Source organism: Protomyctophum parallelum, assembly GCF_964188405.1.
Source record: "Protomyctophum parallelum genome assembly, chromosome: 8".
In the NCBI taxonomy this organism is placed as follows: domain Eukaryota; kingdom Metazoa; phylum Chordata; class Actinopteri; order Myctophiformes; family Myctophidae; genus Protomyctophum; species Protomyctophum parallelum.
Genome location: NC_139703.1, coordinates 44,588,175 through 44,714,510, shown reverse-complemented (window position 1 = coordinate 44,714,510; position 126,336 = coordinate 44,588,175). Strand labels below are relative to the sequence as shown.

Here is a 126,336-nt window from a genome sequence, read left to right as displayed (position 1 = left end):
GGTTCCTTGGGGTAGGATATAGGTTCAGTAATAGTGGTTGGTTCATTGAGGTATAGGATAAAGCTTCAATAATAGAAGTTGGCTACTTTGGTACCAGCTTCAGTGATAGAGGTACATGTACAGTAGGTTCCTTGAGGGTGTCAAAAACGAACTGGTCACAGCCAAATAAATGGAATACTGTCTGTTTTAGCTCATAATGATTGGCAAACCTATTTACTGTACCTTATGGCACGTTCATTTCAATCTGTGTAAACTTTAATTAATGTTTAAGGCTAAAGTTTTAGGCTAAACCAATATAGCCTAGATATAGAGTTAAGCTAGGCTAAAGATTAAAACTTGTGTGCCCACACAACACTTTCAAAATAGTGACCCAGGGTGCCCACTTTTTACATTCATTTTTTACAGACGTCGTTTGTGGACGTCTTGGGCTCAAAATGTGTTAATGTGTCATTCCTTCTATTCATACTGGATACCTACTGTACTATAGTGTATGGAAGATCACGTAATTCAGCAATACAACACACATATGGAAATTATATCACACATAAGGTGCATTATCAGATCACAGCCTTACAGTAGTCTCTGGATGAACATATTAAGTATTCAGCACAGGCCATGTCTCCAGTGCCACACAGTTAAACAAACACACACACACACACACCCGCACACAGCTTATTTCCATTCCATTCCATGTGTCTGCGAAGCAACCATTATATAGGCTCCAATAATGGAACAGGACTTTCTGAGCTCCACTGATTTTAATATAATCTGAGGGTGCTGGCCCATGCATTTGGCCCACCCATGTGCAGCGTACTACGGATCAGACCATAACAGAACAGAGACCTTGCTTCAAACTTTTGCTCGTAATCGACCAAAGAGGCATTTGTCTGCATAAAGACGTCAAGCCTTTCACGGATCAAGTAGTCCGGTTGGACAAGGGGACGTACTGATCCTGAAAAGCAGCCCGGGCGAACAGTGCTGGAGGTCTTGCACCGCCCCGTTCCAGCCAAAGCACCAACATGTTTTTCACCCTGCCTGAGGTTAATTGCTTTGTTTTTTTTTCTCCCCTCCTGTGCTGGCTGACATTTAAAAGGCATCCGCCACCAGGTGTAGGAGGTGAAAGATGATGGGGAAATCAATTTGGTTTGTAGTGGGGGAAGGAGGGTGGACGTTCTATGTTTGGCACAATCTGACACCCTCAAGGAACTGATTTAGGGAAAGAACAACTGGAGAGCATTTGGAGGACAGCATGCAGGGACTCATATTTCACTAGATTAGCCGTGATGAGCTTGCATGCTGTGAAGCACGGAACCAGAACACATTTCAACTAATTGCATAACTAGAGTAATATGAGCGGTTCAGATTATTGCCTCTGAGAGTACACCTGTACACCTGTACCTGTTTGTACTTTGGGGTAGAGGAGTAGTTCAACATCACTGATTCTATAGACTAAAGGATTGTTATTTTGATTTTGTGTCGGTTCGGCATGTAAAAGGACATTATTATTTACTTTCTAAAATTAAATTCTCTTTTATTTGTGAGCTCAGCTGTTATGTCCCCCCCCCCCCCATAGGCGCCCCTGAACGCATGCTATGCCGCTATGCAGTGCACTCTCTTCATGAGAATAAACTAATTTACAGTATGCTCCAAAGCCCTGTAGGTTTACTGTTTAGACTGATGTTCTGATGGTTTGTTTGTGTTATAATAATGCCACATGACTTTCTGTACAATACTGTATGTATTTGATTTTAACATTATTTCAACTGTATTAAACCTTATCCCTTGTTAAAATATGAAAGGCTGCATTGTAACATGCAGTATGGCAACACCACATTGCCCATGTCCCTACATTCTAAGATCTACATGTGTCAGTGGTTCTCCATCTCTTCCTCATGTCTGTCTTTCTGTTCTACCTACTGCACCTTATGTCTGTCTTCTTCTTTGTTGTTTTGTTTCTATTTTCTTTCCCATTGGTACAAAGCTCTCATGAAAGGTATGAAGGGGGAATGTTCTCCCTCACCGGCACCTGAATCCTTGCGCATATTCAATTGTTCACTTGCAACATCTTTTAATCGATTATTATATACTTACAGCCATGTTAATTTGTAAAAACATGAACAATGGGGTCATGAATTAAATCTGTCAAATGTACCCAATTATTAGCATGTATAAATACAACTCATCTTATTTTCCACATATAAATGAATCAAGCTGTAGCTGAAGTGGTTTAAATTTGCTCAATTTACCTTTTCTAAAGTTATGTTAATTTAGTGGCTGAAAGCTACCCTCAGAAAATTACTAGTGGGAATTTGTGTTGTTATGTAGGGGAGGTCATCTGAAACTCACTCCAAGTTACTTTCCCCACCTTTGCTCCTCCACTCAAAAATAATAAGAAAAAAAGAAAAAGAAATACCTAATCAGATAATTGAATCATTCCAGATTCTAGCCTCTCGCATTCTGAAGACATTTCGAAGTGGCAGAACTGAAATCCCTTCTCTCCAAACCCTCTGACTCACTAACATTGCTGGTGTGATATGACCAACAAATTAAAGCTTGGCAAAGGCGACACCATGGCAGTTTTTTTTCAAAATGACTGTGACTCTCAGCTAGATTTATTTAATTAGCTGTAAGAGATCTAATCTTAAAGCATTACAACGGCACTGGTGCATAGATGTCCTTTTGATTTACTGCTGCCATACTCCAGGATATCAAACTGGGCGATGGTTTCACATTTGCCAGCTGCTATGCTGGTCCTTTTTTATTGCACAGTACATCCTACTGAATTTAAGGGTTATAGAGACATACAGTACATTGGGCCAAACCATGCAGCGATTTTAATCTACACAGCACTATATACTGTAGTGTATAGTACCTGTATTTTCTTAGTTCTTACAAATACATGTGTGGCAGTGATCCATTTGCACCAGTCAATCTCACTTGCCTACAGTACAGTATATTAATCGATTAAAATTCATTCAGTCATTAAGTGTACACTCATCTCTTGACTTTTCTCTTGTGCAACATCTTTTCACCTCTTGGCTATAGTAAATTTCTGTCTCTGTCTGTACTCGGTACAGGGTTATATCTTTCTAATCTCATCTAATTCCTCTGAGTGTCTTTAGAAAATGACTGAATTTTAGATTTTGTCAGGGATGTATATAAATTAGGGTGAATGGTTGAGAGTGCTGATGGCGCTGCATCTGCAATTGTACATTTGTACTCTTCCTAGATGCTGAAAGTGTTTGGTGTGCAAATGTTTCGGCATGGAGCATGACAGTTTACTGAAAACTCAGATGGTGCTACTGTACATTGCTGACTGACTACGTAGATTTAGATTTCCCATAGGGAGAGCTGTTTGATAACCTTTGCACATACAGTAATTGAACATGTATTGCATAGTCACCAACATTGAGGAGAAATATACCATGAAAAATACCTGTTGTTGGAGTGCAACGTTGCATCCTTCTCTTTGCTCTTGAAATGCCCTTGCTGTTGTGCTACTGGCTTGTTCTGACACTGGAAAGCTAATGCCGGTCGATAGCTCTGTTTTCTTATGCATGAATTCTCTCCCCTCTAGAGAGGTAAGAGACATGCCATGCTCCGAATTGAGATCAAGCAGAATTGTCAACTTGAGCTTTTGCACAACTTCTTCAATTCGAATGCATTGACGGCATTTGTGTGAAAGTTGGAGGTGTCCTGCAAACATCTCATTTCAGATTATGGCTTTTAAAAGTAAGCATGTGTTTGAGAATGCATTGGTCTCAGCATCGGTTGAAGGGAAGTATTATATGTCCCACCTAATAAACAGGTCTTACCACGTTCTTCAAAAGCTTCTGTGCACTTAAGTACATTTTGCAGAAAAATGGAACTTGTATTTCAGTTTGGACATGCCAAGGTAACCCTGCCGGTTGTTTAAGCAACGGAATGAAAAACACACGGATTAGATCGACACTTTCTCTTCTTAACATCGTTCCCTAACGTGCAGTGTCATTCACTTCTGGGGGTGGGGGTAGGGGGGATATGGACACCCTTCACGTCCAGGGAGGGGGTAGACAGGGGTTATGGACACTAACGCTGCTGACAGCGTGCGATGACATCACAATGCCTGTTTAACTCTTGTGACCTTTTTTCTTCCCGCCCCGCAGCAGCGATGAGGACAACAAGCCCCTGCAGGGCAGTCAGACATCGCTGGACGGCAACGTGAAGGAGAGTGACGACAGCCTCGTGGACTACGGAGAGGGTGGTGATGGGCAGTTCAACGAGGACGGCTCCTTCATCGGCCAGTACACCGTCAAGAAGGACAAAGACGAGACGGAAGGCAATGAGAGCTCTGAGGCCACCTCGCCTGTCAATGCCATCTACTCCCTGGCGTAGCCTGCTAGCATCACTGAGGTCACTCCCTCTACAGGATAGGAGGAAAACACACGCGCGCACACACACTCACACAGTCACACACACACACACACACACACACACACACACACATAGATGCACATACCTATGATGATATATGACACACATGACACACGATTATACACACAAGAAGAATCACACCAAGGCCTGTCTAAAGACTGTTGTGGGCCATGACTAAGGAGGAAAGGAGTGATGGTTCCTACAAAATGAAGCGAAAGGATTGAGAGTGGAAGTAGACCACGAGCCAGTCATTTAATTTAATTTAGTTTGTTTGTTTGTGGCTCTGAGAAATCGGCTGGTTGAGGTGAAATTTGGAGATACTGAACACTGCTAGTTTTTCTCAATGCTCTGCCCGCCCCACCCACACAGACTTTAAGTGAGCCTTCCGGGCAGCAGGGGAATATACAGTACAAGCACTCTTAAATGTCTCTAGAGATTTTCTGTTTGTTCCCGCTCTGAACATTCTCCGCTTCTCTACGCTCTTGTTCTAATCCCAATTACGCACCTGCACCCCACCCACCAACACACACAAACACACATACACACAAACACAAACACCTCTGAGTCGCAAAATGAGCATCCCAGTTAAGTGGATGCAGAGTCCCATCCCCGTCCTGTAACATATCAGCTTATAGAAACACCAACTCAGCAGGATGCCGGCAGATATGTTTATCATATTGATATTTCCGCAATGAGAGATCTTTTTTTTTCTTTTGTTCTCCACAGCTGGTAGATGAGTCAACGCATATTACTAAATGCTGTAAACAGTCCAGGCACAGATTGTTGTGCCCTGCAAAACTATGCACTAGCACCACCACCTTCTCCATACTGATTTCCAGTTTAATCTTGTGAAGTTGTGAGCAAAAATGAAAGCTTTTGGGTTCTTGTCAACCTTCACTGTCACAAGTTAATTAAGAGAATTTACTAAATTCTCTCCTCAGTTTTTGAAGTGGAGTATTGTTTTGTTTTTGTCACTCTATACCTGTTGTGTAGATGTGCAGATATTCAAAATGGCAACAAGTGACGTTTCTGCCACAGCTAGTTTTTAGCACCAAATTTAACTGTATTAACAGGTGATGTTATAATAACAGTGCAAAACTTGTTTCAAAGCACGGTAGTGTCTTAGTGCAAAGAATAGAGGAGAGGCAATGGAGAGTGGGCTAGTTTTACTTGAGAAACACTGAAGGCCAAAAGCCAATGTTTTCTCTGTACCCATCTTCATCACACGTCACTCTGTGGATGCTACTTCCTGGTCAGCATGCAGGCCAGCAGGTTGTGATCTTTCTAGCTTGATGTGCACCACTTTCCCTCAACTTTTTATTTTTCAAAATGAAGGGTTCAAGTTGTGAATTATCACAGAAGAAAATGGCAGCATTAGGGTCAGGTAGAATCTATTTTTTGAAGCATGAATATAGCCTACTGTATAAGCCCATATAATTTGCAATCACAGCCACCTCTGGATTAAAGCTAATAAACCAACAATTTAGCAATCACAGAAGAGGAAATAAAAGAAACAAAAGAAAAAAAAGTAATGAAAGTATAAGTACCATATATTTCCACCAATAGCATCGTTCTAATTCAGTCATTTTGTTAGCTGACTGATGGACTGGCACAGAATCATTTTCTCTTACTTTTACTTTATTCCCATTTTCATTTGTCCAATGAGTGCATGTTGGTTTCACCACATCACTTTGGCACTCATGCGTAGATGTTGCTCAACTGCACTAAATCTCCCATGTTAAATCAAATCAAACTTAACCGTTGACAATTAGTGGATGGAGGTATTTCAGATATTTATTTTATATATCTATTTATTACATTATGTAGATAGTATTAATATATTAGTCCTTAATTTATTAATTGTCCCATAAACATTTTTTGGCCAACTTATTTTGTTTCACACAGACATAGCCAAAAATAAGGATCTTATCCGACACTTTCACTGTAAGTTATGAGATGCGTTCAACACACATCTGTATATCAAATCTTTATGACAGACTTCAGAAACATTATTGTCCATGTCCATCACACATTACAGAAATGAATATATCCAGTTGGCTTTTCTGCTGTACACTGACAGGCTGTCATCATACATTAAAACAGTCATGCTTATGTGTCAATCGTGCTGCTCTTTTAGTATTCATGTTGTATTAATGTTATTCCATGTTGGTATTCAAAATTTATGTATAATATAACTTTTACACATCACAGAAATTTAATATTATTGCTTATTTATTTGGCATACGTACGTGTGGGGCCTGACTGGCTTACGTTTGTAAATATTTAAAAGTTTGATTTCCAAAAGAAAACAAAAATCAGAGTAGAGAGAAAATATTCATCAATCTGTAACCACCAAGCAAATGTCCTACAGTAGGTGTGTGTGTGTGTGTGTTTTGCACCTTTGTAATGATAGCTTTGAATAACAGTTGCACTCTGAAAAAGTAACACGACTCATCTCTCACTCCATGTTGCCCTTTACTTTGACATTGTAATATATTGTGCAGTTGTGGCAAGTCTGTCAGTCACTTGTTTGACCATGGTTTGGAATATATGTTGTGAAAGAGGTATACATTAGATTATCTATGATGTAAATAAGACGTAAGTGCTCCAAAAATATACGGTTGTAGCATTCTGCAGACACCTGTTAAAAGCATTAGAAAAAAAATATGATAATAATAATACTTGCATTCGCTAATGTGTCAGAGAACAAATTCTCCCCTTCCGCTGTTGTTATTCAGCATTGCTGCCTCTGAAGTCAAACAGACTCCCATGATCCCATATCACATTCCTGCTGTTCCTGCTTCCTGGTGACAGGCGGCCGGTACATTCATTATTTCCTACATACCTGTCACGAACTCCGTAACATGAATGGTTTCCTGCAGACTGCAGTCTCTTTCTCCTCAAAGCTCCTCAAAGCAATACCTTCTGAGTTTTAACACAGTTGTTTATTTTTTGTTATAATGATGTCTTCTGTTGACTCACCGTGACCTCTGGGGTTGTATAATTCTAGCACCATGGACAGAGATGTTTCACCAACACACGACACGTGCTGAGGAGCTGTAGCAGAGACACAGCACCTGCCCTTCCTCTGTCCTCAAACGAATGCAAGACAAGTGCTCAGAGAGAGACAATTCACGCATCAACCTCGTGCAACCCAAAAAACAATGGATTGATGTATGTTCTTGCTGTGGATCTGAAACTTTAGGTCTGAACTTTGTCCTCTCGAGCGCTTTCTTTTAGTTCTGGTCTGAATACCTGCAGCCCCTTTCCCCCTCATGGCCTTCCTCCTGTCCCCAAACGGATCCCAGTGGGGAAATTAGTGAGCTGACGATTTAACTATGAAAAGAGATTTATGCATATTTGCTGATACACAGTGCTTTCTTATGAATTTGTCTTGTGTCTGTATGTGGTGATTTGAGGTGCGCACAGAACCCGGCCATAAACATTTTTTTTACTGTCTGCCTCATCTTGACCTCCACCTCTGTTCCCCCAAAGCAAACCATGGGGGAAAGAAAATGTCTATTTATACAGCTTTATGTTTGCATTAATTTAACATGCTGCAAAAAAACTATAACTAGGATTTACTAGTGTGCACATAACAGTTTTTTAAACCATTGGTCACATGCTGTTTGGCTTTTTTATGAATTCTAATTTTAGCATCTTCTTTTTACTGTGTATCAGAGCAGCTCATCAAGTCTTGCTTCTACACGCAAAATAACAGCTTTTGTAAGGTACATCTAATCAACAGAAAAATGGCATATTAATATATTCACCGTGTATGCGTGTATGATGAGATGTTGCAACTTCTGCTAGAGACGCCTTCTTTATAGTAAAGCTATCTCTTTTTCTCTACCGCCTGACTTCTTGTCTTTCTTTGTCTCTATATCAAATGTCATCTTTTGTTGTCATTCATTGTCTTTAACACGTTTTTTTATTCCAGATGGGAAATATGGTTTAGAGTTGTGTGTAAATTACTATGTACTAAATAGATCAACCATGATGAAATTTTGCCTGCTGTTCAGTTTTTGTGCTGCATATTTGGATACTTTAATCAGTCTGATGGCGTTTTTGGTGCAATTCCACAAGTTCACTGTATCTCATTTGACCCCTAAAATCTAAGCAGTGAAAACCTACATCATAAAAATTTGATTTACTGTATGCTGTAGATAGGTATTCCGTATAAAAGCTTTTATACTGTCGGAAACCAGACTATTCATGTTATAGTCATGTTTCAGCCCACAAAGAAATCATACCATAACTCTAGACTATTGATTTCTCCACAGCAGCCTGGGTGGAGTGGATTACACCATTCCCATTAAACTAACATGTTTGTTGCTCTCCCTTTACATGCAAAAAAAAAAAAGATTAATCTGTGCATACACTATGAATGTCATCTTGGCTGCAGTGCACTGTATAACCAAGCCAGAGTGAGAGAAAGCAGCAGAGAGAGAGAGAGTGTGGCGGTAGCGGTGGTGACATGTTTTATTGATAAGATGGCCCAGTCCATTCTGCCTTGACCCCCGCAAGGCTAGTAAAAATTAATGTCTCGCCACTCTAAACACAGCCCCACTCCCTGGCTCTCGATCTACACCATCTCATACATCAGCGGATAGAAGCCATTAGCAACCCAATCCGTTGACAGGCAGAGAAAATTGCACTGAGGCATTCAGGCTTCATTGTTACAAAGGTATAGCAATGTGTAATTATTATTTCTGTGTCTGTTTGGAGGGCTGGGGTTACTGTCACGTACAATAGATACCAAAGGTTGAGCAGGCAAATTATGACTGCTCTCTGATCTGGATCAATTTGGCACTAGGAGGTCTCAGGTCTCCATTTTTGTTGCGACCAACAGGTCACAGATTACTACAGTATGAAAACCTACAAAACCTGTCAGTCCGTCAGTGACTCCGTCACGCCACCATACATGGCCGTCAGTCCGTCACGCCTTGTGACACATCACGCCACCATATGGTCGCCAGTCCGCCACGCCTCGACACGCCTATACAGTATGGCCATCTCCATATATGAAGATAACGACACTGACCTCATCAAACGCAGGATAACCAAGACTGGATCATCACTGAAGACTGGATCATCACCTAGATCTGCATATATGGATACCATTAGTCCAGTTTGTTCCTCTGTTGCTCCTCTGGTGCTGACAGTGTCGTCTGCATGGCTGCTGGCTGCCATGGTGTTGCGGCACTATAAAAATGTCCCAGTCAGCCAAGCAGTCCTCCAAACCCCACCCCACCAAGTCACAGATGTGCTGGTATCTCCACAGGGGGGATGTTAGCATAAACACTGACAGATGTTCACCGGTCAATGTCTAACCAGTGCCAGGCTCTATATCATATCAGGTACCTGTCCTGGGACCATGCACACCGCACGCAGTCACGCACGCAAACACACACACACACACACACACACGCACGCATGCATGCACGCACGCATGCACGCATGCACGCACGCACGCACACACACACACACACACACACACACACACACACACACACACACACACACACTCTCTCACTCAACCGGTGTGCCCACTGATTTAATCTTCCCAAGTGGTCCCCTACTTCCCATCTCAGTGGAGATCTGAAGGACAGAAACTAATTTAAGTCATCAGATTAGTAGACAAGGTCACTGCCAAAAACACGTATACTCCCTGTGCTCTCTTGACTCTGTTACAAAATGTTATTTATGGCATGACCGGGTATAATTTTGCAATGGTCTTGCCTTGCATGTATTTGTGTCCTGCACCAAGGATCATATTGGAAATGAATGGGCTCAGGAGCTCTTTTGTCATTGAATTGAATGGACATACCATAGGGGGGTGAAAACCAAGCTGTGGCTTTCTCTCCACACAGCCAATTGGTTCCAACCCAAACCACTTACCTCATCCTCTCAGACATGTCTATAAAAAGATAAATGGCAAGTAGCCTACTGTAGAAATCCTGTTGAGACTTGATTTATCATGAAGGGTAACCTGGCCTGTTGAGAGATGGATACGTCCCAAGAGCCTGTGTCTATGCACTGCAAACTTGGGCCATGACACGTGCACAGCATGCTTGTATAGATTTACAAGAGACTGCCCAGCCAATGTGAGGGTCCATCGATCACTTTGATCACCACAATGACCCAACAACTCAAAAATATACAAGCAGAGCATTGTCAGCATATCACATGCAACAGCTCCTGTGATATCTTTTCATGTTTGATTATGGGTGCAAAAGAATGACTAAAAGTCAATTGGTTCTCAAGGTAATCGCTTGCACTGTGTTGTACAAAATGTGTTGTACAAAAAAGACTGGAGGGCTGCGTATGGGCTTAATTGGATAGGATTTCAAAAAAGGAATTAAGGGTCTGTACTGAAATATAATTTGGATGCAATATATTCAAGAGAAGGATAGACAAATATTTCAACCTGGCTATTATCATTTGTTCTTATACCAACTGTTTACATAGAAATACGCTATTTGGGGTGAGTTTTATACAAAAGAAATCTGTGATGTTCAGGCTCACCCCAAAAAATACTTTTTTTCTATGGATTACTCATCCCATTACATGGAGAATTCCTGGATTATTTTTTTGTTTTGTTTTGTCGCATTCCTAAGTCAATAATTTGATGACCAGCAGTGGTTCTGGTTCCCTGTAGTGACAGTCAGGGCGGCACGGATGCAGACGTCAGAGCCAGAATCGGCAAGGCAAGAGCTGCATTTATCCAACTCAATAATAATAATAATAAAACTTTATTTGTATAGCACCTTTCATGACATGAAATGCAGCTCAAAGTGCTTTACAGAACAATGGAGAATAAAAGAAAAGCAAGGCAACGACATTAAAAAACAAGCAGTAATGCAATACAGTGAGGACATGAATAACAAAAAATAAAAGATCAATTAAAAGCAATGTTGTAGAAGTGGGTCAAGACCATTTGGAGCTCGAAACAAATCAGCCAGCGGACAAAGCTCAGACTCTTCAGCTCAAACGTCAAGCCAGTACTATTGTACGGATCAGAGACGTGGAGGACAACAAAGGCAATAACAATGAAGGTGCAAACTTTCATCAACAGCTGCCTGAGGAGAATTCTGAGCATCCGCTGGCCAGACACCATCAGCAATAATGACCTCTGGCAGAGAGCGAGTCTACCACCAGTGGAAGAGGAGATTAAGTGAAGAAGGTGGGGATGGATAGGCCACACACTCCGGAAGCCCAATACCAGCATCACAAGACAAGCGCTTAGATGGAACCTGCAAGGCACAAGAAAGAGAGGGAGGCCGAAGAACACCTGGCGCAGGGACCTTTGAGACTGACATCAAGCAGTGTGGACTGACATGGAAACAGCTGGAAAAGAAGGCCCAGGATAGAGGACTCTGGCGAACTGTAGTCAACGACCTATGCTCCATGAAAAGGAGCGATAGGCATAAGTAAGTGTAAGTGGCGACAGAAAGAGTTACAGTTTTTCACGATTGTTAACGACAATCGAAAACTTGGCACAATTTGCACAACCTTCACCTCATGTACCTAATCGCTCAACACAATTTCCACTATACATCACTCTCCCTTATCTGCATTAGACTCTGACTTTCCTTCTTTACACTCTGATGTCAATTACACATCACCTTGTTGTCCAAATTAACACTACACACAATGTTCGGTTGTTGCACACATTGATGAGAAATTTGTTATTAACACCTGACCACATAGATGACCCACAGTGAATCGACTACATTATTGTCATCTTTGACAAATGAGCTTCCACCGGGCTGCTCAAGTGCGTGAGTGGTTCCAGGACAACCCACATTCTTCCGTTCTATACCACCTTATTCTCCTTTCCTGAGGAGTTCTTTTCAGCTTGGAGGTTGAAGTATATGAACGGAACCCACAGAGCCGGGATAACATTGCTCCAGGCCATGGAGGAGGCTTGTGCTGGCCTGAGTCGCCTGTAAGGGCTTTACAGTATGCGCAGCTCAATGCGTTTCTTTCAACGCTGCTTGGACAGGGAGAACATTGCCTGTGATGCGGATGAGGCGCTCTGGCCAGACAGGAACCGGGGGCATGATACCTATACTGTAAATTACAGTATTGTTTGGGAAGGGGGGAGGGGGCTTCATTGTGCTGTGAATGCTGTGGTAGTGTGCAGCAAATGCTTAGTTGTGTGTACTCAATGAATGATATGTGTGTCATTTGAAAATATGGCTGTGTGTACCAAATGAAAACACGAGTTCCATTTTGGGAACAGTTAAGAGATTTCATGGCAAAGAGTCATCATGGAAAAGGAGAGTCAGGGTTTAGCATTTTGTGTGTGAGGTTTTCAGTTTTATGTGTGCAGTTTTGAGAATGCCGTTAGGTTGTGAAAAACGTGTGTTAAAGATGAATGCCACCATTTTTTTCCACTCTAAAACATGATCATCAGGTATTATTACAATATAAGGGGGATGAACTTTTTCCAAAAAGTGTACAGTATTTGTTAAAATCATGCTTTTATGTGGACACGCCCACCAGTTCATTAAGTATGCCTGGTTTGCCTGGTGGGTGGTGATGGGTGGTGATCCACCTGAACTGAAGCCGCACCCACAGCTGTAGTTGTATGATAAAGGGGGAGGGGTTAGGGGAGGGGCTGATAGTGTGGTGTCACTATATTACTGTTTACTTCATTGGCCCGTTTGACTGTCAAGGGTTCAGCCTCCAGGAAGAAACCCTAAATACAAAGTTAATACACCATTGCACATAAAAACAACTCCAGGGTGTCTAATGAAGTACTGTCACCTCATAGACACATGGAAAACTGGAAAAATACAAAAATTGTGGCACTCCATCTTTAACAATCGTGAAAAACTGTAAGAGTTTTGGGGGTAGACTAGCCCTTTAAGGACAGAAGCAGAATATGAGGATGTCAGGCTGGGACACGTACAGTGAGGAGCATATCGTTTCTTTGACAGCATCCATGTGCTTTCCACCGCCTACAGTGTGGCACTTTGACTTTTGAAACAAACTTTATCAAGTGCAGAACTCAAGTTATTCACAACTGGCAGGAGTTTTTCCTGCCAGTTGTGAATAACTTGAGTGCCTGAGTGCTGTAGAGTTGTAATGACATTTTAGTGTGTGTTTGTGTGTTACAGTAATGAGTTTGTGTGTTTGCGTACAGACTCACTGCATGTTTGTAAGATGTGCCTTTATGTGTGTGTGTGTGTGTGTGTGTGTGTGTGTGTGTGTGTGTGTGTGTGTGTGTGTGTGCTTGCGTTTGTGTGTGTGTGTGTGTGTGCGAGTGCACGTGTGTGCAAGTGCACGCGTGTGCAAGGAAGGACACATACAGTAAAGACACCCCCACAGAGTGTGTACTTGTACTGTATGTGTGCCACTTCCCACTTGTCTGTCTGTTTATGCAATAATGAGAATGGAAGAAATAGAGACAGCTAAGAAACACAATGGACTCTGTAACACTATGATGAGTCACTCACAGGCGAGCAGCCCAAGCTTCTGAACGGGGTCTGCTTTGGTATGGTGCTAGCGCCTGTTTTAAATTAAAGCATAAAGAAACTTGTGAATACTACACATAGGCTATACACTCAACAGTTTTCTATAGGTCATAAAGCTTCCCATGTTAGAGATTTTCATTCACTAAACACACGTGTTGTCAACTGTGTACTCAAACTATTGTCCAAGCAATGTTTAATCAGAAGGAGTAAGTATTATTAGTAAGTATTATTAGTTAGGATTAGGGTTAGGGTAGGGTTAGGCATAGTTTTACTGACCGGCACTGCAGATGCCACTGTGCCAGAGTCACCGGCTGAACGCACATGCCAGTGCAGGAGGCTGGCATCCTAACTAGGCATGTACACTGTAACGATTCACTAACTCACGAGTCACGATATTCAAATCACGATACTAAGTTCACAATATGATTTTTAATGACTTTTAAAACACTCAATTTTATTTTGTTATTTCTTTTACACAATGCAAATCCAGTATTTTCTTCCCTTTAGCTTTAATAATATTATTTGGGGAAATGAAAAGCTGCAGTTAAAGAACAAGGCTCCATTAAATAAATAAAAACACGGGCACCAGAAGGACAGTCACCAGAAATAAGGACGTGTTTTTGACGAATCTATCATTGTCACGTCCTGGGCCGGTTCCCTGCACTTTCCCTGTTTGTCCACTAGGCTCTGCATCTCCTTTTAATACCCTAGGCTCTGCATGCAGCATGCCTGCCTCTTCTCTGGAGTTGCACGTACCAGTACCTCAGTTCAAACTTCAAAGTTCAAACTTAGCCTAGTAGCTTCAATGGCTTTTAGTAATGCATAAGTCTTGAGTGACTTAAAAGCCATGATTTAATCTATACATTTGTGTGAGGTGGTGAGTGCTTGATTGACAGTCTGGGCTCCACCTTGTTCCACAGGTGCGAGCTGTTGGCCAAATGACTGCCTACAGTGCCTAGTTGGCCAGCAGCCTATTTAAAACTGACTGTGACTGACTTGCACTCCAGCTGGGCAGCCTGGGCTGGTTGCCTGGTTCATGATTGTACTGTATTGTTTGTACCTAGTACCTCCTGTGTTTCATCGGTAGGCTATGTTGTGTATGTTTTCAGTGTATGCTTGTGTTAACCGCATTTTAGTTAAGTAAAGTCTTCATTGTCCACCTTGATTTCCTGAGTGTACTTTTTTTTTCTTTTTTTTTAAACTCTTTATTTTAGGATTTTTCAATATGCAAGACAGACAAAAAAGACAAACAAGACATATAGGACAGAAACATCAACAGTAAAAAAAAACTGAGTAAAAACAAAAGACAAAAAACAAGAGGTCATGGGATGTACAACAGCAGCAATACATATTACAGGTTTTTGGGTTCGTTACATTCAATGACAACCGGAAGGACACCACCCATATTCACTCCACATCCACCCCCCCAGCTAAGTACTCTGTCCATTTCTCCCATCTTCTTTCACCCAGCTCTTTTTGCAGTCTTTTTTGCATCTGTTCTAGGTGATGCAGTTGTTTCACAATGTTGATAAATAGGTCGGCAGTAGGACAATTATTTTGTAACCAATTTCTTGTAATAGCTTTTTTGCTTGCTACAAGTAGAATCTTAAGTAAGTAGGAGTCATCCCGATTTAGCCCGTCTGGGAGTTGTCCTAGGTACAAAGATGTGAATGTATCATCTATTCTAAAACCCATAATGTTTGAGATAAGTGTTGTCACTTCCTTCCAAAATGGTTGAATTACAGGACAAGACCAGAAGACATGTGCATGATCAACCACTGTATCTCCACATTCTCTCCAACAGTCCATATGGTTTGGACTTCTGTTTTGGAGTTCCTGAGTGTACTTTGAAGTGAGTTCTACATAATGGTCCAAATTATCTTGACAATCATGGTTAAAAATTTGTTTGGAGTTATAATTGGTTTGCATAGGAAGGGGGTAGCTAGGGCAGCTAAAATGAATAATACCAATATCTAATTACTGAATCGAGCAACTTAAAAACTGTCCAGGTTGTTCACATAAGCATGAGTAGATGATAAAATGACATTTCTTTTTGTATTTTTGGATGCTTACTAATTTACTCTTGTACATTTCGACTTCACTGCATTTCTAGGAAGAACGTACATTGTGAATAACCACTTTAGCCCTGATTCAGAAATAGAGATCTACAAATCAGATCAGACACATTGTGAGCTTTATGCTATTTTCACTATTGATATTGTTTTAACTTTTGAAAATCTTATTGTTTTTGGAAACTTTAAATTTCAATACAACAATGGTGCCGGCCCGGTTCCAGCGAGCCGTCCCGTGTCCGAAACGGTCGAGAAATGACAGTTACCGTGTGGGGGTCCCTCTACTGTACTGTACTGTACTGTCACACCCGAAACCATCAAATATAGAGTTAAAATGTATGTGTGTGTGTGTGTGTGTGTGTGTGTTCAGCTAGCCAGCCAGCCAGGGACGGACCCAGAGACACACAAAGCTCTGTAATGAAGTGGTTGCACCACTTAAAAATGAAGTTCATGAGGGAACATATGCCTGAGGGAACATATTGTAGGGACTAATTTGAATGAAAAATAATAATAATAATAATAATCACACAGGTGCTGAGGGAACATAGGTAACCACGGTAAATCGAAGCACTTATAACTCCAAGTGCTACAGCCGTGCAGTTGGATTGATGCCAGAGGATCCATTTGCAAGTCGGCAACAGAAAGAGAGCATAAGAAACAACCCACAAAGTAGTCACAGGCACACATCTGCAGCTGTGGAAACTGGCTAGAGCATCCTTACAGCCTAAACAAGCAGAAGTGGACCAGTCGCACTTGACCAGTTGTCGGATAGCATCTGGTTGGTATGCACTGGACCACGCCAGAGCTGCAATGCAACTGGACTTTGGCTGTTTGCCAGCATTAAGGCCCCCATTGGGGATTTTGCAGCTGTCTTTTGACTCTCATAAGAAATCCCTACACACACACACACACACACACACACACACACACACACACACACACACACACTGTTTGCAGTTGTGCAAGTGCATGGGAAGATGTTTGTTGCACTGATGGTGTAGAATAGATGGTGTACTGATGACTGCATAGCAGCCCTAACTCTAGATGTGAGGGCCAAACCTCTAGTAACGAAATGATTAATTTCAGTAGTCTGAGCAGAAGTGCTGCTCCAATGTGTATGCTGTGAGTGTAGGGCCCTTGCACTGAAGATATTTTGGGAATGCAATGAATAAAACCGACACTGTTCTCAGTAATGTAATGGTCAATAGTAAATTGTGATAGAGAATCAGGCAAAGTGAAAAAAATATCCCAGAATAGAATTAATTTATGTACAGTATCTACCATGAATGCTGTGTTACATACCTTTTAATATTGGTGTCATCAAACGTGCTTAAATAAGCTTTTTAGCTTTAATGTCCAAAACAAACTGAGTAAAAACAAAAGACAAAAAACAAGAGGTCATGGGATGTACAACAGCAGCAATACATATTACAGGTTTTTGGGTTCGTTACATTCAATGACAACCGGAAGGACACCACCCATATTCACTCCACATCCACCCCCCCAGCTAAGTACTCTGTCCATTTCTCCCATCTTCTTTCACCCAGCTCTTTTTGCAGTCTTTTTTGCATCTGTTCTAGGTGATGCAGTTGTTTCACAATGTTGATAAATAGGTCGGCAGTAGGACAATTCTTTTGTAACCAATTTCTTGTAGTAGCTTTTTTTGCTTGCTACAAGTAGAATCGTAGGAGTCATCCCGATTTAGCCCGTCTGGGAGTTGTCCTAGTTACAAAGATGTGAATGTATCATCTATTCTAAAACCCATAATGTTTGAGATAAGTGTTGTCACTTCCTTCCAAAATGGTTGAATTACAGGACAAGACCAGAAGACATGTGCATGATCAACCACTGTATCTCCACATTCTCTCCAACAGTCCATATGGTTTGGACTTCTGTTTTGGAGTTCCTGAGTGTACTTTGAAGTGAGTTCTACATAATGGTCCAAATTATCTTGACAATCATGGTTAAAAATTTGTTTGGAGTTAGAATTGGTTTGCATAGGAAGGGGGTAGCTAGGGCAGCTAAAATGAATAATACCAATATCTAATTACTGAATCGAGCAACTTAAAAACTGTCCAGGTTGTTCACATAAGCATGAGTAGATGATAAAATGACATTTCTTTTTGTATTTTTGGATGCTGACTAATTTACTCTTGTACATTTCGACTAAACTGCATTTCTAGGAAGAACGTACATTGTGAATAACCACTTTAGCCCTGATTCAGAAATAGAGATCTACAAATCAGATCAGACACATTGTGAGCTTTATGCTATTTTCACTATTGATATTGTTTTAACTTTTTGTAATCTTATTGTTTTTGGAAACTGTCTAAATTTCAATACAACAATGCATTGATATTAAAAAGAAAATTACTTTTTAATTTGTGCCTGAAAAGCATTTACTTTTGTTTTGAATACTTTTTTTTAGTGTTAAAATACTCAATACAGAAGAACTTTTAGTTGAGTAATACTTGACCAGGAGGCAGAGCATCATTCTACAGTATACATTGACTCACGTACTGGGGGTTGAGTACTTTATCCACCACTGAGTGTCAGTGCTAATGGAATCACTGCCTTCATTGTGCAGTGTGTACCCCATATTCACAAACAACTTTGATATTCACCTCAGGTTAATCCACATTCAAATGTTAGAAATGGAAATATCATGCCTGTTAGGCATATCTGTGGCTGTGCATGGACAGAATAATGATGGGTAAATGAAAGCCAATTAAAATGTGTTTTCCGGCATGCCATTCCAGAACAAAGCAACTTGGGAATAAGATCTATGTTTACGTCCCTGATACTCTCTCCTCATGAATCATGATTTATTTATATTGTGAATAAATATGTAAAGGGAGCTTTTTATTTAGCTCTTGTCAGTATTGCTTGTCCGCACAGTAAAGGAGTGGAACCAAATGGACCCTTATTGGTCCATTTGGTTCCATATGTTAGAATGGAACACTATTCTGAGTTAAATGAACACTTTCTTCACTTCACCACCACTTCTGTCTATCAGACTGGTCTTTTGCCTGTCTTTATGTCTGACTGTCTTCTGTCATGTATTTTGTAGGACTGCAGCTGCCTGCTGTTTCTGACCCATGTAACGATTCATCATTTTCTTATTTTGGTAAGTGTAATCTGTACAGAGAATCTGTCAATCTATGTCTGCACAACTATAATCATTTATCCATCCATCTTTTGATCAGTCAATTAGCTGACATACGTCAAGCCTGTGTTTGCAATGCCACTACATCTCTGTCCACCCATCTCCGAGTCTGCACTTAATCCTGCATTACAAAACCAAATTACTGACACATAGCCTATTGTGGCTTCCTCTTGGTTATGAATGCCTCTGTCCACCTTTTAGCTATTAATCTGTGTTATTTGTCGCCAGTTGTTCATTAGTCAGAGGCTGAATAATAAAACGTCTCACAGCGCAGCATGTAATGGCATTATTGTTCATTTGTCATGGGGGAGAAACTATTTGAAGGTACGTGGCAAGCAGCAGCCCTAGCAGGGGCTTAAAAGGCACTAAGCCACCGCAGGCTCGATCCGTCAGTGCTGAATTATTCATGTCACTTAAGGCATCTTGCCCCAAATGGAGAGTGAGGTGAAGGGTATAGGCACACAGAAAGGATCCTGTTTACATTGGTAAATGTAATGTCTGGATAATTATTTGTTATTATGTGAATCATTGCCCAAGAATCTGGCTTTAGTTCACCACCAGCAGTGCTTCATATTTATGTGAACAACGGTGTCACAATAGTAAATTGGGCAAGTAAGCGAGAGTAGACCAATTAACTTGACACTATTTTTGTGCTGAATGTGTGACTTTGAGACCTTCGCTATACAAAGTAAATCAATGGGGAGAATATATTGGATTATTAGTTAATAATCTATGCAGCAACTATTGACGATATGTGACCAATATTTGGAGCGACATCATGGTATGGTGACTTACACAACCAAAACCTCTACCAAAGTTTCATTTTACACTGGTCTAGGTCTTTACAGTGTGTGAATAAACAATAAAAAGGTCAATATTTCCCATCAAACTATTCATATAGCTGATGAAGCCTCATTCATATTGATACTTTTTAATATTCATGGTGAAGAATGTATCTTCGATTAACTTTGATAACTTCGATTAACTTTTTTTAAATTATATTTTAACCACAAGACCATTAGCATGGCAGATATAGCTCACAACAATGTGTCACAACTCACAACTTGACATGTTGTGAGCTTGTAGAAACGGCAAAACTATTTAGTGTACAGTAAAAACAGAAGGGGGCCTAGTATAAAGGCCTGGCCCATATGGGGGACTCCGGTCAACTTGAAAAAATATACAGTATCATCATTACATAAACACATGCTTGGCCAGTGGCCAGTATGGTTTGCAGGAAAACACCAATACACCAATGCTAATTGGAGATGTCGCTCAACCCTAATGTCAGTTGGAAGCAATATGCAAGAACCAAGATTGATATTCACGGTATCTGGAACGGTTCCAAAAAGAATACTTCATGTTTGATTGGGAAGTGCTGATGTCTTTGTCTGCAAAACATGTGCAGCACAAATATCAAACACGATCACATTTTGACACCTGATTTCGACAGTGAAAGTTAAGACTTCCTCATTTATTTATTAATTATTTATTTATTTGACAGGGACAAAGCTCATTAATCAACATGTCAGTTTTCACAGAGTTAGCCGAAGCTAAATTTCATCTGTAGTCCCTGCATGGGCAGGCTCTTAAAAAATGAATGATAAAAAGAAGGACAAAGTGTAGTGTGCCTGCACACAACACCATGCGTTGATGCCATGTGTGCATATGTGCAAGCACCCAACACTACGTCCATACAAAAACACAATACAATACAGATAAAAGAAAGACAAAGTGTAGTGTGCCTGCACACAACACCATGCGTTGGTGCCATGTGTGTATATGTGCAAGCACCCAACACTACGTCCATACAAAAACACAATACAATACAGATAAAAGAAAGACAAATTGTGGTGTGCCTGCACACAACACCATGCGTTGGTGCCATGTGTGCATTATGTGCAAGCACCCAACACCACGTCCATACAAAAACACAATACAATACAGTACAATACAGGAACAGATCAACATGGTACAGTGGACAGAACAACGGCAAGTGAAGTGAGAAATGTCACCGGTGATGAATACTAAATAGTGCTGATAGTTACTCATGATTACAGATTTGAGTTGTTTTTATAGCCACCTTTTCAGGTTGAATTTGAAGGTCAGATAGTTGGAGGTCTCTCTTAATTCTGTAGGGAGACTGTTCCAGTGATGGATGAACAGAGAAGACTGTTTTACCAAACACACTACGTCTGATTGATGACTTGCATATAGTATGTGACTCACAGTTTTGGATGCAAGAGAAGGGACAGACAGATGAGGAGGGCAGATAGATGAGGAGGGCAGATAGATGAGGAGGGCAGATAGATGAGGAGGGCAGATAGATGAGGAGGGCAGACAGATGAGGAGGGCAGATAGATGAGGAGGGCAGATAGATGAGGAGGGCGGATAGATGAGTGAAATGCCACAGAAGGTGAAGTTGAGAGCTGGGGAGATCTGTTTTTATATTGCTGAACTGAAAAAGAAATGCGGTAGTCTCACACAGCCCTTCTTTCAGAGAGCTATGCCTACTTTGCCTGGCAGAGCTGTGAAAGGTCTGGCTATCTGCGGTAACCCTTAGAGACAGGAAGAGAGAAGGTGACTTTCTTCATGTAGAATGACAGATGATAAGAATGATAAAGAAGATTGAATACCAACGAAATAAAATAAAAGGAAAGAAGATATTTGCTGATGGGTTGGCTCTGTCTCTTTTGGCCACAAGGTCAACTGATAATCCACTTTGAAGGCCAAGCCAACAGACAGGTCAGCCAACAGGCAACTCTAATTCTGTGTTCACACGGGCAGATGCAAAAGATACAAAGATGCAAAGCTACACAGTGTATTTGTAGCTTTTGCAGCAGCTACAAGCTGGGGTGCATCTTTGCATCTTCATGTCGCTGGCTTCCATTTACAATGAATGGTAGACTGTAGCTTTGCATCTGACCGTGTGAACGCAGCATAACCCGACTCAAAAAAGTGAGTTACCGCTAGACGAGTTCTGTGGGGTTGCTTGCCATATATATATATATGGCAAGCAATTACAGCAATTACATTACTGTATTGCACTCTGGCTATAGACGCAACTCTTCATTTAATTGTCAAAGTATTTGTATACTATGTGCAGTGACAATAAATTGAATCTAATCTAATCTAATCTAATATATATATATATAATTATATATATATACATACATACATACACAGTATATATATATATACATACATACACAGTATATGTATATACACGGTATATATATATTGTGTATGTGTACATTTATACAGTAGTACTTTGTCTCCTGTCATTGCACAGCATGTGGTGTGAGGGTGACCCATCATTTTTGCACTTTAACCCATGTGCACTGCTATCGCTGAAACGCCATGTATCATCAGCAATCTTAACAGTTCATTTTCTGCTAACGTGTTACCTCTCTCTCCCTCATCCATCATCCACCCCGCCTTACATCAGCCCTCCTCTTGCTTCCCATCCCTCTTTTTCCCGTTGCAATGCTATAGTTATTGTTGTGCCCATGTTCTTTTGAGGTTCTCCCTCATCTTTTCATTTCTGCATGTCATCCCGACATTCAAATTCATTTTGTGCCTTCCAGTCTTTTCATGCCTATTGTCCATCTGTTCCCTCCTCGCTCTGCCCGTCTTCTCTCTCCTCGTCTCCTCCTTTTCCTGCTCTCCATCTGCCTCACTCACTGGAAGAAGTCAGGTTGATGCTGTCACTCATTTGAAGTGTTACAGCTAATTGGTCCGACCCAAAGTGTGCAGAGTGCTTTGACTTCTTCTTGGATTCATTTATTTCAAATGAATGGAGGGAGAAACCCCAATAAATGTATGAAACGATCGTCTGTCTTAGCCTTTAGTCTCCCTCCTGTCTTCACCTTTCCAGTGCAGTCCAAGCAGGACCAAGGACATCCCTATCCCTAACACCTAACAGGCACAGCAAATTATCATTATCTCAGGGAACAACAGAGATATTCACAGAAATCAATAGAACAATTTCAGACCGTATAAAAAAATGTGGATAATTTGACACCACTGTCATCACTGTTTAACACCTTCCCTGTATACTTTCTTTCTTTCTCTCACTCTCTCCATTTTCTTCCACTCCCCCTATAAGACCCCCCACCTTTCTCTCCATCTCAAGGGGGTGAACCAGTGACTCCTTAATGAGTTGAATGTGTACACAGTAGCCAGATGCCAGTGGATACCCATTAGCTCATATGACAGACAGACAGACAGGACACATCCCCCCCTCCCATCTCTCTTTCCCCCTATCCTCAAACCCTCCACCTCCTCCCCTGACATTGTGCCGCATGGCTAACGCCGCAACCGCTACACCAAGCAGACACCCAGCCCAAACAAGACGGTCCCTGCTGGGAATAGCCTTGTCTTAGCGGGCTGTCTTTCTGACAAAAACTGAGGGGGAGGAAGTGGGGTGTAAGTATGGAACATAGCAGAGGGGAGGTGAAAGGGGGGACAGGAGAGCAATGGGGGGTTAAAATAAGTACATGTTTTATTAATTAGAGGGGACCCTCAAAGTGATCTTTATTAATCATTCACGTGCATGTGCTTTGGGTTTGACTTGGAGTGCTGGGGATGTACTATATGGTCTTTGTTATTGAAATTCTTTATTAGCAATGAACCCTTGAGATGCAGGCTACCATCTTGTTTTTGAGGGGGTTCTCAAGAAAAGAATACAATACAAACACATTTAGTAAAACATTAAAAAAAAAAAAATCAAATGATACCAAATGTGACAACAACAACAACAAAAACATAATTGCGACAGTAGGTTGCAGATTACTATGAAAAGCTGCAAAACCTGTCAGTGACTCCGTCAGTGACTCTGTCGTGCCACCATATATGGCCGTCAGTCCGTCACGCCTCGTGAAGATCACGACACTGACCTCATCAAACCCTGGATAGCCATACATGGAGAAGACTGGAGCACTCATGGTATATTAAAAGGGTGCTATATGCTATACTAAACTATGCATTATTATACTAAATAATTTCATTTAATTTAAAGGTATGGTAAGTGATACTTTTGGTCAAAACAAAAGGTTTTTTGTTAATCATTGCTGCTATACAGTCTCCCCTGCATCTCCAACACTTTAATAAACAGACCATACAGTTTCAGATGGGTTGCAATTTTGTTAACCAATCAGGAGAGACTATACGCATTTATTATCTGTTTCAATCTGTTTTTATATTGTTCCAATTTATGTGTGCTCATTATTTGGGTTATCACTTCCAATTTCACTTGTTTACCCTCCTGTATCCTGCATGAGTTCTCTCTAATTTGGATAAAATTGGTATCCCGACCTGAAAATGCATTTCAGGTCGGGAGACCCTAGCCTGGCTAATAAGCCAGACAGAATCAGCGACAGTGTTGTGTGATATTAGTCTGGTTTATTAGCCAGGCTAGGGAGACCCCTGTTACTGAACAAACAGCACACAGAATAGGGTTAACACTTATTTTATCAGTATACCCTATATTCAGATTTCAAAATGGTTACTGTATATATTATATAGATTTTGAAATCTGATTAGGCCTTTCTATCACAAGCCACTCTTGGACTGAAGAAAGTGACTCTCATCAGTTTATTCTGGGCTTCTTGACCTTTAAAATGCAAAGAATGTAGAGTTAAAGCAGAGATGTCCACATCTACATTCAGCCATGATGCTAAATGCTTTAAAGGTATATTCAGTGATTTCACTAAAAAAAACCTTACGTTTCGTTTTTGGCTGTGGGACCCAGCCTTTCGTCCAATCAGGATAGAGAGTCAAAAACGAAACCTAAGGTTTTTTGACCCCCAGGGGTTAACTGGGGACAGGGAGGAACTCCTTATATGGCCAGCACACTCTATAGTAGGGAGGATTATCACAACAAAACAAAAAAATAAGTGATATTTGAATTAAGTGAAATCACTGAATATACCTTTAAAATTGTATCACCTTATTAGGCTGTTTTTGATTTGTTTATTACATATTTATTATTTGCACATGAAGGTAGTTCAGCCAATTACTACTAACAGGCAAGCTGTAATTATTACCAGCACCCCCAGAGATTTCAAATAATCACATGCATTTGGATACACGATTGCCCATAAGATTTCGAAACAGCTGTAACACAGAAACAGCATTTTTGCAATGTGATGCAGAATTCAATCCTGCCACAGGTATTCTGTAAACTTGTTTATTTGTAATATTCAGTCACCAACATCAAGCAGCATAATCTTTAAGTATAAATCTCCAAACTTTCACAGAGAATAGCCTCTGTTTTCCCCCCTCTATGCTAAATACATATTTGACATTTCAATCATTCTGCCACAGCGTGATGAATGATTCCAATTTCCAAGCAAATACACTATGGGCAATTTTTTGAGTGATTAAACTGCGCGCACGCACGTGCGCGCGCACACACACACACACACACAATACACACTTGCGCGCACGCACACGCAGACATACATATAATACACAAAAGTATGCTAGCAGCATTTCATTCCCAGTCATTTGTTATGGATTGTTCGCTTTTTCAGAATGACTTGGAGGACCTTTGCTCCAGTATTTATTGTATGTATTCCACTGTTGTCTCAGATTTGCCGGTAAATCAAAATAAAAGGAATTGAGGTTGAGTTCATGCAGTTGTGGGTAAAAGAAGAAACCCTAAGTTGCATCAGAGTGCTTGGGGATGTAGCTAGTTCTCTTTAGTACAGGATCAGGTCAGGAGGCTAACAAGATTAACCACTAGTAAGTAACTGTCATTCTGCTAATGAGAGGATGGACTTTGACAGATTGGCAGTAATATGTGATTGATTATTTCACAGAGTATTGGTTCCCCATTTCTATCGAAGACTGCCTCCACTGACCTAAATCCAGTAGGGGTTTTGTGCAACTTTTAAGTACCTGGCTTGCATTGCTGCCAATGTTTAGGGGCTTTTAGGTCGATTGCAAGTACTTCTTAACACTGTTGATGTTTCTGTAAATTTACCCACTACTGAGGTGGACAAGGGAGGGACGGATTGAACTTGCAATTGTCTCTTTACTTGATCTGTACTTACTTTGCCCCACATTAACTCCAAGCTGGTAAATATAACTTCTGCAGATATATTCAACCCCAGGAAATTAACCCTTTCAATGTTGGTCTCAATTGTTACTTGATCTCTGCTTCAGTTCAACAGAAACCAACATATAAGGTGTGTGTAATGTGTATAGTAGTCAGTATAGCTATAGCTTCTATCCATTATCAGCTTTCATTACTTTTTTAAGCCACCCTGTCAGAAGTCGAAGGTGCTGCTTCGATAGAACGAGATAGATCTAGCACCCGACCTCCATGGTTGCGTACGAGTTTCTTTCTTTCATCTCCTTATCAGCCCACCCATCCCAGACGACTTTGGAGACATCTCTCCTTTACACTCTGCTCTGCTCGTCGAGCCTCAGAGGACACCTTGCCTGTACACTTTCCTTTCATCCCCCAGAGCTCGGGATGTCAGAGCTGTGCGTCAGTTGAGAACTCAATGGTATACATGCAATGGAAGCACCAGGAGACATAACACGAGGCGTGTGGGTGACGTGTGGCGGAGTGGGTGTGAATAGAAATGTCTTGCTGTGTTTAAAGTGTTTCAACGCAGGAAATCTGCGGTTATTATTATGGGGCGTTGGCTGCATGGAAGTGTACCGTATCTTGCTGTAGCAAAGCAATGTGAAATGGTGCATGGACACAACACACACATGCACACGCACGCGCACACACACACACACACACAGAGACGCCATTGGAGAGGTAAATGGTAAATGGTGCATTTATATAGCGCCTTTATCCAAGGCGCTTTACAGAGATTGTGCATTACATTCACCCATTCACACACACATTCATACACCGATGGCAGCGGAAACCATGCAAGGCACCAACTAGCACATCGGGAGCAATTAGGGGTTCAGTGTCTTGCTCAAGGACACTTCGACAGTAACTCTGGGGGAGCCCGGGTTCGAACTGGCAACCTTACGGTTACCATCCAGGCACTCTACCCCTGAGCCACCGCCGCCCCTGGCTATACTGTAGTTCATTCAACATGGGAAGAAAAGTGTCCACTTGGACAGATCAATGGAACTGCCTTCCTCGCATTCTCTCTGTTCAGATAATGGAGTTTAATGGGCCCAGTCCCTCGAGACCCATCCACATACGATGACACCATGGTGCGGGCCGGTGGCAGGACAGGGCTGGCTGGGGGGGCTGTTGGCCACTGCGATAGACAGGGAGCCTCATCTGTTTGGGTGACTTTTGTGACAGCACCCATGTCATAATGTAATCAGCGTATTTGACTGACATGGCTGTGTTGTTGGGGTATTGTATTAATCAGGGTAGGGTTACGCTCTGGGCCATCTGCACATGGCAGCGTCAACGGCCAAGGTCTCCACCCCCTGTGGCCCATTCTGGAAATCAATAGGCACTCTCATCGATGGACAGAGATGGACTCCTCAACATTACATTGCAACTTCACCACCAGACTAGACTACCGGTAAGTGAGTGACAATATGGCACAAAATTGAGAAAGTCATGATTCTCCAATACACTAGCACTAAGTCCATATATAGGCTAGTGTACTGTACTGTGAAGTGAAGACAGTTGTACGAAAGCTTCCTTTAATAGTATAATTGTATTTAACAGATGCTCTTCACCTACATTTTCGAAAGAATTGAAGGAAACGTTTTTTTTCTTCGTTTTTGTTTTTCTTTCTTGAAGCACTATTCACCTACATCATTGTATGAGCAGTAATACCAGTACATTTTTTGGTCTTTTGGCAGGATTATTGTGAGATGGTGGAATGTATTTGTTGTTCCACATCAAAGCGATCAGAAAATATTCTGCATTTAAGATGATTGCATTTGTCATGTCATTTACATTCTTTGATCGTTCTATAACCTCCCAGCAGCTGGTGTGAGGATAAATGAAAGAAATGAAAGAAGGAATTGCGTATTGTAGTGTGGAGAGAGGAGGACCAATTACTCGCTATCAAAGGCTCTTCTGTGTGTGTTTGAGTTCACTGTAAATATTTTTTTAAATGGAAACACATGCATGAACATGAGTGTGTACTGTGTGTGTGTGTGTGTGTGTGTGTGTGTGTGTGTGTGTGTGTGTGTGTGTGCGTGCGCGCGTGTGTGTGCGTGCGTGTGTGTGTGTGTGTGTGTGTGTGTGTGTGTGTGTGTTTCTGAGAGACCACTCAGCGCGGAGCTGACTTGCGGTATTTGTCGTCACACTTGACTTAGCCCAGGTGTGTGCTGAGGCCACAACAACCTTCATGCACGACATGCACACACACAAAAAAACCTGACACATACTGTACACACATGCGACATGACGTGATCCCACCATATGCTTTAAAAGCAGATGGTGGGGTTGGCGGTGCCCATGAACCCATAGCTGATCTGATGTGATGGGGGAATGGGAATCTATTATGGAATTGAGAGCTTGACAGCTTCTACGATCAAACATGCATTCAGAGAGGGGGGGGGGGGACGGGTATAGTGCTGGAGTGTTTCTGGCTTTGTCTTCATTAAACTGATTTCTTTATATTAACATTAAATATAACATTAGATATACAACATCAAAGTTAGTATATATGCCTTACAAGCTTACATGCCAATCTGATGGACGTGGACCCGTTGTGCACAGTTTTGAAGACCTGACGCGTTGAAACGTTTGCACTGGTGGCATTTTTGTGCACAATGACATACATTTTTTATGTATATTTCTGAAGTAGAAATGTAACATACAAAATGAAAGTAGGTTAACTGTCTTTTTTGACATTTGGGTTTATGTGCAGGTGACAAGGGCCTGGGGTCTCATGCTTGTACAATTGGAATATCTGCGCCTCCTGCACACACACACACACACACACACACACACACACACACACACACACACACACACACACACACACACACACACACACACACACACACACACATTTCTTCTAATCCCATTCTGATCCCAGCCTGAAGCCTTGTATTGGTCTTCTGGTTCGACACATCTTCAACATTAATACAGTGAAAAATGTTCATGAAAGTAACCATCACTTGTAGAAGAGCAAGTGGTTTAAATGTTTCTCTCTGTGTCTGAAACGTACAGGTGGGCATAGGAGTGAGACGCAACATTCACAGACCAGGGGCTGACGCACAGGCTGCGTGCAGTGCCTCCGCAGTCAGCACTACTCTAAATGCTAATTGTCAATGGACGATCAAAGGGGAGAGAGGGAGAGAGAGGGAGGGAGAGAGAGAGAGAGAGAGAGAGAGAGAGAGAGAGAGAGAGAGAGGAATAAAGAAGAATGTAAGTGAGATGAAATTTCTTTGGGCTATGTCATGATATCCACTCTGCTGAGAGAGTGAAGCACCAACAAGACCCGAAGGATAGAGAGAAAAAGGAAGATTCTATTTATACTGTGTTTTGTAGCAGGGCAGTGGCTGGCAGACAGACAGGATGGGGGGGGGGGGGGGGTGTCTAGGGGGCTTATAGGGGCTGGATGAGATACCGGAGCACTCCCTTCTCCGACGTACTGTACATTTCTGATAGAGCAGAGGTAGCTACAGTATGTGTATGAGTGTACTTCTACATGTGCAAAGATATTTGGCACATGTGCACATCCATATGGTAGTATGGATGTGGGTGGCATTATCTCGGGTAGAGCAGCTGTCTGGGAACCGGGAGGTTCTTGGTTTGACCGATTACTCCTCCTGCGTAAACCGGAACCAAGTTGCGGATGTGCAGGATGTGCACATACAGAATTGCTGTATGACAGTAACATTTAAAGCTGTAATCCATAAAAAGTTTTGGGAACAAGTTATTAACCAATCTGTTAGGTACCGTAGAACATAATAATAATAATAATAATAATAAATAGATTATAACTAACACAACTGCAGTGGTTGGAGGTGCATGGTCTCATTGCCCTTTATAAGACACAAGATCCTGTGGTCTGGTTGCATGAAACTCAAATGGAAATAGCGTGCGTGTTGTAGGCTACTCGAGTTCAGATCCCAAATAGGAGAGGCAGCCAGTGAGTGCACTGGATATAATCACTGAAAATCAATAGAATCAAATTAAATATCCATATTTAATATTTCACCTTACACTCACTCTCTCTCTGTCTGTCTCATTTGAAAGGCAGTGTTTTTCTGCAGGGTTTTTAGTTTTTTCTGCCTTTATTGATAGGTTGAAAGTAGTCTGATAGGAAATGGGGAGAGAGATGGGGGAAAGACATGCGGCAAAGGCCATCGGGATCGGGAGTCGAACCCACGGCATGCTGTCAGGCTGTATCGGCAGCCTAGGTGCCCAGACTGTTGAGCTAACCGTCCGGGCCTGAAAGGCAGTGTTGACTTTAACTTAGAAGGTGGTAGCTAGTCAGCATACATTCTGTATAACAATAATTGCATTGCATTTGCATTTGCTTTGAAAAGTTAGATATAGTGTTGGCGCAGAGCAATATTTACACCTGAACCGACACCAATGGAGTAATGATCATAGTATTACTGACATCATAGAGGCATGACATCATATAGGCTGACCTCCAATTTCAATCAATCAATCAATTCTGCCATGACCAAAGTCACAAAATTTCAGTTGAACAGAACACGGCCTCTGCGATTCAAGCTGCATGTTTTTTAAGAGTAAAGAGAGCCTACTGTCAGCTGTCCAGCAGTCCAAATATTATTAAATTAAATTTCAGAATGGTAGACCTGAGGAAGGAAGGAAGGAGAGAGGATATGAGCCATATAGTAAATCCCCCAGCAATTTAATCCTACAACAGCATCCTATCTGCTATAAGCTTTATCGAAAAGGAAAGTTTTTATGGCAGAGTCGTCTAGAACTAGAATAGGTGTAAGTCTGTGTATTGTCTGTGTTTACTTTGTTCAGAGATTATCTTGCAAACCACTGGAAGATCATGCAGTGCCAGATGTCTTGTGCATGCTACTAGTAGGTGAAGGAAGCTTCCATGACTTCCTTTCCTACTGTTGATGAATTGACTTGTTGTTTAAAGTGCAAATTGGCCGGAATGAGATGATGTTTTTTGTAGGTGAGAGTGCTTTTTGCAATTATTTGCATATACTTTAGTTTACTTTATTTGTTTATTTGGATGGGACAGAGTATATTAATGAACATTACATTTAAAATTGTAGCGTAAATACACCGGATTTAGCAGAGCTCATGCTAATTTCCATCCGTAGTCTCCGGACATTGAACACTAAACAAAACGGACATATCATTCCTACTGACCAGCACATCCATCTCATAATAGGTACAGTTGGTTACTTTATTAAGCAGTACACCCACACACAACCTGCCAATATATGCCGAACTAGGGCTCAATCGACCACCCCACGTTCCCGTTTCCCAGCCTGGGGGTGGGCCGGTGGGGGGCTAAGAGACCTCTCATGTTTCTCTCCAGGCTTTTAGGCCATCATTAGAAATCGGCAGTATTGATTTTCGCCTCACCAGGCAACAGATGGACACAGCCTTGGGGAAGAGCAAAGTGGAGGAGTTCTGGAAGATGGTAGTGTAAGTCTGCCACTCTGCGCTCTGTCTGCCATCCACCACTCTGATGATCACAGTTATCATCACATGATCATGAATGTATCGACAATACATGGTGCTGATGCTGCTCGGAGGAACCCTCAACCATTGCTAGAATGACAGCAAGTTGACCGGAAAAGCTACAATGTTCAGGAGATGAAACTAAAGAATTTCACGCTTGTGTAATTGTAGAAGTAGCCTCGGAAACCCAGACGTTTTTTGTTTCCAGGGAGAGGAAAAAAGTCTGGGTCCAAGTCCACTTCAATACGGCATAGGCCTACAGTAGCGCAAACGTCGATCACTCTCTGCTGATTTCTGATCGTCTGCACCTTTGTTAAATTGACGCACACACGCACACACTCCTCTCTCTCACTGTCGCTCTAATGAATTAGTCTCATGTTGCGCAGCTGCGTCTAGATTCTCCTGGCGTAGCATAGGTGAACCCCAGGCTATTGTAGAAGAGGCTGTATAGTCTATGAGCACCGGTGTATAAATATGCTTGGACCATAGAACGTCTAGTTGGGGTGAACATTCAAACACATCCAAGGGCATTCAACTATGCGCGATGTAGTGAAGGAATGGATGGACAGAAAGATAATTGGAATTAAGTACAGGCCAGGGCGTTACAGTGTATTACATTATAAATACATCCACTGCTTCCAAAGAATTCTGTGGCCTGGATATCAAACAGCTCCAAAATAATACATTGTAATCTCTTGGGAAGACACATGTACACAAATTAAATTATGATGCATTTAACATGTAAAGTAAACATAACTCAAAGTCACAACTAAGAAATACAGAAACAAATGCACGGAATCATTACAAACAATTAAACTCATTGGCGGGACAACATGGAATCAAACAAAGGTTAAAGGACCTGAGCATGCAACACTCAGCACTTATAGGGGCGGCGGTGGCTCAGGGGTAGAGTGCCTGGATGGTAACCATAAGGTTGCCAGTTCGAACCCGGGCTCCCCCAGAGTTACTGTCGAAGTGTCCTTGAGCAAGACACTGAACCCCTAATTGCTCCCGATGTGCTAGTTGGTGCCTTGCATGGTTTCCGCTGCCATCGGTGTATGAATGTGTGGGTGAATGGGTGAATGTAATGCACAATCTCTGTAAAGCGCCTTGGATAAAGGCGCTATATAAATGCACCATTTACCATTTACCATTATATCCTCGCCTTAAACTCCTCCCCTGTGCACTGACAGGTATCTCTCCACCCACTCCTGGTATTTGTACTGTATAGAACATTTCAACAACAAGGCAATTCAATATGCTTTACACAGAACATCAAGCAAAGTAAACACAACGATACAATTACAGTGCAGAATTCAGAGAAAGAAAAATAAAAGTTACTCAATCAAAGGCAGCAGCAAACAGAAAGGTCTTTTGTGTTTTAAAAGAAGAATGGTAGCAGACTTGCAGTTTTCTAGGAGTTTGTATTTTCTCCACAAAACCATTCACAGCTTTATAGACGAACAGTAGCATTTTTAAATCAATTATTTGACACACTGCTAGTGTAAGGATTTAAGAACTGGAGTGATATGCTCCACTTTCTTGGTATAAGTAAGGACTTGAGCATGTTCTGAATCAACTGCAAACCTCTGATAGATTTTTTTATCTTTGATGCCATCGTGAAAATAGCTTTTGATGTATCTTGTTTCTGAATCTGATTAAAGTCGGATGGACAGAAAAATGGTCAACAGGAATGTGCAGCTTGTGCTTATGTGGATATTGTGAGATGTAACAGTGTATAGCATCTACTGTATACAAACCAAATAAACAGGTATTTTTTGTTGTGACTTCTGCACGAATTGTATATCCTCATGGTGGGCCATGATGACAATATTGCAAGTGTGTCCCCAAATAATTGCCATAACAGGACATATTAAGTAAAAAAACAAACACATGATAAGGCATGGAAATAACTATGCCACTGCACTTGTTAGCAAAGTACACAACATTTCTTGCATTGTAGTTGCTCACAGGGAAACCCCCATTTCTGAATAAGTGAAACTTAATCATAGACACTTGATACATTTGTCAATACAGGGTTTCATTAGGCGATGTGCTCAATTCATTTGTCTTTGCTGAACGTCACTCTTTGTGAACGTCATCTGATAAATACGAGCTGGTTACTGTATCATGTCACCATGTCTGCCCCCCCCAATCACCAAACACCCATAGACCCTGCCTGGTCCACAGTGTCTGAGGGTCTCTCTCACTCACTCTCTCTCGCTCTCTCTCTCTCTCTCTCTCTCTCTCTCTCTCTCACAGACACACACACACACACACACACACACACACACACACCAGAGGATGACGTCTGACAGTTGGGAGATGATTTGTGGGGCACGCTGCCTGACCGGGGCACGCTGAGCCCAAATTAAAATGAATATGACAGCAGTGACTACAGATCTACAGAAGGCAGACATTCTGTGTTGGGTGGGGGTATAGTTTGAGCCAAGACAAGGGGCAAGAGGGGAGGGTGAGATGCTGTCTCTTAATTGGGACCGTGCTACTGAACCCTTATGGGTTTAATAAGGGAAGTGGCTTTCAATTGGTTTTGTAAATTTTGCCACAACCATTGCTCAGGAACCAGTGTGAAAGATGATGCAGTAAGTGTATGCAACTATGCACTGCCAACTCACACTCAGAGTGTGTTAGTGTCTGTCTCCTTTGTCTCTGACTCTCACAGGCAGTGTAGGATTTTAGATTTATAAAATGAGTTGGGAAGTCGAGGCTGGGTGGATGTGGGAAGTGAAGAACAAAAGACACTCTGGGGAATTGGAACTGTAAAACTGAAGTGCCAAATCTTGCAGTCATGTAAAAAGAGAAGACGATGAGTGAGAAAAGAAAAATGAAACTTCCTGGATTCTAGCCAAGGAAATTAACTTGAGACCCTTTTAATGCATCATCGTTATTTGATGCCGTCGTAAAGATACCCACTTCTGTTGCCTAATCTAATGACAACCTGATAGAGACATAAAATATTAGATTGTTAGTAGCTTTTCCAACATTGGCTTGTTTGTGTGAATATAGTATGTTCATGTGTAACATCTCCCATGATTTGAATGACACAAATTATGAAATTTGGTACATTGACCTTGAGCTAAAGAACAGTATACACAACATTTAAAACCTATGCAACTTCAAACATATAGATCCATAAAATGTTATCCATGTTATAGTTGTAATAATATAGCAGTATTAGTCCTGTCTGAAGAATTCTAATTTGACCAATTTAAGGGCCAAATATCTGATCTACAAGCTTGTAGATCGACTATTTTTGGTGGGCAACATCAGCGTTTAAGTATACTGATAGGCTATCGTGCCCGCACCTTTATTTCCATTAAAATGGATTCCGGCAATTTTCTTCACAGGTCTTAAAAAAGCTCTTTGGCAACTCCAACTTATATATCGATGCCAGGGCCCTGACGAAAACTAGGAAATATGACCACAGAGAATTCATTTTAAGATCGTGCTGCTTGTCTACAAATCACTCTGGCTCTCGGAACAAAATCATCTCTGATATGCATGTGACATATGAACCCAGTCTAGAACCCTACTTTGGACATCTGGGGCTATACTGGTTGTCCTGTTTTGTTATCATGCAACAGAGACATGGAATATCCAACCAGCCCTTCTCTGACCATTTTTAAGCCAAGTTTAAAACGTTCCTATATTTTATTTTACATACATCCAGTATGGCTAAAAACATCATTATTGTCTCCACCAGGCCGAAGGCATGGGGGGAGAGTATGTTTTGCACTCCGTCCGTCCGTCCATGTGTCCGTCCGTGTGTGTGTCCGTGAGCAGCTAATCTCCGGCACCGTTAACCCGGTCGATGCCAAATTTTGCACACACACTCCCTGGATGCCAACGATGAACCTCTGCCCCAAAATTTCCAGAACGCCCTGTTATAGCGCCACCAGGAGGCCGCTTTGTGCAAAACAAGTTTTTGCACAGTACACCTACAGATTTTGTCCAAACATCGCGCAAATTGGTACACAGTCTCTCTAGTTCACATCTGGCTTTTAGAGCGCTACCAGGAGGCCGACTTTTGTAAAACACATTTTTGGATATTACTCGGATTTTGTCCAAAAATCCCGCAAATCGTTACACAGTATCTCCATAGTCATGTGCTCAAGACGGATGTGTCTGATATTTCATATTCCATCCTAATTGGCTAACATTGGCTTTCAGATTTTGCAGGATTGGCCTGTTTTGAACAAAAAGCCTCAAATCATGAACGCAGCGTGCAATTTGACGTGAAATCTTTCACGCACTTTCCTACTAGGCTGAGGAATATAGCCCACCCATTTCACATTGGCCTGTTATAGCGCCACCAACAGGTGGATTGTGCATGCGTGCGATCAACACGGATCTGCACCATTTCCCATATTCCATCCTGATTGGCAAAGATTGGAACAAACAAATAAAAAACATGTTTATATTACTCCTAAACATTCCTATCCTCCTGGTGGAGACCTGTGCCCAGAAGGGCACTTTTTCTAGTTATACTTTTATATTATTCTTATTCTCATTATTCTCTCTTTATAGCTGAATAGTTAATAAATCAATTCCTCCAGACTTGTTTTTTCATACTTTCTATCTTACCTTCCCTCAAACCATTTGATTTGGATATCCCTCGTGTGTTTCATGCATAATGTTGCAGATAAGGCTCATGATTTGCAGTAAATTGGGATGTGGGCCTAAATTGCTGATTAATTAGGCAAACATCAAGGTACCTAATGTCACTTGAGTAATTACCAATTATCTCTATGCTTGCTAGTTCATGTCTGTTCCTACGTTTTGTCATGACTCATAACCTAACCTTGCACGTCTAATTGGCAGTGCTTTGTTCCGGCCGTGCACTAACGGCCCCTTGCTCATTGCACGTGTAGTGCAGGGTGTGTGTGTGTTTGTGTGCGCGCGTGTGCACGTTGCTCGGTGAACAATGTGCTCGCGGGAGCTCAGGTGCGCGGAGGGTTGAAGCGGATGTAATAAAACTAATCATTAAAGGGGCGCCTCCCGTGATGAGATTGTGCAGCGTATGGTGGTGGCGGCGTGTGATGATATTCTATTGTATTGGGGATGGGGAGGTGTGAAGGGTGGGGTTGGGCAGTGTTGGGGGGAGGGGTATTATCATGTCTCAATTCAGAAGAACAGAAGAAGAAACTAAAAGACATAGCCTATAGTGGTGTGTGTCTGTGTGACTGTGTGTAGGGCAGCGGGGCAGGGCAAATCGATGTTCTCGTTCCAAATAAATATTAAACCACCACCGCTGCTGCTGCTGCACAGAAACCGGGCGAGCCGCCGCTGTCACTGTTTTTATCCGATTTCTAAAAAAAGAAAAGCAAACGATAAATCCAAAACGTTGAGAGACCGACGAGGGAGGGAGGAAAGACGGAGGTGTGTGGAAGCAGGTGAGTGGTGTGCCGGTGTATCATGCCAACGAGCGGGAGGGACGCATGCTTTTATAGGGCACATCCGAATGCGTCAAGAGCTGCGGCTTGACTAAATTCTGTACCGCAGAAGGGGGCTTCAGTTCGTACTATAGTAGGAGGGAGAGAGAGAGAGAGAGAGAGAGAGAGAGAGGGAGGGACCATAACAACGATATGTCAGATGAGGGGACGCTTCTGTTATGTGATACACACTGTGGTCCCTTCGACAGAGAGAGAGAGAGAGAGCGAGCAGCAGCATCCCCATCACCTCACCTCCGAGGCTCCGCTTCTTGCGCATGGTCAGCACTCTACTCTACGCATCTCTTCTCTTTTTCCTGACGGTTATCAGCGACTCTGAGAGGGAGGAGGGACGCTGCGCGTAGATCTACGCCACCGACAAAAGGTAGGTAAACAAGCGAACATTTGAAACGTCCATTAGGCTATATGTATCAACCCGTTTGTCATTTACATGATCGGGCTACTACGGGAGGGTTAATTGTTGTGGCACCAACATTGAAAGCTCAATGCTTAGCTCCTCTTAATGGTGGTTATATGATTGTTTCACTAATTTGATTCGTTCCCCGCTTATTATTTTTTGACGCAATGTAGGCTACTATACAAGCTAGAACACAGTCAGCTACGGTCAGTTAATGCCATATGGTTATTAGGCTATAATCTACCAGCACCACTAACAATTCTTTTAAGCTTAAGTGTAGCCTATGTTGATGGCAATAGTTGCCATTCCTGTCAAAAGGGACGTGCATGGTTTAGTATAGCCTATAACCTGTGCTCAGGCAGGTTTTGGAGCCGAGCCGAGTAGTAGAGAAAAGATTTATCCAAAAGATAGTAGGTAGCTACCCGCTCATCATGATCAGTGATGCCACTGTGGCTGGTTCTGCCGCGGGTGATTTTGCTCATAGGGTTATAGGCTACACCTGCCCTCCTGAGCTTCGGATTTGGATAAGATTTGAGAACGGAGGAGAAATGAGAAAAGATGCTATAACTTTGTTTTTGTCAATGCTCCTATTGTGGGCCATTTCACACAATAATAGCTTGCCTTATATCATATGACAACTTCATCAAACATTAGATTAGAAATCGTTTATTTATTTATTTATTTTAGGCAACTTATTGCACTACGTCTATTTGATCAACATCAGAGGACTTATATTCCAGCAGTTGACTCTTCTTTCCATGGATGCTTGAAAAAGCCCCTTTTGTGACTCTGAAATCCTGTGCTAATTGTGTAGCCAATAAAAAGACTTGAACTGAAGCCAACAAAAAAAATACTTGAAGAGGTATTTTTGTTTTGTTTTGCTCAAAGCAGTAATCTAGTGTTTAGCAGAGCGTGATACTGTGGCATTGTTACACTAAACAGAGGCATTTGTAAGCCCCTCAGGATGCTGAGTATGTCAGAGAAGGCATGGGCTATAGCTACACTGTCTGGCATCTCCCCATTGAGAGCACCTTGCTCCTGCATGCCATAGTGATGATGTGAATTAGGTAAACCCTGAAGGATTCAAGATTTAAAAACTGTTGCAACTTGCGGTGACAAATATCAAAACTCAAACACAGCTTTACACATCATTGGCCTGGGCGGCTGGCGTAGCGGTCCAGGCACCTTGGCTGGTAATCCAGTCTGTCAGTGTGCCGCGCGTTCGACTCTCCATCCTGACGGCCTTTACTGCGTGTCACCCCCCTCATCTCTCCCCATTTCCTGTCAGCCTATACTGCATACGTATCCCTCTATTACTATTAAAAAATAAATGCGAAAGCCACAAAAAATATCTTAAAAAAACATCACATCACAAGTTTACACCAAGTGGGTGAAATTATTTTGTGCAAGCTTAAATTCCTATGATTGAAGTTGTTAAATAAATATTATAAATAATAAAAGTAAAATAGTAATGGAATGTGCATAAAAGGTATAAAAGTAGGCTACAGGCAACAGGAATAATAACTCACAGTTGTCTTTAACAGATCTCAGACCTCGAAGGCTTTCCTGTAAATGCCAGGTGCCATCGATCCGCAACTTGAATTGAAACGTAAACTGACCTTACCCGTGGTTCATATAGCATGCTTAGACCTAGAATGAAATGCTCAAGCCTTTCATTGCACCCTGCCTTAGCTGTAGCCAGAGCTAGACATTCGGGTTAGTGCTGCTGAGCGCAGCATCAGGGCCGACTCAAAGAGCCCTTGTGCCTCTAATTAGGGGGCAAGAGTGCTGGGGTCAATCCCTCCATCTCAGAGAGATTTTAGTCTGTGACACGGTCTATATCGTGTGTGGAACTGCTGAGTGGCTCCAGTGTGTGAGATTGATGTGGAGATACAGAGCAAGTGGAGGAATGCTTTGTTCTGCACAGAGAAGCCACCCTGTTATCTGATCTGAGAACAGTGTCCGTTTCTAACTGAGGATGATGATGATGATGATGATGATGAAAATAGGCAACTTTATTGTTATTATTAAATAATAATAATATCTGAAATTGTTCTTGCATCACATGAGCTCCGTTTGCAACATCACAGGAAATCACGAGAAACAAAGATAGGCTACATAGATTATCATAACATTACACTCACTATATTCAATATGAATAGGTCTTCAAATCCGCAAATTAAAGGGATATATAGTTACATGTTTACGTGGCTCTGCAGGAGTCTAGTCGTCTCTAAGAGGGTCTGACAGATACAGAGTTTTCAATATATGGGCACATTTACGCAAATAAATCAGTTGGCTCATAGAGATAGAGATATAGTTTATACCATGCGCTGGGTGTTTTGTCAGAAATAGGCCCCTGGTCAGCTTCTGAATTTGAAGAATACTTGGTATTTGTGTGATTGCTGTTTTGTCTATGAATGCTATCTTTCTACTGGCTTTCTCTGTATCTCTCTTGTGCCGCAGTGCTTTCTCAAAAACTCTGTCCTTATAATCTACATCCGCGAGCTGTTTGTACATTTGCTCTGACTGTAATGTTGATTGTTTGATCTGCCTATAACCCCCAGCATAGAGCTATAGGGACTGGATGGGGTTTTGGCCAGAAACCACAGACTGCCGAGATATTTGCCTTCAGAAGGATTCATTTACCACAAACTCTGGAGCAGATATAATGTGCACTGGATGTTGAGTCCTGCGCATTGCCGTCCTCTTTCGAAACATGTATAAAGATATAGACATGCATACATCATATGCATGTATGGTATAGCCCCCTATCAAATGTGTGTTTGCTCACACGCACATGTGCACACCACGCACGCATACACTGACAATCACTGTCGCTCTCGTTTTTTTCTGGTCCGTGGCATTGTGCAGATGACATCATAGGGGGACAGCAGGTCAAAGCCAATCACTCGGGGTCACGCCTCCAGACATAATCTACAGCCATCATCTTATTGGAGCAGAGCAAGTGTCAGATCGGAGGAAGTCACCGGCAAACGATTAGTCACGCACATACATCACCGTTGGGAGTTTTAATGGGAGGTGTATATAAATGTGGTTGTGTGTGTGCGCGCTTGCGTGTGTGGGGGTGTGTGTGTGTGTGTTGGAAGGCTTGTATAGTCTGCTAACTGTCAGGGCACTAGATACAGGCTTAGCAGCAGCAGCATGTACAAATTAAAAGCCAGTGAAGCGCTATAAGAGAACATGCTGCAGACTGCTAATGCTGGAACAGGGGCAGGAAGCTACAATGTAACACTGATAATGTTAGGGCAGCTAGCGCAGCACGACTAAACCCAACAAGAACACATGGGGGATTTTACAAACCAGACATTAACCACTTAAGCCCTATTTTATACATTGTCATATTATATGAAGGTAACGGAACTTCTAATAGGGGGTGTGTCCACAGAAAGTGTTTTATTTGCAGAGGTGTATCATGTCTACTGTCCAGAGTGCTCGCACAGATCAACCGATTGCTCGAAGTCGAATGTTGTGTGTCATCTGCAATTCTGCATTGCACAAATAGTCTAACTGAAACAATGGTAAACATGGGTTTTGGTAACGATTCAACGTAATTTCGTAAAGGACCAGGTTGTCAGACATAGCCAGGACAGGATGACATCTCCAAAAAACGCTATAGGCTTTCAAATTAGTTGACTATAGTGTCAGCAAAGAGTGTTGTTTAAAGTTCAAAGGTGTGGTTTAAACTTCAATTACAGAGAGATGTTGGTGTTCGCGCAGAAGAATCCAAGGTTCGCGACTCCAAGGTTATTCAAGAATATGAAGCCTTGTGTGTGCTATCGGTTGGTTATAAAATATAATGAAGACAGATTGAAATGGCCAACTAGGGATGCAGGGGAATTACTGAGCATGCAGGTGAACATGCTGTTCAGGCTCAGGCAATTGAAAATTCTTAGGTGCTGGAACTTTCCTTGTGGAATCTTTTAGTGGTTCTAGTCACTCGCTATGTGTCCCTGTGTCTTGTCTGTCCGTCCGAGTACGGAAATAGTGTTTTTTGACCATCAAGTGTCACTGTTGCGCAACCTAACGCACGCACGCACGCACACACACAGAGGCCGGGGAGGAGGGCTTGTACAGTACAGTAACAGTACTACAGTACGAGTACAGTAGAGCATCACTCAGTCCAGATGGGTCTGATTTTGGTTGGTCGGAAGCTGTGGGACGTCTTCTCCTTTCTTCTCATTCATGTGAGTTAGATTGCATATGAGATTTTTGAATTACAGCTTCTAAATATTGATGTTCATCACAAACTTTGATTTTATTCATTCCTATTTGAACCATTTATATTGCTTGCTGGATGAGTTTAGGTATTTTCTATTTTGTCATGTTCATGAATATCTGGCATTAAGCCAACATTGGGTTAATAATAATAATAATAATACAATTTATTTATAACGCACTTTACATTTGAAACAAATCTCAAAGTGCTACAGGCAGAACAAAATGTAAAAGGAAGAAAATAAAGAATAAAACAGTTAAAACAACACACAGGGCAGCTTAAAAGTCCGACTGGGCAAATGCCTTACTAAAGAGGAAGGTCTTTAGTCCCCTTTTAAAAACATCCACGGACTGTGGTGCTCTCAGGTGGAGGGCGTTCCACAGCCGAGGGGCAGCTGAGCAGAAGGTTGTACAGTATGTGGAGTAATGTGCATGCTCACCCAGCGTAATGTGATTAATTGACTTCAATTAACATCTCAAATTGTTATATTATTACCAACACCCAAGTAGATTAGGGATAGAGTAGGGTTGGTGGGTAAGCCTTCTCAAATCGTGTTAGTGTGTGCATGTACTGTGTGTGTGTGTGTGTGTGTGTGTGTGTGTGTGTGTGTGTGTGTGTGTGTGTGCGCGCGCGCGCGCACGCACGCATGCATGCGCGCGAGAGAGAGAGAGAGAGAGAAAGAGAATGGGGGGAAAGGGAGAGAATTAATATAATGATGACAGCTCCTTTTGCACAGCTATTGATCTATGTATAGGCCTATGTGGCTATTCTTTGAATATAGTTAAGCATAGTGTGACTGCAAATTACATAGATGTCAATTGCTGTCAAATGTGACATATTTTAAGGCATGTAGTATGGACCTGGACAGTGATTACTCCTGACAATGTGCTAAAAAAATCACACCCGTGTGAAGTGAGTGGTGCAACTCTGTGTGGGGGTCCCCGAGGCGTCCGCGGAAATTCCAGACCCAGGAACTGGTCAGAATAAGGTGTTCCTTCCACTCGCTACGTCCGGCCGGGGAAACTCTCCCTTGTCAGGTGAAAAGAAACAGCTTGAACTCCTCATGCAGAAGGAAGCATGAGGTCAGTCCGCTGCCCTCCCCAGGTTGGCAGAGGAAGTGTAGCGCCCACGATTACAGTTGATAAGTGATAATTGACACTTGGTGGAAAAAATGGGTTGCAAAATCGTGGGATAAAAAGTTTGATAGCTCCCCCATCCCTCACACCTCCGTCCTTTTCTTTCACTATTACGCTTGCACCTACCTAAATCTATTGTATTTCAAATATACTGTGAAACTGTTTACACAAAGTTAGGTTGCAGCTACTACAGGGAAAATGGATACAAATAAGAAATGCTGTTGGTGTATACAATACAATACAATACAATACAATTTATGCATTTAGCAGTCATAGAAGACGCTCTTAATCCAGAGCAATTTACAGTAAGCAAGAACACATTGTAACACATCAAATACATAGTCATCAATGATCATAAACTGAAGCTAAGAACCTACCGTAATATCCGTCTAAGATCTGCACAATGAAACTATAAGTATACACTATAGAATGCTATGTCTATAATATGCTATCTAAATTAAATAATTTTAGCCTTTGCACGTCGAAGCAAGGAAGTGCTGTGTGCTAAGGAGTCTGAAGAATGTGAGTTTTCAGACTACGGCGGAAGATTGGTGCTCTTAATATTCTCTTTTCTGCACTCTATCTTTCTTGTTGTTGTTGTTATTTTCTATGCTGCTGCATTGTCTGAAGGTGCCTGTACACAAGATGTAACAAAGTACAACCTTTGAACCTTGAATGAAAATATTTTGTAGATGTAGGTGACATGCAGTAAAGGCCGTCTGTCACGGTCTGTGACGTGTTATGTTTTCTTGTGTACCCTGTTCTTGGTTTTTGTTATTGTTTTACCTTTCTGTTGTGTTCCTGTGATTTTGAAGTATTGTATTTTCCTTGTTTCTTAGTTGCAGTTTTGCTTTACACTGTGAACCTTTATTTTGTAGTCTTGTTTTGTGCCTTCCTGTCTGCCCCTGTAGTTCTGTTCCTGTCTTGTCTCACTAGTCCTGTGATTGCCAGTGTTTCCACCTGTGTCCCCTTAGTTCCCCAGCCCAGCCTATCCCAGTGTTGATTGTCAGTGGTGTTCAACTGTGTCTAGTTATCCCATGTCTATAAGTATGCCCTTGTGTTTTCAGTTCTTTGTTCGTTCGTAAATTGTTGTCAGTGTTATTTAGCTCCTCGTATATTCCTAGTCCTAGTGTTATTTTCTTGCTCCTAGTTATCCCTAGTGTCCCTGTATTTGTTCCTATTCCTCTGGTTTTTGGTTAATAAACCACCATACACTCGACCTGCCTTGTGTCTGCCTCATCCTCTGCCTTTGTCCTGCGCTTGGGTCCCGCACACCTCTGACTCTGATCGTGACACCGTCGGGATCGGTAGTGGAACCCGCAGCACACTGCCAGACGGCCAAGGTGCCTGGACTGCTGAGCCACGGCCCAGGCCAGTAATCCTGTTTTTGAGGGGCGCTAGCCCTCCTATATGCAGCTTTTGTTCCCACACGTCTCATATATTTGCCTTTGACAATGAAAGGAGAAATTCGGTCATATGTGCCTCAAATATGACGTGTGTTTGTGGCAACACAAACATTAAATGCCATTGACATTTGACAATGCAGTGAAAATGTATGTCGTATGTAGACGAGCAAATCATCTAACCAATCACATAAATTCAGTTGATTAGATGATGTATGATGATGTATAATGATAAGAGCGCCCCTCACTTCACACATGTGAGATTTTTTTGTAATTGGTTACTTGACATTTCTCTCCTCTATCCTACAATTTTAAGTAAGAAGAAGAGTGTGATCTACGATAATAGTAGGTAGTCTAGTCTCGCGTGGAGAGACTTGCCTTTTGCCTAAGTGATGCCTGCAGACAGCCACCTTCTAAAGCTGCAACTGCTTTTTGATTGCTTCCCATCGTGCTGCCTTACAAAAGTAAACACAGGGGAAAATAAAGAAACCTTTAAACTTCAGGAAGTTACAAAGAATACTGAACTAGAACACTGTTTTGTGTTTCATTATTTCAGCTTTTTGTTGATAAAGATGTCCTGTGGCAATTGCATACTAGTCTGCGCACAGTGATGCAGATGATGACCTACAGTAGTAAATTGTTACAGCAAACGTCTTGTGTGTGTGTGTGTGTGTGTGTGTACTGTACACTGTACAGAGTAGCAGGTGTCCTCGATAATTTACTCAACAAAGACTATTTGTTTCTTGACCACAAATGCATTCCTGATTTGGGACCCTTAGTGATATGTACAGTCATTTGTCCATTCTAAAAAGTACATTTATGGTTAATTATTACCGTTGATGAGTTAAGAAAATGTTTCAAAATGGCCATCTGTCAGTTAATTAGTCCATCAGAAATGGCGCAAGAGTTCAGTATGTTTCCAATGCAAATTAATCATAGAGACAAACGATAGTATATTGGAACACAGCTCTTGAAGTCTTTTACTCCTTGCCAATTACGTTGATTCCCTAATCCCTCTTCGTCCATCTCTCCTTTTTATGTTGCCATACTCTCAGCCATGTTTTGTTTGCTCCCGGTTGATGGATAATTCACACTGACTTCATCATATGACTTTGTTGCTTTCTGAAAGGAATTTATTCAACTGAAAAACAGTGACATTCTTCCTCCATCTCTTCCAGTATCTTCCAATCTCGCTTTTAATCCCAAATGTTTCTGTACCACTTTCTCTTTCCCAGAGTTCGTTTGATGTGACAGATTGGGGGTGTGCAGTAGGGTGTGCAATATGAGGGATGGTTCTCCACTGGGACCCTGGTGACGCCAGTGGCTCTCCCGCTCTGGAGGTCATGCTGTCTGGGTAATGGTCTCAGGAGAGGTGGGGAGACTTCGGAGGAGAGGGGTGGGGCACTCGCAATATTTCTATTGGTGTTATCTAAAACCCTACTGGGTGAGACGGTACCATTCAGATCAACTAGCAGGAAATTGCTTCGATGAAACTGCCGTTGTATAGTGCCACTGCCATTCTGACCGGGCACCCATTTTGGTGTCGGCATCATGTTATGCTTTAGCTATTGAAAAATAGCAGATCTAGATTGTAGGTCTGCTATTTTTGAAAAATCGAAGAACGACTGACATTTTTTAGAATCTGATCTCAGGTCAGAGTGGGTTCATCAGACCAGCGTGTGTCCAGTGGAAACCTCGTATGAATCTGATCTCAGGTCAGAATGGGTTATCTGCCCTTCCTTGTGGGTTTTCTTTCTTCGCCATGTGCTGTGGTCTGCGTTTGGCGTTTTCCTACGGGTGGCTGTTGGAACCACAGCTGATACCGTCCACTCCCTTGAGTAGACGCCTAGCTGGCATAGCATTAACACTACTGCAACCTCAAGTTTCTGTTTAATACCATTGGGAGAAATTAGATTAAAGTATAAAAAATAAGTGCTGCTAACATTATTATTCAATGAGAGTGATTCTGCAATAGTGCAGTGGTTACTGGTTTGTTTTTGAATTCTGACTAGACAAAGGAGACTAAACTAGCACAATAACAGGTGGGAGTAGAAACTAAACACACACACACACACACACACACACACACACACACACACACACACACACACACACACACACACACACACACACACACACACACACACACACACACACACACACACACACACACACCAAGTTATGGTCATTTGAAATGTTAGGCACTGCTGTAACACTGTTAGTGCCCCGGTGTGACCATTGTCATGGCAGATGCCCGACACAGCATTTGTGCCATGTTTGGTGAGGATTGTAGCAACGGTGTGCCTGTTGCCCCCGGGGGACCCTGACGTGGCCCCTGGTGTGACTATTGTCATGACAGACCTCTGAACTGTGTTTGTGTCAAGTTTGGTACAGATTGTAGCTAAATTGTGCCCGTGGCCCCCGGGGGCCCTATAACTTGGTTCCTGGAGCCCCTGTGGCCCCTGGTGTGATCTTTGTCATGACAAACCCCTGAACAGAAAGTTTGGTGCAGATTGCACCAAGGTGCCCCTGATATGACCCCTGGGGGACACACGTGGCCCCTGTACTGATGGCAAACCCCTGAACAGTGTTTGTGCCAGATTTGGTGAGGATTAGAGCAATGCTGTGCTTGTAGCACCCCCAGGAGCCCCTGATGTGCATGGCGTGTGGCGCATGCTGTGGCTATATCATGCAGACTTGCATCATGCTAAGTTTGTGGCGGTCGGTCCGATTAGTGGGTCCGCCCGCCCACTCATCCACCCACCCTCTAGGCAATTTTAATATAGGATATGATAGGTAATTCATAATAATACAATAATAACCCACATTTATAGTACCCAGCGGTACTATAATTGTGAGCCAGAGGCTGTGATCACGTGACCTATGCTGCAGGCTGCAGTCTAGAAGGGGAGTCTGCAGAACTGGAGCAGTATGCAGATGTTTTTATCAGTTAGTTTAGCATTACAAAAAATGTTCTGGAGCTCAGCAGGAATGTTTCTCAAAATGTCTGGATCAACGCAGTCTCATTTACTTACTATCATCATTGACATGCATACAGTAGTCTAATTTACTTTAATTTGCTGTGTGCAATTTCAAACTAGATTATAAATGTTGTCCTCAAGGCGCTCCACATCGACATACCGTATAGTCTCATTTAATTTCATTGTAAAGTATTACATCATACATTACATGCAATTCAGAAAAATAATTACAACTGATTCCTATGCTGTCAGTATGCAACTTGGAGGCACTGAGTCGACAACAGGCGAGCCTCACAGATTGTCTGACTGCTTCTGATGCCACCCTCTGCCTAGTTTAAAAGTGATCTAAGATATCATATTATCAGAAATGTTATCAGAAAGTTTTGTATACACTACGTTTACTGTGGGTGAAAAAGAGATTGATAGATAACCTTTGAGTTGCTAAGCTCCACCCCCTTAAAGCTTAATATGGTTATTTTGTAGGATTATGCACCAAAACAACTGTGCATGACATTTTGTATCATTTCAACTAAGCCATGTAACAAACTAGAACATAACTAGAACATTCACGGTGAACTGAATTGGCTAGCTCCTCTTGCCAAGCATGAGGTCCCACAGGGTTCGATCCTGGGGTCCATACAATTTTTCTCTATAGATGCTCTCCCTCGGTCGGGTGATTTCACGCCATGGCATCTCGTTCCACAGTTACGTGGATGACGCGCAACTGTATCTCCCACTGAAGGCCAAAGGCCGCACTCGGTTCGGACCGCCTAAGAGACTGCCTCTATGAAATCAAGAAGTGGATGGCTCAGAACTTCCTCCAGCTGAATGATAGCAAGAGTGACATTGTCCTGCTTCTATCAATTGCACACCATCATCTCAAGCACATCAAGATCAAGCACTTCCTCTCTTCCAGTGAGAGTTGTCCTAATCTTTTCACGGCTTGACTAGTGCAACGTCCTCTATGCTGGACTCGCTCTCAAACATCAGCAGCTGATCCAAAATTCTGCTGTCAGACTTGTGTCAGGCACCAAGCTAAGAGAGCACATCTCACCGGTCCTTGTCTCTCTCCATTGGCTCCTAGTTGTATTTGAAGACTCCACAGTTTAGCAGAGTAAGGCCGGGCGACCGTGGCTTTGCTGTGTTGGCACCGAAGTTGTGGAATAAACTCCGTGCCCCCACCCTAGGGGCTTTAAAAATATGCTTAAGACCAACCTTTTTACTGTAGAGGACTCGTGCGTGCGTGCGTGCGTGCGTGCGTGCGTGAATACTGCTCTGATCAGTGCAATATAGGACTGGTTTTTAAGGCCTGAAAATCTAGTATTGTATACTTACAAACAGTGAGTGAAAACAGCCTCTAAAGTTTTTAGATGATATTCATATATTCACCCTTGGGTCTAATGCATTGCTCTAATTATATGTAATTACTGTAATTAAATCTTTTTTGCAGTAGCGTAACTGGTAGTGTTGGGAATACTTTTTGTGCAATTATTGAAATTTAAATGAGCTGGTTACTCCGTATGCGAAAATAGCCGATAACATCAGAGGTAAGGTATATTATCATCCGACATGGTGGGCGATCTACTCTCAACCCAACCTAGATAGATTTACTGGTACATTAAATGTCAAAGTTTGCTTTGTTCCAGAATTACATTTTGTTTTCAATTTAACTATCTTGTGCTGCCTGTAACAAACGGAGAGCTTCCAGTAAGAGCTTCTGCATATCTTAGTATTGGCAGATTGTAAGGAATAAATGGAGACTGGTGTATGATCTGTTAACACAACAGTCTTGTAATGATATTAACTGATGTTCGTATTTTGAGATACTAGCCAACAGTCAAAGTGTGACGGGTGGCATTTATATTACACCAAAAAAAGCATTCATGTTAGGACTGTTAATCCTCCATGTCATTTTAATTCAATCTTTGCATAAATAAATACGTTTAAGGTTTCATTTACTGAATAAAATAGAATGTCGTGAAAGCCAACAATCCATATTACGATCCAATATAATCTTGAAAGTTCCCCTCTATTGCTATACCAGAGATCAGGCGGATCACGGAGGGAAAAAATAATAAACTAAGCATTTCACGCTACTCTGAATCCTGTATACTAGGTCTTGTATGCTTTGAATACAAATAGAGAAAATATGCCTGTAGATTTGTCTGCTCTAGGTCCTTTGCCCACGAAGAGACTGAGGAGAAAAATCGTTGATGTCAATATTGTGTCTCTGTCTCTGTCTGTCGTTGGCTTTCTGCTCACTTCTGTTTCTCTTTTCAAGCTCAGATTTTACCACATAAACCCTACTCGATGTCAGCTTGGTGTGTCAGGGTCCTCAGTTTTACTCTTTCTGCTGTTGCTACCATGACACCTGAATGTCTCGCAGGGATTAATGAAGGTTTATCTTAGCTTATAGTCCTCACAGCTGTCAGTCTGAATGGCAGAATCTTCCTTCAAAATTAGAAGCCACGCTGACTTCCTCCGGGTGTTACAAACACCAAACTAATATGTTTAGGTTATCTTTTGTTTTCAAAGACCTGCTGTCATATGAAACAAATGTTTGTGTGGTTGTCATTGTAAATGATTGGTTGTCAAACTCCATCTGGCTGCTGGTTGAAGTGATGAACTTATTTGACCTGACAGTGCACTTTGGCCTTTGCCTTTGTTATCCCTGAGAGTATTGTCGGGGGTTGGGTGGGTGGGGTGTGTGGTTCATTGAGAGGACTCATGTCAGAAGTTAGAGGTCACACATCCGGTCAATACATTTCTCATCTGCTAATTCACTGTTCAGCACTGTGCATAGGATACACACATGAGCAGTCATTTACATACAGTATATGCATGGACATTGGACACACACGCATGTGCGTGCACATGCACACACACACACACACACCCACACACACACACCCACACACACACACACACACACACACACACACACACACACACACACACACACACACACACACACACACACACACACACACACACACACTGTGACACACACAATTTCCCTTTTCCTGCTGCACAATCTCTCCATTCGCTTTTGTCCTGGCTGAAGGGCAAACTCTACAGACTCAGCAGATGTCTGTCTGACTGTGTGTGTGTGTGTGTGTGTGTGTGTGTGTGTGTGTGTGTGTGAGTGTCCGTTCATTCATTCATTCATTCAAACCTTTATTTATTCTCGAAAGACATTGAGGTCATCCCCATTTGCAGTGTCGTTGAGATACACATAATACAACATTTCAAAGCAATAAACAAAAACAGAACAGAACAGTAACATTTCCATCATTGCGTGATGTAGTAAAAACTGTAAAAACAGTTGCAGACGCGCGGGTGTGTGTGTGCGTGTTTGCGTGCGTGCAGACTAGGTGGATGTCCTTCTACATACCATTGGGAGTACAGAAGATACAAAGCCTCTTTCCACAAATGTGTGTCAACCTATTTGTGCACAGTGTGCTCAGGTGTGTGTGTGGTGTGCACAGTAAGTGTGCAGTGTAAAGTGCCCCTACATGTGTGTGAGAGCATGGTTGTGTTCTTGCTGTGTGAAGTGCATTGCAGTAAATGGTCCTCTGTTTAACTGGGCCAGAAGTGGCAGAGGGGACTCATAGAAAAACTATTGTTCCCTAGTGAGCAGTTGCAGTACATGCACGGTGATGCACGTGACCCATGCACGCACGCACGCACGCACGCACGCACGCACGCACGCACGCACGCACGCACACACTCACAAACACAAATGGGTTCATACTTTCTACTCAGATGAAGCCAGTCACACTGTGTGTATCAAGCCACTGCTGGCGGGTATCATAAAAGCATTGCTGTTGTCTCACACTAATGCGCAATTATAACACCACACCGGTGTCACGCACCAAAAGTAGCAGATCTACAAGCGGTAACAAAACAACACTTTTCGACGCAATTTGCATCACAACATAACGTGAGCTTGTAGATCTGCTTAAACCAGGAGGAGCTGATAGCATTATCTGGCTTAATGTGTGCAGGTGTCTGCTCATCTATATATTTCTCCTTGTTGCACTTGGTTGCACATTGCGTGACTCGTTTTGCTATTTCCGTTGTGTGAGACAGCGGCGTGCAGCTAAGTACAGTTGTGTTGTTTTTCTACATAGTGCAGGATAGTTTATGTAGTTCTTGTCCTGTGCATGTATGTCCTTGGCGAATGGCACTTCTTAAGCCCCTGTAGGGTTTTTAGGCATTCTCCTTCACATTTTTTATTGACTTTGTGTATCAATTTGAAATGTTTTGTAAGTGAAAATAAACAAACAAGAAACTAGTTGTATAGCTGTATACTATTGTATAACTTGTATACTATTGTTCTGTATTGACAATGCTTCTTATTGTTCTTCTTGCCTCTGTCTTGCTGTATAGCCTACAGTATATGAAATCAGTATCCTGACCTGGAAATGTTCTGTTTACTGAACAAACATAGCAATCTATTTCTATTTTCTATTCTATAGCAATGCTAGCTATTTAAAGAATGTGTCATTAATAACACTTATTGACACTGGTTTAAACGTTCCTTTGGCTGCCAAAGCAATCGGTTGATTATTCTCTTTCCCTTGGCAGTAAGGCCATTGTCTAGGCAAACCGTAGTGGAGTTGGAGAAGGCTGCGCTTAAATAAATGAAATCCATAAAGTATGGCTGTGTGACGGTCATACACATAACCAAATTATGCATGAACAGACCAGAGAAAGAGATATAGCAAGATTACTACACAGATTTGCGGTTTGTGAAGAGATTGTGTCCTGACATTTAAATTTAATAAACATATGTATGTCCCTATTCACTTTTCAGACAGATATTTAAATCACTGTCAGAATCTGTAGGTGGAAACCCCAAGGTTAGACCAAGTGGGTACAGTTAAACAAACAGACATTTGAACTGAATGCAAAATAATCCCTTGTGTCATTGCTTTCAAAGGTCATACGCTCTTTTTTCCCTCATTTCCAAAGGGCTACTTCACACAACAGCACTTGACTGTAGAACAGCTTCGGCTGTCACATCTCATTGGTTCTTCTATCACAGTCAGGCACACACATATGCATCCACAATCCACGTACACAGACACTGACCTTGCTAAACTATCTCAACCATGCATGCATGTGTTCATATCAGTATGGCCCAGAGGAGCGGTGCAGACTCTGCAGAGCATCTTACTGGCCATCTGCACATAGCAGTGTTGCTAATAACTGGTTGACACTGTGTGTTATTACATGTTTTAGTATGCATTTATGACGGACAAGGTACAAAATGTCGGCCCAGGCCGTAGCGTAACGGTCTGGGCACCGGACTGGTAATCCAGTCGCAGTGTGCCGCGGGTTCGACTCCCGGACCCGACACGGCCTTTACTGCATGTCATCCCCCCATCTCTCTCCCGTTTCCTGTCAGCCTACTGTCTGTCCCTTCAAAAATCAATAAAAGGCGTAAGCCGCAAAAAAATATCTTAAAAAAAAAAAAAAAAGGTACAAAATGTCACCTGGCTGTGTCCCTCAGAGAGTCTACAATCTCATAATAGGACCAAAAACCTACAAGAATGCATTCAATGCAAGCAGTTGATCGATCATGCTTTCAATTTAGAGTCACTTTATAAGAGAGATTTGATGTCATATTGAAGACACAGTCACATAGTTATAATTTAGTTATAGTTATAGTTATAATAACAATGGAAATAATTGATCACAGTTTTTTGTGTGGAAATGCTGTCTTAAAGGTTTTATGACATTCATTTTCATTTTTTTTTTTTTTTTTTATTTTTTTAGGTTTTATGACCTCAATTACACCCAAAGAATCTGAACTTTGAACATTCAGTGGATTTTCTGTGGTCTGAAGTTTTCTTTGGGGTTTGGAAGCCTTTTGAGCTACAATGAAAACAGGCAACACAGTGAAAACAGTGACATCTGCTGGCAAATCCCATTGACATATATGGGATTTGCAGGGTCTTACATCACTTACTGCCGGCAAATCAGAGCACCTGTTTGAGCCAGAAAACCCCAGATCACAGAAAATCTACTGAATGTTAAAAGTTCATGTTTTTTGGGGCAATTGAGATTAGAAAACCTAAAAAAAATAAGAACAATTCCAAAACCTTTTTTTAATGTCACAATCCCTTTAACATGCAAAATTATACCACAAGCTGAAATGTACAAATCACTTAATTTCCACTATAGCATATTGGCGGTACACAATTCATTAAACAATATTATTATTTTAATGCTAAAGTCGGTCCTCTGCATAAAATATATGGAAATGTAATTTTCCAGGTGGAAGAAAAACATTGTTTTTTGAAACCCTACCGCAAAGTGTTGGAGGAAGAGACTCCAGAGAGTTTGCATTGAGGTGGAATCTGAGCCCACAGATTGGCTTTCACTTTTCTGCTGAAGCAGTAGTCCACCATTTGCTGGTGCAGATCACACCTCTTGTCCGTCTTTCTCTCAGTTTATCTCTTTCACAGCTAACAGACCAGTTGTATAGTTTTTCTCTGAGGTTCAGATAGAGTGTGAAGACTTGGCCAGTCAAACTTTGGCTGGTGAGGGATTTAGGTGTTAATCCATCAGTCTCCTTTTATTTATTTCTGAGCAGACTGTGCTGACAATCATGGCTGGCCTGTTGGGAGGTTCACACCAGATTTGGCTTGTAGAACCCTATTGATTCTTACTGTTCTCTCGTCGAAGGGATTAGCGTAGTCCCTTTCCCTTTCTAGTCTCTTCTCTTCAGTGTGCGTGTGTGTGTGTGTGTGTGTGTGTGTGTGTGTGTGTGTATGTGTGTCAGCTCTGGAGTCAGTGCCGGTCTCTCTTAGTGTCAGGGCTCATGATGGAGATGCTCTAGCCAACTGTGGTGTCATCGACAATAAGGCTGGGACTGAGGGTGTGAGGGAGGGAGGGGAGGTTCAAAGTTGTCGGGAACTACAGTCATCGTAGAATCAAAAATGAAGTTTGTTTAGCACAGCAAGAGCAAGGTACTACTCACTGAATAAAATGGCCAAAGACCATGACTGCTATGGCACTCAATGGGGTGTACTGGACCTGTCCGTACAAATAAAGCAGAACATTATTTGATGTGGTGTTGTTTGTAGCCTTCATGGTACAGCGCACAGATTTGAATTTGAAAGCATCTGCAGTGGGTATAAGATTAGCCCCACGGACACAGACGGGCCTCTCATCTTTGCAGAGAAATATAAAGCAAATCTTTTTTTTACACAAGCTGTCTGCATAATAAGGATGTACTACTGTATGAAGGCGCTCTTTTTTTCTTAGAGGTGATGTGTTAACAGGCTTCCAGCCAGCCAGTATATGCCATCATTAACATGGCATTTCGTTGACACTGCCATTGCAGCAGTGACCCGTGGCCACTGCTGTCTCTAGCCAGTCTGCCAGCATGACATCATGACATGGTATTTCGTTGTCGTTCGTCATATAACCCATATAACAGCCTCACATTCTGCTACTCAGGTGCCTGCAGTGGTGGGAAAAGTAGAAAAGTACTTCAAGTACAAAACGTTAAAGTACTCGTTGTGCAGAATGTTATGGTATCCAAATATTTTGAAATGAGCAGATCTACGAGCTCACAATGTGTCGCTGCGACACAGAGCTCGTAGATCTGCTAATTTCAAATGGCCGAAATAGGCCTATATATAGGGCTGAATTATGTTTTGTATTAATAATAAAGATACTAGTAACTAAAGTTTTCACATAAATGTACAATATGTGGCTCTGAAATGGAGTAGAAGTATACTGGAAATTGGAAATACTTAAGTAAGTACAAATACCTCAAGTACAGTACTTAAGTAAATGTACTTAGTTACTTTACACCACTGGGTGCCTGAGTCTGCTCTGTAACTGCTACGTGACAATACAGTCTCCTTCGCTGCTGTTCATGTGAACACAAACCAGTCCTTAATTGGACAACTACCCAGGCTTCTTTTATCCATGAACGTTGAGCTAACACTGCACTACGCTCCTGTCTATGTGATGTTCAATAAGACATTGTTTTGTACAGAGATATAAGTGACTTGGAAGCAGAGATATTGGCACTTATGGATATAATTACATGGTGGCCATCTTTGAACGTCTTCTGCCATCTTGATGACATGGCTCCCCTTCCAAAATTAAACGTATGGTGATGGAGAGCATGTGGAAGAAATGTGGTGCTTTTGTCAGCCGTGTACACATTCTTAGTGAGCTAACAGCGCTCACTATAAGCAGAGCTCAGCATGCAAACTGTTGTGGGTCTGAGAGTAAATTACTTAATTACTTACTTACTTAATTAATTACTTTACTCACTATAAGGAGAGCTCAGCATGCCAACTGTTGTGGGTCTGAGAGTAAAATTACTTACTTACTTTCAAATCCTCTTTGTTCTCGGTGGAACATAAGGCTGCGACTATCTGCTTCTGAGAGTAAATACCATTACATAAAACTTTCATAAAAAACTGCATACTTTCATAAAAATAACACCCGTGTGAACTGAGTGGTGCAACTCCCCTCTCTCCCCCCCCCTCCTCTCACTCTCTCTCTCTCTCTCTCTCTCTCTCTCTCTCTCTCTTTCTCTCATTAGCAGGCAACAGTGCAGCACTATCTCCCTCTCTCTGTTTCTGGCACAACAGCGCCCCTACTGGTACTCATAGTCATACTGGTGCTCATAGTCACATTAACACATTAACGTCACGGTGAACACGGACATTGCTGTTCCTTGGAGTGGTTGCACCACTCAAAAATATCTATAACCATGACCAAACCATCTGATTGTTTATCACTTAATTTATATATATATATATATATATATATATATATATATGTCGAGTGACAACTGAAATGTAAATTGACGCTGACTGAGTTGTTATAAATAGTTGTTGATATATGATAATAATAATAGTATGATTATTGTTGTTTTATTATTATTATTATTATAGCCTGTTCTACATACCTCATAAGGTGCTAAACAGATTGACAGCTTCTGTTCTACGTGTGAAATTGGAATTTGTAGAGTCTCTGGCCTAGTTAACTGAGCATGGCAATGATATCTTTAACACGACACGATAGAAGAGAGAGAGAGAGTGTGTGTGTGTGTGTGTGTGTGTGTGTGTGTGTGTGTGTGTGTGTGTGTGTGTGTGTGTGTGTGTGTGTGTGTGTGTGTGTGTGTGTGCATGTGCATGTGCGTGTGCGAGGCTGCGAGCGCATGTGTGGGTATGTGAATGTCAGAATTCCAGTCACGGCTGCAGTCTAATCGTACTCATAATTTCGAAACGGAACATGAGCTGTCTGTCTCCCCATGGAAGCATATCTATCTTCGAATCAACGGGCTGTTTCGCGCGCGCGCGCTCGTGTGTGTGTGTGTGGTGTGTGTGTGTGGTGTGTGTGTGTGGTGTGTGTGTGTGCGTGTGAGACCTTCAATATCTCAATCAATGAGGCAGCAGGGGCTATTCTTGGTGTTTGATGCTCCACTACATGTGTCTGGATTTGGGATTGATTGAGCGTGCGTTTTCTGTTTACTTTCTTGTTATGTGTATACACGCGGTGGTGTGTTTGTGCGTGCGTGTGTGCTTGCATGTATGCGTGCGTGCGTACATGTACTGTATGTGTGCGTGTGTGTATGGGGTGTCTGAAGAAGAGACAGAACATAAATGCTGTGTCAAAAGTGTTTATTGTAGCTGGTCTGGTGGTCAGTTACATCCTCGACTGTATATACTAACGGCAACATCACACACATTTGATTTCATCCCTCCTCCTCCTCCTCCTCCTCAGTGTTACATGTGATTTTACTAACCACCGTTTCGGTGGTCACCTTATCTGGGTGTATGAATAGGCCTTAACACTAACATTAAATGAACACTGAGGAGTTAGCTACGCATACGTATGTACTGCAGTTTTGATGTCGTCGACTAAAACTGAAAAATGTTCGTTGTATGCTTGGTTGCATGGTGTGAGCTTGTAGAGCGGCTATTTTCAGCATTCAACCACCTATAAAATCAGGCATTACGACGCCATCAAGGCCAGCCAAAATACATTTTAGTCTACAAAATCAACTGTAGATTTAATTGACTGAAATCGTATGTTATTTAGTGACTAGACTGAAACTAAAACATTTCAAATACCGTCAAAAGACTATGACTAAAACTAAATCAAACATTGCTGTCAAAATCAACACTGATGTACAGTACTGTATGGGAGGAAGGTACTGCTGTAATGTGTTTGTAGGTAGTGTACATGTGTAGAACGCATACTGTATGTTGTGTACGCGTGTGTGCACAGACTGTAAAGTCATAACCTACAGTATGTGAAAGGTGAAAAAAGCTTTCGGACAGTGGGTGGTCTCTGAGGGTCATCCGTCCACCCCCAGCCGTGTCCTCTCTGGCTTTGATTCCCCCATCACTGTCCTTGCTATGTTCAGCCCTCCTGCTGGTGGTGTGTGTGTGTGTGTGTGTGTGTGTGTGTGTGTGTGTGTGTGTGTGTGTGTGTGTGTGTGTGTGTGTGTGTGTGTGTGTGTGTGTGTGTGTGTGTGTGTGTGTGTGTGTGTGTGTGTGTGTGTGTGTGTGTGTGTGTGTGTGTGTGTGTGTGTGTGTGTGTGTGTGTTCTGTGTCCTGGTGGGAATGTGTGTCCTCTGTTGGCAGATGTCCACACACCCCAAAAAGCTCCATGGCCTCAGGCGATGGAGTCATATACTTATTTATGGAGCATGACTGTTAGACAGACAGACAGACAGACAGGAGAGTCAGACAGACAGAGGGAGAGAAAGTCTTTGTGATGAAGGACAGCTGTAAGTTAAGCCACATTTTATTTCATTAAGACGCTTATGCTTCTTTTTCATTCTTGTTAGTGTCCTAAATTGCCCTTCAACATCCTCAACTTGAGTTTATATAAAGCGGATGGCTATGCAGGCTCGCTAAGTGCAACAGTGCGATGAATGCTGGAGTGGTATGGTGCTTATAGAGTCATCCTGTGCGTCAATATGTTGAGATGCAGATGTGCATCCTTGTCCTTGGCTGTAGTTGCCCAGCTACAGTCAATACTTTATAGAAAAACATCACTATATGAGTGGAAATAGTGGCACTCAGAGGATACTTACACATTTGATCAGAGCATATGAAACACGGTGGTGCAAGGCTGCAACATGCACAGTACATGTTGAATAGACACAGCAAAACATGATCTTTAAGCAAATCATGGTCAACCATGCATCCTCTGTAATTTGTAGGTGTAGAAGAAGTTACTGCCCCTAGATGGGGTACCTCCCACGTTGTCACAAAGGGAGATTCACCCTTATTAAACCACAGTATGCAGCCACACAAGGACTTAATGATTATTTTCCATGCCTTCTTATAAACAGGAGTAACCTGTTGGCTTGGATCGTGTCATCCTCATGCCATGTTTTTATTGCTTTATGTTTAGTTATCTTGCTCTTTTAGATTATTTATGTAACACAACACGCCTAAAAGCACATGCACTGGAGTGGATATATTATATGGTTCCTTGAAATTTTTATTCTGTATGTTTTCCCCATTAGCTATGCTGAGTTGATTTTTCTCTATGAAAGATATCTTCTATATTATTCATGTTGCATTACCTGTGGTGTAAAGTAATGAGATACTTTGTTAATGTTCACCTCATTACCAAGAGCGCTGTTGTGCATGTGTTTGTAATTAGCCAGCTATTGCCACTGCTGCCAGTTCTACTGCACATTGTCGTTTTACTCAAGCACCACTTTAGACCCCATTCAGAAAGCAAGCAGCAGTTATTTTCAAAGCCATTAACACCAAAACATCAGTAATTAATACTCAACTCCCTATTAGCATCCAGCAAAATTCGGTGTCAATGCCATAAAATAATTTTCAGGTATCAGCCATTTCCTTTTCCTCTTGCTGAGAAGATGATTGAACCACTATTTGCTAACAGTCATGACCACATAACGTAAATGGTAAATGGTGCATTTATATAGCGCCTTTATCCAAGGCGCTTTACAGAGATTGTGCATTACATTCACCCATTCACACACACATTCATACACAGATGGCAGCGGAAACCATGCAAGGCACCAACTAGCACATCGGGAGCAATTAGGGGTTCAGTGTCTTGCTCAAGGACACTTCGACAGTAACTCTGGGGGAGCCCGGGTTCGAACTGGCAACCTTAACGGTTACCATCCAGGCACTCTACCCCTGAGCCACCGCCGCCCCTCGTCTCCTTTATGGGGGTGAAAACTAAATGTTACTATGAGTCATCATTTGGAAACAAATGACAAACAACTTTAAATGCTGTGTGAGCCAGCCAAACTGAAGTTAAAAAAAAAAACAAAAAAGCAATCCTGCTTTTATTTGAGCACCTGGGCTTTAGACGTTATTCAGCTGCAGTGTTGGCTGTGCTAAATGAAGAATGAAGGTTTTATTACCGCTCAGTGAAGCAGGTTCCTAAATCAGGTCCTAAGGGCAGGCGTCTCCCCTGCATGCACAGTGGGACATGTTTGTTCCATTTGTGTTATCTCTCACTGTTTCTGGACACGGAGTTCTTGTTAGTCTGGCAGGAGTGGATCCACAGAGAGAGATAGGCAGACAGACAGGCAGGCAGGCAGGCAGACAGACAGGCAGGTAGACAGACAAACAAAGAATGAGATAGGTGGGCACTGAGGGGTAACAACATGGAACTCAACCCTCCTGGCACTTCAGAAATGTCAGGGCCAGCTCTGAGATTTACCCATTGGCAAAAGGGTTTTCAGTCTATCAAAGTGCAGGACATGTTGGTGTTCTATAATTGATTATTGCTGCATCATGGAATGATATTGTACAAGTGTGTACAATACAGATACAATCTAGTGACAATTTAAGTACTTGAATATGATAGATAGAATATGTATTATGTAGATAGCCTCTGATCCTGTGGGGGAAATTCAGTTGTCATGGCAGTACCACATGAAACGCATCACAGATACAGAAAAGGTGCTACAGCTAGAAATAATAATAATAATAATAATAATACTACATGTAATAATTATAATAATAATACAAAAAGTAAACTGGTTCTAATGACGGATAGGAATAAAGTACCAGAACCAAAGCCAAGGAGATATAGTATACTACAGTACTCTAGCTTGGCCCTTTGCACTTGGACCAGTTTGCATTTTGTATGAGCCATTAAACATAATGAATTTCAATGTATAGTCACTGTGTATACTGTATATTATTAACATGTATAAATAATAGTAAAATTGTCAAAGTGTACATAAAGCAATCTCTCCCCAGTAGTGGGTAAAAAATGAAGAGTCAAACCGCAGTCAAACCCTTTAAAGACAATATATATTCATCCCCTTTAATGAAAAAGCAGTTGCTCCCAATGGTGTGCTTTGACATTAGGCCAGGTGTGCCTTGGGATTTTGTGACATCCACACACATTATTATGTCAATATAGTATATTATTATATAATAAGATATGTCTTTTCTATCAAATAGTTTTCATTATCTGTCTGTGCATCTCTTTCTTCATAGCTTGATGTCTCGCTCTCTTATACTCTCTCGCATGCATGCATGCACGCACGCACGCACGCACGCACGCACACATGTCGCACGCACACAATCTCTCCCTCTTTACCTCATTTAAAAATGTGTGATAATTCTGGTTCAAAAGGGTTTTGTTGCTGCTGTGATGTATTTTTGTAAGGGATTTATTTGGTTAATAAATATTAAACCATTTGAACCATTTCACTATGAGTCGAGTACCAAATGTTTCAATATTCTTTGCATCTACGGTATTCTAATAGGACTGGCTGAATATTACACAGACATTTTTTCATTTAACCCATTTTGGGCGGGCACCCGTTTTGGTGTTAGCATCATGTTATGCTTTAGCTATTTAAAAATAGCAGATCTACAAGCTCATATCGCGCCACCGAGTGGCGCGATACGAGCTTGTAGGTCTGCTATTTTTGAAAAAAATCGAAGAACGACTGACATTTTTAGAATCTGATCTCAGGTCAGAATGGGTTAATCAGACCAGTGTGTGTCCAGTGGAAACCTCGTTATGAATCTGATCTCAGGTCAGAATGGGTTAACTCTGTGAGTGTATAAATGGATCCTGACCTGCAGTGAAGCATCCATGCTATGTAGTGTGTGATGCATAGACAACAAGGAGTCATTTGGGGCTATGTGATATGCTTGGTCTCTTCTCTAGTCTCACTACTCCATTACACCGTAAACTGATTTGATGCGCTATCGCTCTCAGTCTGTCTCCCTCCTCTGTTGCTTCCAATTTCTCTTTTTTATCTCTCATTTTCTGTCTTCATTTTTCCTTTACTATCAGTTCGGCTCACACAGTCTCCATTCCCATTATTGTCTCCACCAGGCCGAAGGCATGTGGGGAGAGTATGTTTTGCACTCCGTCCGTCCGTGTGTCCGTCCGTGTGTGTGTGTGTGTGTGTGTGTGTGTGTGTGTGTGTGTGTGTGTGTCCGTCCGTCCGTTAGTAGCTAATCTCGGCCACCGTTAACCCGGTCGATGCCAAATTTTGCACACACACTCCCTGGATGCCAACGATGAACCTCTGCCCCAAACTTTCCAGAACGGCCTGTTATAGCGCCACCAGGAGGCCGCTTTGTGCAAAACAACTTTTTGCACAGTACACCTACAGATTTTGTCCAAACATCACGCAAATTGGTACACAGTCTCTCTACAGCCATTCAACGAAACCGGTCTTTCAGATTTCTCAGACTCCATCCTGATTGGTTAAGATTGGCTTCCAAAGTTCACAGGAGTGCTCAGTTTCAAACAAAATGCTGCAAATCATGAACACATCGCGTGATTTCCTTGAAATTGTGCACCCACATTCCCACTAGGCCGAGGACGAAATGCCACATGAACAATTTCAACTCAGCCTCAAGGTGGCGCTATAACTGGCCGAAAAGTGTTTTTACCTCTAACTGCACGAATCTGTGGATCACTTTGTATGCCAACTCCCTAGAGGCCAAGGAAAAACCTTTGTCTGGAATTTTTCACATCTGCTCTTTATAGCGCCACCAGGAGGCCCACATATGTAAAACACATTTTCTATTATTACTCCTTCAGATTTTATCCAAATTTCACGCAAATCGGTACACATGATCTCCATAGTCATGTGATCAACACAGGTTTGTTTGATTTCTCATATTCCATCCTGATTGGCCACGATTGCCTCCTACAGTTTTCAGGAGTAGCAAATGGCCACAACTCGGCAGCGTCCGATTGCGATGAAACTGTGCACGCATATTCCCACTAGGCTGAGGAAGAATCCTGGTGGAGACCTGTGCCGATTGGCACTTTATCTAGTTCATTCATCATTCAGCTTTGTCGCTCTTTCTTCAGTATCTTCTCTGCCATCCACTTTTTCTTACACTCCTACTCAGTTTGTTTTACTTTAATATCACTAATATTATTACACACTTTACTATCTCTACTACTAACTATAAAACACCCCCCCCACCCACCCCCACCAGCTTATTAGCCATTTACTCGAGACTGGCAGCCAGCTGTGCAAGAGTGCATGCTGTTGACAGTAATTTGTGTGTATGTATATATTGTGTGTATGGTAGTACTAGTAGGGAGCCCAGACACAGGCTGAGACTGAACCGTCTTGGGACCCAATGTTGCGAGAAAAAAATTGCAGTCCAAGAAATCACCAAGAATTCCCACTGGGAAAGTCATGTAAGCTGCAAAGAGAGAGTTTGCTCTCTGGGACGTTCTGTCAGATTCGACTGCCTCCCTTGTGGTGGTGGGTAGAGTTGGGATGGGTGAACACATGGCGCAAGGGAATTGAGGCAACACCAAATGACAGCCATAGAATATGGGAAGGAAGGTTGAGTGGTAGTGTAATAATTAAGCAATATTACACAAGAGGGTGTTCTTTAGGCCTATCGTCATTAACGGTGCCGGAGATTAGCTGTTCACAGACGGACGGACGGATGGACACACGGGTGGACGGATGGTGCAATTCTCTCTCCCCATGCCTTTGGCCTGGTGGAGACAATTATTATTAAAAGGCAGAGGCTACCAGAAAGGTATTCAGCATTGATTTAATTAACTGATCGTTGTGTGGGAGTTTGTAACAGATATGTGGTGTATAATAATAACTGAACGTTCATCATAATCATGTTTAGTTCTGACTAGTATATACGTGTGCATATTATGTAGCAATGAGATCTAGTAATACTAAATTATGCAACTGTCTGTGTTCATGAGGATGTCATTAAAGACTTCAAAAAGAGCATTCTCAGGACTGTCAACGTTGTTGAAAGACAGCTTTTTAAATGATCTAGATTATTGTTCTTTTTTAATAGTGGCTTGATTATCACAATTTTCAGGTAATTTGGGAAGCAACCCACAAGAAAAGACATGTTGACAATTTGTATAGAAGATCCGAGGCCATGGAATTTGAAGCAGATTTTGTTTTATCAGAATTGCAAGGCTGCAGGAGAAGGATTTCAGATGTCCTCCAAATGTTAATATGCAGTGGTTTGTGGAGGGAATACCATGAACTTAAAGTGAGTGAGGTTGAGATAATAAAAGAAACAGATCGATGGAGGGAGAGTAAAAGGAAACCATAACCCATGGCTTTGTGCTCCAATAAACCAGGCACTCCTGCTGTTGTGGGGGTGCCTGGTGTGTGGGTTGCGGGTTGTTGGGCAGTCTATAGTTACTACTGTATGTGTCTCAGTCTGATAGTGTGCTGTTCATGGGTTCACTGGCTGCTGTGGGGGTGTTGCACAGTAAAGTGTGGTTGTATTTTAAAGCATTTTGTCAACTATTTCACACACACACACACACACACACACACACACACACACACACACACACACACACACACACACACACACACACACACACACACACACACACACACACACACACACACACACACACACATGATGCTTATGATAGTTGTTCATAATGATTGAAATGATTTGTACTTTGTTTTCACAGATACGAATCAGACAGCGCTCCCCTGCGACGGTCTGCCACCAGGTCTGACCACATCCGATTCTGATCCCTTTGTGATCCAGTTCTAACACTGGTGTGACTCCGACAATGGGCCACTTGCTGTTCCTTCTTGCTCTGAGTTCACTGGCCCTCAGCTATGCCATCGGTAAGTAGCCTGCATTTAGCTCACACACAAGCTGGCATACTAGAAATATAATTTTGGAATTGATCATGATTGATGGCATGGCGGCGGAGGGGTTTGGGGGTGTTATAGTGATGGTTGGGGGGACTGATTAAAATTTCATGATTGTTGTCTTAGACAGGCAGGGAGAAGGAGGACTTCGATTTTCACTGAGATGCCCTTTTCCATTGGAGCTATGTACGCTGAAATTCACCATTCCCATGAATGATAGATGGCAATGAGGTGCAGCCTTTGCTGAAATTAACAGGCTCTGCCAAAGTACTGAAATGTGCAGTCATACATGGTTAGACCCCCTGGGCACAACACATTTTACCAGAAAGCTGTTCATTATCTGTCGATGGTGGGCTGAATAACACGCACGCACACTTTTCTATTGATACGATTGAGCAAGCATGAAAGCAAGATAGCAGAAAATAAACTTTCAAAGATAGACTCTCTCTCACACACACACACACACACACACACACACACACACATACGTGAAACTTAGTAAAAAAAATAAGAAGATTTACAAAACAAAAAAACAACAACAATAACACTATTTGACTTGGAACCTCAGTTCCACGTTCAATGGGGAAACATTCAGACAGGTTTGGAAAAAATATATATATATGTTTTTGAATTGCAGCAATATACTTTAGTGACATTTTCCCCATGTATTGAATGAGAGTAGGAGACAGAGAGAGTGCACAGTCCCAAAAGCCCAAGGCAGCAGCCTGCTTTACATCATGCTATACATCATGATGCCAAGGTGCACTGCATGATGCATCTCAATTGTACATAACACCCCCTTGTGTATATATACCATACATGCACGCATGCATAAATGCATACCTGTGCATGTTTGAGGCACAGACCTTGTGCATCTGAAAGACAAGCTCAATTTATTGCGTATGATGAATGGATTTTCTGTACACCTGGACAATACTAAGCCACACAAATATATTACCAATATTTCTCAAACTCTAGTTTTGCTTACTATTTCTCAACACCCCAGCCAGTTCTTTGTCTCTCCTGCTGTTTTGTTTTGTAAACACAAAATACATTTTCAAGTGGGTCACCCAATTTCATCCAGTCAGGAGAGATTTATCAGTTTAAAATTTGAAGTATTCCAAATCCAATTGAAATTCAATTCAAATAGCAATGATTTGATTGGCCGAGCAAAGTACACATTGAAGATAAAAGTGAGGGCAGAAAAGTGAAGACGGAAAAGCAAAGACGCCAATTGTGATTGGCCAGAATGAGATGATGTATGATGATGAGAACCGTGTGATTGGCCAGAATGAGATGATGTATGATGATGAGAACCGGAGCGTAGAGTAGGAGAGTAGCAACACGCTTTGATCTCGCCGCAAAGCGGCTGCCTATGGGCTATAGTTCCAAACATTGCTGGTTGGAACTATCCCATTGAGATAGAATGAGCACTTCTGCATTTCATTGTTACAATGAGAGTCAACGCTAGTGTCGCCACTCTCTTACTATTCCACTCGGATAAGAACGCACCTACATGGGTGTGAGGGGCGTTATTCGAGCTATTGAGCTGTTGAGCTATTGAGATTAACATTCTCTCCCACCTCTCTCCAGTCCATACACTTCCTCATGAGTAGCCTCCTTCGCTCCTTTCTCATCTTCCTTGTTTAATCTCCCCCTTCAAGAAATTCAATTATTCGTTTCTATCTCACTCTTTGGACTTCCTCTCTAATCCTGCCATCTCCCTGCTCTCCACCTGTTGCCCCCACCCTTATCATCACATTCTCCTCCTCCCGCTGTACCTAAAGGTGTTCTCACCATTCTCCGTCCCTCCCTGTCCTCCTCTACAGAAGTACTTCGTTATCTTGTGTGTTAATCACACAAGATACCACCCGTGGTGGTATCTTTCTCATGCTCTTTCCCTCTCTTCTTCTGCTCTTACTTTTGCTTGATCTCCAAAAACCTGTCTTTACCTCTGCAACCGAATCTGGGTTGCCTTCTTGATGTTCAAAAATCACACCTGTGTGAAGTGAGGAGTGCTCGTATAATCTAACTCACGTTGCTATGATTAGGTGATGTAATGACGATGTAAAACAAACGGTGACAAAACAAAACATTAAATTCTCTTTTTTGTCAAAGGCGTTTCTAAAACAAACTAAAAACAACCTGTATATAGGGGGGTCTAGTGCCCCTCAAAAACACAACAGATAGTAAAACAGAAATCTTAATCACAGGTTGAGGCCTCTTTGGGCTTCTTGCCTCCTCCTAGCACTCTAATTATTTTTATTTTCTACGTATATCTTCCCTTTTGTACTGTTTTTATACTGTGCTAAATAAATCAAATCAAAATCAATTAAATCAAATCAAATGAATCGTAAACGCGATAGAAGCTTATCGCTGAGAACCTGCCGGGTGGCTTGTTGTTGTTTTTTGACCAGCTGTTTTGCTGTGTTGCCAGGCGGAGATGTGTGTGTGTCTGGCCATGACAGTGGGCCGGTGTTTGAGGAGCAGCCAACTGGTCTGGTTTACCCAGAAGGCCTGAGTGAGGGCAAGGTCACACTCAGCTGTCAAGCCAGAGCCAACCCAGCTGCTACCTATAGGTCGGTAATGCACTCATACACACACAATGTTTCAGTTTCTTGACCTTCCATGAAGTCATTGTTTTCCATTCATCTGCAGAGACTTGAAACACAGTTAACCTTACCTTACCTCACTTTTATTTTAGTTAAGTTATTGTTTTAATGCAGTTGAAAGTGTGAATCTAGCCAGAATATTATCTGGAAAATATTATAAATATAAAATATAAAATATAATATTATTTGACTTCATCATGGCGATATGGATATTAACCGTAGAAGCAGGTACTTTTAAGGTGGGTTTACCACCTGAAAGTTTGACCTACATTGTTAGGGGAATCTGCAAATTGTTATAATATAATAATAATAATAATAATAATAATAATAATAATAAAACAAAACAAAACATAATTTTGCAGTGTGCACCCTTCTTTGTGTTCCAGGTGGCGTGTGAATGGCACTGAGGTCCCCCTGGGGTTGGATCCTCGCTACACTCTGGTCGCAGGAACCCTGGTGATCAGCAACCCTCAGCATGACCGCGATGCAGGGTCCTACCAGTGTTTGGCCATCAACCGCTGTGGCACCATCATCAGCCGTGCGGCCAACCTTAAATTTGGCTGTAAGTGAGAACAGGTCAAAACAGACGTTGACCTGTTTGGGCTTGTGTTTGGCCCATTATTGTGTAGTGGAGGCACCTGATAATTCTTTGGCCATGCCAAGAACTGGTTTCAGTCACTTTGGGATAGATATGAGCCTGTTTTATCGATTTGTATTGTAAATCAACTTTAAACATTGTCAATAATATACACTGTTAATGATTTTCCTTGCAAATACATGTGATTGCTTTATTTTATTCTTAATCTATGTTCTATCTCCAGACCTCCATGACTTCCCTCCAGACACCAGAAGTCCCCAGACAGCATATGAGGGCGTGGGGACCTTCCTGGCCTGTCAGCCCCCTCCCCATTACCCTGGTACTGTGAGCTGCCTCCACAAACAATGCTTAACAGTAGCTCATAACGCATTTATGTCAATAAATAATACATAAACTATTCTATCAGCCTAATAATCACATTAAACCGTTCTTTACACCTACGAGCACCATTGGATATCTCTGTAAGACTCATGCAATACGATTGCGCTATAAAATGTAATTGTACAACAATTCTCTCCTGTCTTCTCCAGCATTGTCCTACCGCTGGTTCGTCAATGAGTTTCCCAACTTCGTCAAAGCGGTGGATGGCAGGTGGTTTGTCTCCCAGGTAACAGGGAACCTGTACCTGGCCAAGGCGGAGCCTAATGACACGGGAAACTACTTCTGCTTCACCACCATCAACCTGGACATCAGCACCAAGAGCACGTTCAGCAAGGCCAATCAGCTCACTGTCATGGCAGACGGTACGGGACTGTGTGTGTGTGTGTGTGTGTGTGTGTGTGTGTGTGTGTGTGTGTGTGTGTGTGTGCGTGTGCGTGTGCGTGTGCGTGTGTGTGTGTGCGTGTGTGCGTGCATGCTCGCGTGCGTGCGTGTGTGTGTGCTGTGTGGTTGTATCACAAATTTAAAACCCACATACTGTAAGTTGAACCCCTGAAACAATATTGTAGTTTTTTTATGTGCGTCATAGATGATTTACACACGTTTGCCAGTGCAAAGACTTTCAGTTAGATGGATAAGACAATATTTTTGCAAGATGGATAACTTTAACAGAGTGCATATACATCAATCGAAAATCCTATCCAGTTGTTGGTAGTGAAGAAATAAAACGGATCATTATCAAGGACCTTGCAGAAGCAACACATCTCACAGACCAAATAGATTTTTATACAACATAATTATTTCAGACGGCCCGGCAGGAGACTGTTCTGTATTCACTAATGATATCGTTGCTGTCAGGCAGAAACCTTGTTTTCTCCACAATTTCGTCTTTTTATATAAAACAAATATATTCTTTCATAATTGAATGCTCTAGCCTATTTTATTATACTAGCGAAAATAGCTAATCTGCAATCTCACAATGCATGATCGCATTCACGCATTGTGATGTGTTTTGAGGTTGGAAATATAGGGATGCCCACGTTGAAAGTGCAATAAGTCTGTCTGTGTGGGTTTGATACATTTTCAACCAATGACGAGTCATTATCAGGTGTTTGTGACCATATTATAACTACAGTTGTAGAAAATGCCCCCAAAGTATTTTATTCTATGTGCAATTTTCATTGCCATGGGTAATGATCAGGGCGGCTGTGGCTCAGGAGGTAGAGCAGGTCGTCCAATGATCACTGGGTCGGCGGTTCGAATCCCGGCTCCTCCTGTCCACATGTCGAAGTGTCCTTGGGTCATTGCCTCCAATGAGTTGGTTGGTGTGAGCTTGCCACCATTGGTGTGTGAATGTGGGAAGTGAGGACGCTGGCGTTGACTGTTCGCCGCTTCACCTCCCAATGTATGAATTAATGAACCATTGTAAAGCGCTTTGAGCACTTGGAAAAGCGCTATAAAAATGCAATTCATTATTATTATTATTATTAAGTCACTAATTCAGTTTGTTTGAGCTTGCACCAAACTATTGCGTCTGTGCGCATCAATGGCCACAAACCACACACTTATACACTATAATTTGTTGAGCTGTGTGTGTGTTGCTGCAAAAGAGAGCAGCAAAAGGAAAAAAAGAAAAACAGTATTAAGCCTCTCTTTGTCCTTTCTATTAACATCTAGAATAAGCGTCTAAACTAAAGTGACGACGCATGGATGAACCTAGTGAACAATAAAATCAGCATCGAGATTCATCATAGCTACAGTATATATATTCCTTCCACTACACCAGTAAATTGTATCCATTGGAACTGCAGGTTATTTTTTCCATTTCATGAAAAGTAATAGGTTTGGAGACGGACATACAAGGTTTACACACGGCAGCGGCGACAATACAGAGAGTCAGACTGCAAACTAATGTGGTATCAGGACAAGGACAAGCTTCTGCAGAGTCATATATAGCCTAGAAACAACAGAAACATGTTATCAGTGTCGAGGACTTGAAAACTATCACTCACGTATGATGAGAATGTTGCTTTGCTGCACAGAAAATTGGCTGTTCCAGATAAAGATCTTATTTAACAATGAGTAATGTACCCAACCCAACAGTATATTAGAATGACCTTTTCCACTGAATTCTGGTGACAAATGCTTCACATAATACTGGAGCATTTGTGTTAATAACCGCTGACTTCGGGATATGAATGCACAACATACACTTTTTTCAACCCTCCAGTAATCTACAGTATATTACATTTACAACCCAAATGTGATTTCATAATTAACGTTATACATTTCCTTCACAATAGCAAATCCCAGGAAGTCGGCTCCGAGCATCAAAGTGCGTTTCCCGGCAGAGACCTATGCACTCGCAGGACACACCGCCCAGCTAGAGTGCTTTGCCTATGGAAAGTAAGTTCTATAGTCCAAGCATGTTATGTGTTGTCAAGTTAACCTTAATGTACCTGAGCTTGGTTGTCTTTTAGGTTTAAGTAGTACTTAAATGTCTGTTTTTGTGTGTCTCTTATATCTCTTCCGTTCTTCTTTTCTTTGTTTTTGTACCCTATTTCTCTTTTTACTCTAAATCCCACCATTTCATTAAAACATATTTTTTCTGCATATTCTCTTGTTCCCAACTCTATTCTCTCCTTCACAATCCATCCATCCATCCATCACTTTCCCAAACCCTTCATCCCATAGTCCAATCCCAAAGCTGCGTTGGAGGAAGGTGGATGGCTTGGTCCCTGCCAAGTCAGGGGCCAGCGCAGAGAGCCCCATCCTCACCCTGCCAGAACTGTCCTTTGACGACGAGGGCGTGTACGAGTGTGAAGCTTACAACTCAGAGGGAAGTGACACGCACCAGGGGCGCATCACTGTGCAAGGTGGGGAGACAACATCGACATGCATTGATTGCATTCACAATCACATTTACACATCTCCAGCTACAGTACATTTGCGATTTGCGTCATGGCATTCTCCATCGACTCCCACAGTATACATTTTGCAGTTACTGTCAAAGTTAAAGTAACGTCTTAGTTGGATGGCAAATACAGGCCGTGCACAGACTTTTTGGTGCCCTAATGTCAAACACGTGGGCTGTGCATGGGATGGACAGTAGGCTAGCTATATATACTGTTGTCGCCTAGTTTTTGTATTGAGTGACAGCTATACGGTGAGCAACTGTGATTCGGTTCAGCAAGAGAGAAATTAATTAAAAAATAAATAAACATTATGTAGGCAAAAAAGCCACGCTCGGGCACTGGTTAGCTCCTATGTGTGCCTGCCTGACACAATAAACCAAATGATGGATCCAAAACATTGTCTTTTAGATTTTTTCCATTTTCTTCCAAATGTAGTCATTGCCAATTCCCCATAATGTACTGTGTCCCTGGCGTTGCCAGCCCACCCACTGCTGGGCTGGGTAGGGTGTATAGTGTAGATAACCCTGTGCCTAATCCGTTATGCATGGGGTTTCCAGCTGCAGCTTTTCAACATAATACACAAGGTGCCCGACCAAACAGCAGGGGTCGCTAAAGCATTGACAAGGATGTGGTCTCTTGCTGGTTTCCTACCCGCAAACACCGCCAGTTATGTTTGTTGTGGCCAAGCGGGAGACACCACTATGTTATACCTCTGTGATATACTCACAGTATCCCCCAAAACATGGATTTTCCTATGAAAGGGTGGCCCAACTAATCCCAACAGTTGGTATTGATTTGTTGACCCGGCTGAGACAAACGGAAGCTGTTCCTGTAATACCTAGGCCCCATATCAAGACACTTTATAGAGATACAGTTTCCACAATATCCAATCAAGTGTGCTGTTGTGTTAGTTGTAGACAGCAGGGTAACAAATGCCTACCTCGTTTTCATGTTCATAATACATTTCGGCGACCTGCAGATGGTGGCATTGTCATGCTGGAAGATATTTGCTCATCTAGATAGACCATGTTCTTTTTCAGAAATGCCCCACTTGACACTCCCATAGTTACACATCAGTTATTGGGGGTTACGTGTCGTCTTGCTGATGGGCATTCTGAGGGAGTGTTGCTTGGTTGGCATTTAGATAATATTTTGGCATTTTAGGACTTAATTTGATAGCGATAGTGGATAGAGACAAGAAAGGCAGGTGAGAGAGAGAAGGGATGACATTCAGCAAGGAGCCTTGGGTCAGATTCATACCCGAGCCAGCTGCGGGAAGGATTTATTTAGTCTTATTTATGTCATGTGGTATGCAGTATGCACTCTTAGGCCCAAACCACACCAGCTGCAACTCCTAGTAGTTGCATGTTGCAAGGAGTTGCATGGCGACCCTCTGGCGTGGTCAGGGCTTTACAGGTGAGCCACTGGGCCACCCCACTTGGTTGGCATATGCACTTTATGTGGAGGTTGGGTGGGCCTAAACATACCACATTACCCCTTTAAACTTTAAGTATGCTCTGCACAGTATATTGTATTAATTAATGTGTGTGTCTCTCTCTCTCTCTCTCGTCCCTCAGCCCAGCCAGATTGGCTGCAGGTGATGAGTGACTCTGAGGTGGAGATCAGCTCGGAGCTGCACTGGAGCTGTGTTGCAGCTGGCAAACCACGGCCCTCCATACGCTGGCTAGGCAACGGGCAGCCCCTCAGCACACAGGTAGCACACACACACACACACACACACACACACACACACACACACACACACACACACACACACACACAGGGGTGTGTGTATATCCATCTCTCTATTTTATTGTTTTTATCTTCAATTCCTTCTACTTCTGACACCCAGGACCGAGTGGAGGTAAATGGGGGTCGCCTGAAGATTAATAACTTGGCCCTGGAGGATTCTGGGATGTACCAGTGTGTAGCTGAGAACAAACACGGCACGATCTACTCCAATGCCGAACTCAGAGTCCAAGGTAGGTGAGCAGGGTTGGATGGACTGCTGTGAGTAAACACTTAATATACTGTATGTACCAGGTAGTGAGACCGAGTCACAAAGTCATGTGTTTGGATCAGAACTTAATCATAATAATTAGACTTATTTCATCCCGTGAGTTTTCAGCTTCACCCAGCTTCTCTGTTTCTCATAGTTTATTATAACAATAGGGATGCTCAAACATCAAAAAATAAATGAAAAAACAATAATGTCAAAGAAGAGTTGGCCAGCTGACAGCCCCCTCTCCCATCTCTCTCCCTCCGTCCATTCCAGTACAGGCCCCGGACTTCAGGTTGAACCCAGTGAGGAAGCTGGTACCTGCCGCCCGGGGCGGTCAGGTCATGATGGAATGTCGACCTCGGGCTGCCCCGAAACCTACCCTGTTCTGGAGCCGTGGCACAGAGCTTCTCACCAACAGCAGCAGGTATTGAACTGTATGCCCATAGTGACTTTTTTATTGTCAAAGTCCTTTACCTCAGATTAAAGCTGCTATAAGCAATAATATGTCAAAATGTTTATGACCTTTTTCTTTTCTTTTTTGTATTCAGACAGCCAGCAATGGGTAGAACGCTCCCTAAAAAATGTAGTCTCTGTGACACATGTAGGGGCCGCAATCTGCATTCAAAGATTTTCCTAGAAGCTTTGTCATTGGTCGATTTGCCTGTCTGCTGATTGGTTAGTCATTGCGACAAGGAACATCTTTGAATGCAGATTGCGGCAGTGTACATGTCCTGTACAGTAATGGCGATGTTTCTATATACAGAAAGGTCAATGTATTTTAGAGGTACAGTATACATTAACAATAAAACAACAACAATACCAAACCAAAAATATGGAGCTTTACTTACTGTAATCAGTGGTAACATTTAAAGGTTAACGGTTCATTCAACTATAGAGAATACCGGTAATGATTGATTTTACGTGGATGTACTGCATTTGGGATTTGAATCAAACCAAAATGCAAAATGTGATTAACAGAAATATTTTCAAAGTTAGTTAGTCACCCATGGCATATATGGTCACGCCTCGTGACATCACATCTCCCTATATGATCACGCCTCTTGACATCACCCGTCCCACCCGTCCTTCCTGTTATGATATTCCATATGTTGATCTGACCTCATCAAACCCTGTACACTTAAGACTAGGGAGGGAGCTCGATAACCGATACCCGATAAAATCCGATAACAAGCTTATCGAGTACCCGTTATCAATAAGCTTTGGGATTCTCAAGCCTGTTATCGAGCATAGTGGCCCATGACATCATGTTCAAACAATCAAGACAAGAGGCGATCAAGAAATAAATGTAATCATCCACGCTGGCACAAACATGTGGGTCTAAAAGTGTATTGATACCTGCCAACCAGCGCTGTCCGGGTAAACACAATGTGTAACAGTTTCTTTCATATTATTTTATTGGTAAAAAGGTAAATTGTGTGTTAGAAATGTACTGTATTTGAAGGCCCTAGTAAAATATACTGGTTCTGTTCTGAATGTATATCTCCTGTCGTTCCACAAAATAATAGAAAATGCTCGATAGTGGGCTCGATAAGAACCCGGCTCGATAAGCCTGATCGATAAGGTGACCGTTATCAATAAAAATTAACGAGCTCCATCCCTACTCAAGACACGCTCCATATATGGCCAGTACAGAATTCATTCCATATATTGACCCCCAATGTGTGTATACGAGGTCGCTTCTCGCCCTCAGGGCGTCTTACTGGTTATTATTAGATGCATACACTCGCTGATCATAACAAATTCCCAATGGAAAATGCTTCTCTGGACCTTTTTTGGAAACTTGTCTTTGCCAGGGTGACGGTGACTCCAGATGGGGTTCTGTGGATCCATAACATCAGCAGAGTTGATGAGGGAAAATACACCTGCTTTGCTGAAAACTACTTGGGCAAAGCAAACAGCACTGGACACCTGTCTGTTAGAGGTAGATGCAGGCGAAAACATACGCACGCACGCACGCACGCACGCACACACTCACGCACACACAGTGACAAACACACACACTTTTTGGGGTGTTCTCTCCATTTTTCTGTTGTTTGGCGATTCTCTGCTGCTCCTAGATCCCCCTCTCACTCACAGCTCTCAGCATTTGTTTCAGCATAATTACACACAGTACCATTTGGACGCCCATTTCTCCACAATGTGCTCATTCGACATGAACACTTACCCTATAATCACAGTGTCCAGCTGGGACTATAGTCTACTTCCTGATAGGTGCCCCCTTAATTAAGCACCATGGACAGCGACGCTGTTGCAAAAGGCTTTACAACCCTATTATTATGCCTGACTTAGTTGCACGCTGTGTTGTGCACGGCAATGCACTGTGATGTGAGCTTGTACAGTAGATCAGACACCAGCATGCAACTAGATATAAATCAAGCTTCAAAGCTTTGTTTTTTGAATAATACTGACAATCTGTGGGCTAATGACCGTGGCCCACTCTCTCTTATTTGTTTTATTCCTCTCTTGCTCAGGCTAGGGCAATGTCTAGTGGGGACACTAGGTCCATGTTTTATGGTTTTACTATCCTCATGGTCTCAACACACAGTAAAGCATGTTACACACACACAAATACATATGTATACACACGCACGCACGCACGCACGCACGCACGCACGCACGCACGCACGCACGCACGCACGCACGCACGCACGCACGCACGCACACACACACACACACACACACACACACACACACACACACACACACACCATACCGCCATCTCTAACCCCTCCACCTATCTATTTGTGTCCAGATGCCACCAAGATCACCCTGGCCCCTTCCAATGCTGACATTAATCAGGGAGACAATGTCACGTTGCAGTGCCATGCCTCCCACGACCCCACCATGGACCTGACCTTCACCTGGGCCCTCAATGGAGTCCTGTTGGACCTGGAGGATCCTGCTGGGCCATTCCATCGGGTGCAAGGGGTAAGTGTCATAACACATGATGGTCTGTACTACTCCAGAGGAAAGCGTTTTTCTGGGATGATAAATTGGGGATTGCGTTGGGACTGTGCCACATGGAATAAGCGTACTTTTGTGTGAATGAGGCATTTCTTTGGGGGGACTTGTGTTGGAGTGAGGCACAATATTGATAGTGAAATGTACAGTACTGTACTGCGGTTGAAGTAGACTCCATTGTTAACAGTACCCCTGTTTGGAGGCTGGGAGTCATTGTGGACTGTAGCACTGTAGGAGTGTATTAAACAGATAAAAAGGGAGACTCCATGCTTGGTTGAATGTAGTATTTGGTCATGGCGTGTTCAACATTCCATGGTACCAGTCCAGACAGAATTAAACCTCTAGGTATCCAATACATGCTGCCAGTTCATGTCTAAAACTGTGATACCCTTATGTGGATTGTTATGCTTGTCTTCACTCATCTCGTCTGTCCCTTCTCGTCCTTCAGAAGGAGACCATAGGTGACCTGCTGATTGTGAGTGGCCAGCTGGGCCAGGCAGGACTGTACACCTGTACGGCTCAGACGGTGGTGGACAGCTCTTCGGCTTCGGCCAAACTGGTGGTCCGAGGTAAGGCAGACCCTTTATACTACAGGAAATCTATGGAAAGTACAGGATCAACCTCAAACTAATTGCAAAAAACCCAAACTCTTCAATATATCCTGAATAACAGAAAAAATAATTGTCTGAGGGGAAGTGTTGAAAATGGCCTGTATTTTCTAGATTTCTAGAAAATATTTTCTAGATTTCCTTTTGCTTTAAAGGACCACTTCACCACTTTTCAACCTATCTTCACTAATCATGAAAAAATGGCGCAATTGTTTTTCTACTCAGTCTTTATTTGGAATACCCCTTTTCAAAAGGGTCCACAAGCATACATTTTTGTAAAGAAAAGAAATCAGCCTAATGATGATGTCACTGGAAGACGGTTTCTAAACTGCCCACAGCCCTCCTATGAGACACAGACTGAGTAGAAAGAAATCGTGCTATTTTATCATGATTATTAGTGAGGACCTATTATATGAAGATAGGTTGAAAAGCGGTGAAGTGGTCCTTTAAGTAGCATGTGACATGTCAAACTAGGGTGTTTTCATGATGCTGAATCCATTCCAAGCATTAGTTTTGCACAAAAAAACTCCTTGGGCTAATATGTGGCTATGGCCAAATTGAGCCCAATGAGTGTTTTTATGCAAAACTAATGTCTATGGTGGCCATACTGTACACTAGTGTACAAGCCATTTTCAACACTTTCGCAGACACTTTTCCTCAGACAATTCCAGGCAACTTTTTTTCTGTTATTCAGGATATATTGAAGATACAATTCAGCCGAGTTTGGTTTTTTTGCAATTAGTTTGAGGTCAAATTACATTATTACTGGACTATTACACCTGTTCTTTTCTATAAGGGATTTGGTACAGATATAGCTTAGAGGTTTAAATAAGCAAATGCGTCTTTCTATTTTTGTGATCTTATGCAGTAACGGTTTGGCGCATATGTGTGTGTGTGTGTGTGTGTGTGTGTGTGTGTGTGTGTGTGTGTGTGTGTGTGTGTGTGTGTGTGTGTATGTGTATGTGTGTGTGTTTGTGTGTGTGTGTGTGTGTGTGTGTGTGTGTGTGTGTGTGTGTGTGTGCGTGTGTCTGTGTAGGCCCTCCAGGACCCCCTGGAGGATTGGTGGTAAAGAACGTTGCAGAGTCGTCAGTAGAACTCAGGTGGAGTCGCGGATATGACAACCACAGTCCCATTGGGAAATACATTATCCTGGGACGATCATCACTTTCATCCGAGTGGAAGAGGATGAGAACAGGTGTGTGTGGGTGTGTGTGTGCGTGCGTGCGTGCGTGCGTGAGTACGTGTGTGCGTGCGTTAGTGCGTGTGTGCGTGCCTGCCTGCCTGCCTGCCTGCCTGCGTGCGTGCGTGCGTGTCAGACTGCATTCCTACTAGTACTGTAACTGCAGGTGTGAGTTAGTATAATTATGCTTAATGCGTGTCTCCTGCATCCGTTAGATCCTATTAACATTGAGGGCAATGCAGAGTCATCCCGTGTGATTGGACTGATGCCCTGGATGGATTATGAGTTCCAGGTCATCGCCAGCAACATCCTGGGCAGCGGAGAGCCCAGCATGCCCTCACACACCATCCGTACACAGCAAGCCGGTGAGGGAACCATGGAAATAAGGATGTGACTCTGTGTGATGCTTGTAATAGACGGACAATTTTTCCTATTTCCAATCTCTTTTTGAATATCTTTTTGAAGTAGCATATCAATGCTGTCTGGAAGAAACCACCTAACTTCATTTTAGATTTTAGTTTTTTTCATAAATCAATGCTATTGAACACGTTGGTTAAAAAATATTGAACTAATGGAAAGTATTAACTCTATCTCTACCGCTAGCTGTTAGCATTAACCCCAGCTCCAGGGGCCAGCATACACACTCACTTTAAGAAGACGGTGTTTACACATTATGATACGGTTGATGATGCTGCGTTTGGTCGTGTAAATAATGTAAACTATTTTCACATTTTAATTTGATTTTTCCCTTTTTTTATTTTTATTTGTTTCTCTTATCTATCTTAATTGTCTATCCATGAATACGTACTCTTCTGTTGTTGCTTGTGTTTGTATTGTAGGTTTTATGTTTTATGTGTTTGTTAAAAAACTCCACCCGTTTAGCACATTTTTAACCAGCTGCTATGCAATAGCAAGCTGAGTCTATAATCGATGTGCAAGCCTCCTCTAGTCAGCTGCACACACATTTTGCAGCTAATGGGAGAGCATTGCAGCCAATGGCATTTGGAGTCATATGCTACTGTGCACGCCAACTATACTGTCAATGTCAACATCACACGCTCACTTTCAACTATTTGAAACGAACTATTTCACCACGGAATTGCACTGTTTGTGTGCAGCAGCAGACACGTGTGTGTGTGTGTGCGTTTGTGTGTGTGTGTGTGTGTGTGTGTGTGTGTGTGTGTGTGTGTGTGTGTGTCTGCATATTTACGCGTGCTGTGCGCGTGTGTGCACACACAGCCAGTTATAGCGGACCCCCGCAGATAATATTAATGCAGCTGGTAATTAATTGAGTTAATCCATTTGGCCTTGTTTCCCCATAAATCAGTGCTATTGAACACCCTTTGACAAAGCCTCCTAACTCCACTTGAGCTGGATGCTTCTTTTTTTACATTTTTTGTATTTGTTTATTTTCATTTCCTGATAAATGAACATTTTGGAGTTAGGTGGTTTTTTCCCAACAGCAGAGATATATACTGTCTGATGGCCAAACCTATGGTTTTCTATGTGCTCCCTTAGGTCCCACAGTGGCCCCTAGTGGACTAGGAGGAGGAGGCGGGGACCGCAATGAGCTGATTATCACTTGGACGGTGAGTGTATCAGAAGGTGTCAGCGTGAGTGCTGCACTGAATCAGTGGAGCGTGGCATTGTGAAATGTGCCATGTTAATAGCTCCTAAAAAAAACGTATTTTACGCTTTCCTGAATCCCCCAGACCATGGCCAGAGAGTACCAAAATGGGGATGGCTTTGGCTACATACTGTCTTTTAAGAAGAAGGACGACCTGACATGGACAGTGGCATCTGTTCCCCACGTGGAGTCATCACGATATGTCTACTCCAACCAGAGCCTGTCACCTTACACCCCCTTTGAGGTGAAGATCAAAGCCTACAACCGCAAGGGCGAGGGTCCCTTTAGCCAGATCGCTGTGGTGCATTCAGCTGAGGAGGGTAAGTCAGCATCACTGTGTAACAGTTTACGGAAATAGCTTTAAAAATGACTTTAATAGATGACATGCCATACCTTGTGATGAAGATCTAGAAATGCCTGTGGCCCTGGTAGAACACCTTGTGACTCCGTTAGTTTGAGAGCTATTTCTCTATATCTCATCTCTCTATTTCAATTATTAACCTTTCATGATGGTTCATGGTGGCTCCGATAGGTACCGACCGTATACTATGAACCATATCTTGCACCAAAGTCGCACACTCACCATTTGGGGATTTAGCATTTCGCATTTCCATTGCAGGCGCACTCTTGTAGGTTGTTGAGGACCCGCAATTTGCTTTCCCATATGCGTGTGCCCACAATAGAAAGTTTAGGGATATCGCAATAACACGCCCACTTCAGCCACACCTCCCGCCGCAAATAAGGGAGTCGGCATAATGTGGAGCGGGTAATGCTGCCGTGCGATACCGCTTAGGGGCAGCGTCAGCTGCCTTGTGCCCAATTAATGGATAGTGTGAGGCATAATACTGTAGCATGGGGTATACGATAGGGCCCTATACTGTATGTACTGTACTAATACACCTTCATTCCACTGCTGACCCTTGTCCCCCCCCCACCTCCAGAGCCCACAGTGGCACCATCCAGTATCAACGCCACAGCGCTGAGTGCCTTCGACATCCAAGTGTCATGGGAGCCTGTCCAGCAGCTCAGTGCCAACGGCATCCTCAGGGGATACGAGGTCTGTGAGAACTTGCCTTTTTGCTTGTCCTCTTGATACCCTCTTAGTAGTGACTGCAATATACGGTTCTCCTTCGAAAGTAACAAACATCACTTTTTGCAAGCTTTTAGTTAGGCTGTATGGTTAATGAGAATATTTTTTCTTTTAGAATTCTGTAATATCTTATCATCTTTTATGTTGTTTTTTTCTGTAATGCCTTCTAATGTTCCTATCTTGTTTGTTTGTGTTTGCTTTTTATTTTGAAGCACATTGAGTCTGTCACATAAAATGTGATACTGTATAGCTGAACTTAACGTAATTGTTTATTTTCATCACCTGGCTATTTCATGATCTTCAGTTACAGTGTGTCACATCCTGTCCACCATGTCTTGTTTTCTTTAGAAGTCAACATGAATTGGTGTAAAGGGTAAAGTTCTTAGTTAGGGTCATTTCAATGGGTAATTTTCAAAACTGGGCCATTTCAATCTCCAGTTGACATCATGCCGAAGTGTAATTACTGTGTTAGGTTTAATTATGGAGGCATATTAGTGCAGTCTTACATCATCAGCATTGAGTATTTTGTCCCCCACCTAATACAGTATTAACAATTTATTAGCTCAATGCCAGATGGAGATTGGAGCTGTTTATCTTTGGAAAGTTTAGTGGTTGCTATCAGTGTCTCTGATGATAAAAGTAGAGACCGCTTACCTTATTATCATTATGTGAATCTGAGTCAACAAAGTTTTACTTTCAGTCCTCTGTTGGTTGATTTGGAATTAGAAAAGTCCAAAGTCCAATTAGTAAATAATTTGACAATTTCTTCTACAGAAGTGGTACAGTATGGGACCTCACCTCACAGCTTTTATGATGATGACAGTTGTATGATAAAATGAGCAGAATGGTGACAACATGCGTGTATAATTATTTATGTTTGTGCACATACATTATAGATCCGCTACTGGCGGCAGCATGAGCGAGAGGCAGCAGCGGACCGAGTGCGCACGGCTGGACTCGAGACGACCGCAAGGGTGTCGGGGCTTCGGCCCACCACTCGGTACCACGTGGCCGTGTTGGCTTACAACAGCGCCGGCACTGGACCCCCGTCACCACGGGCTACGGTCACCACCAGGAGACCACGTATGTCTGCCTGACACACACACACACACACACACACACACACACACACACACACACACACACACACACACACACACACACCCTCACACACACACACACACACACACACACACACACACACACACAATAGCTCAGGGGATATAGAGCTTTCAACTTGTTATTGAAAGGCTCCCGGTTTGATCCCTGGCTCTTCCTATTGGCTGCATGTGTAAGTGTCCTTAAGCAAGACAGACACTGAGGGCTCCATCGTACGCCATTCTTTATCCGAAAGACCGCAAGTAATAAACATTTTCCACTGTGCGTAAACAGGCAGGCAGCACGCGTTGCTCTTCCATAAGGCAAGATCCAGGACATAATAGATTAGATAATAGATAATAGAGCTCTTAAAGGGGATGGCACCGCTGGCACACTGATTGGTTTAAGTTGCGTAACGCCCAAACCACACCTGTGCATAATGTAATGGGTAGCGGAGGTGTTTTAAGGATTTAGGTGGTGGCACAAGATAGCATTACGGGGGAACGCCCCTTACACAATACTAAATCCCAAAATGTAGGACATAGGGCTCCTGGCGCGAGATGGAGCCCTGAGTCTCTCAAATCAAACCAGACAACTATTCCACAATCTCTGAATGCCTGGTCTCTACTCTCTAACTATATGCCTCTGAATGGCAATAACGGAAGCTGTCATCTGTTCACCAAAATATGTTTTAAAATTAAATTGGTTTAAAAATATATTTTTGAATTTTCATTTCTGCTAAGCAGCAAGCTATTTACAGGTAGGCTTAGACTAATTTGATTTACATTACACTGTTTCATAACTGCATTATGTATCCTTGCGTGCACTGTCTTCAGGCTGAAATGTAGCTTCATCCATATCAACTGTAGAGTCCAGAGGTCCTGTTCGCCTGTCGTTTGTGTGAGGGAAAAGTACACGGTTTACAGCCACCCTGGCCCTGGGGGCTGTAAATAAATTCATCAGGTCCATTTCCGAATGTTAAACTTTGTCAGTGTGAGGGAACCACTCCTCTCCCTGAAGCTACCTGTGGATGTGATAACACCATGGTCCGTTCCTGCTCATGAGGTGGCCTTAGAGCTATCTTTAACCCTGTAACGAGCCCCACCCTCCCACAGGCCCCTGAGTGACATGCAGTTGAATAACCCATGACATCATGACTCATGACATCTGATAGAAAACGCCAGCAGCGTTGCATTGGAGCAGTATTATTAACCCATTTAGGACTGAGGCCAATTCTAAAAAACGCCTTCTAAATCCCAACCTACATTTCCACAGACGTCCTATAGGAACTATTCGAAACGTCCACAAACGCAATTTTCAGCATGGCCTGTGTGCAGACTCTATTCTCTTTTGTAGCGATAACCTGACACATGCATTTCAAATCATACCCTTTAATTGACTGGTGATATACAGTAAATATAAGTGGCACAAATAATTAATAACCAGACTTTGTGGATTATTTGAATGAAAGCAATCAGTTCAGAATAAAGCATGGAATCTTACAAAAACATGGACGTGTCGTGCATCATACACTACACTGTGGAAGACTGATTGATTGATTGATTGATTAAAATGTGTATTATTCACAGTTAGTAAAATGGGTACATACAAACAAAAGCACAAAAGTCAATACAAAAACCAGCAAAAAAGGATAAAAACCATAAAAAGCACTACGTTTACATCAGGGTCCTCCATTTTCAATTCATCAGAACATTTAAAGACGTACAAATATACACTTCTTCAACATGGCTTGGTTCACGTATCTCTGTGGAAGTTATACTCTAAGCATTTGTTTCCTTCGCAGCTCCAAATCGTCCTCCAGGAAACGTGTCTTGGAAGACAGATGGTTCATGGGTAACAGTGAGGTGGGACCATGTCAAGGCCATGCACAATGAGTCAGCCGTGTTAGGCTATAAAGTGAGTGTACACTGTATGCAGACAAGTCTGATTTAGAACATTATTAGCTATCTCATTACATAATTTACATTTACAACAATGGTGGTGCCATGATGCAAATTTGTTTCCCTTTCAATAAGTTACAGTAAGGTAGATATGGCCACATATCTCATAATCTTATGAGATATAGCTGGTAATAAAGGATGGATATTTAAGACCAAAAGATAATTTGGGATGAGCTGCACAGTGCAGTTTGAGGAAAACATTTACAGTACCTCACCCAAAGTACTGATTCCGTAAAAAATATATTTTATATTTCTTTAACAGAATCTGTCTTGAGAGATTAAACAAAAAGTGGTCTACTGTTTTCAGAATAGCATAACACAGGATGTATACTGTATAGTGTTGCATTACTGTATGGAGGATAAATATTTTTTCTTTCTTTGGTGGGACCTTAAAATACCTTTCATATTATGTGTGATAATTATGACTGGTTAGTTAATAGTATATCTTTCCTCAATGCCAGGTTCTGTACAAACACGAGGGCCAGACAGCACTGAAGGTCCTGGACAAGGGGAAGACATCCGTGAGCCTGCCACTGCCTAAAGACAACGGTTACGTAGTGCTGGAGATCCGATCTTGGGGTGAGGGTGGCGATGGAGCAGCCCACGAAACCATTGTGTCCCGTGACTCAGGTGAGACACATGCATGCGTACTGTACACTTACAGTTGGATTGGAAGAGGGAGGTCTTTAACCATTCTGACCTGAGATCAGATTCTAAAAATGTCTTCTACATCCTGACAGTTTTCTGGAAAAGCTATGTTTCTTTGTCAGTCGTTCTTCGATTTTTCAAAAATAGCAGACCTACAAGCTCGTAGCGCGCCACTCGGTGGCGCGCTATGAGCTTGTAGATCTGCTATTTTTCAATAGCTAAAGCATAACATAATGCTAACACCAAAAGGGGTTCCCGCCCCAAAATGTAATGATGTAGAAGAAATTAAAATAAGTCAGTGAGACAATTTCCGAACACCAAGGGAATTTCATTATGACCTAACTCCAGTGTATTTGTTGAAGGTAAACTACAGTATAAAACATTTACTAGTAATAAGCTCTTTACCACCCACTGAATGTTAATGGCCTTGGCTTCAACAACCTAACATCTGCTTGTAGCCATGGAAACCTTTGGGCTGTCAAAAATCTTCCAAGTTGAGCATACATGAATAACAAAACGTACATGTTATGAGGGGGGTGAAATTATGACAGGCAGTTGCTGCAGACCTCCCAGTCAAAGGTGTGATTTGGGGCCCTAATCATGAATACAAAATGAATATCAACATACAGTACCTCCACTTGGTCCACTTCTAACCATGAGAACAAATTCTTAGCTCCTCACATTCAAGTACCGGTAGTTTCACACCACCATTGAACATTGCCCTTAGGTCAACTGTGCTGGCTGCAAAGAGAATAGCCATGTCTTGAGAATTGATTCAGTCCAAGAGAGCACATTCACCTTTCTTATTGCTGGTGATACTTACATTAGCTGTACATTAGCTGTACAGCACTTCAGGTCAGGTCTAATTAGCGGAGGTCAAACACACTATTACCTGGAGGAATGTTGTACTTCTGACAGCTTCTTATTAATTCACTCTGAACGGGAACCCATTTTGGTGTCAGCATCATGTTATGCTTTAGCTATTGAAAAATAGCAGATCTACAAGCTCATATCGCGCCACCGAGTGGCGCGATACGAGCTTGTAGGTCTGCTATTTTTTGAAAAATCGAAGAACGACTGACATTTTTAGAATCTGATCTCAGGTCAGAATGGGTTAATCAGACCAGTGTGTGTCCAGTGGAAACCTCGTATGAATCTGATCTCAGGTCAGAATGGGTTAATTCACTGTGGGGCCTTAGCTCTGTTCTTCAGCCCCAGTGCTCTGTTTGATTATAAGCCACCGCACAGGTATTTTGTCCGTGAGTGACGGATGGCCAGAGAGGTCAGATATTCCGTCTTAATAGGTTTTCTCTCGGGCTATTACGAGCTGTCAGTCACCACAGTAACATAACTGGCTAAGGGGCGAATGGCCCTAACAGCCTATACACTGCAGGAAAACTACCTGAGAACACTGCGCTCAGTGCGCTGCTGCTAGGCTAGTAAGCTGCGGTATAGAAAGATGTCATCATGCATCCGGTCTTCTCATCTATCAGTCAGTTGTTATTCCCGTTCAGATATATCGGGTGGAAAAATAAACAATCTCAAAGTCAAAGTCAAAGTCGTACGATTTGTCACACACGTTACCGCAGTGAAATTTGTTCTCCGCATTTGACCTATCTCTTGGAGTGGTGAGCTGCAGCCGTGCCACGCTCGGGAATCATTTGATTAGTAGATTTGACCCCCCCAATCCAACCCTTGATGCTGAGTGCCAAGCAGGGAGGCATTGGGTCCCATTTTTACAGTATGACCCGGCCGGGGATCGAACCCCGACCTTCCAGTTTCAGGGCGGACACTCTAAGGGACTGGTCGTTATTTATGCACCAGGGGGGGGTGGTGCAGATGTGATAAATTTTTTCTTGACCCCCCCCTCAGCCTCCAAATATTTTTTCGGGACCCCCCTCAGGGACTGGAAGAATATATATGACCCCCCCCCCCCACCCCCCCCCCCCAACCGTAGCCCTATACAGTACGAGTACAGTATAGCAGCAAAGTAAAGTGAACGCTGATCGTTTATTAGGCGAATAGCGCCGGCCGTCGGGGGTTAATTTGGTTCCATCCGTCATTCCATTATGGTCAACACTTGACACTTTTCTCCGCCACCATGTCGACGATGCGTTGTCCAAAGACGGTAGTCTCTTCCATCAAAATGTTCCATGTCCAACATAAAGGCTAAGGTGATAAATAACGATCAGTCCCTAACCACAAGGCCTTTTATTTTCCCCCTTCCAGGAACTGGAATGATGGTCCAGAACAAAGCGTGCTCCTCGCAGTCCTACCATGGACTTCTCCTGCTTGCCAGCACAATTTCCCTCACTCTCATTGGCTTATTGGGCCTGTGATCTTCTCTGCCATTTTTATTTTTCATATTCTAATCCTCTTGGTCAATTAAGTCTTGTTTTTTTTTCTGGTAGGGGGTGGGTTTCAACTGCCAGGTATGGAGTGCAACAAGACATGTTGCAGCACTGAGAGGGTGGTGGATGCAGGGCGGGTGGGATGACAACAATTATTTAAATGTTTGTTTTTATAAGAAAATCAAAGAGGGGCTTTTTTTAAAACAAAAATGTGTCTGTGGGCATTACAGAGGGGGGGGGGGGGGGGGGGGTTGACTACCTGATTGTGTATTTATGTACTGGTATTTATGTACTGGTGTCAGTAGAGACTATGCCTTATGGGGACCATCACATTCGTGGCTAACGCTTATCTTGTATCTGTGGCCCTCTGGCTTTTTCATACTGTATTTCCCTGAGTCAATAACTAACGGTGTAATTTACAAGAATTGGTCGTGTCTCTATCCAGTCAGTGTACATATCAGTGCTACAGTATATACAATGGACATTTTAGAGTCGCCCATTCAAGCACTGAGGAACCTATTATTGTTGAATTTTAGGCTTTTATATGTCTGTATTTTAGATTGTGTTTTTTTTTCTTTCGCTTCAGCTGTATTTACAGCAAAACTGCAGAGAAACATAACTGGTCCGAATGATTGTTTACATTTTCTATCATTTAGGTTTTCTTTGAAAGAACTTTGACAGGGAAGAAAAAATTGAGAAAAAAAAGTATTCTTTGTTTACAGTTTTTGTGCCTGGGTCGTTTACATAATTCAGACACAAACCGCTGCTGTCGAGCAGAAATCTCATATTTCCATGTTTCAACTTTTAATGTTAGTTTTTTTGTAAATTAACTACATAATTTCTTGCCACACTCTTGTGTTGCACACACTCTTGTGTGCACAAAAGTAGTGAAAATAGCTGATGGGCTAATTAAATGTTTTTAAATTAATAATCATGAAAAAGAAGAAACACCCGCACACTGTCTTCAAATGCAGTGAAAAAACGTTAATAGGTCAACAGCAACGTTTTGGCCTATGCGAACTTCATCAGGCTATCTTTCAAAGATAGCCTGATGAAGGCCGCATCGGGCATGATGTCGGGCACTTGGTTGTCCTTCTCCTACGCACCTGTCGATTGTAGGTGTGCAAAAGCCTTGCTTTTTATTAATTAATAATCAAAAAGGAATGTTTTGGACATACAAGGTTTCCACCCGACAGAGACGAAATGCAAAAAAATCAAAATAATAAGCTTGCTTTGTGTTTTGGTTGGTGGCAGGCTGCAGCCTCATTGTCATAGTGGTTGATCGTACAGGCATAGTGCAGAGGTTGATTGTTGAGCAGAGAAGAATAACTATTGATGATCAAAGAGCCCCGCAGTGTTCAATGAGTACAGTGTTATCGCAGTTGTTACAGCTACCGTTATCCTGTCAACATATCAGCGGTTATGCAATATGCCTTGTTCATTGTTTACATGACATCTAACAACTGGATATTGTTCCATACTGTTCTGTGTTTCTTATCAGCTTTACTCTTGAAGCTATAATGCACAATTGTTTTGTTTTGCTGTGCTTGAGTTAATCAGACCATTATTCATACATTTGTCAATTTTGACTTTGTAACAAGCAAAACAGACTGGACACTAAGTATATATGTATACTACAAAGTATATATGTAAAATATGTTTTGTGGAAGCTTATCTTCTTTTACTTTCCGTGTTATTACTTTCCTGGAATACAAGGTTTTGTTCTCTGGAATATGGTATTCTTTTTCACCATGATATTTAATGATTCAATAGCAAGCATTTAATATTAGCATCAGCTAGATTTTGCTGGGTTTTTCTTTTGTTTGTTTTTGAGTGGTGCAACCACTCCAAGGAACAGCAATGTTCGTGTTCACCTATGCGTTGTTCACCTATGTGTGTCTGTGACGTTAATGAGCACCAGTATATGACTATGAGTACCAGTAGGGGCGCTGTTGTGCCAGAAACAGAGAGAGGGATAGTGCTGCACTGTTGCCTGCCAATGAGAGAGAGAGAGAGAGGGGGGTGGGGGGGGAGTTGCACCACTCAGTTCACACGGGTGTGATTTTACAGTATGTATGCTACTGTACCAGATACAAGCTCTGTGAAGTTCAACTATTTGCTATTTACAGAGAAAAAGTTCTGCCTGCATACCACTTACCTTTTACAACAACACACAGTAAGAGAAAGAAGAGCCAATATATTTATTTTTCTTTCTTTCTTTCTTTCTTATGATAAATGTGTTTGTATAGCCTAGTAGTGGTACACAGATTACTTTGCAAGTGGCAAAGATGGGTGTTCTCGACATTTCATTTTATTACATGAGAAAATGGTTTCATTTCTACAGTATGTTGCACCCATATGCAAAAACTACAGTTTTCATGTTAATGAAATGGGGCAGAAGCAGATCTCCTTTATTTTCAGTAGCTAGGTATATCCAAACCAACACAGGATAAAGTACAATATGAACAAACACAGGGTAGTATGGTAAAAGCAGCAGATGTATCATGGATCTCACGTAATAGTTGTAGGGAATACGGTCATTATTGTTGTACACACATTCTTTCACTAGTGAAATGTACTGATGACAGCCAAATATCGTGTCACCAAGCACTGTATAGGGAGAGACACACAATGTACAATGTCATTGTTTAGTCTCTGAACAAGTCAGAAAGCCATTGAACAATGTCTGTCTTTTTTTGTTATGCTTATTATGTATTAAGTGTGTTTATTTATTTATTTTATCACTGAAGCGTGATTATTCAGCCATAAAAATCATCGCCGTTTCAGACCCTGTCTAAAGCCTAATGACTGCTCCATCGTACGCCAGTGTCACATGATAGAAATCATCTACAAGCTTGTAAACCAGCGACACCGTCGTACAACAAAAATATAAATCAGGCTTAAGGTGACCAGTTACTTTCCAGGGTGAACTTGAAAGTGACTGATTATTGGTACATCACACACTTCCTGGTGGAAAAAAGGAGGCGGTCCTTCATCTGGCAGTGGCTGAAATGCACTGGATAATGCCGTTGCGCCTTTCCAAATGTGTGATTGAATGGAAATGTGAGGGGGGGGGGGGGGGGATCACTTGTACTGTAAATATTATTCAATAAACACCATGGGATTGTATTTAAAATAGACGCATACAGTAAATGCATTTATTATTGTCAGAGTTGTGTTGTTTTGCGCAATAAGTACATGTGTGTGCATGTATACTGTGGCGTGTGTGTGTGTGTGTGTGTGTGTGTGTGTGTGTGTGTCAGTGTGTGTTTTCTCCTAGAATCACTGCCAAGATCAAATTAAGTGTTGGCCTGCTTGTATAATATAATGTTATTGTGAAAGAATCAGCACCTTTTCCAGAAAGCCAGTTATAGTATCAGCTAACCCTGATTACTTATCAATTGCACTTTGCCACCAGTTATTAGTCGCTAATAAGGAAAGTATAAATCACAAAGGACAGCAACAGTCTCTGAACTCTCTCTCTCTCTGTTCTTCTTGAAGAAAGGTAATGTATCATCTCAATGTGTTGTGGTCTGTGAAATGTGTAAATTCCATGTTAATCTCAAATTGTTAAGTGACTGTATATTGCTGTGGCCTTTGTCATTATTAATGTTTGGTATTTGGTATGCTTGTAGTGATTTAGTCATCACTGTTCCTGTTACAAGTGGCTGGATTCCGGAAAGACAATGGTGAAACTTTCTCTCCTCACAGGTATAAACACTGTTCATACTGTTATTCAGTTATTTGTTAATAGTTGTGTTTATGCATCATCTTGCAAATCTTCTCTATTCATGCTCACATTTATGCCCTTTTTATAGCACTTGGGGTTCTGCTTACTCTGCACTTTGGTAAGCATTTTACTGTTTGCTATCTCATGTTAACTCTTAAGATTAACTAGCACAATTGAGATTGAGATAATGCACAGCATCATGTAAATGTAACTGATCAACGATCAATGTTCCATATATGGCCAGGGAACCCCAGTTTGACATTGGATACTCTTACGACCAGTACCTTGATTTGAGAACAAGTGACAGAACTGCATGTATTGTGATGATGAAAATAATAATAGAGCTGTTACTAGTATGTATGCACACTATGAATAGTGAATAATACAGTATTAGTATTAGTTCAGCATTATTATTTGTAAGTACCTCAAGAATACATTGGGGTACCCGTTGAAACATTTAAAATAGTCACATGAATAATGAAAACTTGAGATTCTTTCCCGCCTCAGTATCCTCCTCTAAGCTGGTGTGCCACTTGACCAACTGGGCTCAGTACAGGCCTGGCAATGGTAAATTCACAGCTGGAAATGTGGATCCCTTCCTGTGCACTCATGTGATCTATAGCCAGGCCACCATCAACAGCTTTAATCAGATCACCAACATAGAATGGAATGATGAGGAGCATTTCCGCAGCCTTAACCACCTCAAGAATGTGTGAGTTCATGTAGTCAACATGGTTCTTCAACAACAACAGTGACATTGAAATTTGTAGCCATGCATTATTTGAGCTTTAACCACTTAAGCCCTATTTCGAGAATAACAAGCAAAAGTCTACAAGCTCACGAGCTTGCATGCTGTTCATAATGTTCAGGGATGATGTGTTTTTGTAGGCCACCAAGAAGTTATCTCCACCAAGGGTTCCCACTGCACATATCCAATGTAAATTCTGCTTGGAACTATTTTTATAAATATATATATATATATAATTCACGTTTGGGATATTAAAAGGTGTAATTTAACAAAACATTGAATGGTTCATTAATCATACACCTTATTTTCTACATAACCCTATGGTAAAAAATCATTACAAATCTGCGGCGAAGGAACGCACATCTGAGTTTTATAATTATACTGTACTTTTTTCAGATTTTTAGGTGTGCAACCACCTTTACACTCTATTTGACTCTGAATTAAAATGACCAAGATTTGTCTCTCCCTCTCTACCCTTAGTAATCCTATACTGCAGACTTTGCTGTCTGTCGGAGGCGCAGTCAATGGAGTCAGCCCGTAAGTCTGATTACAACAGTTATGTAGCAGAGTAGCCCTGCCTGTAGCCCAGAATGATGGACAGATCCTCTGTGGCTAAGTTTAATGGCCATGCCTCAAAATTCAATAGTTTGTTTTCTACGTCCCACCAGATTCATCAGCATGGTCGGCCTACCTGAGAGCCGTGCAATGTTCATCAGGTCTGCCATCAGCTACCTCCGTGCCCATAACTTTGACGGTCTGAACCTGGCATGGGAGTACCCAGGGCACAACGGCAGTCCACCTGAAGACAAGCAGAGGTTCACTGCGTTGATCAAGGTGAGCAGGATTTTGTTCATTCCAAACAAATTATTTGGTGAATTAATTTAGGGTATTTATAGGCTATTAAAACCAAACAAAAACTGAGGGAATGAATCAACGAGTGACATGAGTGACAAAGGAGAAAATGATTAGGCTTAAAAGGAGCCCTTGTGTCCACTGATGGTCTCTAGGCAGTCGTCCTCAGTAAAATTAGTGAGTTAGAGTTGAGTTAGTTAATTATTTTGTACACTCTCAGTTATATTAAAAATTAGAACTTTACAGTACAGATAGGGATTCCAGAGATTAGTAAATACATAACATAGACAACATAGAATACATAATTACTGTCATTATGTGAGTTTGTATGTTTTTTCATCCAAAAGAATCATATATTATAAAACAGTGTCATGGAAACTCACCAATGGGTCAGAAACGCTGAGCTGTGTTTGTGTATTCTCAACAGGAGTTGGACCAGGCCTTTGTGGACGAGGCAAAACGCTGAGCTGTGTTTGTGTATTCTCAACAGGAGTTGGACCAGGCCTTTGTGGACGAGGCAAAACGCTGAGCTGTGTTTGTGTATTCTCAACAGGAGTTGGACCAGGCCTTTGTGGACGAGGCAAGAGACACAAGGAAGACCCAGCTACTGTTGACCGCTAACGTGGGCGCTTTCCGCCCCACAATAGACAGAGCCTATGAGGTTGAAGAGATCGCACTGTGAGTTCAAATGAGCAGGATTTCACTTTTCACAGCGAAGTACAGTACAGTACAGTACAGTACAGTACAGTACAGTACAGTACAGTACAGTACAGTACAGTACAGTACAGTACAGTACAGTACAGTACAGTACAGATAGAGTTAACCAGTAGTACAGTAGTACCCAAAGCAAGTTGCTTAATAAAACAAAATAAACAAACTCGAAAGTTAAAAGGCAAAAAATTTGAGCATGAAAAAAAACCTGAGCTAAGACTAAAAGTCAGAAAAGAGATTTGAATTATAGGCAGGAAAAGCGTGTCTGAAAAGGTGGGTTTGAGGGAGGCTCTGAAAAGGGCAAGGGTGGGGTAAATAGATTTATTGTTGTTAATGTTTTATTATGTGTTGTTTTATTTATTTAACTTTTGGTAAAAACAGTCACTTGGACTTCATCAATGTGATGACCTATGATTTCCACGGCCACTGGGATACAGCTACTGGACACAACAGCCCACTGTTCCAAGGCACAGTTGACTCTGGCTCATCTATGTACCACAACGTAGTAAGTGCACACGCACGCACGCACGCACGCACGCACGCACGCACGCACGCACGCACGCACGCACGCACGCACATATTTACCACAACATAGTAAGTAAACACACACACACACACGCGTGAACACACACACACACACACACACACACACACACACACACACACAATGCATGCTCGCCCACAGGGACACACTATAGCAATACATGCCGTAAGATTTCTCCCTGCAATCTCTACTGTCTTCCTCCGTCTCTCTCTTTCTCTCTCTTTCTCCCTCTCCCTCTCCCTCTCCCTCTCCCTCTCCCTCTCCCTCTCCCTCTCCCTCTCCCTCTCCCTCTCCCTCTCCCTCTCCCTCTCCCTTTCCCTTTCCCTCTCTGTCTACTTCTCCATCATCATGTTTCTCTGTAATTCTCTGTATGAAAGCATTGGGCCAATTGTTTTTGTATCACCAGTCAATTTGAAAAGTAAAAAAGTTACTACAGGTGTCCACTGCCCCACATTCACTTCAGTCTTTCGCAAAAGGATGTAAGATTTTTAATGTCATGCCAACAATGCCAGCATAGTCTGAGGAAAATACCACAGAAAGAAAAGAGAGATTGGTCTCTCTACCAAACACATGCATGACATTTAAAGGACAAACAAACATCCTCAACATCTTCTTCTTTTTTAGAATTCCTCCATCTCCTACTGGCTGGCTAATGGTGCTCCTGCTGAGAAACTGCTGTTTGGCTTTCCTACATACGGACGTACCTTTCGCCTCAGCAGCTCATCCAACAGCTTGGGAGCCCCAGCCAATGGACCCGCTGATGCTGGACCCTACACCCGCACAGCTGGCTTCTGGGCCTACTATGAGGTGCTGCTAACTTTAAATAAAACAAAATGCATCCTTGATATTTGCTGATATATTGATATAGTGATGAAATGGGGGGCACGGTGGCACAATCGGTAGCGCTGTCGCCTCACAGCTAAAAGGTCCTGAGTTCGATTCCCGCTGGGGCGCTGTGGGCGTGCTCTCTCCTCCGCGTCATCAGTGCCCATACCCGAAGCGGGGTTGGCAAAAGGGCCCTTCTGTGTGGAGTTTGCATGTTCTCCCTGTGTCCCCTAGGGTAGGTACCCTCACAAAAAAACATGCAGTAATCCTGGTCTCGAAACTACCTCCCCCTGGCCAGCCGGGGCGCCTGATGGAGGGAAAAGGAACTGGTAGGAATAACGTGTTCCTTCCACTCGCTACGTCCGACCGGGGAAACTCTCCCCTGTCAGGTGAAAAGAAGCAGCTTGGACTCCTCATGCATAGAAGGAAGCATGAGGTCAGTCCGCTGCCCCCCAGGTTGGTAGAGGAAGTGTAGTGCCCAGGAGGTAATTGACACTGGGTGAAAAAAATGGGTTGCAAAATCTATTTTTTAAGAAAAGTAGATATAGTGATGAAATGTAAAGACAGCCCCATCTCTTGTGATCATGCTCAGGCTTTCGTCCAATTCTTTTCTCATCAAAGTTTTATTTTTCATGGGAGATTTTCTTTGCCATTGAAAGTCTAAAGCCTAGGGATGTTGTTTATTTTGTTAAATGTGTGCCCATAAAGCCCTTTGAGACTGTAACCTGCATGATTCAGGCTATACAAATAAACTCGTCTTTTCAGTCTGATAACTGTGTGATGATGATGATGCTGCGTCTCTGTGATTCTAGATCTGTGGCTTTGTTGGCAGTGCTGCTGCTGAATGGATTCCTGATCAGTCCGTGCCTTATGCCACCTACGGAAGTGCCTGGGTGGGCTATGATGACAGACGCAGCGTAGCTGCTAAGGTACATCCCCTCTCCTTAATTGTAACCAAATAAAATTGTTCATTCATCTCTCATAAACCGTGTGTTTGTTACAAAGGACAGACGAAGGACAGATTTTCTGCACAGAAAGAAATATACTCAATGTTAGTATAAACCTGAGAGCGTAGAAATCGACCCGTAAGGGTCTTTACTGTAATTGTTACAATCATTATATATTAAAAATATATTAATATAATATATTATTTGATCTCTTATTTCAACATCTTGCAGGTCCAGTGGATGAATGAAAACAACCTGGGTGGTGCACATGTGTGGACACTGGACATGGATGACTTCGATGGGACATTTTGCTCAGAGGGGCCCTATCCTCTGGTCAACCACCTTAGGAACTCAATGGGTAAATACTGTACCTACTGTGTACATACACTCTGCACACTGCTCTAAATCTGGGCTTTTTTGGTGCCAACTGCCAATGCCCCCTACCCATCCAGGTCCCTTACCACCCCTCACACTCAATTAAAATGTAATCTTTATTTCTTATTGTTAATATGTCATTTTTAGACTACTTTCAGGGGAAAGAAAGAGGCAAGTTACTCATTTATAAGTAGAATTGTATATCGATGTCAGGCCCTGTCACATAATGCCCCTCTCAAAGTACTGAATGACCCTGTCATGTTACCATGATACTGTACCATGTTAACCACCACAGGGATGCCAGGCCCTTAATTACATAAAACTACAGTGACCAAATACTTTTAACGATCAGTGTTTATTTCATTTTGATGCATTTTTTCCCTAGGCTTTCCCCCTAAGCCCACCACCACACCAGCTCCGACCACTACCTTGGATCCTGTGGCCTCTTTCTGTAAAGGCCGACCCGACGGCCTGTATGAGAACGTCGCTGACAAGACCACCTACTTCCACTGTTTTCAAGGGAATACGTACCTGCAAAGATGCCAGCCCGGCCTTATCTACTATGATTCCTGCAAGTGCTGCAACTGGGCTTGAGACCCCCTGGGCCTGGTCACAAACATCACACTCACAGTGGTGCGTGTGCCAGGCCTATAGCATAGAACTCACACGACTGCAACAATGACATACCCTTTTCTGTTAGTCACAATCTCCAATCTTCAATCCAATCTCCAACTGCCTACAGTGGCTACAATGTATGTTCATCAATAAAATAACAATGTGTAATGTGTCACATGTTTTCACAGCTCAGCTCTAATAACATAAATGTAATAAAATCTGTTATGTCAACATAATACATAACGTAATAACGGATGTTATGTTATAATGTGTTTCATTAACAACTTCATAATGTAATAACAGTAATAATCAGTACCATGTCAGTGTCATGGTCAATATCATGGTCAGTATTATGTCAGTATCATGTCAGTATCGTGGTCACTGGTCAGTATAATGTCAGTATCATGGTCAATAGCATGTCAGTATCATGTCAATATCATGGTCAGTATAATGTCAGTATCATGGTCAATAGCATGTCAGTATCATGTTCAATAGCATGTCAGTATCATGGTCAGTATCATGTCAATATGTCAGTATCATGGTCAATATCATGTCAACATCATGGTCAGTATAATGTCAGTATCATGGTCAGTATCATGTCAACATCATGGTCAGTAAAATATCAGTATCATGGTCAGTATAATGTCAGTATCATGGTCAGTATCATGTCAACATCATGGTCAGTAAAATATCAGTATCATGGTCAGTATAATGTCAGTATCATGGTCAGTATCATGTCAACATCATGGTCAGTATAATGTCAGTATCATGGTCAGTATAATGTCAGTATCATGGTCAATAGCATGTCAGTATCATGTCAATATCATGGTCAGTATAATGTCAGTATCATGGTCAATAGCATGTCAGTATCATGTTCAATAGCATGTCAGTATCATGGTCAGTATCATGTCAATATGTCAGTATCATGGTCAATATCATGTCAACATCATGGTCAGTATAATGTCAGTATCATGGTCAGTATCATGTCAACATCATGGTCAGTAAAATATCAGTATCATGGTCAGTATAATGTCAGTATCATGGTCAGTATCATGTCAACATCATGGTCAGTATAATGTCAGTATCATGGTCAGTATAATGTCAGTATCATGGCCAGTATCATGTCAACATCATGGTCAGTATAATGTCAGTATCATGGTCAGTATCATGTCAACATCATGGTCAGTATAATGTCAGTATCATGGTCAGTATCATGTCAACATCATGGTCAGTATAATGTCAGTATCATGGTCAGTATAATGTCAGTATCATGGCCAGTATCATGACAACATCATGGTCAGTATAATGTCAGTATCATGGTCAATAGCATGTCAGTATCATGGTCAATAGCATGTCAGTATCATGGTCAGTATCATGTCAATATCATGTTAGTATCATGGTCAATATCATGTTAGTATCATGGTCAATATCATGTCAGTATCATGGTCAAATATCATGTCAGTATCCAAGCCCAGATTAACAATGGAATTTACTAGACTATTTCAAATACGTACAGATGTTGCTTCGATCAAAAACGTATTCGTAGGTAACCGATTTCAATGTAACGCAACACAGGAACCCCAGCTAGTGTTTTTGGTCGTCCAACAGTTTCATAACCACTCGGTGGGAAATACCAGATCCAGCATCGGGGAGCAGCCGTATAACTCTATGGGAGTAGCCTTATAACTCTATGGGAGCAGCCTTATAACTCTATGGGAGTAGCCTTATAACTCTATGGGAGCAGCCTTATAACTCTATGGGAGCAGCTGAACGCACACGTGTTCATTCACTGGACGCGCAAATGTAAAAAGAGTCGGTCTTGATTGTGTTACGCGCACGTGAGTCTTCACGCCCGTGCATGGGGCCTTTTGATTTGGTGTAGCGCCAGGGCCCTTGGAGGGGTTGATTCGGCACTGTCAGTATCATGTCATTAATATGTCAGTATCAATGTGGAATATACACATCTATTACAATTTTTTTTTTATAGACTTACATATACAGGACAAAATCTAGACAATGTACCAAAGAAAAGAAACAACTAAAGTATATATGTTACAACAATAAAAGCGATAAACACAAATACTAAGGGCCTCATTCACTAAGCTGTAAATGTCCTACTATATTTTAGTGCAGAGATGCAGCAGTATTTTAAATATGTAGGCTACGCTATTTTGTAATTGTATCCACCAGGGCATGGGGGGAGTATGTTTTGCACTCTGTCCAGCCTCATGGTGGTTGTTGAGTCGAAACTCAGAGATGGAGCAAGAGTCTTCTATATGACACCTCAGACAACTACAGTACACCTCCCAGAATGCACCAGCAAGATGGCTGCTCGTTTGCCTAAGCTGAAACACCTGAAAAGGCTGGAGGGAGCACTCTCACAAACAATGTACCTGAGACAAAGCAAGTCCTACGTGCGCCAAAAGTTTTAATCAGGCTTAATACTCAATTGTATGTTATAATTGCTTTATTCATTGTAAAGTAAGCCACTCTCTTTCCAACCATGTGTATCAGGCTGTCCAGCTATAAAATCACCTTTAGATCAACATTGTATTTGTATGTTTGGCATCGGGACTACAAGCTCCTTTCTATAAAGGCTGATACAGCAGCCACAGACACACACGTCCGTGTGTTTATTAATATATAGTGTTTATAACTTAAGGGTAAAATAATGCATGTGCGTGCGTGCGTGTGCGCGTGTGTGTGGCACACAGCTGTGATGACCAATGACGGACGGACTAGTTGAACAGGTGACCGGATCCAGTGGGCGGGGCTTTGGATTTAAATAGGAGCGGCCATGTCGTTTCCCAGCATGCTGTTTGTTTTGGGATCCAGGCTGTTTCACTGCATGCTGTCTGGGAGCCAAGCTGTTTGTTCCAAGGTAAGAAGTGTTTGTTTGAGAAACACGGTTATTGTTTAGACATTATAGGATTTATAGGACCGTTTATTGTTTAAACATTAGAGGATTTATAGCACTGTTTATTGTGACACTAAATGGACAACAATGTCAGGAATGTTTGTCCTTTTAGGCCTCATTAACACATAAAGAACACATGTTCTGTTCCTCAATGCTTTTCCAATGGGAGGCACTTGTGTCTTGCTTGACCCCCTCTCCTCCATCAAACACAAATGTTTGGTCAAACCATGTGACTTGGAAAAGCATTAGGCGGCCATCAAACACAGGCAGAGCACAGAACATATGTTTGTGTGAATGAGGCCTTGGGCCTCGATCACACAAAAAAACCATTGTCTTGTCTGTGTTTTGTGTCTTGTTCTTGCCTGTGTTTAATGTCTCCCTCCCCTCCATCAAACAAATGTTTGGTCAAACCATGTGACTTCCATTGGACATTGGGGCGGCCATTGTCTTTGTCTACCAGTCGACCTTGAGGCTTAATCAGGAGATGTAGTAGCCACAGGATAATCTAAGCGGTGGATATTGCTAATGTCTTTATGTATGTAAATTGTCTTGTTATTTTGTGTTTTGTATATGTGTTTCTGCATACTTGGCTGCTGTGTCGCAAGACAAATTTCAGTGTGACATAAAGTATGTCATATCATTAAACACGGACAAGACAAATGTTTCACACATCAACATAATGTTCTGTGCTCTGCCTGTTTGATGGCCGCCCCAATGCATTTCCATGGGAGGCACATGGTTTGACCAAACATTTGTTTGATAGCTGTGTTGTTCCCTCCCCATCAAACACAAATGTTTGGTCAAACCATGTGTCTCCCATTGGAAAAGCATTGAGGTGGCCATCAAACACAGGCAGAGCACAGAACATAATTATGTTTATGTGAAACATTTGTCTTGTCTGTTTAATCGCCGCCCCAATGTATCATTTGTAACATTTGTTTGATGGAGGGGAGGGGCACAGCACAGCCATCAAACAAATGTTTGCTCAAACCATGTGACATCCATTGGAAAAGCATTTAGGCGGCCATCAAACACAGACGAGACACAAGACGGGTGAATTTTAGCTGTGATCGAGGCTTAGTGAAGGAAGCTAACAAACCATGGTTCCCAACAGTGGAAGTATAGTGTAGAAAATATACTATTTGAAAACTTAACTACTAGTTACTTGTTGTCACGGCCCTATGTGGCCTTAGTGTTGTTGTGGTTGTGTTTAATCCACTGTCAGTGTTTTTCAGTGCTGCATGATGACTGGAGGGTGGATTGGAGGAGTGGCTTAGTGTCTGGAGACACCTGGGCCTCATGTTTCAATCAGCCAGCCACCAGTATAAAAGGCTGGGAGAAGCTCCTCGTCAGTCTTGCCATCCGTCACCTGTGCTGCTGAACCCAGTCTGTAGCTAGGGTAGTGTCTGTAGGCTGTGTGCCTTACCTGCTGAGTTTGAGGTTTCTTTAGTTACTGAGTGTTTAGAGAACAGACCAACCTAGGAAGCATTGTACACAAACTGCTGTCAAAGTATCCCAAACCCCTTTCCTGTGTTAAAAGAAGGGAAGCTGTATATGGTAAGGGTGTGCTGCTATTTATTTTGGTGCCCCAGTTTTGACCCATTGTTTAATGTTTAGTCAGGGAGCCTAGCTTGTAATTTTCTTTTTGGTGTAGTTTAGGATTGTTTCTTTTCTAGGTAGGGTTGGGGGGTGTTTTGTTTGTTATTTTTAGCATTGTCCACCCTGAAGCTATATATACATGCTTGCCCTGTTGATGTGAAGATTTTCAATAAATGTACACCTTTTTGCCTGAATTGGTTTCAATGGTTTGTGATCCTTGACAGCCACAATATATATTCCTCCTTTGGAGCCAAGACCCCATATAGGGTCAAAGGTCGTAATACTTGTAGATTTGTAGTATTACTAAACATACTAGCCTACATTCATTTACCACTACAGCCATATTTTGGCCATTTGAAAATGGCTGATCTACAAGCTCACAATGCATTGTGATGTGACACATTGTGAGCTTTTAGATCTGCTATTTTTCTGCTATAAGGTTTTTTTTGTTAAACATTTCAAATGGGACAATCTGCATACTTTTGGTAAAGTACATTTTGATGCCAAAACCTTTTTACTTTGACGCAAGTTATATAATGTAGATTTTGAAGATTTATTCCCCCCCACATCTTAAAGGGATAATTCACTTTAAAAAACAAACTAAGTTACTTTATTCAGTCATTAGATATCCATTTTACTGCCCTGACCCCTTCCTATACAACTTGTAACTTCAAAATCCATTTTAACCATGATAGATTCATCAAACGACCACCTTTGTTTTTTCTGTTGACTGATGGTGTCTTTCAAATACGTGAGTGGGCCATGCCTTTTCATTTAGTCTACTGTTTATTTTTAAATAATTATTTTGGAAAATGCCCTCCTGGAACAGATTAAAGCATCAAAAATAAATAACTGTAGGCTAAATGAAACGCCTGAAAAGGTTGGGAGTTTTCGATAAATCTATCATGGTTAAAATAGAGTTTGAAGTTACATTGGGTTTGTATAGGAAGGGGGTGGGGCTGCTAAAAAAATGAATATCAAATATCTAAATACTGAATCAAGCAACTTAAAAGCTGTCTGCTGTGTTCATATAGGCCTGAGTAGATGATAAAGTGAAATATCCCTTTAATGTATGAATTTTACAATGTATGAAATCTGGCTAAAGTGTAATGTTGTTTTTATGCATGTGTCTTACAGGTTAATCATGTGACCTTGGATGGGGTCATCAGGAGATGGCTGGTATTGGTAATCCTCAAAAATGATGAAAAACTGCGTGCTACAGTATGCCGTACGATATGGGCTATATCCCATGTTCCAAAATGATAAAACGAGGATAAAAAAATAAAATAAAAAATTCAAAAAACGATGGGCTATAACCCATCGTTTTCATTTTTTCAATTTTTTTCAAAAATGATGAAAAACGGCGTGCTACAGTATGCCGTACGATATGGGCTATAGCCCATGGTCCAAAATGATGAAAAACGAGGATAAAAAAATTAATCAAAATTTCAAAAAACGATGGGCTATAACCATAGAGTATATATATATCTATAGAGAAGACACCCGAGTTCTCCTCCCATCCACTTGCATTGAGTTGCTCAAAAGCGCATGAGGCGGATTCACTCCACCTTCCGGGTAGGAACAGAGTGCATTCTGGGACGGATTGCAATGGTGAGTGGCCCCAAACACATGAACGCGCTGCCGTTGAACGCGCACGAGTGTCGTCCGTCGTGAACGTGTACAATGATAGTCAACGGACAGCGCGTTCATGTGTTTGGGGCCAGGCTGCAATACCTTCATTCGGCCACTATGTCCATTTCGCCTCAAGATTTCCTCTGGGTGCCTTCTCTATAAATATATATACTCTAAGGCTATAACCCATCGTTTTTTTTTTCTTTTTTTCGAATCCTCAAAAATGATGAAAAACGGCGTGCTATAGTATGCTGTACGATATGGGCTATAGCCCATGGTCCAAAATGATGAAAAACGAGGATAAAAAGAAATTCAAAAATTCAAAAAACGATGGGCTATAACCCATCGTTTTTTTTTCTCGTTTTTTTTAAATCCTCAAATGATGAAAAATGGCGTGCTATAGTATGCCGTACGATATGGGCTATAGCCCATGGTCCAAAATGATGAAAAACGAGGATACATTTATTTTTTTTTAATTATAAAAACGATGGGCTATAACCCATCGTTTTTTTTCATTTTTTCAAATCCTCAAAAATGATGAAAAACTGCGTGCTACAGTATGCCGTACGATATGGGCTATAGCCCATGGTCCAAAATGATGAAAAACGAGGATATTTATTTTTCCAATCCAAAAACGATGGGCTATAACCCATCGTTTTTTTTTTCTTTTTTTCAAATCCTCAAAAATGATGAAAAACGGCGTGCTATAGTATGCTGTACGATATGGGCTATAGCCCATGGTCCAAAATGATGACGTTCTCTCTACCGCAACATACTTAAAAGTATAGCGGTGTATGAGAATGGGTGTTGCGGAGGATGAGAAACATTAGCATGTTTTGCTAACAGAGAAGCCTACATACTTACACCTAGCAACCCCATTCTAGCCTACTTAGGTTCATCTTACAGTGGACATGTTTGCCTGAAAAGGAATATTTGAAATGTTTCATAGTTTTAGAAATATAGTGCTTTCAAATTTACAATGGGGCTCAATGGCAGACATTGGCACGTCAAAAATCACTTTCACCTAGAAACTCCATTCACACTTTTTATTATTCAGCTTACTGTGGAGACACATGCTGGAACTGTTTTACTTTGAAATGTTTTGTAGTTTGTGAGTTGTTTAACTTAAACGCCCAATGCATTCTCTATGGCAATAGCACAAACTTTGGCATGCTACTAGTCCTACATACTTACACCTAGCAACCACATTCTAGCCTACTTAGGTTCATCTTACGGTGGACATGTTTGCCTGAAAAGGAATCTTTGAAATGTTTCATAGTTTTAGAAATATAGTGCTTTCAAATTTACAATGGGGCTCAATGGCAGACATTGGCACGTCAAAATTCACTTTCACCTAGAAACTCCATTCACACTTTTTATTATTCAGCTTACTGTGGAGACACATGCTGGAACTTTTTTACTTTGAAATGTTTTGTAGTTTGTGAGTTATTTAACTTAAACGCCCAATGCATTCTCTATGGCAATAGCACAGACATTGGCATGCTACTAGTCCTACAAACTTACACCTAGCAACCCCATTCTAGCCTACTTAGGTTCATCTTACGGTGGACATGTTTGCCTGAAAAGGAATCTTTGAAAGGTGTCATAGTTTTAGAAATATAGTGCTTTCAAATTTGAGACTTTTATAATGGGGCTCAATGGCAGATTCTGGCACGTAAAAAAATCACTTTCACATGCACACGTGCACGCATGCACGCACACAATTTAAATTTTCAAAAATTCAATTCAAAGGAGCTTTATTGGCATTTGAAAATATACGTTTAGATTGCCAAAGCAAGTGTCAAAATACAATAAATACTGTTGAAAATGGGGAAAGTATATACAGTTGGAGAGAGAGATAGAGAGAGATATTTGGGCTGTCCACCCATTCGCCTATATATTAGGATAGTTAGGCCTAGTGCATTCCACAGGGAGAGGGCAAAACAAAGTTACAAGGTGCTGAACAATGAACACAGAACAAGTTAAAACAAACAGGAAACATAGCACAATGAAGTAAAAATACAATATAGCAAGCATTGAACAAAACCAATAAACAAAACAAATCACAAAACATAGGCATGTAAAATTGAGTCAGGCAAGAACTACATGGGAAAAATAAATATGAAATAAATGTCTTTAACATTCTCTTAAAGCCGTCTACTGACTCTGCATTCTTTTTGCGCCAGAGGCAGGGCATTCCAAAGTGTAGGAGCAACCACTGCAAAGGCCCGGTGTTTTGAGTTTGGTCTGAGGACCTAAGAGGTCTCACATTGGTCTTACGGGGCAGTAAGTCAATATAAAGGGGCCAACACGTGTAAGGCTTTATACGTAGTTAAAATAAATTAAAAAATCAATTCTGGCCTTAATTGGAAGCCAGTGCAATGTGGCTAATACAGGAGTTATGTGTGCCCTGCGGTTGGTATTTGTGAGGATTCTAGCTGCTGTGTTTTGAACTAATTGAAGTCGGGATAAAGATGACACACACATGAGGTGTGTGTGTGTGTGTGTGTGTGCAAGATTATCCTATGCCATATACAATACCTTATCATTAGCCATATAGTTTTAGGTCAGATTTCACACTATCTTATCCCTTTCTGTTACTGTGTGTCTCATGAGTCATGACCAATCCCCATCACCCATTTTCCTTTGACATGGAAATGTGGCAACTTCCGTTTCTTTGTTGTTGTAAAGTCTTGAGACATTGCATATAAAAAGAACTGGAAGTCACTGGTATTTGCAGACGTGCCATCAATTACAGTACAGGTATGGATGGTTATTTTCTTCTTTGACCTTCCCAGAATAAGGTGCATTTATTGTCCTGCTCTATTAGTTATTGGCAGAGAGAGTTGAGTAGCTGTTCTTAATGATACTGTCTGGAACATGACATTTTGGATGTAGATTTTATGTGGCATATACTGTACAGTAGCTACTGTTGGCATGTAAGGTCATCATTATTGTGAGCCAAATGTAAGATAATGTTAACCCAGTATTGTAAAATGCATAAGTGTTAGAACACAACATATGCATATTTCACGTTATTGCCACTATAAATTAGTTACTGATGTGTTAATCCATTCAAACATCTTCAATGGATCAAACTCCCCGCTGCAGTTAGAACTTCAGATTCACCCCCAAGGGTTAGGGTCTCCACCTTAGCCCATATAGCACTTGACCTAGAGACTATCTACCTAGACTCTGGCCATGCAGACTTATATGCAAAGTTCAAAATGTAATTTAGATACCATGTTACTTAAGACAGATGCTAGGTTTTGTTTACCTGATATCCTATAGTTTAAATGTACAGCTTATTATGTTTGACTATATTGTTTAGACTGATGTTCTTGGTTTACCTGTGATCCTATTTACTGAGGCACTACAATGTCTCTCGGAATGTGTTTTCCGTTGCTTATTGTAAGTCGCTCCAGATAAGAGTGTCTGCTAAATGAATAAATTGTAAATCTTATGCCTCCTCTCTTCTAGTGTCTTAGAGACAAGATGACCACGTTTACTGTCCTAGCAGGTACATTTCACGACCCATATGTCACACATCTTCATACTGTATTCTCAGGGAATTATAAATACTGTAATTTACCATATTATGCTACTGTTTTGTCCGGATCTAACATTCACAGGTACTGTTTTCTGTTTTTCCTTTTATTTCTCCCCTCCTTAGGCTTGTGCTTGGCCATGTGCCAGCTGGGTAAGTCTATGTAATCTAATATGACATAAAACCACATCTGATTCTGCTAGTTGCATAACACTTCACTCTCACTTGTACGTTAACATTTACTGTTAATGACTGAACTAAATGTTTAATAAGTGAGTAAACAAAACAGCATAATAAATATATATATTAAATTCTTCTCCCAATACCAGCAACTGCCTCTCAAATGGTGTGCTACTATACTAACTGGTCGCAGTATAGACCTGGAAATGGGAAATACACACCCCAGAATGTGGACCCCTTCCTTTGCACCCATTTGATTTATGCATTCTCCATCATCAACCCTAATAATGAACTGATCACCTATGAATGGAACGATGAGGTTAACTACAAGAGCTTCAATGCCTTGAAGACAAAGTAAGCATGTGTAATTTAATACAAATTACAGTACAGTACTATAGAGTATAGACACACAGTAAAATCCGGATTTCACTGTTCCTGTGTTTGAATATGTTCTACCTGACAAAACTATATTTCTGTATGTTACTATCATTTTTATATGAAATTAAGAGTTAGCCTATTCAGACAATTGATGAACATAAAAACAAAAAATGTCCGTTGCTATTGGTAATTAATATTACTAATTAATATTAATTAATATTACTGTGTGTTACTTCACAGGAATCCTGAGCTGAAGACTCTGCTGGCCGTGGGTGGATGGAACTTTGGTTCAACCCAGTGAGCATCCCTTTCATTCTTGTTCCAGAATTACGTTACCGACATAAACATAAAAATAAACATTTTGAACAGCAGTAGAACTTTGTAGTTAAATTTAAGGCAGAAATAGGATGATGAAGTATTTATATTAACCACATTAATACTGGTGAGTGGTGGCGAGTGGTGACCCTATTTTGGCAATCTAGGAAAAACTCCTCAAGAGTTACCTATAGGACTATATGCTTCATGTATATTCATTTGTATACCTTTAGCTTGTAGATTTGCTATTTTTGCCACGAGACACTGCCGTATGACAAAGTAAAAAAATCTATGTTTAAGTGGTTAAAATAACAGCTTAATAAGGCATCAAAGACAAATTCATGTTATGCTTATGCATCCCCAATCATTCTTCAGCTGAAGAAATAAAAAATATTCACTTTTTGTTTATAGATTCTCCATCATGGTGTCCAATGCTGCCAACCGTCAGAAGTTCATCCAGTCGACCATCAGATTCCTGAGGACTCATGGCTTTGATGGTCTGGATCTGGACTGGGAGTATCCTGGAGCTCGTGGAAGTCCACCTGAGGACAAGCGGAGGTTCACTCTGCTCTGCAAGGCATGGCCCTGACTCTTATTGTCAAATTCTTCACAGAGGATGACAGTACTAATTCACTCTTTTAGATCTGACCAACTGGCACTGCCTTACCAGTTGTGGTTTAATTTTACAGGAGCTGGTTGCTGCTTATGAGGCTGAGGCTGCAGCGACTGGAAACAGCCAGCTCATGGTGACTGCTGCTGTGTCTGCAGGAAAGGGAACCATTGATGCTGGATATGAGGTCGCTGAGATTGCAAAGTAGGTTGTTGTGTAATTTGAACAAAAAATTAACTTTTTTTGCAAGGTTGCAAGGTTTGTCAGCATCTATAGCCTACCTTTTATACCTGTTTATTATGTTTCTCCAGATATCTGGACTTTATTAATGTAATGACCTATGACTTCCATGGAACTTGGGAGCAAGTCACTGGACACAACAGCCCACTGTACCGTGGCTCTGAGGACAAGGGTGACCTCATCTACTTCAACACTGTAAGGATGGCAAAACATAAGAATAGTAGATCATATCATTCTCATTTGAGTGATCCGTGATCTGTATCCTGTAACCTTTGAGGTAAATACTAGTGAACATTCACTGTTCAGACAACCGTTCGGGCCTATATGCGTATACTGTGCTGTATATTGCTAAGCCTTCCACTTCAACCTCAGGATTATGCCATGAGGTACTGGAGAGACCAGGGAACCCCAGCAGAGAAGCTGATGTTGGGTTTCGCCACTTACGGCCGCACCTTCCGTCTGACATCATCAAACACCGGCGTTGGAGCCCCGGCTCAAGGCCCTGCATCAGCTGGACCATACACACGGGAAGCTGGCTTCTGGGCCTACTATGAGGTGAATGTCTACATAAACACAATTATATAAACATAATTCTAATTAGTATTACTATTAGAGTAGAGTCTTTATATTATTGTTATATTTTGTTTCTTACAGATCTGCACCTTCCTGGATGGCGCCACCGTGAAGTGGATTGAAGACCAGCAAGTTCCCTATGCATTCAAGAACAACGAGTGGGTTGGCTTTGATAACAAGGAGAGCTTTGCAAACAAGGTAAGTAGAAAACAAATGTATTCCCATGGCAATAACAATTAAACAAGATACAGTAGCCAGACATGGGGAAATTTGGGGATGGTATACAACTATACATGGACTACTTGGGGATATGAAACACAGACACATGGAGGATATTGTCACTGTCAGGTGGAAACCTCGTATGTCCAAAACTGTTTCTTTTCAGGAAATGGAAAGAAATCCAATGGATCCAATGCAGTTATGTACAAGCTCTTGTTAATACTTTTCCCATTGGTTCAATATTTATAAAAACCCACACACACTTTACCACTTTCACTTAATAACTAATTCATTACAATGAAATATGGAGATATGAGGTTTCTTCCCGACAGTAATGATATAGGCTATTAGGTCTATTTATTCATTTGTTTTTCTTTACAATTGTTGGTAGACAGTTGACACCTTAAATGTTTGGCTGGTCTGTGATCATATACGTTTGCTGCTCTTTGCTTACTATTTTGTTGATTTTATTGCTTTTACATTCGTCTATACTTTAGGCTTAGCCCAAACATTTAGATTCTCGTAGAGGGTTTTTTCGATTCTGGCGAATCTCTCTACGAGAGTCTAAAAGATAACCCCGCCCCTAATGTCGAAGAAGGAACGTTTGTGCCTCAAAATCACTCTTACCTTGTACAAATGCAAAATCTAAGCTGCTTTAAATGTTGCCCCACTTGTTTGTGAGGTGTTCGCAATCAGATTAAACACAGCACATGCTTATTTTTCAATAAAAAAGGTATTTTAATCAACTCTGTCTCGGAATCTGGCGGCCATCTTGCTTTTCTCTCCATTGTAAATGCGCAAGAGAACCCTGGCCGCTAGGGGCGCGGGCAATATTCTGTTGCGCCGTTTACCGCATTTACAATGGAGGATTCAGAAACAGAGTGGATTAAAATACCTTTTTTATTGAAAAATAAGCATGTGCGGTGTTTAATCTGATTGCGAACACCTCACAAACAAGTGGGGCAACATTTAAAGCAGCTTAGATTTTGCATTTGTACAAGGTAAGAGTGATTTTGAGGCACAAACGTTCCTTCTTCGACGTTAGGGGCGAGGTTATCTTTTAGACTCTCGTAGAGAGATTCGTCAGAATCGAAAAAAACCTCTACGAGAATCTAAATGTTTGGGCTACTTTAGGCTATTGTGTTGTACCACTAATTGCCTCAGAAGACATTAAAGTGGTGTAAGTCTAAAGGTCAGCAGCAATCCTGCAACTATAGCGGCATGTCCAGGGTGTGTACTTGTACATCATGGCCTGTGGATGTACAGTACTACAGAAACATGATGAGATAGGGTCCTTCCCTAAGGCCCAAGGCTACTTACTTAAGTCAAAGTGGTATATCTTCAGACTATTATGTAAGAGCAGTGTGATATCAAGTCAGTGTACCATTTGTGTGTATGTAAATGGAGATGGTCAGAGGATACTAATGGAAGTCTTAATCTTAGTCTACTGCACCTTGCTCAGTCAGTAATGTTGTTGTTCTGCAATCTACAGGTTCAATACATGAAAGACAACAAGTTTGGTGGTGCCTTTGTGTGGGCCCTGGATCTAGATGACTTTAGGGGAGACTTCTGTGGTGAGGGGAAACACGTTTTGCTGGGCCATCTGCGCAGCCTTATTAATGCTGGTAAGAATTCTTTCTCGTCTTTCTTTCTGTGCTCATACATGTTGCACCATGAGAAGTGACAAGGAATATGGTTGTAAAGTGTTAACACTTTCTACTCAAATGTTGCACAGGATGAGGAATATTAATATTTGAGAGATTTAATATACTTGTTAATAGGCTAGTCCCATACTTGATATCTTAGTAAAACACTTTCTGCTTCTGTCAATCTCTCAGATCTGCCTCCTCTTCCACCAACCACAACCTCCAAACCTGGTGTTACCACTCATAAGCCAACCACCTCCAAACCTGGTGTTACCACACATAAGCCAACCACCTCCACACCCGTCACAACCAAACCTGTTGTGACCTCTAGGCCTACCACCATCCCTGTTCCAGGGAGAGGATTTTGCAAAGACAAAGAAGATGGAATCTATGCTAACCCTGAGGACAGGAGAACATACTATATGTGTGCAGGTGGCAGAACCTACTTGAGGCCGTGTGGAGTGGGCACTGTCTTTGAAGACAGCTGCAAGTGCTGTGTATGGCCCTGAGTATTAGATCAGATCATATAAGTCGTTGGATGGTGCTACAAGCTTGGAAAATAAATGATACGTAGATTGCAGAGTTAGTTCAGTCAAGAGGTTAATACGCTGCATTACTATGTGGGTGTATTCAGTGTTATGCAAGACCCATATGTCATACACTGGCGTTGCAATCAGCTGACCAATTGGGCGAGGTATTTAAGCTCACCTAAGTCAGCATTCTTCCTGTGTTCCTTGTGCATATGCATTCCTGGTTCTTGTAATGCGCTGTTTGCTCCTACCGCCACCCCAGCACCACCGGGGGGGTTATTGTATAGCTATCTCCCTGCTCTTAATGTTTAAAGATGGTTGTCTTAATTGTGCCGAGCAGGGAGAAAAATGTACCAGAGCCGAATGCCAATATGAAATATTATATCCACACTTTCTCATTCTATAATAAATATTTGTTCAACTCATGAGCTATCTGACTGACATGTTGTAAACATGATATAGTTTCAAGAATAGACTTGTAGAATTGACATTTTTGTGAGAATTGCATTTAATTGCATAAGAATAAAATATTTTATCATACTGCTGGAAGTGTCAAAAGTATTTTTTCACACAAACTCATACAAATGATTTACTACGTACTGTAGCCTAAGTCGTCATCATCATACATCACTTCCTAATTTATCCTCAGGCGAGCCCTACAGCGGTGTATCCAGTCATCTTTATCCTCCATACATCTGCCTATAGCTCATCAGTACTGTGCACTGTAAATGAACCTGCAAAAGGACTCCAATGGGCAGTATTGTTAGCAGAGTTAGGGAAGAGAATTTGCCCTATGCATCCTATTAGGAACAGTGTATACTGTAGCTATTAAACAGCGCCCAGGAGCAGTTAGGTTTCAGTGCCTTGCTCAAAGACACTTATGCATGATACCATGGGAGCAACCAGGATAAAAAGTAGATGACTAATTGGCAGGCAGCAATGTATAATAATAATAATAATAATACTATAATAATAATAGTTAGAAGACAGTTTCTGCGCTGGGGGATAACCATGGAGTAGGTGACGTAGGTCTGTATAGTATAGGTGATGCAGAACTTAACCGGAAGCTCGGGAGGTGAAAGAGTGCATGGGAGTGATGTGCTGGCATTGCTACCAATGCTTGTTATGGGTGAGCTCTGGAAGCTGAGTTCTGCACATACTGCAGGCTTTGTAGGGGACACTATTACACTTGTCCAAGTGGGAGAGGTGATGAATGCATGGATGTGGGTCTCAGCAACAGAGTCTGAGAGTGACGGCCGAAACCTGGCTATGTCTTTGAGGTGGAAGAAAGTGGATTTGGTAACAGATTTCATGTGAGGGTATTATGTATTTATACTGTACATGCCGTACGGTGTAAACAATATTTCATTATCAATGGAATTTCAATCAATCTTTTCAATCTTGTCACATTGTCAATTACCAATCTTGGAGCAAAATAAGTATCATGTATAATGCCTTTGTAGCATATTATATTATTCATTTGACAGGACCCTATACTGTAGCAATTTTGATTTAATATTGGCCAATTCATGTCACTATCACTTAAATCAAATTGGAAATGTATTTGAGTTGTATGTTTATATTCAAAGGCAAAGTGTGTTCAGTAGTCCAATAGCATTACTAAAAAAAACAAAAGTAAATGTAATGGTCCAAAAGTATAATTTACGGTAGTTATCTACATACTCATTTTGATCAATATGTTAGAGAGAACAACTGATTTATCAGTCACTAATCATCTGAGAGTCGTGCATGGTCTTTTACACCAAGTAAATTATTGACTAATTTACTTCCCCCTCCGCCCCCACTCAATTAATTACTTTACAATCCCTCCCTTATACTTGTCCTGAATCAATAGTATAAAAAGCTAAATATATTCCTATTCACTGGTATTTCATCTGATGAAGCGGGCTCTGAGGTAAGTTTGGAGAAAAATGTATCAGTTGACAGAATTTATGTAACATTTTCACCGGGTTTTCAGGACAATTTAGACGTATACAAAATATTTAGAGTAAAGTAATATTATATCTGAGAGAATAGGCTACTTTAATTTACTTACTTACAGCACTTTTAATGTAAATGTTATGTGTGTATATGCAAACTGTTTTCTTTGCATGTCACATTTACAAATTGCAACCATGACAGACGAACCATCATCACCGTCCTGTGTGAAATTACCACCTGTGAGTACACAGCTGAGGTCCATGGGATCTGCTGATATTCCAGGTCCAGCTTTTGATAAGCAAATTAAAGACATAAGGTTGTTGATTCAGTAACGTTTATGACATTAATACTTTGGCCCAACATATCATTACACTTGATTACAATTGATTAGAGTGATGTGTTAGTTCTTATCTTATGGGCATCAGTAGGTTCGCTGGACAAAGTCTCCATTATTGTGGAATGACCTAAAGGAGGCATAATAACAGGTAGACATTTCGACATTGTCTATTTGCCTGGCATGACGCACACACGCACGCTGTAAAATTAAAAAATATATATATTTGACCATCCGTCCAACTAGACTTTGCCCTATATCTTGCGCCACCCCTTACCCCTTATCCCTAAACTTATTTGCCATTTTTTACTATTTTAAAACATTTTAAAATAGTACAAATAGCCGATCTACAAGCTAACAACGTGTCGATGTAGATTGGCTAGTTGAACAATTTTCTAATGTTTTAAAATAGTAATAAATGGCAAATAAGTTTAGGGATAAGGGGTAAGGGGTGGCGCAAGATGGAGCCCCTCATGTCTGAGCATCTCCTTAATTATGCATCCTGTGTTGTTTCTGTCGATGTGGGCCAGCGGCACTGAAGTGTGCACGCCTGGGCAGAATATGGAGATTCTGGGGTGCCCAGTGGTCAGAATCCCCCTCTCGGCCTTGCTAATGTGAGCCTGCAGGACGTTAGCTGTAACAACCAGCTGCCTTAGGGCAGTAGTTTCCAAAGTGGGGTCCGGGGACCCCTAGGGGTCCTTGAGGGAGTTCCAGGGGTCCCTGGCTAAATGATAGTTAGGAAACAAATGGATCCTTATGAGTCTGTAACTCTGAGAGTGTACAAATGGAACCAAATGGACCCTAACAGGTCCACTTGGTTCCATTTGTACACTCTCAGAGTAAAATTTACTTTGATTTTACAATCTATCTCTGGGGTCCCAGAGATAGAAATGCCATTAAATCGGGGACCGTAGCCTAATTCAGGTCAAACCACGGGGGGACCTTGAAATGAAAATGGTTGAAAATCACTGCTAGAGCCACAAAAATCTTCCCTTATGGGGGTCCTTGGCATATATTTTCAAATGGGGGTCCGCAGACTAATGAGTGTCATTCTGGGGGTCATTGACATGAAAAAGTTTGGGAACCACTGCCTTAGGGGCTCCACTCCTGATAGCCTTACAGCTCCTTATGGAGTTAGGATTACAATAAATTACTTACAGTGCAGAGCTGGATATTTCAGTATTTATTTATTTTTTGAAAAATCGAAGAACGACTGACATAGAAACATAGCTTTTTCTGAAAACTGTCAGGATGTAGAAGACATTTTTAGAATCTGATCTCAGGTCAGAATGGGATATAGAACAGTGAGGGCACTGAGGGCCCTCCAACGACATTCTGGGTGGAAAATGGGGCCTTGTGGTTCATCGATTGATTCTGAATGATTTTGTCGTATAAACTTAATTCCTGGCCGATTACAGGGTGGAGGCCACTCCCCCTTAACTATATACAGAAGATACAGTATATGCAATGGTGATGAACGTCAGTCCCTATTATACTGTATAGCTATAGTAGGTGCAAACGTCAAGAAAGTCAAGGCGAGCACATTATGCCTTTTACCCATGAAAGCACCAGTTAGAAAAGACAAGAACTGGGGGAGAAGAACTTGATGGCAAACTACATATAAAGTTACTCCAATAAGTTAATTATTATCATGATGGATGCATTAACCTACTTATCTCAACAGATTATTATGACCCAATCATGTTTATCACTCTGTGTCCTTTCCACATCTGTAACATAATGTGGGGGTTCGATAACGCCCACTATGCTGTCCTAGTTTATAGTCAGTATATAAAAAGCGTGATGTTATTGCTGTTCACTGGCTCTTTCTTTGATCATTGGAGTACCCAAAGGTAAGCACGGAGGACGAATTGGTGGTGGTGCACACAGGTTTCTCCTGATTCTCCTAATCTTTACAAGATTAGGCTTCATTGAAATTGTTTCATCATTAATGTGCCGGCGGGTAGATGCTGCAAACATTGCTATGACAAATACATTCCAAAGATTTCTGTAAGGGAATGATTACATACGGTACTATATATTCTACCATGTTTACAATATCACTTTAATCTTTATCAGGATAAAGGTTCCAAGTGAAGGCTTGAGAGCTTTACTATCAAGATGACCAAGCTCACCATTCTCGCAGGTAAAATGGTTGCCATAAACCTTCTGTAAATAAGAATAAATATATTGTGTGTGAAATGGTAATTAACCCCAGGTGTCTGTTTCTTTCCTTAGGCTTGTGTCTGGTGTTATGCCACATGGGTAAGTGATATCAGTACTACTGTATTGTATATTTGTTTTAGTTAAGGTTATACCGTAGGTAACCAACCGTTAACCAACCGGTAGCCAACCTGTTATACAAAGTATTTGGATTTGCTTGAACATATTTGCAGTGGTGGACAGTGACGAAGTACACTGAGTACTTTACTTGATTATTTTCTTTTAATTATGATGAGCTTCAATCCACTGCATTTCAAAGACAATTTTAAATGTACAAATTGTACTTTTCTATGAAGGGAAAAGGTATGTTGAATTAACCACTATTAAAATAAATGCTGAAACTAACCGATCTACATGTAAGCTCAGTCCATCACTGCATTTTTGTTTTTTTGCTATATTTGGTAGGTGGTTTAAATTACCATCCATATTCTGCTTTTAAATGCAACAAATAAGATCTGTGAAACATCTTCTTTCTCTCAACAATACAGCAACTGCCAACCACCAGATGATATGCTACTTCACCAACTGGTCCCAATACAGACCTAATGAAGGGAAGTTCATGCCCCAAAATGTGGACCCCTTCCTGTGCACCACCCTGATCTATGCATTCTCAGTAATCAACAGCAACAATGAACTGGTCACCTATGAATGGAATGACGAGGTTCTCTACAGGGCATTCAATAACCTGAAAACCAGGTATGTGATCTAGGATAGATCTGCGAGGACATACTTCTCAATTTGCCTTGAACTGTTGTTGATGATTCAAAACCTCACACTTAATTTTATCTGACCACATCTAGAGGAATACAATAGGAATACTTAAACACAAGAATGCACATGTCTATAAATGTTTGATAACACGAGAATCTTCCATAATTTTCTCTCCTCTCTTCTTTAGGAATCCTGGTTTGTCAACTCTACTAGGTGTTGGAGGATGGAACTTTGGTTCAGCCCAGTGAGAATTTATTTTCTTCACATCCCAAGTTATATGGCTAGCCTATAAGCATATCTTAGTTGATTGAAACATACGTTTTACTTTTTATTGTAGTAAGGCTATAAAGTTATTTGTCTGTTGTGTAGACGACTGAATAACTTCAAAAACCTTTCTTCTCGTTAGGTTTACCATCATGGTGTCCAGTGCAGCCAACCGTCAGAGGTTCATCCAGTCAACAGTCAGATTCCTGAGGACTCATGGCTTTGATGGTCTGGATCTGGACTGGGAGTATCCTGGTTCCCGTGGAAGTCCACCTGAGGACAAGCAGAGGTTCACTCTGCTCTGCCAGGTGGGGCATTTGCTCTTCCTGCCAATGCCTCAAATCTACGGCAATTAATAAATACCACGCTTCCCGCCATTGCCGTAGATGTACAGCAATTAGTCCTTTATAGTGCTTATGATCGATCAAGTCATAATGCTACTTACATTAGGATTGAGTTGCTAGCTGATGTTGTCAACAGCACTGGAGTGTGCCATCTTGAATTGCACATGCACCCGCGCCCACTCTATGTTTCTTTCAATTGCCTTTATCTCCAATTCCTTGTTCAAAACAAGGTTTATTCCACGGCCCATGTAATCCTTGCGATCAGGCTTTCTCGTTGCTGATCACGAGACCGGAGGTGGATGCGACAACACACGTACATGTAACATTTGTAACATCCGGTCGCGGGTTTTGGCTTATCGTAAATAATAATAATAATTCTACTCTACTGTGGACAGTTTAGAAACCTGCCTACCAGTAATTTGTATTGATGCAATAACAATGGCTTCCATTATTGCATGCTAAAGACCTATTCATAAAAAATAAAATAAAAGAAGAGAGATGTGTTTGGGTGAGCGGTGAATGGTTTACCACCACGGCCTGACCTCATGTTGCAGTTTTCGGTGGTCATCTTATCACCTAAAAGTATGAATAGGCCTTAACTTTCCAGGAATAGAAAGCCTGCCATTAGCTTGGTTTCACCATTGATGATGTTAGGCTTGATTCTGACCTGTCCACAGACAGAGTAGACAAAAATGGTAACATATTATAATGAAAATTAGGGAGGACCAATTACCAGTATATGAAGATATGTTGAAAATGGGTGCAGTCGTCCTCTAACGGCCAAACATCACATTCACTGCTAGGTGTAATAAACACTGCGGTTTAATTTTACAGGAGCTGGTTGCTGCCTATGAGGCTGAGGCTGCAGCGACTGGAAACAGAAGGCTCATGCTGACTTCTGCTGTGTCTGCAGGAAAGCCAAACATTGATGCTGGATATGAGATCGCTGAGGTTGCAAAGTGAGTCTAGCGTCAAGGACCAGGAACAGGAAGTGGAAATTACCAAATAATAATTATGATTCTGTGGTGATTAATGTTTGTGTGTTCATGTGTGTCCAGGTATCTGGACTTTATTAATGTGATGACCTATGACTTCCATGGAACTTGGGAGACATTCACTGGACACAACAGCCCACTGTTCCGTGGCTCTGAGGATAAGGGTGAACTCATCTACTTCAACACTGTAAGGAAACATGCAAATAGAGCAAGAGGCATTATAGGCTCAAGCTGGTGATTTTTGGGTATTGGCACATGAACTATGTTACATACTGTAGGTGCCAAGTATGTTGGTGTTCATTCTTCCTTTTAGGATTATGCTATGAAGTACTGGAGAGACAATGGAGCCCCAGTAGAAAAGCTGAGGATGGGTTTCGCCGCTTATGGACGCACCTTCCGTCTGACATCATCAAACACTGGCGTTGGAGCCCCAGCTAAAGGCGCTGCGTCAGCTGGACGATACACACGGGAAGCTGGCTTCTGGTCCTACTATGAGGTGATGTGAAATATCTAACACAAATATCCAGCACAATTAAGTGAATGAAACAAATATTTATCATTAGCTTTCTAAGGGGGTGCCCCTTAGAAAGCTAATGATAAATATTTGTTTCATATTTGTTTCCTTCTTTTAAGCAAACACTGAGCTCCTTTCTCTGACGACATTACAATGTGTAACATGACTGTTGGGTATTCTATATTCCTAACTTAACTTTTTTGTGGTTCAGATCTGTGAGTTTTTAAAGGGCACCACGGTGCAGTGGATTGAAGACCAGAAAGTTCCATACGCCATCAAGAACAATGAATGGGTTGGCTTTGATACGCAGGAGAGCTATGATACCAAGGTAGGTGGCATTTCATCACTATATATTCCACACATCCATGGTGCATTTGTTAGAGCATAGTTGAATGCTCTAACACTAGTAAATCAGTCTTTCACCTTTGTCTTCTCACCCCACAGGTCCGCTACCTGCAGGACAATAAATTTGGTGGTGCCTTCTTTTGGGCGCTGGATCTGGACGACTTTGCTGGACGGTTTTGTGGACAAGGCAATCACCCTCTACTGTCACATCTCCGCAAACTCCTTGATATTGGTAATTTTTCATGAAGCTTTTCCTCATTCCAGATTTATAATTTTTATAAAAAACAATTCTATCCATTTTTCTGTGAGTTAGCCGGCTATATATATGCTGTGAAGACTTGACTTCCATCCCTTCCATTCTCTTCTGCCCATTTAGAGCTGCCCCCCCTGCCCGACACCCCTACCCCAGCACCCGGTGCTAGCACAACCACCAAGCGGCCCACAACCACCACCACCACCACGCACGCCCCTGCAGGATCCGGTTTCTGCAAAGGCAAACCAGATGGCTACTACGTTAACCCAGACAGCAAGGGCAGCTTTTACTGGTGTGCAGGTGGTGTCACCTACCTGCAGCCCTGCGCCCCTGGCACCATCTTTGTTGATAGCTGCAAGTGCTGCGACAGGCCCTGAACAATCCCTTAGTGCTTGTTTGCTGATGAACACTCTCAGTAGTATAAAATTATATTCATAGATATTATATTCCCATCTTAAGGCTGATGAGGTGAGGAACATTGTACATTTACTGTGTAAACAATGTTTCCTTCATTAGGTTTGTACAGTCATAATTCAGTTTAACAAATTAAACAAATTAAAGTACCGGTACGTCTTTGCATATTGATGAGTGTTATTACTTTATTCCATTGTGCAGATTTATTTTTTACTGAAATGTTTTATTCTATATTTTGTGTCCTTAAACACACATCATATTGTTTTGCATGCGTACATTAAATAGTTTATTGTATTAGGCATACATAACTACAGATATCTGTACAGTAAAAAAGCATGTTCCATGGATCTACAATGTGTTGTGGTCTATTGTGGTCACACTGAGTACTATTGGTGGGAACTCTAAAACAGCAGTAGAGATGAGATTGTTTTAATGAGGGATGATACAATGAAAACATTTAATCCTTAACGGTGGCACAAGTGACATATTGGTTACAATAAGTGTTAAATAGTTGAGGGAGTTATATATTCCGATAGCAATCATTTGTGTTGGTTCAGTAACAGGCTATAACCCTTCTCTCCAGCTCTTTACCGAACAGAAAATAAATGTTAAGGTCAGCATACCAATATGATCAAATCCGGAGAGGAAGAAATTGGAACTGGAACAATTTAAATTGAAGGGCTGGTCTCTCATCTGAATGGACAAAATTAATTGGTATCTCAAACTGAAAATGTAAGAGCGACAGAGAGACTGAACTGATCAAACACTCAATAATATATTGGAATGGAGCATTAACTTCTCAACAAACCAAATATATTACTTACACAACCTTTATCTGTAAATATCTTTTCAATCAAACTCACTTGTATTAATAATAATATGATAATATAATTATAATACACTTTGTATTATCCTTCTTATATGTTCACAATCAATGTACACATTTCTTACACGCAAACATCTGTCTAATTTAACCCATCCACTTGTGGCTTATCGTCAATCAACTCAGTCAACACCAATTTGAAGAACTTAAAACAAATCAGTTTTGTTCGATTATGTGGCTACATGAATTTGCATGCCTTTTGGCTCCAGTCAAGATTAACATGAACACAATAATGTCAGGCCCCCCATGCTAGAGGTTGTGATGAGGACATTGTGCCATTCACGTCATCCACCACTTTCCTGCCCCCCAGATAAGTATTACTATAAAGAGCAAAATAAAACAATGTATGGTGTTGAATGCCTTACACAACTACTATTTTATTTGCATTCATGACAGACAAAGCAGATCATACGAGTACAAACCTGAGAGCTCTATATTGGCTCAGCGGGACACTCGTCTTTGTAATATGGGAAGTGTTCACTGATGAATTCACACACCCCGGTTAGGGTGAGCTTTTTCTGAGGGCTCTGCAGGATGGCAATGGTGATGAGGCCCATGTAGGAATTCGGGGGATTGCCCAGACCGTTTGGGCTCCGGATCAAAGCTGCCAAGTATGCGCTCTGGTCCTGACCATGTCCCATTACTAACCCTGTCTAGACACCACCGGAGCTCTTGGTATAATGCTATATTTCCATTGCTGTGGATTAATTATGTTTATTGCGATTCAATTCAATACATCGGCTGATCACCTGCAAGCTCCAAGGGTGGGGCAGGAGGGGGAGGGCCCACTGTATCAGGTTTAGAATATCATAAACAAATTAAAGAAATAAACTTGCTGATTGAGTAACCTTTGTGTCATGATGCTCTGGAAAAAACAATATAATTTGTTACTTATTGATAAGTGCCATGTGTTTGCTCTTATCTATTAGGCATCTATATGTTTGCTGGACAAAGTCTGCAAATCACTGATATAAAAACTTGCCCAAGGTTGTCTCCCAGCTGCACAGCTTTGAGCTTGCGAAGGTCAATTTTTTGAGAGGCGCCTTTAAAGGAGGCAAGGAGGCATTTCGACATGCACGATTACATTGTCTAATTTGTGTACACGCACGCACACACTCACGCACGCACACACACACACACACACACACACACACACACACACACACACACACACACACACACACACACAGATGTACACACCCACGCATGCTCTTTGCCACATTTTTGGTGCACTCTCACTAGGCTAATGTTGAATCCCAGGCATTTTTGTTCATAAACCTCTTATCCGGGGTTGAGTCACACCAACAGTTTCAGTTTCAGCAGAGAGCTCCAGACTTTCCTTGCCCGGGCAACAATAGCCACTTCCTCCTGGGGAATCCCAAGGCATTCCAAGGCCAGCATCCCCCATCTGGTCTGCCACATGGATCTCTCCTCCCAGTGGTACGTGCTGTGAGGAGTCCTCACTGCACGTACCACTGGGAGGAGGAGCATGTGGGTGGTCCTCACTCACCTCCCTAGGTAGACGCTCGGGAGGCATCACATACTTTTACAAATAATTAACATTTACTTTTATAGAAGTTAAAGACCCAAATTATTATTATTAAACTATGCCTTCCTCCATCATCAACAATGACAATCAGTTTCTCATCTTTGAATGGAACGATCATGAAACAACAAAGGCCTTCAATGGCTTTAAGATCACATAACACAGCCTTATTATGGCACTGACCCCCACTCTTTTCTTAAATTATATAAAACAAAAAAAGCTTTATTGGAACTTGTAATCATTTTATTAGTGACACAATATAGAGTGGGCCCTTGCGTGTGATTCAGATAATTTTAGTCATATACAGATATGCAATGATATGCAATTTGGGGGTAATACCGTTGTTGTCCAATGTCAAGTCCCTATTTGATCATATCAATATCGCTAGTTTAGGTGTGAAATTTGAACATCAAGACAAGAGCGAGCACATGCTACCTTTCAAATATGAAAGTGGCAATAAGAAAATGAAATGGAAAAGAACAGAAGACGGTAGAAAAGCCCCCTAAATGAGATTCCCTTTTTTATGCAGTCGACATCCCCCCCCCCCCCAACCACACTTACACACATACGGTAAATCTAGTAATAGCGTTGATATTTCTATGATGACCATTAATGAACTTACTTATCTCAACAGATTATTATGACCCAATCATGTTTATCACTCTGTTTATCACTCTTTATACTGACCGGTCGATTTGACATATGGCTCGAGTGTGTGCGGCAAAAACTGTGGGAGGAGTAGCGTGGCAAAGTATCCTCGTTACAATAACAATAGTCTGGTTGCCCTGTTAGGGCAACCACACTAATAAGATATGTGACACGTCTGCTTTCTCTCAGTACAGCAACTGCCAACCACCAGATGATATGCTACTTCACCAACTGGTCCCAATACAGACCTAATGAAGTGAAGTACATTCCCCAAAGTGTGGACCCCTTCCTGTGCACGACCCTGATCTATGCATTCTCAGTAATCAACAGCAACAATGAACTGGTCACCTATGAATGGAATGACGATGTTCTCTACAAGGCATGACCTGAAGATCAAGTAAGCTATCTAGGACAGATTTGCAAAGCATCTCCTTCTCAATTTTCCTTGAAAAATGTATTAACATAATGCAAGAGGCATGAGCTGAAGCAATGGTGAATGTGTCACACTGGTGCCAAGTATGTTGGTGTTTTCCAGGACGACATTCATCTTTTAGGATTATGCTATGAAGTACTGGAGAGACAATGGAACCCCAGTAGAAAAGCTGAGGATGGGGTTCGCCACTTACAGTCGAACCTTCCGTCTGACATCATCAAATACTGGCGTTGGAGCCCCGGCTAACGGTGCTGCATCAGCTGGACGATACACACAGGAAGCTGGCTTCTTTCTGGTCCTACTATGAGGTGATGTGAATCTAATGTCTTGTCTAGCACAAGTGACTGGATTTAGCTGTTATATTGCACTTCTCAGATCTGTGGCTTTGTGAAGGTCACTCACAACCCGCTTTTTAAAACTGAGCAAGCTGCTTTTTCTGGTATGTCTGCATGGTGAAATTAATGACTGTCAGGTGTTTATATGCCTAACCTTACTTTTTTGTGGTTCAGATCTGTGGCTTTTTAAAAGGTGCCACCCTGCACTGGATTGAAGACCAGAAAGTTCCATATGCCACCAAGAACAATGAATGGGTTGGCTTTGATACACAGGAAAGCTATGATACCAAGGTAGGAGCCGGAGGCATATTATCGTCATATATTCCACACCTCTATGGTGCTTTTGTTAGCATAGTTCAGTGAATCATCCTACTGTATGTCCTTCCACCCCACAGGTCCGCTACCGGAAGGAGAATAAATTTGGCGGTGCCTTTGTATGGGCACTAGATCTGGACGACTTTGCTGGACGATTTTGTGGACAAGGCAACCACCCTCCACTGTCACATCTCCGCAAACTCCTCGATATTGGTAAATGTTTTTAGTTTTGAGCTTTTCCTCATTCAACATTCCATCAATTCAATTTGTGGTCACATTACTAACTTTCTATTTCCTCACACCCACCACAGCCACAGTTATGTTATATCTACACTAGATGTCGATTTCAAACTCATTTTCCATCACTTCCATTGTCTGCCCATTTAGAGCTGCCCCCCCCCCTGCCCCCCACCACTACACCAAAACCTGGTGCAAGCACAACCACCAAACGACCAACGACTACCTCCGGTCCTCCGCCACCACACATTCCCCAGGATCCGGTTTCTGCAACGGAAAATCAGATGGCTACTACACTAACCCAGATGATAAGACCAGCTTCTACCAATGTGCAAGTGGCATCACTCACATTAGGAAGTGTGGCCCTGGCACCATCTATGATAATAGCTGCTCGTGCTGTTTCTGGGCCTTTTTATTTCATACAGAAGGATGGTCTTCCTGCTTTCTTTGTCGCACCTCCAACGGTGCCATGGTGGACTATGCATGGCAGGGGCGTCCTCTTCCCTGAGCCTAGCCTAAGCCTGACCTAGATATATACCTAGATATATAGAATATTTGGGAATACAGTAATGCATTTTTTTCTTCTCTTTATAGACATCTTTCGTTACAAAGACCATTTTGAGATTTTGTATTCACATTCTTAGTTGTTTGTGTCTGAAGCTATTACATTTCCTGTCAAATGTGATTGTCGTTAATTGCAGTCCTTTAACCCTGCAATATATACATAGTATATGTATATATTGAACTTGTCCATGAACTTGTTACTCAAGTTTTAAGTGGCTTCAGTGAGACTCATTGTGCTGGATGTCATAATACAGGTCAAAGTTTAGCACACAGCTGATTTTCTTAAGACAAATGTTACACCCTCAGCTCGTGACAGGCCCAGGGGGGTATATCACCATCACCACAGAGCAGAGGGTGTGAGAATTACGTTCAGGCTAGAGGGGACAGTTGGAGTTCAGACAAATCCTCTCAAAATGACATCTTCGAGCATGGCTCAAAGGCTGTCAGATATTGGATGACCCCTTCGTGACATCATCATAGGCTATTTGAAGTGTCTTTTGACATTTCTGTTGGATGGTCAAGAAAGTTGTTTTAACAACAACAGCAAAGTCTCACTGACAGAATCTCCTGAGATTGAAGGCTATCAAATTATACGCAGCAACAATTGTTTTCCCATGCATCCTCCACCAACATCTACAATGTTTATGCCAACAGTTGTACAATGCTACCCTAGAGGTACGTCCAACAGAGCCAGGTTAGTGTGACACCTCCTTTGTCTCACTTGTCTGCGTCTGTGAAGTACTATGTCACCAGCCACATATCAGTATGCCATTGGATATTAAAATGCACAGGTAAAGGCTTTGGGTTTCATGTAAGGCTACAATGTCACCAGCGCTCTAGGTGGGGGGAAAAAAGCATGAAATTGGGTCATTCTGGGAACATTCTGCCACCAATATAATATAAAACAATATCCCATATCCACTGGTTTTTGTTAAGGTGGTGGTGTATAATATGAGATTTGTTAAGCATCCTCACACAGGTAAGGGAGATCCATATAAAAGGAGTTTTTGTGTGTCACGCTAAATTGGTAATTTATCTTATCACTTGCCCTTCTTGTAAATCATATGTCGGAAACACATGTATAGCATAGTAGTAAAGATGTATAGTTTATATGTATAGTGTATGTATAGTTTCACTATATAGATATTCCACTGTTACTTTCTTAGCTTACGCATGTTTCATGATAAATACTTTTATGTGATGTATTCCCATGCTTTTGTTCTTGCTCAAATGTAAGTCGCTCTGGATTAAGAGCGTCTGCTAAATGCCTAAATTGTAAATTGTAAATTGTAAACGAGAATTGATCACTGAAAGCCTTTATTGCTGAACATGGAAGCAATATTAGAAGCAAACACATAAATTATCCAGTAACAGCATATTTTGTTGAATTTAGTCATCCTGTTTCCTCTCTAATAAGACACAGTATAGTGGTATTGAGAAGGAATCACTGCCCCCAAGAGGAGGTGCCTGGGATGTTTCTGAGCATCCTGTTACCTCTTAGATTGAATTATATTATGAGTATGACTTGAATTATTATTATTATTGTTCGCATAATGTCATTTATGATGTTCATCTAGAAGTGAGGTTTAACTTTATTTTCATATATTAGAAATATTGAAAATAAATGTTTGTTTTTTTTGTTTTTTTTTAAGATATTTTTTTGCGGCTTTTATTGGTTTTTTGAAGGGACAGACAGTAGAGTAGGCTGACAGGAAACGGGAGAGAAATGGGGGAAGACATGCAGTAAAGGCCGTGTCGGGCTCGGGAGTCGAACCCGCGGCACACTGCGACTGTATTACCAGTCGGGTGCCCAGACGGTTACGCCACCGCCTGGGCATAAATGTTTCTAACCATTTTAAATATGCCTATTCTAGGTCCAAGCAATTTGAGGTAAAATTGTAATCTGTAGTATGAGGCATAATGTTTCTTGTTACTTTCCTTCACGTGATTTGATTACTGTATTTCACTGTTTGTTAAGAGTTTTGATTCACTGAAGGCCTCTTCATTGTTTTTTCTCACCCCATGGTGGAATGTGATTGTCTGATCACCGTCACGTTACTACACACAGCAAAATCCTCAGGGTAAATGTAACTCCAAGAGTATGCAGTACGTTGTCTGTATGGTCCATTTGGATCCATTTGTATTTTGTACACCCTTGAAGTTAAATTAACATTATGGATTTTACTGCTGGGTGTCAGGTGTGGCCTACATAATATACCTGTGCTATATAATTGTTGATCTTAAAGAAGGCCTGAGGGCCAAAACGTCACCTAAATGAAAGAGAAATGCATATGGAGCCAGAGTGTGCAACACTTTCCCTACTCTCAAGTCTTCAAGTAATCAGCACCTCATTCATTTTGTAAGTTCATTAGAAAGTGATGTATAATATATCCTTTTTTTTGTTATCAAATGTTTTTTATTTTAAGACAAAAATCACAAGACACGTTAACAACATGAAAGACTTAACGCAAACAAAACACACATGAAACAACACACAACAGCAAAAGCAAGGAACACAAAAACAAAAACAAACAATCCCACCCACCCCTCCCCCCCCCCCCCCCCCCCCCGAGACCAAAGATGCCACAAAATGTCATCACTTCAACCACTGTGCAATGAAAACAAAAAACAAATAATGATAATAACAATAATAATGATCAAACCATGCCCCCAACCAAATCTGCAATACCAGACCAAATCTCAACGTTTTCCTCTTTTGCACCATGCAATCTTGCTGTAGACATCTCTAGATAAATGA

The 126,336-nt window shown here is 41.7% G+C and overlaps 4 protein-coding genes and 1 pseudogene across 5 annotated transcripts in view; all 5 read left to right on the top strand.

Moving 5' to 3' along the window:
* The window catches only part of LOC310863053 (neurofascin-like), an 85,900-nt gene extending 77,635 nt beyond the window's left edge, over positions 1-8,265 (top strand). The window contains 1 exon segment of the mRNA XM_083771175.1: positions 4,146-8,265. Within this exon segment, the coding sequence (XP_083627301.1) occupies positions 4,146-4,374 (229 nt within the window). The 3' untranslated portion in view covers positions 4,375-8,265.
* A 29,169-nt stretch (positions 8,266-37,434) lies between these two features.
* cntn2 (contactin 2) lies at positions 37,435-86,544 on the top strand. Its single transcript, XM_083770651.1, has 23 exons — positions 37,435-37,557; positions 64,307-64,469; positions 66,934-67,075; positions 67,495-67,670; positions 67,930-68,025; positions 68,237-68,449; positions 70,388-70,490; positions 70,779-70,960; positions 72,577-72,713; positions 72,852-72,981; positions 73,275-73,425; positions 74,816-74,943; positions 75,775-75,950; positions 76,432-76,552; positions 77,628-77,786; positions 77,987-78,136; positions 79,290-79,360; positions 79,484-79,718; positions 80,340-80,455; positions 81,385-81,571; positions 83,391-83,503; positions 84,009-84,177; positions 86,425-86,544. Exons 2-23 carry the CDS (start codon positions 64,412-64,414, stop codon positions 86,532-86,534), a joined length of 3,123 nt encoding a protein of 1,040 aa, XP_083626777.1. The 5' UTR covers positions 37,435-37,557; positions 64,307-64,411; the 3' UTR covers positions 86,535-86,544.
* A 3,688-nt stretch (positions 86,545-90,232) lies between these two features.
* LOC310863052 (acidic mammalian chitinase-like) lies at positions 90,233-95,872 on the top strand (the record flags this gene model as incomplete). Its single annotated transcript, XM_083771174.1, has 12 exons — positions 90,233-90,257; positions 90,365-90,394; positions 90,784-90,988; positions 91,505-91,561; positions 91,693-91,858; positions 92,304-92,330; positions 92,430-92,554; positions 92,969-93,092; positions 93,756-93,938; positions 94,769-94,885; positions 95,135-95,261; positions 95,664-95,872. The coding sequence occupies 12 exons, from the start codon at positions 90,233-90,235 to the stop codon at positions 95,870-95,872; spliced, it is 1,395 nt and encodes a 464-aa protein (XP_083627300.1).
* Positions 95,873-105,536: 9,664 nt separating this feature from the next.
* Positions 105,537-118,580, top strand: LOC310863051 (acidic mammalian chitinase-like; the record flags this gene model as incomplete). Its single annotated transcript, XM_083771173.1, has 22 exons — positions 105,537-105,561; positions 105,715-105,741; positions 105,918-106,122; positions 106,387-106,443; positions 106,873-107,038; positions 107,151-107,275; positions 107,383-107,506; positions 107,684-107,866; positions 107,966-108,082; positions 109,596-109,728; positions 109,942-110,069; positions 114,676-114,700; positions 114,793-114,819; positions 115,266-115,473; positions 115,676-115,732; positions 115,895-116,060; positions 116,931-117,055; positions 117,155-117,278; positions 117,405-117,587; positions 117,817-117,933; positions 118,050-118,182; positions 118,327-118,580. 22 exons carry the CDS (start codon positions 105,537-105,539, stop codon positions 118,578-118,580), a joined length of 2,709 nt encoding a protein of 902 aa, XP_083627299.1.
* A 2,340-nt stretch (positions 118,581-120,920) lies between these two features.
* Positions 120,921-123,522, top strand: LOC310863050 (acidic mammalian chitinase-like; annotated as a pseudogene). The gene is made up of 6 exons: positions 120,921-120,940; positions 121,884-122,073; positions 122,249-122,435; positions 122,637-122,753; positions 122,858-122,990; positions 123,165-123,522. The product of its transcript is annotated as an acidic mammalian chitinase-like (transcript).
* Positions 123,523-126,336: the final 2,814 nt, after the last annotated feature.

Bases quoted from the DNA above. Each gene is read 5' to 3' on its own strand.
- cntn2 (XM_083770651.1), top strand. From the start codon at position 64,412: ATGGGCCACTTGCTGTTCCTTCTTGCTCTGAGTTCACTGGCCCTCAGC. The intron at 75,951-76,431 runs GTAAGTGTCATA...CTCGTCCTTCAG, and splicing joins CATTCCATCGGGTGCAAGGG to AAGGAGACCATAGGTGACCT. The intron at 81,572-83,390 runs GTATGTCTGCCT...TTTCCTTCGCAG, and splicing joins GGTCACCACCAGGAGACCAC to CTCCAAATCGTCCTCCAGGA.